This window comes from Onychomys torridus, chromosome 8, assembly GCF_903995425.1.
Source record: "Onychomys torridus chromosome 8, mOncTor1.1, whole genome shotgun sequence".
In the NCBI taxonomy this organism is placed as follows: Eukaryota; Metazoa; Chordata; class Mammalia; order Rodentia; family Cricetidae; genus Onychomys; species Onychomys torridus.
The window spans coordinates 4,478,923-4,622,352 of NC_050450.1; the positions used below are offsets into that span (position 1 = coordinate 4,478,923).

The 143,430-nt window shown below is 45.1% G+C and overlaps 4 protein-coding genes across 6 annotated transcripts in view; 3 read left to right on the top strand and 1 right to left on the bottom strand.

Moving 5' to 3' along the window:
- The first annotated feature begins 3,913 nt into the window (after window positions 1–3,913).
- On the top strand, window positions 3,914–4,343 carry LOC118590348 (DNA repair protein SWI5 homolog). Its single transcript, XM_036198281.1, is given in 2 exon segments — window positions 3,914–3,988; window positions 3,990–4,343. Coding segments are annotated over 2 exon segments (345 nt in total). The 3' UTR covers window positions 4,260–4,343.
- A 1,940-nt stretch (window positions 4,344–6,283) lies between these two features.
- Mapk1 (mitogen-activated protein kinase 1) lies at window positions 6,284–69,849 on the top strand. Of its 2 annotated transcripts, none has more exons than XM_036195668.1 (9): window positions 6,284–6,453; window positions 40,975–41,157; window positions 42,534–42,723; window positions 48,229–48,345; window positions 50,829–50,943; window positions 51,316–51,447; window positions 62,252–62,361; window positions 63,767–63,892; window positions 68,292–69,849. In XM_036195668.1, the coding sequence occupies exons 1-8, from the start codon at window positions 6,344–6,346 to the stop codon at window positions 63,881–63,883; spliced, it is 1,074 nt and encodes a 357-aa protein (XP_036051561.1). In that variant the 5' UTR covers window positions 6,284–6,343; the 3' UTR covers window positions 63,884–63,892; window positions 68,292–69,849. The 2 variants fall into 2 exon arrangements, with proteins under 2 accessions (XP_036051561.1, XP_036051562.1); XM_036195669.1 differs by having other exon boundaries at window positions 63,767–63,887.
- Window positions 69,850–92,352: 22,503 nt separating this feature from the next.
- Ypel1 (yippee like 1) lies at window positions 92,353–119,861 on the top strand. Of its 2 annotated transcripts, XM_036198100.1 has the most exons (6): window positions 92,508–92,570; window positions 110,363–110,560; window positions 112,115–112,397; window positions 114,906–114,949; window positions 115,358–115,466; window positions 117,563–119,861. In XM_036198100.1, the coding sequence occupies exons 2-6, from the start codon at window positions 110,535–110,537 to the stop codon at window positions 117,650–117,652; spliced, it is 552 nt and encodes a 183-aa protein (XP_036053993.1). In that variant the 5' UTR covers window positions 92,508–92,570; window positions 110,363–110,534; the 3' UTR covers window positions 117,653–119,861. The 2 variants fall into 2 exon arrangements, with proteins under 2 accessions (XP_036053994.1, XP_036053993.1); XM_036198101.1 differs by lacking the exon at window positions 110,363–110,560 and having other exon boundaries at window positions 92,353–92,570.
- Window positions 119,862–120,173: 312 nt separating this feature from the next.
- The window catches only part of Ppil2 (peptidylprolyl isomerase like 2), a 29,959-nt gene continuing 6,702 nt past the window's right edge, over window positions 120,174–143,430 (bottom strand). The window contains 18 exon segments of the mRNA XM_036196995.1: window positions 120,174–120,657; window positions 122,425–122,545; window positions 122,849–122,985; window positions 123,122–123,184; window positions 123,271–123,343; window positions 123,920–123,966; window positions 123,968–123,977; window positions 126,877–126,994; window positions 127,539–127,572; window positions 127,896–127,985; window positions 128,383–128,489; window positions 128,823–128,898; window positions 130,070–130,230; window positions 131,552–131,627; window positions 132,254–132,343; window positions 133,142–133,233; window positions 136,528–136,579; window positions 142,502–142,553. Of these exon segments, the coding sequence (XP_036052888.1) occupies window positions 122,449–122,545; window positions 122,849–122,985; window positions 123,122–123,184; window positions 123,271–123,343; window positions 123,920–123,966; window positions 123,968–123,977; window positions 126,877–126,994; window positions 127,539–127,572; window positions 127,896–127,985; window positions 128,383–128,489; window positions 128,823–128,898; window positions 130,070–130,230; window positions 131,552–131,627; window positions 132,254–132,343; window positions 133,142–133,233; window positions 136,528–136,579; window positions 142,502–142,553 (1,375 nt within the window). The 3' untranslated portion in view covers window positions 120,174–120,657; window positions 122,425–122,448.

Consider the following 143,430-nt stretch of genomic DNA (forward strand, 5'->3'; position numbering starts at 1 on the left):
GATAAACTGAAGCATTTAAAAGTCAAACAGAAACAATTTTATGTGGCCACCTCCCCAAGCCTCCATAGCCTGGTCAGCAGCAGAGGGAATGCAGGCTGCTGGAGGTGGAGGAGCTTGGCTCCGCATAGCTTGCCTCCAGCGATGATGGCAGGAGGAGGGAGAAGAGTAGGAGACAGGACAGACAGAGACCAAACAGTATGAGACAGCTTGAGAGCAAAAGCATGGGGGTGAAGGGACCAGGCAGCTGCAGGAAAATGGTGGTGCCAGGGTCCACGGATGGAACAGGTAGATGAGATACTGGCAACAGAGCTAATGAAGCAAGAGAGAGAAAAGAGGCTGGGGATGAAATTACAGAGGAGAGGGATGAGGGGCAGTTTTAAAGGTGCACATGCCATGGAAAGGGACCTGGCGACAAGTGATGATGTAACTGATGGAGAAGTATGAGGGAGCAGGAAATAAGAAGGAGCTGGGATAGGCAAGGGTAGGTACATTTTCCACAGTGAGGTACAAGGTCCAACAGACTGACCTCCGTGTCCCAGAGGGTCAGAGAGGACTAATGATGGCTCAAAATAGCCAGTGGACCATCATCCAAAGGCTATGGGCCGTGGAGTGAGTGGGTACAAGCTGTCATTGCATAGGAACAGGGGCCAGAGGGCTCAAAGCCTGAGATGCGTGGTGCCTGGTACCAGGTTTTGAACAGGGCCAAGAATTGAGATACCACGGTCAAGAAGACAATCTTCACTCGTGGAAAATGGCCAGAGGGGAGGGGGGAATCTTACTGATAGGGTGCAGAGTCCCAAAGGTCCTCCAGTTGGAAGTGGGAGAAGTGATGATGACAGTCCAGGGTCCCAGCACTTCTCAGACTGGGCATGTAGGAGAAAATGCCAGGGACCTGCCGAGTCACCCAGCACCGATGCAGTGATAGAGCAGGTGGAGGGCCTTTGGGCCAAGGTGCCCCATGGTGGGTGAGAGTCAGAGAGGAGGAGAGGCAAAGAATGGAAAAGAGAGAAGGGGGGAGGTGCACACCTTGTGAGAATGAGAGAGAGTGAGGAGGAGGAATTTTCTCTTAAAATAGGCTTTATATCAAGATGTGCAAGGCTGACCCAAGGGGCAGGCTAGAATGCCAACACATGGTACAAAAAAAAAAAAAAAAAAGAGGTAACTATTGAGTATCATGTTCAAAGCTACATACTAACCCATTTAATCCTCAAAAAATATCTATGAGTTTAAGATATGTTTCCACTTCTGCCATTCTGGAGCATAGAAAATTTGCTTAGTACTAGAACTCTGCTTTGGTTTGGTTTTTATAATTAATAATTTTATGTGTATGGGTGTTTTGTTCACACCCCATGTGTGTAGTGCCTACAGAGACTAGAAGAGGGTGACAGATCCCCTTGAACTGGAGTTATGACTGTGAGCTGTCAGGTAGATGCTGGGAATTGAACCTAAGTTCTCTGAAGAACAGCAAGTACTCTAACCACTGAGCCATCTCTCCAGCCCCTAAGTGAAGTGTTTATATGTCAGTGTTCACACTTCACTTTTACTGCCCCTCCAGAGCATTTAAATCATTTATGTGGTGTCATATCTTATTAATCTGTTTCACTGTCCTAGTTTTTGCGTTTTGCCTGGCTCCTCACAACCCTGATATGTGCTCTAAGGTCCAGCCAAACTCCTGATTATATGGCAAGTGTGGAAGGGTACTAAGACACAGGGTTCAATCCTCAGCAACAAAAAGAAAAAGGAAGTTGGGAGTCAGGGGGCGAATATGATTAAATTCGTTATAAAAAGACCCATCCCATAGAAGAAGAAACAACTGGAGACGGCACCACAGTCTCAGTAAGATGATACAACAGGCCTTAGCCAACAAGTGGTTTCACACAAGATTTGCTTCTCAAACTTTAGATGGAAACTAATAACCTGGGTTCTCGTTAAAATGCAGATCTGGATTCCGGAAGTTTGAGGTGGGGCCTGAGATGCTACAATTCTAACAAATTCTCAGAAAAGCTGATGCTTCCGTGTCTGGAGACGGTCATTTTGAGTAGCAAAAATTAGGATGCGGGAGAGGGCTTGGTAAGTAGGGTGCTTGCTACGGAAGCATGACAAACTGAGTTCAGATCCCAGCACCCCCACACAAGCCTGGCCCAGCAGTACGAGTTGAAAGGCTAGCCAGTCTAGCTGAAATGAGAACTCTAGTTTCAGTGAGCAATGCTGTCTCAAAAACTAAAGCGGACTCTTTTCTCAAGCTGCGAGTCCTTCCTCCCGTATGTTGCTTTTGTTGGAGACTTTAACACAGCAACAGAGTATGTAGTTCAGACAAGCTTGCTCCTGCTTACTAATTTTCTGGAACCTGGTGAACTCACTGAATTTTCCACTTTTATTTACTGAGGAAAGCTTTCCTCCATTTTAACTATTGCTTCTAATTGATTCCCTCAGTTTTATTCTTGGGATCTGTATAGTTTGAATTCCTATGATTATCTTTCCTCTCTCTCTCTCTCTCTCTCTCTCTCTCAAAGATAAGGTCTAACTACGTAACCCTGGGCAAATGCTGTAATTAAAAGCATGCAACACTGTCCTAGATCATTTTCTTTCTTAAGGAATTCTATGACTGTAAACTTTTCTCATGTCCACCTTTTATACTGCTGACTTGCTTTTCTGTGTCATCAGGACCGTTTTACTGTTTCAACTGCTACTTTTATGTTGGCTAAGTGGTTTTAATTTCATGATACTATCCATTTATCCTGATCTTTAAAAAAAAATACATCCTAATAGAACCATGTCTTCTATTGTCTTCTAAAGAGGATTCTGCTGAGAGGCTTAACACATTTTGAAGGACTAATTTTAACTTCTAGTGCCTTGTTTCTTTTTCTCCTGCAGATTTTGTTCCTTTAGTGTTGTGAAATGAATCTCAGACCTGTCATAGGCTAAGCATGCACTCTACCATTGAGGGACTCTCTTTATTTTTAAAGGTTTGCTTTTTTATCTTTGAGATTGCCTCGTGGATCTTTTATTGATTTCTAAAAGACCAGAGTTGATGTCTCTAAGTTAGATCCACTGTGCTTCCAAGTGAGATGACCAAGCACACACCGTAACAGGCTGTCAGTCTTCTCTCAGAAAATCAGGCCTCAATTTCAGTTTCCTGAGACTGAGCAAGCAGTTTCTGAGGAAGAGCCTGGAACAAAGGACAATTAGTCTCCAACACCCCCTACAGCAAGGACAAGAAGCCAGCTCATCCTAGGCCAGACAGTCTCCACAGTCAATAAACTCAAGGTAATAAACAAATAAAAGCTTGGAGCTTGTCCATGCCTGCCCCAAAATGGAAAAGCTATAGCCTTAACCTGTTCCTGTGTTGGTTTTTAAAAAGCAGCACTGGTTACCGTGTGAGAAAGGTCAGAGGCACAACAAAACCAGTATCAGAGCTTTATTAGGGAGAAGAGGGGACCGAAGAGAGTGTGGCCAGGCCTGTGGAAGGGACATGTGAGGAGGAGGGAAAGCAGAAAGAGAGGGGGAGGAGTCTGTGTCTGGCTTTTAAGGATTCTCCTTACACATGCGCAAATTGTGTGACCACACAGTGTGCATTTGCTCAATCACACAGTGCACTGACTACCATAAGACCTAAGACCCCTTGCTTAGCTACTAAACTGCCCTAGCCAATTAGAATGTACTAATTGTCGATGATCATGCACTCTATGAACATACATGTATAAGCCCATATGCACATGTGCAGGGGAATCCATAAGAAGCAAGACACAGGGTCAGTCGGTGGTCTCCATTCGCTGTTTTCTCATTACGTGAGGAGCCGAAGGCTGCTGTTTAACCCCAACCCTGGACTCTCCTACGCACCAGACGACCCCGCTCCGGGTGCCTCGGACCTCAGGGTTCAGGAGGACTGACTCAGGACTCTACCCAAGTTGCCATGGGCCCTTCACCGCATCAATCTCCCAAGCCTGAACAGACTGATGACAACAGCAGCGAGGAGTCTTTGAACTCTTGACATTCAGAAATTGAAGGAGAGGCTGGACATGCTGGACATGCTGGACAACGAGATTTCCCAGTTAGTAAAAGACTTACCTGATGGTAGCTCTCTGTTGCTCTTCCCCAGAGGCTACCGTGTGGGTGAACTGGAGAACCTTATCTCCCTCCTCCACGAATACAATGACATCAAGGACGTGGCACAGATGCTACTGGGAAAGCTGGCTCTGACCCGAGGTGTCACCACCAAGGAGTTATATCCAGATTTTGCTCTAGACCTGAGTGACTGAGCAGAGGCTTGCAGATTTTTATCTACAGCCCATGGGGACAGGTGGATGGGGACATGAAAAGCAAAGAGCCCAGACAGTACATTCATAGGGTTTCCAGACAAAAAGTGCTAGAAGCCCCAATTTCCTGAAGGTGCAAACTAAGTTTAGGGTGGGCCTAGAGAAGAGGGGTGGGGGGGGGATTGTCAGTGCTGAGGTTCCTAAAGGTACTTGTGAATGGAAAAAAAGAAGCAGCAGCAGCAGCAGGACACAGACCCCTCCCCCTCCTTTTCCTCTTCTCCCCTCCTCTCTGTGCACGTCTTTTCCAGGCCTGGTCATGCTCTCTTCTGTCCTCTCTTCTCTTAATAAAACTCTGATAGTGGGTTTTGTCATACCTCATGGCCTTTCTTGTATGGTAACTTAATAACATTTGCACCGCCACATTAAAACCAACACTAATATGATTGCTATTTGCTTAAGCCACTCATATCTGAGATGACCTAACTGCCCTAGGAACTCCCTTAGCTGTGCTAAAAAGGAGCCCACATATCACTCTTGGGGGTGTCCCATTTTGCCTTTATGTAGGATGGTTGACCCCAGCATGCTGGAAGCTATCTTGAGATAATAAACGCAGTTGCTGATTGCATATGTGGATGACTGTCTTTTGTGGGACTTCTCCAGTACCCTAACACCAGGGACAACAACAGGACAACAACCTGAGACACAAACTGTGTCACTCACTATCTTCCCATTGCTTGGCACCCACCTACTTTGAGATTCCAATTTTATTCTTCAATTTATTAGTGTTGTGACTGGTCTGACCCATGATATTTTTTTCTAAATCTTGTTCAGATGTTTCAGCAATTCTAACTGTGCTGTATTTCAGTATGCCCATCTGAGTTTCTGCTCATCTGTACCAAGCTGGTGTTATGTGATAAAACGCTTCCTGGGAAGACACAACACACACCTATTCACTAAAGATAGGGAGCTCAGGACCAAAGTATGAATACCACCAGATTTGAAGAGTGTCCTCCCAGCTGTTTTAAGTTGGTATAAACCTCTTCCAGGTGGGGAGCTGGTTTTTGCTTCTGCAGGCAGCTCCCTGAGTTCATCTGAGAGGGACTCAGATTTTTCTTACTCTGCAGAAGACTAGTCTGGTGAATCTGGTCAGTTTCAAGGACTTCCCAAAGTTCCCTTGAGTTGTCTGTTTACCTTCCTGTTTAAGGAGCTCCTCCACAGGATAGAATGTTTCAATCTCAGGAAACTGTTACACAACACCTGGTTCTCAGTCCCTGAATTCCAAAGTCTTTCTCCAGTGTCCCCACCACAACTCTCTAAACCTTCAATCCACTCTTTACTTCTTCACAACACTTAGAGTTAACTATCGTATTTTGTCTCTCTCTGGCTCCAACACTCGAAGTATTCAGCAAATCTTGAACAAACCTCTAATTAGGGGATTCAGTGCCTTGTGTTTTGATTTCCACTTATGTATCACATTTTTAGGTGTGAAAACATCTTTCTGGGTCTGGGTCATGCTTTTTGGTTTCTGTCTTAGTTTGGTAGTCTAAGATCATCAGAGAGTGGGCCACGGATTCCTAGAGGCCTATCTCAGGGGTCCAGTGGCTGGTATATGGTGAATCCTCCGGTCTCACGCCAAGTTCCTGGTCCTACACGAGTTCGTTCCGGACGCCTAGGTTTCAACCTGGCCTTCAAGAGCCACCTAGCGCCGGGTCCTCCAAACGCACCAGACGGCCCTCCCCCGCAGCCGCAGTGCTCCAGCCTGAGCTCGCTGCTTCCGCCGGCTCTCGAGACTCCGCCCCAGAGCCGCGAGGAGCCAATCATCGCGCACGCCCTTGACTCCGCCCCAGCGCCCCTCGACGCCAGCCCCTCCCCCCTCCCGCTCGCTGCCCGCCCGTCAGGCAAGAAGGCAGGCAGTGGTTCGACTGGCGGTCAGTTCTCTGCTCTGTGTTGTCCACATTCCTCGTCCCGGTCGCCGGCGGCGGCGGCTGCACGGGTAGCGGCGCGGTCCCTGCGGGAGGCGCTGCGCAAGCCGAGCGTCGGCCGCGAAGCGTCAAGCCCAACGCGGCGGCGGCAGCTAGGCAGCCAACATGGCGGCGGCGGCGGCGGGCCCGGAGATGGTCCGCGGGCAGGTGTTCGACGTGGGGCCGCGCTACACCAACCTCTCGTACATTGGAGAGGGCGCCTACGGCATGGTTTGGTGAGTGTCTGCGCTGGCTTGCAAGCCCGGCCTCACCCGGTCACCCCATGCCTCTGCCCGTGGCTGCTCTGGACGCACCCGCGGCCCTTCCCGCGCCTTGGCCTCGCGTTCTGTGGCGACCTGGACTCCTGACTTCTCTGGCCCACATTCACGGAGCCCGTCGAGGCTTAGGTGTTGCCGGGGTGCTTCCTGGGCTGACCCTCGTTTGCCGTTAGAAGGGCAGCGCACATTGAGACCAGGACTTGGTCTCAAGCTCGTACTTTTGAGTCTTCTCCCTCGGGACGGGAACGGAAGTGCACCGTGTCCCCTAATTTATAGCATTATAGCCGCCTTCTTTTGACATTAGATTGTAAAACCAGGAATTCCATCACATGCTTGTCCGTGGTGGTGGTGGTGGAGGCGGCCGTGGTTTTGCAAGCCAGAATCCTCAGCTTGTGTGCTGAACACCACAATATTTTTCTTCCCTTCCTTCTGTATACGTGAACAGTTTCACAAAATACCTTTAGTGGAGCTAATGATGCGTTTCTACTCAGCTTTCTAAAAAGCATTAATGACACCAGCGTTGGGTGTGCGGATATTTAAATCTTGAAGTTTCAAAATGGATTTAAATATCGTATCGGTTGCGTTTCAGGAAGGATAAGCCAGCATTACTTTTAGAGTTATTAAGCTGTATTTGGAATTGGGCCTAATTTGACTTTAAATTACTCCTTCGTTACCATCAAGAGCTCTTTCTTAACACCGTAAATGTATCCAGACGTTTTAGCCCAATTTACTGCGGCCATTTCCCCTTCACATTTTAGTGTTCAGTACATATACAGCCCTAATAGTTCTTGTATGGTCCCTTGCAGGATTTCTCACCTGATTGTGGAATGATAGGTGTATTGTTTTTATTAAAACAAGCTATTTGTGTTTTGTACGTTGAAACTTGGGGAAGTAAATTTTATCCCTAAATTTGTGTCTTTTGTGCCAAATAAAGTAAACAAATTTATTGAAGATCTCTGAGATAGACACTCTGCATAGTTTAATTTTACCAGGCTAGCCATCTTGAGGGAAAAAAGAGCCTCTTTCAGATAAGGTAATGAAAGGAAGTCCGTTCCTAAGGACGCAAAACTAGAATCAGGCTTTGATATAGACAGGTTCTGTTTCAAATGCTGCAGCTTTTCAGTCATTACACACGCCTTTCCTTGATGTTATTAATAATCTCAGGACTTAGGCATATTTTCCTGGTGAACAAGTCTGTTTCAGAAATGCTTTCAAATTCGAATGGTCATACTTTTATCAATGCCAGGAAAGTTGTATTTTTTACCAAGTGTCTTAACTAGATAGAATAATTAACGTTCTTCTTAAAAAGACTCATGAATAATTATATTTTCCTCATGAACAAAATATTTCATAGTGTACAGCTGTGAAGATAAAAGTGAACTGGTCTTGGGAGTCAAAAGAGAAATTAAATTAGGTCACAATTAAAGACCTTATAAAGGAATGGAGAACAAATACTTCCCACATCACATCTGTCTTGCACATATTACTGTTCTTGCACCTGCTGGTAAACATGCCAGTAACTCTTATTATAGATATTCGAACATTGCCTGTCATAGTCTCATTTACTTTAAAAATGAGCTTATTTTAAATAGGGACAGGAAATTTATGTCAGTTGGACTCCTCCCCTCACCCCTGTTTGATAAGATGGATTATTTAGATCCTGCTACTATTGCTACTGTGGAGTTACTTGGCCTTTGAAGTTTCCAGCTGCTGTGCAAAGTTCTCTTTAAAATTAAAATTTTAGGGGCTGGAGGGATGAATCAGCAGTTAAGAGCACTTGCTGCTCTGGGTTTGATTCCTAGCACTCACATGGCAGCTTACAACTCTCTGTTACTCCATTTTCAGAGGATCAGATCCCTTAAAAATAGATTTGAGCAAAACATCTATATGCATGAAATAAATTTAAAAATACAAATTTTAATTTTAAGAAAAATTCAGATGTAATTGGAATTTGAATCCTGGGTCTATCCTTTTCTCTTCAGTTGATAACATATCTTAGTATTTATAAAATATTATTTTTTAATATTTATTTATTTAATGTATATGAGTGCTCTGTAGACTTTATGACAGAAGAGGGCATCAGATCCCACTAGAGATGGTTGTGAGCCACCATGTGGTTGCTGGGAATTGAACTCAGGACCTCTGGAAGAGCCAGTGCTCTTAACCTCTGAGCCATCTCTCCAGCCCGAATATTCTTAATTATAGAGGGTGTCTTGGCTTAAATGTCTGCTTGAATAGTTATCTTCTTTAAAAAGCTGGAGAGATGGCTTAGTGGTTAAGAGAACCTTCAGATCCCAGCATCTGCACACATGTGCATAGAAAACTCAATGAGTGCCAGGCAGTGGTGGCGCATACCTTTAATCCCAGCACTTGGGAGGCAGAGCCAGGAGGATCTCTGTGAGTTTGAGGCCAGCCTGGTCTACAGAGCAAGAATCAGGACAGACACCAAAACTACACAGAGAAACCCTGTCTCAAAAAAAAAAGGAAACTCAGTGGGTAAACATACATACATACATAGTAAAAAAAAAAATATATATATATATTTTGAGCTGAGGATCAAACCCAGGGCCTTGCTCTTGCTAGGCAAGAGCTCTACCACTGAGCCAAATACCCAACCCAAAAATTAATTTTTAAAGTCACTAAAAATAAGGGATTTTTCAGCTATTCTTTAGCAGGATTTTCCCTAAAGCAGTTTGTTGGAAATTGTGACTATTTTGTTTAGGTTCCCTTTCCTAATTATCATGTAGAAGACAAAAAGATAAAGTGTGGTGGTGGGTGCTCAGCACTTGAGGGTTTCTCCTAGAATTCAGTTCCAACCGCCACAGCTCCAAATAATCCGGTGCCTCTGACCTCTTGTTGGGTACCTGTGTGCATGCACATATATGCATGCATATGAATACACATAATTAGAAATGTTTTTTTAAAAGAAAGTAAGACTGGATTTTGAGTTGGGCGTTTCAGAGTGGGTGTGATTTTGATTGTCAGATAATAGGAACAAGTAACAGCATGAGCTGTTGAATCTAATCTTAGAAAAGTACTCAGGTGAAAACTGCAGAGGACTCCATAATGGCAAAAGGAAGTGATTTTACTTGTTGAATGGGAAAGAAAGCACTGATGTCTTCGAGAATCAGTCATGATCAAATTTAAATTTTGGTGGTGATACAGAAATGAGGCCATTGTAGCCCTCTCAAGGTGCAGCAATTCGGTGTCAGTGGAGGTAAGGACTCTTAAGCAGACAGAATCAGTCAGAGGAGCTCTTGCGGCAGTGATAAAGAAAAAGGAAGAGCAGAAGCAAAGCAGTGTGATTGAAAGATAAGCATGGAAGAAAGATGGGCTTGGGTTTTGAAGATTGCTGAGCTAATGTGAGACATGGCTTAGTATTGGGGCCCTAATCCAAGAGGGGGTATGGTAGGCACGGTGGCTTTATCAGGGAGAAATGGTGGTTTCTGTGTCAGCTTATTGAGTTTGTAGACCACTAATGGCTATACAGAGAGCATCTTGAAGTTTGTAACAAGGGAGCAGGAACTAATGATGCAGATTTGTATACAGAGGCTGGAGAGATGGCTCAGCATTAAGAGCATTTGTTATTCTTACAGAGGGCTTGGGTTCAATTCCCAGAACCCACATGGTAGCTCACAACTGCCCTTAACTCCAGTTCTAAGGGATCTGACCTCCTCTTCTGGCTACACAGATACCACGCATGCACATGATGCACAAACATACAAGCAGACAAAACACACAGAAAACATAAATCTTAAGAGAGAGAGAGAGAGAGAACTTTGTGTACAGTGAGTGATAGTTAAAATCTTGAGTGGAAGAGCACAGATTACTATTTGAGGCATTGGTTTCTTAACATTGTCAGCATACATGTTCAACATCATTTTAGTATATTTGGTAGATTTTCAGAGGGGTTCATGGTCCCCAGTATGAGTAAGAACCACTGAGGTAGAGCAGGGGGAATAAAAGTGTCACTGCAAAGAAGAGAAACCTGAGAATTGGTGAACTTGTATAGAAGAATGGCAGAGACAAGAAGGAAGGAATGGAAGCCGTGTGCTTGCTTGTCTACCAAAATGACTAAGTTCAATTAAAAAAAAAAAGTATTTCAATTGTGTGTGTGTGTGTGTCTGTCTGTCCGTCCGTCCGTCCGTCCGTCCTTCCGTCCGTCCTTGGAGGCTGAAAGGAGTAAAGAGGCTCTGTGAGCCACTTGATGTGTGCTGTGGATATCACTCTGTATAAATAAAGTGCTGATTGGCTAGTAGCCAGGCAGGAAGGATAGGGTAGGCGGGACAAGGAAGAGGAGAAGCCTGGAAAACTCTAACTAGATGTGGGTACTGGAAACTGAACTGGGGTTCTTTGTAGGGAGCCAGCACCTCAAAGCCCTGAGATATCTCTCCAGCCCTGGGTAAGTTTTAATTTTGAAATATTGTTTCTGTATGTGACAAAGGGGTTGGGGGATTCTTAATTTAAGGTCAGGCTATTGGAAGTGATGAGAAAACACCTGAGAACTGAGACAGGGAGATATCTGCCTTGAGGTGTCAATCAAAGGCAAGCCACAGAGAGGACAGAAACTGGTGAAAGGGACCAGAAAACCAAAGACTGATGCTGTCACAGGAACCCAAGGACATGGTGGTCATTAAAGGGTCACTACAGGGAACAAAAGAATGCAGCTGAAGACAAGTTACCATATTTTCCACTCTAAAATAAAAAGGTGTGTTCCTTTTCCTGATAGTACAGTATTTTGTTTTAAGATTTGGTGATTAAAGTATTCACTTACAAGTCACTTACTATGCGCTTTGTTTTGGGGTGTGTGTGTTTTAAGAAGTATGTATCAAATCTAACCCTCAAGCAATTGTAAAAAAATTTTCTTTTGTTCTTTTCTGTGAGGTGATTTGGGAGTATTAGGTAATTCCTAGGACATAGCTAGGAGTATGACTCTGTGACTTGAGGGAGCCTGGGAGTATATCTCAGTGGTAAAAGGCTTGGGCCTGATATGTGGGACACAACCCATTCTGTCTCATTCAGAAGATTATAGAGTTAGGGGTAGGGCACTGGGAGTCAGTGGTGGCGCTTAGCATTCCCTGGGGTTCATCTCCAGTGTTGAAAACAAATAGGGAGGGAGGATGAAGTTGGGAAAATAAATGGCTTCAGTAACAAAAATATTACATACTTTTTCTTGCATCTCATTTTAGCCTTCTTGAAACTGTTCATATATATAAAATCATGTGCTCAGGAAGAGCTTATCAAACACAGGATTCGCTTGGTTCCTGCATGGTGGTAATTTTGTCTGAATAGGATATACTTGGGCAGTAACACTGACTGCCAGTGCTATACAGGAGGGATGCATGGAGTGCTGGGTAATGGAAGGCGTTTCAGATGTTGCACTTAGTGTTAATGTATGAGTAGTTTACCTTTAAAAATGCTTTCTAGGTAGAGAAATAATACATGGAAAGGCACAGCAGCATGAAAATAGCATATGTGGTCAGGCAAACCACAGAGTGCTACAGCTAAGAGTAAAGGACACCTCAGGGAGAAAGGTGTGGTTAATATGAAAGCTGCGAGTTTGAACTTGGTGTTGTAGATGACTAGGACTCATCAAAGGATGGCCTTTTCTGCCATTCCTCATAAAGTTTGTGTCTTCTGCCTGCTGTCTACTCTTGCTTTTATTTCTGGTTTGTGTGTGTTTTGAGAAAGGGTAACTGACTTACTCTGTGACTGAGGGGGCCTTGAACTCCTGGTCTCTGGCACAAGTGCTAGGATTATAGGGTGTGACACCACACCCAGCTTGGGATTCAGAGACTCAGATTTAGTTGCTAAACTAATAAGTCTTAGGTCATATTTAGAGCCTAGAAAACATCACACAAACATCAGAAATACAGTGTTTCTCAACAGTCCAGGTCATAAACTTTTTGATACAGTCCCTAAGGTACTCCTGGTAGTTGTTAACTGTTACATGAATTTACTTGGATTGTTTTCAGTTCTTAGGTATTCTGTAGGTTCTAATGAAAAGCATCCAAGTTTCCCCAGCAACTGTATGTACTTACTAATTTAAAAAAAAAAAAAAAAAAAGTTGAAGCTAGGCACAGTAGCCCACACCTTTAATCCAGCACTGGGAAGCAGAGGCAAGCAACTCTCTGTGAGTTCAAAGCCAACCTTGTCTATATAGTGAGACCTTGTCTCAATAAAAACAGTTGAGAGAAGAAAAGCGGGAAGGGGGGATGGGCCAGTTAAAGGGTAGGAAGAGGTCTTAGTGGCTAAAGTTTTTTGCAAGCCTGATGACCTGAATTTGGATCTTTGGAACCCATGTAAAAGACAAACATGGTGGCATATGTTTGTAATTAGAGCACTCCTGAACATGAGATGGGAGGTGAGACAAAAGATTACCTCAGAAGCTCATGGGCCAGCTAGCCTAGAGCATGCAGCACAGTGGCAAATAAAAGACCCTGCTTCAAAGACCCTTTGGGTCCGCTCACCTCCAGCTCACCTCCACATGTGTGTCCTCTCACACAAATAAGTCTTTGAAAACATTTTCTTGAATGTTTTTCCTGAATCCTCTTCTTTTACTCCTTTTTCATTTTGGGTTCCCACACTGAGAGATGCCTAAAAATATGTCCAGTAGCTTCATTGCTTCTGTTTGCACTAGTGAAGACTGACTGCCTGAGTTTTGAAATGGCCCACTCTGCCAGGAGAAAGATGCCAGGAGGATTGTGACTCCAGGCTTTATGAACTGTGAGCAGAACCACTAAAAGAGAAAGCTACAAACAGCAAAGTTGGGGCGGGGGAGGATGTGTTCTGTCTGTTTTCAAACTGCCGCCTTTCCCAGGGCCTTCGGAGCCTTACCTCATGGACAATCTCAGGTTCAGCATTTTCCTCCCTGTCGAGCAGCACCACTTTCCTTCTCCCTGTCCTTCTCCTCCCCCGCTTTTTTGTTTCCCTTTCATTCATCTGTTAGCTTCCACATGTGATTATTAGGACCAGCAGCATAAGGCAAGGCCTTGGCTACTTTAAAAGCATTAGAGCGTCCACAAGATGACCTGCATATGTGTTACAGTCATGCAACTTGGTCCTCTTACAGTGGGAACAGGGACCATCTCCAGCTCTTTTACAGGCCTTTGTGACCCTACTCCTCATACTGGGTCACCTTGCCCAGCCTTAATACATGGAGGTACTCAGTCTTACTGCAACTTGATATGCCATATTTTGTGGATACTCATGGGAGGCCTGCCCTTTCCTAACCAGAAATGGAGGAGGAGTGGATTGTGGGGTGGGAACAAAAGAAATGTGGAAGCGGGGACTAGGAAGAGAGGAGGGAGGGGAAACTGTGGCCAGGATGTAAAAGAAATAAATTTATTGGGGGTCAATGGAATAGATTATTCTCTAAGATCCCTGTGTTGGTTTGAATGAAAATGTTCTCCATAGGCTTGTGTATTTGAACACTTGGCTTCCAATTGGTGGCATTGTTTGGGAAGGTTTAGAAGGTGTGACCTTGTTGGGAGAAGTATGTCTCTGGAGGTGGGCTTTCCGGATCCAAGGTGCCCTCTCTGTTTCCTGCTTGTGGTCCAAGATGTGTACTCTTAGCTTGCTGTTACAGCCATCGTGCCTGCTGCCTGCAGCCGTGCTGTCTCTGCTGTTGAGGACTTTGACCCTTCCGAATCCATAAACTAAAGTGAACTCTTCCTTAAGCCGTCTTGGTCACAGTGTCTTATCACAGCAACAGAGAAGTCTCAGGGCAGGTCCTGAGTCAGGAACCTATAGTAGGAACTAAAAAGTGATGTGTCACAGAATCTGCCATAGCCATAGACTGTAGTTTAAACCTGTCTTAATTCGCCTAGTTTCACATTCATGCCCGTTCCTTTTTTAAATTTATAAATAATGAAACTGCCTTAGGTTAAGAACTCACTAGCCTTACTATATAGAGACCTGGTTAGCCTCAAAAGTGGAGTAATCCATGCCTCTGCCTACTGGATACTGACTGGGATTACAGGCGTGAACAACTACACCCAGCTCGAGAGACATTTCCTGGGTGTTTGTGTACATATGTGTGAAGGTCAGAAGTTGATGTCTGTTGTACTCACTTGTGAGGAGACAGTTTGATTTATTGAGCATACTGCAAGAGTCAGCAGGCTGAGTAGTCACTAGAGAGCTGCCTAGCTCTGCCTTACCTTTCTTTCTTCCTCCCCCCTTCCCTTTCTCTGTCTCTGTCTCTCTCTCTGAGTTCAGTCTCACTGAACTTGGAGATCATCCATTTGCCTAGATTAGCTGACCAGTAAGCTCTAGTAATTCCCTTGAATCTACCTCCTAAATGCTGGGGTTACAGGTATGCACAGTCACGCCTGGCTTCTTATATGGGCGAAAGGATTTGAATTCACATCCTCGTGTTTGTTCAGCTAGCACCCTGCTATATTAAGCCATATCCCCAGAGACATTCTTGACCATACTTTCTAAGGTTAGTGTCCTGATGCCTGGCTGTAGCACTTACTCCAGCATTTTAGCTTGTTTATGGTGTCTCTTCAGTGCAGTGAGGAATGGCATGGGTTTTGTCCACTTACATTCAGCTGTGGAAAATTATCCAGCACTTGTATGTTGTGAGGACTTGGTGAAGTGTTGAATGCCTGAATACCTGGTGCATTTGTCTCTTTTCTTGTTACTGATAAAATACCTAACAAGCAGTTTGGGTCTAAAAGGTAGCTCAGCAGGCATAATCCTGACTACTTGAATTAGATCCTCAGACCATGTGGGGAGAGAGCACCGCCACCTCCTGCAAATTGTCCTCTGAACTCCACATATACGCTGTGACATGCTCGTATCCACGCCCATTTAAAAAACAATTAATTCAGGGTTTTATTGTTTTGTTTTGTTTTAGAAAAAGCTGCAGAATAGTTTCATGCTGAATGAGTCTAGAGCCATGACGGTTATATGTAGTACTCTATTCTGAATTGGCAAGACTAGATTGGAATCTAAACATTAGGTTGCTGGTAATGTATCAAATGTTGATGAGTTTGGAGCTTGTGTTTTAATTATGTTGGTAAGAAATGCATACTAAAATAATAGGTCAGGTGACATCATTGGCAGACTTATTTTGAAGAATGGTATTTTGTTTCTCTTCAGTTAAAAGTTGTGAGTTACTCTGAGGAAGGTGTTTGTATAAATTATTTGCCAAAATTTGAGAGGAGCCTTGAAGACACTAGCTGGAGGAACTTTGGCCTGGAAACCAGCAGATCCAAATCCAGGTCCTGTGCTTCAACAAATACGAAAATATTTGCTTGCTTTTCAGTCTAGAAGTGTTAAAATCTATCTTAAAATTTATATATTTTTCCCATTAAATCATCTTTGTTTCTATTCCATTGTTTGAATCAGCTGATTTAAAACAAACACAAGTTTAGACCTTTCCTTCGGGGTCAAAATGTATGATGGTAGGCCATCATGGCACATGGCTACAGTCGCACTACCAGCTGTTGGGAAGTGGAGGAAAGAGACTAGCATGGGCTGCAGAGCAAGACCATATCTCAAAAAGGGGAAAAAAATTGATACTTACCGCGTCAGTGACAGAACAGCTAACTGCTATATTAAAACTGGTACAGCTGAGGATTTGGCTCAGTGGTAGGATGTTTTTGCCTAGTGTGTGTGAGGCCCCTGATTTGATGCCCAGTGGTTCTTGACCTTCCCGATCCTTTAATACAGCTACTCGTGTTGTGGTGACCCCAACCATAAAATTATTTTCATTGCTACCTCATTAACTGTAATTTTGCTATTGTTATGAATCATAATGTAAACATCTGTTGTCTAGTGGTCTTAGGCAGCCCCTCTGAAAGGGTCGTTTGACCACCAAGTTGAGAAACGCCTTTAAAAAAAAAGAGTCACCAAAATGTGACTGGACATTCTGCCTGTGATAACATTTTCCTAGTATTTTGGAGTTTTTGTTTTGTTTTATTATTTTTAATTGTTGTCTGAGCATGCAGATACCTGCAAAGGCCAGAGGTGTTAGATCCCCTGGAGCTGGAGTTAAAAAAAAAAAAAAAAAAAAAAAAAAAAAACAAGTTGTGAGCTGCCTGGTTTGGATGCTGGGAACCCAGAACCAGAGGTCCTCTGGAAAGCAGTGGGTGCTCTTAACTGCCAAGTTATCTTTTCAGTCCCTTTTTTGCTTGTTTGAGTCAGGGTCCCACTTTGTAGACTGGGTTAACCTCAAACTCAGACCCATTTGCCTCTCTGCCTCCTTCGTGCTGGATTAAAGGCATGCACCACCACCGCCGCCCAGCACATTTTTGAACTTTCAGAAAATTCTGAATGATGGCATTTCCACCTTTGCCTGTTTTTAATTGCAGCTATAAAAATGTACACTGCATTATTTTACAATGCTGGTTTAAGTTTGCTAGTAAATGATAGTGCATGTACATGTGTGTGTTAACATTACAACCAGGCCCTTGTACCTGTTAGGCAAGTTCTCTTCTGCTGAGCAGCATTGCCAACTAGTTTACTGGTTTTCTCATTTGTTTACAGAGAGCAGGAGACATGTTCCTTTTCTTATTCTCCTATTTTTGTAAAGTTAGAATGGATTGATTTCTTAAAAGCTTGATAGAATTTGCTTATAAAACAGGTTGGACTTGGGTGGTTTTTGTTTTTCCAGCTAGTTTGATTTTTGTATGAAACTACTTATATTCAAAATTATTTCTGAATGGTTATATGAATGTTTTCACTTTATTTCTTTTTTTAAGTTTTTTTAAAATTTATTTGTATGTGCATTGGTGTGAGGTTGTTGGACCCTTGAGTTACTGACAGTTGGGAGCTGCTATGTGGGTGCTGGGAATTAATTCCTGGGTGCTGTGTGTGTCCATTCATCCGTCCGTCCACGCATGCACATGCCTAGTAGTAAGTACCCTTTGAGGTCAGAAGGCACCAGGTTTCAAACTGGAGTTGATGGTTGTGAGGCACCATATGGGTGCTGGGAACCAAACCTGAGCCCTGTGAAAGCTTCAGGGGCTTTGACCACTGAACCTCTCTGTAGCCCCTTTCAGATTCTTTTCACTGTATTGTTTTCCAGAAATTCATTTATGCCTGTATTTATTGAAGTTATTTTAATTTGAGCTTTTACTCAAATGTATCCATTGTTTAAAGAATAAATTAAATACATGTATTATAAAATAGGTACTTTAGGGGTTGAAGAGATTGTTCAGCCTGAGACTATCTTCTGGCCTCTGTGTGCACAGACACACTTAACCAGTCCCCTTCTGGAGTTGGTTACAGTCTTGTCTCTTATTGGGGATTCTAGCTTGAGAGTCTTAGAAGCCTGATGACGACCTGCGTGTGATCTCTGAACCATGTAAAGGTGAAAAAGAGAACTGGTTGCCCAGAGTTCTCCTGTGACCTCCACATGTTTCATGGCACAGGTGCAGTGAGTGCAGAGGCCAGTAGAGCTCTGGTTAGAGGCAGTTGTGAGTCACCTGATGAGGGGTGCTGGGAACCAAATTTGTCCTCTGCCAGAGCAGTCAGTTATCTTAATCACTGTGTCATCTCTTCAACTCCTACAATACCTGCTGTTTTAAAGATTGCAGCTTGAGGGACTGGAGAGATGCTCAATGGTAAGAGAACTGCCTGCTCTTTAGAGGACTCAGTTCAATTCCTAGCACCCATGTGTGGTGGCATTTAACAGTCTGGAACTCTGGTCCCAAGGGATCTGCTGATACACCCTTTTTTGACCTCTGCAGGCACTCTGTACCACAGATGTGATGTATAGAAATACATCAGCAAACACTCACACACATAAAATAAAAATAAGTAAGATCTCAAAAAAAAAAAAAAAAATGATTGCAGTGTGGTATGTTTGAACATACCCATTATAACAACCTACTTCCAAATCAAGTTTGAACCCCAGCACCAAAGAAATCCTTCTTAATTTCCTTTCAGTCATTACTCTCTTAAGAGAACCTCTCTACTGGCATCTAACAGCAGACTTTTTGGTTTTGTACTTCATATAAATAGAATCAGGTAACATGTCCTCTTTTATGTTTTACGTCTTTTTCCCCCCTGAATTAACATTGTGCTCCTGTTTGAAGATTCATCTTCACCACAGTGTTAATAGTATTTGGCAAACTTACTTTTTCAATCTGAGAATAGGCCTTTGGTCTGTTGCCAGTTTTTAGCTCCATTTATTTTCTTATTACTGTATTGAGACAAGGTCTTATGTAACCCAGCTTGGTCTCAGACTCTCTGCATAGCCAAGAATGAGTTTGATCTTTGGATCATCCTGCCTCTACGTTCTAAATGTTGGGATAAAGACAGTTGTCATATCCAGTTTGTGCAGTGTTGAGGATTAATTTAGGGTTTTTTGAATGCTAGGCAAGTACCACACTAAGTTACATTCCCAATCCTTATTCTCTGTTTCATGTTTTTGTTTGTTTGTTTGGGTTTGACAGGGTCTCAACTATTTGCTCTGGCTGTCCTAGAATTCACTGTGTAGACCAGACTAGCCCCAAACTCAGAGGCCTGCCTGCCTCTGCTTTCCATGTGCTGAGATTAAAGGCGCGTGCCCCCACACCCTGCTTAGTCTCAGTTTGTAATTAACGGTGCTTCACTGGTCATTTAAATGTGTTTAGTGAATGTGTACACATTTCTTATATAGTTGTTGTGTGTGTGACCATAAGAACAGAACGCTTGTGTGACTAGCAATGCGTAAGTTTCAGAGGTTTCCAAAGTGGTTAGGTTTTATTAGACTCCCACTAGAAAGAAGTGCAGTTCTACTCAGCCACACTTGGTTTTGCCACTTCTTGCTGTGAAGTTGTTTGTTTGTTTGTGGGGTGTGTGTGTTGCACACATGTTGGTCCAGAGGTTGACCTTGGGTGAGATTCCTCAGGAGCTGCCCACCTTCATTTCTTTGAGGCAGGGTTATACTGGTCACTGATATCTGGGCCTCACTGATTGGCTAGGCTAGCTGGCCAGTAAGCACCACAGATGCTCCTGTTTCTGCCACCATGCCTTGCTTTTCCATGGCTTCTGTGGATCCAACTAAGGTCCTTCTGTTTGTGCAGCAGTCGCTTGACTGAGTTCCCACCCTCCACCACATCTTTTGCTTAAGAGGTATCATGCTTTAATTAAATAATGAATTTTCATATTTATAATTGTACCTTTGTTTAGAAAACTTTTTGTGTTAGGCCAGTAAGATACTCGGCAGTTAAGGCACTTGCCACCAAGCCTAATGGCCTGAGTTCAATCCCTCAGACCCACATAGTGGAAGGAAAGAACTTGTTCTTGTAAATTGACCCCTGACCTCCATGTGTGCTCCTCCCCAAATAAATAAAATGCTTTTCTGTTTTGAGGTTGTTTGGTTTTTTGTTTGTTTGTTTGTTTTTATGGACAATTCTTAACTGTGTAGTCCTGGCTGGCCTGAAACTCAGAGTGCTGAGATTAAAGGTGTGTGTCAACACGTCACCCAATAAATGTAACTTAAACAGTTGTACTATAATACAACACAGTTCTACATGCAGCCATAAAACACAAAATGACTTGTGATCCTGTGGTAGTATGAATGTAATTGGCCCCTATAATCTCATTATTAGAAGATGGAGCCTTGTTGGAGTGGGTGTGGTCTTGTTGGAGGAAGTGTGTCATCACTGTGGGGGTGGGCTTTGAGGTCTCTTTTGCTCCAGCTTTGCTCAGTGTCACACTTAAGTTGACTTCCTGTTGCTTGCAAGATGTAGGATTCTCAGCTACTTCAGCACCATGTCTACCTGCATGCAGTTGTGCTACCCACCATGATGATAATGGACTGAACTACCACCTCAGCTAAATGCTTTCCTTTATAAGAGTTGCTGTGGTCATGGTGTCTCTTCACCACAGTAGAAACCTTAACTAACACAGATCCTAACAGATATCTGAATGAAATACTTTCTAGAAGATTAAGCTGTATGTTTACAGTATTAAAACATCAGAACACTTCATTATTAAGAAATTTTTTTTTTAAATTTTCTGTTGTAGATAAAATTTTCAATCCTTCTATTAGAACCTAAATCTTCTGAACCCTGACTTCCAGTGTCATCCTGAACTTCAACTTCTGTTCCTGGATCTTAAGAAAATAAATCTGTGCACAAATGACTGTGCAATCACCCATTTTTACTTCAGACTTCTCTTTCTCAAAATTAAACCACACAGCACATTTCTCCAGTAATCTTCATCTGTGTTGCCATCTACATCTATGAAGTATTTCTCAGCTGAACTAGGTGACTCTTCCATAGCACCCAGAAGGGACAACTCTCTGAATGTATGTTTTCTCTGTGTAACCAGCAGACTGTACAGATTGTATCCTGCAGCCCGCAGCTCATAAGAACTCTTGAGTTTTAGTCTGTGTGGTGGTCCCATAGCCACAGAAAGTGGCTGACCTCCCTTGTGGACTGAGCCTGCTTGCTAGAAGAGACAGTGGTTGAGTTATTCCTGTGAGCAGAGCATGGCTAAGCAATAGGGAGGAGAGCAAATTAGATTGAGTTAACTTTTCCTTACTCTTAATAGAATCTTTTTTTGTTATAGTTACAGATTTCAGTTCTCAGGTGGAATTGATCATTTTGTCTATTAAGCATATCAGTCACAGCTATTTAAAAGTTTAACTGTAATGAATCCTCTGTAGATGTTTCTACTGTCCTTCTTGCCTTGTTTCTGTTTCTTTGTGTGATTGATAATTAGGTGAATGCTAGATAACTGGGTATGAAATTTATGGAGGCCCTGGATGGCATTCTCTTCCTCCAGAGGTGGATAGAGTGAGAAGAGATTGAACTGATTTAAAGCTTGGTTGCAGTTTTCCTACAGCTTTGTCTACTTTCAGTTTTTACCATTGCTCCTAGGGTACAGCCTTCTATACATCTGCAAGTAAGAGGTATTTATTAAGGTTCTTAGGCCCAGATGTACTTCGGTGACTGTTTCTGTCACCTTAGCATTAGGACAGAAGAAATAACCTCTTTTTTTAAAATGAGCTCTGTGTGTAGGGTCAGAGGGCGATCCTTGGGAGTGAACTCTTTCCATCAGAGTTGAGCAAGAGACCTCAGGGTGTCACCTTGTGCAGCAAGTATTTGCACCTGCTGAGTCCTCTCACCTGCCCACAAAAGAAAGTTCTTGATTGCATTGAGAAACACCTAGGAAATGAGTAAAACACACTTCAGGAGCTTTAGAAAAAAAGTCTGTGTCTGAGTGTTCCCCCTCTGCTCAAATAGATTTCTTGAAAACCCAAGTTTATCTGGCTTCTTTGATTGCTGTGGCCTTTACTTCTAGAGTGACCCCAAATGCCCCCGTTGCCCTGAAGAGTACCAGTTTTCCAGGTGAGCATTAAATAGGGAAAAGAGAAAGAGCCATTCTGTTCCATGGCGAGTGCCAAACTTGGTATTGCTTATGTGCACAAAACAAGATAATAAAAGATGTCATATGAAAGTATAGTGATATGAAATGTCTCTTGCATAAAACTATGTACTTTTATATCTTTTTCACTGCTCTTTCCTCAGCCCTCTTCAGGGGTAGGGAAGACGATTATCTCTGTTACACAGCTGTAGAAGATTAAATGGAAAGAGTGAATGTGCGTGCATTGCAGGCTTCACAGTCAGCATTTGTGATGATTACCTTCTTTGTTTTTGTTTGCTTGCTTTTTTGTAATGGTTAATCCTTATTGTCATCACCTTGATTGAATTGAGAAACACCTAGGAAATGAGTAAAACACACCCCTAGGTGTTTTTGTGAGGTTTTGAGTGCCTGCCATTTCAAAGAAAATTAGTGAAGAGGTGGATCCATACCTGCATGTGTACAGCACCATCCAGGGGTCTACAAGGGGCTGTGCCGCACCCCTACCCTACTGTCACAATCGCTTGTTTGCTCCCTCCCCCACCTGCTGATGAATGCTGTTCTACCTCCCCCAGTCACAGGGTCCTGGAGCAGAACTTCTGATCTGGACTAGAATTCAAACTGAGCTAATGTAAGTCTCTCCTTTGTGTTTCTCTTGGGTATTTGTCATAGTGATTAAAAAACTTAACAGCCTTTGAGCTATAATTAAGACTAAAGTGAAGGAACTTTCATTTGAGTAGTTCATCAGTGAGAGATAAAACATTTATAAGAGCTGTTTGTACCAAATGGAGAAATCTCTTAATTTTTTTTGTTGGCTACCTTGACAGTATTAGAGGAAGGGTAACTGTAACCAGGCCTCTGGCCTGTATTGAGCCTCCATGGTTTGATGGACATCTGTACACTACAAGATTACTGGTTGGAAAAACAGATGAGCTCTTTCTCCCTTAGGTACAGAAAAGAAAGTTCTGTGGGGGAAAGATACACTACTGCTGTGGACACAGAACACTCACCTCACAGGAAGTAACAGTTTATTCTTGGGTTAAATATGAATGTCCTTGGCCCAGGAACACAGATGCAGGTTACCCCAAGTACCATGTTCCAATGTGGAAACATTTCATGGTTTTTATAGTGACAGAACAAAAGGAAATTATAACTCAGTGCACTTTAAATTTTAGGTGTGTACATGTGGGTGCATGCATCCAATGATATGTGTCTAGAGGTCAGAAGACAGTTTGTGGGAGTTGGTTCTTTCCTTTTACGTCTGGGGCTCAAACCCAGGTCATTGGGTTAGGGAGCAAATACATTTACTAGCCCAGCCACCTCACTGGCCCAGATCAAGGTGCTTTCCAAATGTACGAGCGTTACCGCAGATTAGGGCTAGAAAAGAAAGCAGATCACTGGTGTGTAGTCCAGTGTTTATGAACATGGGTAACTTCATGAAGGCTTTTAAAAAACTGTTGTAAAAGACATTGAAAATTCACTAATTTGGCTGGGCAGTGGTAGCACATACCTTTAGTCCCAGCACTTGGGAGGCAGAGACGCAAATCTCTGAATTTGAAGCCAGCCTGAGTTCAGGAGAGCCATGGCTACACAGAGGTGCCCTGTCTTGGGAGTAGGTGGGAACCATCATCTTATTCCTACTCTTTTGAAATAAGGTCTGACTTTGTTGCCCAAGCTGACCTTGAACTCACATCTGGCAGGGCTGGAGTGATGGCTCAGTGGTTAAATAGCACTGATTGCTCTTCCAGAGGACCTGGGTTCAATTCCTAGCACCTACATGGTGGTTCACAACCATATAATTCCAATTTTAGGGGATCTGGTGCCCCCTTTTTGTAGTGGGTAGCTGTTCCAGCTTTGACCTGGAAGTACTACCCCCATTGAGGCTTTGGTAACTGTCATGCCTACAAGGCACGGCTGAGACAGGAGCCCTTAAGACCTGCGATCCAGATGTGCCAGTTCTCTTGGTTCCTGGATCCTGGAAGCTGGAAGTAGACCGAGCAGAGTTTTCCAGAGAACACCACTGGACTGCTGTACACCTTTCCCAGACCCTGTAACCTATCCCTTCACTTGTAAGTTGTCCCACAAAATAACTACGTGGAGTTACCTTAATACTACAGCCAATACCTTCTGGCATATGGTGATGCATGGATACACATAAAATAATAAATGTTTTTTAAAAAACTGATGTCTTGGCATCTTAACTATTAAGTATATTGTTCAGTAATTTGAGTGTGTTTATATAATCAATCTTCAGAATTATCTTTTGCAAAGCTGAAACCATGTACCCATTAAAACACTACTCTACATTCCTCCCTTTCTTTAGTCCCTGGCAATTATCATTCTGCTTTATATGAAGTTGTCTTTTTATGACTGACTGACTTCATTTTTCTTTGTCTTAATCTCCTCATTTTATTTATCCATGCTGTGTCAGAATTCCCTTTTAAATGCAACTGGAGATAATCATTAAGCAAATTAAGCCATTCTCAAATGAGGTGTTTTTTTAATCATTTGTGGTTCTTAATTTTCTGCAGGCCATCCAGTCATGCGTTGTGTAGTGACATGAAAGTAGGAGCAGAGCAGAACTGTCTGGAGAAGGGAACATGGCCGAGTGGGAAGGGTAGGGTGTGGGGCACAGGGTTTGCTTAACATCACATAACATACACTTGTATGAAAATGACCTTTGAGTACACATTACCTGTATAGTAAAATCATTTCCTAATTTTTTTCATTTGACTTTCATGTTTTTGGGTGTTTTACCTGCATATATGTCTGTGTACCATATATGTGCAGTACCCATGGAGGTGAGACAGTGTCAGATCCCCTGAGACTGGAGTTACAGATAGTTGTGAGGCACCATGTGAGTGCTGCGAGTCCAGCCTGGGTCCTCTGGAAGAACATTCAGTGCTCTTAAACACTGAACCATCCTTCCAGCCTGTTGATCTAGTCTTGAACTTTCCCAGAGCCTCTCTTAACTCTTTTTTCCTCTATCTAAGGCAAATACTCTTTTTTTTTTTTTCCTGGAGCATTTCATGATAAAAAGCTATTTCCTTTATAAAAAGTTGCCTCCACATCTTTCCATGAGATATTCCTGTTCTTTTCAAAGTCTGTGACCCTTTATGGATGGGTAGTTTTGGTTGTTTGGAAGGGTAGGTGAGGGTTGTGTTGAGACAGGGCATCATATATAGCTCAGGCTGGCTTAGGTTGCAGTACTCTTTGTAGCTGAGGATGACCTTGAATTACTTCTACTGCCAAGAGTGCTGGGATTATAGGAATGGGCCACATTGTATGACAAAACTTTCCTGAGGAGATGAAAGATACACATCTACTCACCTTAAAAGTCCAACTAGGTGAATAAATGAGTTCTGTTGGGGCTACTTACAGGAATATGGGTGAGGGGTTGCTTACAGGAGCAGAGATAACTCAAAGACAGCTGCATCACCAAAGTCCACTCCAATACAGGTTCACAAACCTAGGAACCTGGAGCATACTGTACAGCCTGCAGGCAGCTCAATCAGGTTGGAGACCAGATGCCTCAGCTGGTCTAAATGTCTTCCAGGTAGCTGGCAAGTTTCTGTGTCTTCCAGGCAGCTGATCTTGTCTCAGAGTTGTCTTTGCAGCTCTGTTCACTAGCCTCACAATAAGAATTGCTTATTATGGCGAGGACGGGCCTGGTGAATCTGGTCAGTTTCAGTGACTTCCTGAAGTTCTCTTGAGTTGTTTATCTTCTTGTTCAAGGAGCTTCCCTACAGGATGCAGTGTTACAATCTCAGGGAAACTGCTACACAATGGCCATCAACCTGGCTGGTTGTTGCGCTTTCTTTTTTTTTTTTTTGTTTTTTAAGGCATGGTCTCACTATTACAGCCTTGTCGGCCTTGCAGTTCACCATGTAGGCCAGGCTGGCCTTGAACTCAGTAGAGAACCACCTGTCTCTACCTCCTAGAGTATTGGGATTAAAGGCCTAGGCCACCATACCCAGCTTCATTCTTAGTCCCTGAGTGCAGCTGTGTTGCAGCGCTGTCCTGTTGCACATAGTGCTGATAGCTCTACAGTCTAAGGCAGTTGTTGCTTCAACTCATCTCTCCTTTAGGTTCCTATTTATTGTTTTCCCTTCTCAATTCAGGCTGAAGTAACTGATCTCAGTATGATTAGGCTGGTGTTGTTTCTTTGCTTATTGGTTTTTATTTTCTTTTACTTAGTCCATTTAGTTTTTACTTTATCTAATTGTTGGTGTGGGGTGGGAAGTGAATGTAGAACTTGGGATACTCTTCTTCTACTGTGTGGGTCCCTGGGATTGAACTCAGGTCTTCAGGTTTGGTTTGCCAGCGAGCACCTTTGTCCACTGAGCCATCTTAACTAGCCCCTTGGTTGGTTGGTTGGTTGGTTGGTACTTTATTTTTGTTGTTGTTTTTAACCCTGTGTACTGCTTACACTATATGATTGTGTGCTACTAACTTTCATATACCTATGAGTTACCTATGACATGTACCTGCAACCTAAAGTTAAATTTTATTTAAAATAAATGAACTGCCCCTTATTTGTTTGACTTTCTATTGCTCCACTATTTTTTGTTTTGGTTTTCTGAGACGAGGTTTCTCTGTGAATCCCTGGCTGTCCTAGAACTCACTCTGTAGACCAGACTGGCCTCCAGCTCAGATCCTCCTGCCTCTGCCTCCCAGTGCTAGGATTAAAGGCGTCCGATGTATCCCCGACTGCTTGGATACTTTTAAATGATGCCGTTATAAACGTTTCTTAGTACAACAGCTCTCCCTCGGTCTACTCCAAAGTGAAATGTCCAGGTCAAACAAAAAATAGTGTTTATAGTGTGTGATTAGATTGCCCTACGTAATTAGGCCATTTATCCATTAGCATTGGGTATTAATTTAGTTATTATGAGAAGATACAAAGTAAAAGCAAGCTTCATTAAGAACTATTATAGCTAGGTATGGTGGTACACACCTTTGATCCCAGCACTAGGGGCCTAACACTGCACAATGTCAGCTTTCCCCCTTGTTTGTAATCCTCTTACAGTGTGGCTCCTCACTATCTGTGTTTGGCTTGTCTGTCCTGTTTTAGTCTACAGACTGTGATCCAGTTCTGTCGCTTACTGTTCAGATTCTTTTCTGTTTTTTGTTTTTGAGACATGATATCACTATGTAGCCCAGACTGGCCTCAAACTGCTGAGTAATCAATCCTTTTGCCTCTGCCTCCCAACTGCTAGAATTAGAAACATGGACCCCACACTTGTCTTCCTCATTCATTTGCCAGCTGTGGGATACACCACATGTGAATTCACAGTAATGTATTCAGCTTCTGTCCAGTGCGTGGGCAGTTAGGTGTTCTCTAGAGAAAGGGAACTGATAGAATGGAAATCAATCTCTTGCTCTCTCGTGCTCTCTCTTGCTCTCACTCTCTCTCGAACACAGGATTTATTAGAATGGCTTACAGGTTGTGATCCGACTGTTCCAACAGTGGCTGGCTCCCAGTGGAAAGTCCAAGAATCCAGTAGGTATTCCCATCCTCCCGGGCTGGAGGCCCTAATGCAGTGAAGGGATGGACTGCCAGTGAAAAGGAGAACTAGCTGCCTTCCTCCATGTCCATATGTATGCTGCCAGCAGAAGGTGTGGCCCAGATCAAAGGTGGGAATTCATCCCTCCCAGGTTTGCCCAGCCACATGGGTGTTAGTTCCAGATGTGGTCAGGTTGATAAGAATAGCTGTCACAGATTGGGTTGTTTCCTGAACTTGTATGTCATCCTTGTGCAGGTACCATGCTGACGCTCCCTGTGTTGCTCCAGTTTTAGTATGTGGCAGGGTTTTCTTATTAGTAACTTAGCACTACCTAGTTCGGGATTAAAGCTCAGATCTCTTGAAAGGGATGCTGTGCTTTCTTCTGACAAATTAGTTCTTTTTAAAATTACGACATTGGAAAATGTAATAAATAGTAAGATTTTGGGGGGCTTGGTGTTAAGACCACTGGCTGTTCTTGAGGAGGGGACCCAGCATCAGTTCCTAATTTTGGTGACTCAAAATTGTCTATGATTCTTGTTCTAGGAAATCCAGTTTCTACTTCTGGCTTCTGTGAGTTCCTTCATGCTTGTTGTGCACATTAGCTCATGAAGATACACACTGCACATACAAGTAATAAGTAATTAAGTAAATCTTTCTGTTTGGTTTTTGGCAGGTGTGGGGGTGTTTTTGTTTGACACAGTTTTACTGTGTAGTCCTGGCTTTCTTGGAACTCACTATATAGACTGGGCTGACCTCAAACTCACAAGAGATGGACCTGCTTCTGTCTCCCAAATGTAGGGATTAAAGATATGCATCACCATGCCTGGTGCATACATCTTAAAAAAAAAAAAATAAATAAATAAGTAAAAGATTTTTAAAGCCAGAAGACCTTGAAAAATGCATCTGTAGTCATCAACATTTGTGTGTGTGCTCTGGGCTCTAGAGCACCTTTCTCTAGAGGCTACATATGGCATCAGATTTTACAGTACCTGTCAGGTATTGGAGCATACACACTAATTGTTTGAGTAGACCAAAGCACTTATTACTGTTGGTTGCAGAGCCAAAATGGCTTTAGGCTAGCCTTTATTCTTTCATTTCTTCATTTAATGGTTGGAGCTAGCTTTAAAAAGAAAAGTACAAAAACCCAGTTGCTGTGGCTTCGTGCACTATGAGAGAGCCATGTTAAAGTAAGGAATGCCTGTAAAGCAGTCATTATCATCTACCTGCCTATTTTGGGAACAATAATTTGGATCAGTCTAACTTGTTTAGCATCTGAAGACAAGTTAATTTTTATCTGTGAGATGAAGTACTGTAGTTTTGTGTTCAGATAATTAAAGTTCACCAAAATGGGAGGCTTAGAGAACAGCTTAATGGCTTCCTCTAAAAATAATCCATTCACATTTGATAGGTAGCATTTTGGTTGCTTAACGTTGTGTACAGTATGTGGTACTTTTACATAACCACTTTATTTAGACAAATTTAGTCTTTGCCATGAGATATGATTGCATGACAGATAGCTAGAGAGGATAGAGGAAAAAAAGCTAAACATAATCAGAAATTCTATACCAAAACACAGGGAGATTGTGGAAGGCTGGGCATTTGTTCTAAAGATAATGTCATTAATCGAAACCTGTTTGGAATATTTCCCTTGAGTTGCCTTCATTATCAGCCACAAACTCTGAAGGAAACCAGCCCCTTAATTTTATATCACAGCTCAGTGTGTGTAGGGGTGCATGTTCTTGTTGGTTGGTTTTTTGGGTTTTTGGGGGGGGGTTGGGGGTTTTTTTTTGGTTTTGTTTTTTTGTTTATTTGTTTGTAATCCTCTCAAGTGCTGGTGTTACAGGTGTGTGCCTTTGCACCACTAGTGATTGTTTTAGATTTTTTTAAATAATTTTTCATACAATATTCTGATCGTGGTTTCCCTTCCCTCATCTCTTCCCAGATCTTCCCCATCTCTATCCATCCAACTCTATGAGTTCTTTGTCTTTAAAAAACAAACAGGCTGTATGTATGTAGTTTTGTTTTGTTTGTAATGGGTGCCATGGCTATTTGGAGGCTAGAGGTGTCACATCACCTGGAGGTAGAGTCACAACCCAAAGTAGGTGCTGGGATCTGAACTGAACTCAGATCTTCTGCAAGAGCAGTGATGCTCTTAACCATGTCTCCAGCTCCCACATCCTTTACTTTTGATGGGTATTTGAGTTGTTCCCAGTTTGGGGCATTTACACATAAAGCTCCTATAAACATTTTTACACACATCTCTGTGGAAATAGATTAATTTCAACTTACTGAAGTTACTAGTTTGGTTTGTTAAGTGCATTTTGGTTTTTCAGAAACTGCCAGCTATTTTCCATAATGGTTACACCATTTGTAACCTCCCTTGTAGTGTGTAAGAAGGCCGCCACTGTGTGTGTCCTTGTCACCACTTCCTGCAAGCAGTCTTATTTTTACCGTTCTAGAGAATGTGTGGTTTTAATGCATGTTTGCCTTTTCAGTCTTCATTATATTTTCCTGTTTGTTACAAAATATTCTATTGCCTACTTTAATAATTAGGTTATTGTCTTACTTTGAAATTATAATGGGGGCGGTGCCTATGGAAGGCAGAAAAGGGTATCGATCCCCTGGAGCTGGAGTTACATACCAGTGGTTGTGAAGCAACTCAACTTGGGTGCTGGGAACAATATGTGCTTTTAGCTTGCAAGCCATCTCTCCAGCCCCAATTCTTTATTCTATTTGTTCTTACTTTTTAGAACAGGGTCTCTGTGTAGCTCTGGCTGTCATGGAACTCACTATGTTGACCAGGCTGGCTAGCCTCTGCACAGTGATTAAGAGCACTTGTTCTTGCAGAGAACCTGGGTTTGATTCCTAGCACCTATTTGGTGGTCCACAACTGTCAGCTTCAATCCAGGGAATCCAACACCTTCCAACCTTTACAGGCACCAGGCACAAATGTGGTGGATGCACATATTGTATATAAGCAAAACACTCATTCACATAAAATAATATATAAATCTAATTTTTAAATACATAAATATGACTTATTCTCCACTTAAAATGGAAGCATGTTTAACATAAATATTTAATTCTTAACATAATTGCCAGGTTTCTTTAGCATCGCTATGAGCCGTGCTCTGTACTTAGTGTACTGTTGGTCTGTTTTTGGGATTGTGTTTTAAATGCAACATTTCTACCTTTTCCTTCAAACCCTCTGATGTATCTGTCAACTTTGTTCTTTGAATTCTTTGCCTCTTTTTCAATTGTTACTGCATGCATATATTTATATATACATGCATATACCTGAAGACAACCTGTTGAGCCCTTACATTGTTACTTGTATGTATGTTTTCAGGGCTATTTGCCACTAGACAAGCAATTAATAGGTGTGCTCTTCTCTGAGGAAGACCACCTCTCCCACACTCAGCTTTATGCAGTTTCCTATAGTGCTTTGTATAGGGTCAGTGCACTCTTAATGATGGCTTTACAGGTACATACATTCTACTAAACCTACTAGTAGAATATTCTCCTACTTTGCCATCCTCCAACTCTTGCTAGTCATTCAGGTCTCTGTTTAAAGGCCTCGCTCACTTTGCCAAGAAGACAGAACCTTCTGTGAATTCCCAATTTAAACCAAGTTCTCTAGTCATTTTATTTTATTTTTTTAAAGATTTATTTATTTATTATGTATACAGCATGTATGACTGCAGTCCAGAAGAAGGCATCAGACCTCATTCAGTTGTGAGCCACCATATGGTTGCTGGGAATTGAACTCAGGACCTCTGGAAGAGCAATCAGTGCTCTTATCCTCTGAGCCATCTCTCCAGCCCTCTCTAGTCATTTTAATAGCACTAATTATTTATATTTTTCTCCATATTTATGGTAGTTTGTTCATAATATCATATATTAATATCTATGTCTTCATTTCTCCCCTGTGTAGTTATGAGGTCATAAAGGTGTGTTTTCACCACTCTACCCATAGTGCTTAACACAATTGGAGATGGTTAATAAGAATTTCAGGGCAGGCAAGGTTTTTCTTTCTACCATTATTCAGGAAGCTGCTGCAGGAAGATTATCACAGGTTCAAGTCCAACCTGAGTATGGACTGAGTGAAGTTTTGAGGAAGTTCTGCTGTGTAATTTCTTCAAAACTGATATTTCTGTCTCTACCATTTCCACTGAGCTTGTAAATTGCCCTTGTAACAAGAGTTCTTAGTCTTTTTGTTGTTGTTGTTCCATGGGTCCTTTAGGCCAGGGGTTCTCAACCTTCCTAATGTTGTGACCCTTTAGTACAGTTCATGTTGTGCTGACCCCCAACCATAAAATTATTTTCGTTGCTACCTTGTAACTGTAATTTTGCTACTGTTATAATAATGTAAATATTTTTGGAGGTAGAAGTTTGCCAAAGAGGTCACAGCCCAAAGGTTGAGAACCATTGCATTAGGTATTAGTAAAACTTGTGAGCCCTCAAATCAATACTTTTGAATGAATATAAAATTACAAAGGAAATTGGAGACATTGAAATATTATTTTTGTGATGTTAGGATTAAACAATACCATTTTACTATTAAGAAAAATTAATTTTAACTGGACATTATGGTGCACATTGTACTTGGAAGGTGGAAGCAGGAGCTGCAAGTTTGAGGCCAACCTGGGCTACACAATGAGTTTTACACAAGCCTGAACTGTGCAGAGATCCTGGCTCAAAGGAAGAAAAGATCCCTTCAACATATGTATATCTTTATTAGTCCTTAATCGTAAAGAGCAAGTGTCAAGTCTTAGCAGCTGCTCTAACTTTGGAGTGGGGATGGATGGCGGTACTTTGAGAACTGTAGCGGCGTCTTGTTGGCCTGCCTAGTTCTGCTTCAACCTCCTGTCGTCGTCATTGTCGTCGTCGGTTGGCATGGTGCCTGTGTTTCTGACTGAGCTACCTACCTACCCCTCTCTGTACGTCATTCAAGTGTCACCCTTTGCTCTACCCCAGGACATGGGAACTCAAGCCACATTGTCCTGTGCAGCCCTTGGACTCAGCCCTCTGAGTACCCATGGCTCCTTCTAAAATACCTTTCTTTTTGGCTACCTGTTAAAACCTTAATCCGTCATTGAAATACCACCTTCTACACATAGCATAGCATTTAAGAAGCACTTGGCAAATTGTAGCTGTTACTAAGTAAGAATTGTTCATAAAAGTTACTTTCAGGCCAGGCGGTGGTGGAGCACGCCTTTAATCCCAGCACCTGGAGGCAGAGGCAGGTGGATCTCTGAGTTTAAGGCCAGCCTAGTCTACATTGTGAGTTCCAAGACAGCTGGGCTACATAGAGAAACCCTGTCTCTAAAAACAAAACAAAAAATTTTAGTTAATTTTCTATTTGTTTAGCTTTTTTGAGGAGACATCTGTTCACCCCAGATAGGTCATTAAACCAAAGAAACAATCCTACCCAACTTTAGCTTAATGAATCAGTGAGTTTAGGGGGTTACTTTCAAGAGTGTATGACTCAAAAATAGCTACATCATTGAAAAACCCTCCTCAGTATGAATGGCCATGTAGGAAAGCTGTATCCCTGGAGTTGTCTGCACAACTATATGGAAAGTCTCTTTCAGCAATTGTTTACTATTTTCGTAACGTTTGGAGAGGGGCTGTTTTCCTTTCCCTCCACCAGAGAGTTAGGGGCCCAGCCTGCCCCAAGACAGTGAATTTTGGAAGACATCGTACACACATTTACTTCTAATAATCTTAAACTAGCACCACACATTTAGCAATATAATGTACATTACAAAAAGGAACACCATACAGATCTCCACTGGCTCTTGTACGTTTCTAATACTCCTCTCTCTGCCCAACAGTTCTGACTGATTGGCCTCTACAAACCACCAATTCTGTTTTCAGCTCAGGGGAACTTCCAAGATCCATTTAGATTTTTTTTTTTCTTTCCTTGCAGCTTCAAAATTGTACAGGCAGCAAAGTAGATCAGTCATGGGTTTCAGACGTCTTACTGACACATATGTGCAGCCCGTTCAGTGTTAGAAAACTTGTTAGACCAGTGGGTAAAGCAGAAAGGTGGAGGAGAGCACTACTTCAGAGGTTGTCCTCTAGCCTCCACACGGGCCTAGTGTCTGTTTAGTGTTTTGATCCTCATTTTCAACTACCAAACTTCAGGTTAGTTTATTTTACTAGTTATTTATTTGGGGGACAGGTCTCTACATAGTCATGGCTGTCCTGGAACTAGCTCTGTTGAACTCAGAGAGATCTGTCTGCCTCTGCCTCTGCCTCTGCCTCTGCCTCTGCCTCTGCCTCTGCCTCTGCCTCTGCCTCTGCCTCTGCCTCGAGTGCCGGGATTAAGGGTGTGCTCCACCACCACTTGGCAAGAGTTTGCATTTTATCCAAAAGTTCGAGGCAGAGAGATTAGCCTTGCATTGGCTTTTGAAACATCAAAGCCCACCTTCCAGTGGCACACCTTCTGATCCTTCCTAAATAGTTCCAGCTGGGAACCAAGCATTCAAATGTATGAGCCCAGGGGGCCATTCTCATTCAAAGCGCTGCATTCCACTCCCTGGCCCCCAGAGGCTCATGGCCATATCATAATGTTAAATGTGTTCAGTCCAGCTTCAAAAGTCCCCATAGTCTTCCACAGTCTCAACACTGTTTGAAAATCCAAAGTCTTTTCTGAGTCTCAAGACACTCTTAACTATAATCCCCTGTCAAAGCAAAAGGCAAATTGAATACTTCCAACACAGTGGCATAGAATTGCCTTTTCAAAGGGATGAAAGAGAGATTATTGAGGAAATACTGGACCAAAGCAAGACCTGAAACCCAGCAAGTCAAACTCCAAATACTGTATCTCTATGTCTGATGTCAAAAAAAGCTTAAATGGCTCTCTAGCTTTGTAAACTGCAACATACTTCTCTTTGGGACTGGTTCCATTCTCTGTCAGCAGCTTTTCTCAGCTAACTTTCCATGGCACTGTCACCTCCAACATCTTGTGGCCTCCAACAAAATTCAGCTTAACTTTCACAGCTTCATGCAGTGGCTGATCCAGGCCTCCATGCAGGGACACCCCTGGCTTTAGTGACATTCCTCAATAGCTGTGGAAGATTCTGTCCTTGACTCTAAATGTAGAACCACTGCCTTCTGCTTGTAAGAGATGGAACTGGCCCTCTCCTTTAATTAAATCTGCATAAACTTTGCTTTATAGTTGCTCTTTAGGCTGAGGAAGTATGTCAGGTCCCACCCTGAGAGTCCCACACTCTTTGTTCCATTTTTAGTTTTTGTTTGTTTGTTTTTGTTTGTGATTGTAGACTCAAGGGGGAAAAAGTCTTACACAAGAATATAGAGATGGAGCCTGTATTCCGTCATTGGAAGATACGTATTTCCTTGTGACCACTTAGTAGAGGCTAGTATCTGCTCAGTTTCTCCCATATAAAGTAACTTTATTCATTTTGTCCTCAAGCTTTGGGACAGTTCCAAAACTACATCTGAAATAACCTTGGGCCATCTGGGTGCTAGTGGCATACCCCTTTAATCTCAGCACTCAGGCAGCAAAGGCTGGTGGATCTCTAAATTAAAGGTCAGTCTGGTCTACAAAGCAAGTTCTAGGACAGCCAAGATTCCACAAAGAAACCTTGTCTCAAATAACTTGAAAAAGAGCTGGGCTGTGCTAGCGCACGCCTTTACTCCCAGCACTCGGGAGGCAGAGCCAGGTAGATCTCTTGAGTTTGAGGCTAGCCTGGTCTGCAGAACGAAATCCAGGACAGGCACCAAAACTACATGGAGAAACCCAGTGGTGGGGCGGGGGACCACTTGAAAAAAGAAATAACCCTGGGCCTTGGAAAGGGCTTGACCTGGTCTTGTTATTTTGGGCGTCTTGGATGGGTGGGTGGTGACATAAGCCAAATTGTGAAGATGTGTCCAAGTACTAGTGCCTTTGTGTCTTTGCATGTGTTTCTCCTCCTCTGACATTGATTCTACCCCCCACCCCTACTCCCCACCCCACCCCCCACCCCCGTCCCCGTTTTGCCTTGGGGCACTTTCTCTTCCACCCTACTAGTCTCTAACCTTAATTTGCCTACTTTCTTCATAATACCTTTCCAGTTGTCTACCTGCATTTTCTAGTATTTCTTCCCTTGCCCTGTTACCATTTTTTAAAAGATCCCTGGTTTTGTTTTGTTTTGGTTTGTTTTGTTTTGTTTTGTTTTGTTTTGTTTTTTGCACTTACATCTGCCTTCCTTCATTTTCTTACAGGACCAAGGGCACCTCACTTCATCTCATTGTAGACTGAGTTAACTGTTCTCCAGTTCTGTAGCCTTCTCCACCTCAGTTTGAAGTTCCTTCTCTGACTTCTGAAATACCAGTCTTCCCCCCTCGTCTGTCTGTTTGAGTAAACACATTGACTTTCAAGTTGGACAGGAGGTTCTTAGTCTGTTATTGTTTATTTGTTTCTTACTGCCCTTAACTGGTTTATCATCTTTACTGACAGTGATACCTGCTGCAGGTTCTATTGTTCTTCCTTACACTGCTGAGAACCATGGTCTCCATCCAACACCCCCCTCCCACACACGGGCATCTTTAGATCTCTAAGTCAAGTAGGCCAGGGAATACTTGCCTACAGTACCCAGTGTTCCATCCCCATCATCTCATTCATTCATACATACATGCATATATATACACATATATTGTACATACATAAATCATTCTTGGCTCCTATCCTAAAGGGATATACCTTCTGATATTTGCAAGGTCTAGAGTGTGACTATACTGTCCCGCATGCTATAAAAATCAAGTGAAGAAATATTAAATGGAATATATATTCTTTCTTCCTACTATGATGAGTACTATATCTTCTTAATGACCTTGAAGGCCAGACTCAACTAGAAAATTCTTAGGCTTTTTAGAGTTCTGTGCCAGCAGTTTCAGGAGGGTACACCCTACAATAGCCCTCTTCTTTCCTCAACCACAGTGTTCCCCTCACTTTGAGCTTCAGAACAGAGTGATCTGCTAGGCATGGGTTTGCATAGTTTCTGAGACAGAAATTGAGAGCTGTTGGTGAGCATGGTTCTTTCTGGGAAGGGACAGTGCTGGATGAAGTCAGTGGTCCTATACTGGTAATTCTCCCTTTCCATATGTTACATTTCTACTTGCTTTTAACCCTGCTTTTTTTTGTAAAAAGTCTACTCCTGTAGGATATGGTTTCTATAGGGCCCGCTTGCCTGCCTGCCTAACTTCTCTTAGACAGGGTTGAATTATGGCTGGCCTTGCACTGTTTGTGTAGACCCATTTGGCCTCTGACAGAGATCTGCCTGTTACTGCCTCTTCCTCCTGGATGCTGGGGATTGAAGATGTGCACCACCATACCTGGAGCTTAGACCCAATTTTTCATCCTTTCTCTGATATCCTTATTTGGAATTAATCTACCTGGATTCTCTTTTCATTTAGGAAGCAAATTTCTGTGAGGGTATGTTGTGTTTTGCTGTCTCCATTCCTCACTAAATTCAGAGCGTTTTTCACCACACTTATCATAAAGTCTCTCAAATGGGAAGTACATTTCAAGTAGTTTGAGTTCTCCAGAAGCTGTGACCAACACTCTCTTGTTGCTGTGGTAACCCTATCAAAACAGGAAATGAAATTGGTTTGCCATGACTATTCATAATTGACACATGTTGATTCCCTTTTCTTCTCTAAGTGTTCACAAAGCATCTGTTAAATAATATCCAGGATTTTATGGCTTTGAGTTCATATTTGCAGATCAGTGTCTTCTGGAGTTTATTCCAACTCATCTCAGCCCTGGAATAAACCAGACATCCAAAGTCCTGCACCCCTCATTTAAATTCTTTGATTTATTCTTGATAATTTGTGCATCTGTGCAGTGTATCTGGGTGCTGTCTAGCCCATAATCTCCCCTCCCACTTCCCCCAGAAGCCTCCAACATTTCTCCCTCCCTCATTCCTATCTTATTTTTTTATAACCTTTGGGTCCAGTTAGTGTGCCTAATGGACATGGGGCCATCTACCAGAAGATGGGCAACCCATCATTCAGCAGCTGTATCCCCAAAGAAAAATTACTTCTCCCCCAGCAGCCATCATTTGCCAGTTACTCCTCTGCTATTATTGGATGTCATGAAGGCTTCTCTCATTCATACTGATGTCCTGATTGGCTTGATCATATGCAGCATTTCACAACATTCCTCCTCATCCTCCATCTCTTACATTCTTTTCTCCATCTTCCATGAAATTTCCTGAACCTCAGGAGGGGGTGGGGCATGATACAGATGTCCAGTTTAGGGCTGAGCATTCAACAGTCACTTGTTCCCAGCACTTTGCATTAGCTGCTGCCCACTGCAGAAAGAAGTTTCTTTGACCAAGCTTGAGAAAGCTTTGGAACTTATGGGTATACATATATTTAGAAGGCAATTTGACAGCATATCCAATTAGCAAAACAGCATTAGTAGATTCATCTCTAGAACCCATGGCTTCCCTGGCCATGGACTTTTGACTAGATTTATAGTACCAGACACAGCTCTCCTGTAGAGCAGGCCTCAAATCCAATCCAGAAGTTGTGCTATGATCTGAACTTGGGCCTTCTGGAAGAACAGAATAAACTTTTAGCCACTGACCCATGCCTCTTATCCCCCCCAACCAGACAGGGTCTTTCACTATGTAACCCAGGTTGTCCTGGAACTTACTATATAGACCAGGTTGGCCTTGAACTCATAGATCTACTTCCTTCTGCCTCCTTAGTGCTAGGATTATAGATGTGTGCCATCAGGATAGATACCCTAGCTCCTCTTTCCATTTAAAATTTTATTTGTATGCATATGCGTATTCTGCCCTTACATATATATCTGACAGGAGCAAGCCACACTATATGAGCAGGATCATGGCTTCTTTTCAGGTGGAGGTGGAAGAGAATGGTACACACCTTCAAAAAAGAAGTCATCTTGGTTATGTCACCACCAAGTCAGGTGATATGGTAGAAGGCTACACTGCTTGACTCCTAACAGCCCCATTAGATAAACCCATTGTGATTGCCACACCTTTAATCCCAGCGGGAGGCAGAGGAGGCGGTTCTCTGAGTTTGAGGCCAGCCTAGTCTACAGAGTAAGTTCCAGTACACAGAGAAATGCTGCCTCAAAAAAACTAAGTAAATAAATTGCCCTGCCTTATAAATAAACAAGTGAGCAAACAAAATAAAGGCCAGTCCTGGTAGATTATAATTCTGTAATGCAAGCCAGGTTTGACTACTATGTTCAATGAAAACTTAAGAATTTCTAATGTCGAGTTTCTGACCAGGATTTTTACTTAATTTTTGCAATGTTTTACAATGCTGAAAGATCAAATTTTGAGGCTTTAAGATGCTACCAGGCACTGAGCTGACAATCTGAAACCCCAAACCTTTGTAACTGTTTTAAATATGTTTTTTTTTTTCAGTTATGATTACCAAACAGAGGTTTCTTTCTTTTTTTTTGTTTATTTTCGAGACAGGGTTTCTCTGTGTAGCCCTGGCTGTCCTGGAACTCTATAGACCAGGCTGGCCTTGAACTCACAGAGATCCACCTAAAGGTGTGTACCACCACTGACTGCCTAAGAGTGTTTGTTTCTATAGTAGATCCCAGTATAGATACACTTGCCTAAATTGTACATCCTTTGCCTGTCTCCCTGAAAACCACTGCTTTGGGCCCTAATGTACAAACCAAGGAAAGTAACATTTAAATAGTCATTCTGTTTAAGAATTGTATTTCATTTCACAGTATTTGGGGATGTAGCTAGAGTTGTCCTGCCTGGCCCATGGTCAGGACAGATCTCTCTCTCGCCAGTCTCACAGACACTCAGACCCAACCAAGTGAACACACAGAGACTTACAATATTACTTAGAAACTGTGTGGCCGTGGCAGGCTTCTTGCTAACTGTTCTTCTATCTTAAGTTAACTCATTTCTATTAATCTATAAGTTGCCATGTGGCTCACCAGTACCTTATATCTCGCTTGTCATGGTGTCGGCTGGCGGTGTCTCTCTGACTCAGCCTTCCACTTCCCAGAATTCTCCTCTCTCTTGTCCCGTCTATACTTCCTGCCTGGCTACTGGCCAATCATGTTTTATTTATTAACCAATCAGAGCAACACATTTAACATACAGAACATCCCACAGCAGGGGACAGTGCAGCATGTTGATGGCATTGTGAGATGGTTGCAACCATCACCAAGGTTGCTTACTCCTAAAGCATTGTCTTTGGATAGATGCAGTCAAGGGTATCAGTAAAAGTAGATAAATACCATTTTAGAAGTGTGAACTTTCAAATAATAGAATTTTACTGTGTCACATTTCTAGCACTTAATGAGGAAACAATAAAATATTTTACTGCCTACCAAAATTTTCATTGCTTTAGTCAGTGGTCAGATGTTATTTATTAATATAAAATGCCTTTGTAGAAAATATTTAGTTAAATCGCTGCCCCCCCCAAAAAGATAAAAAAAAAATTTTTACCCAGGGGGTGGTGGCTTATGCCTTTAATCCCAGCACTCGGGGGGCAGAGCCAGGCGGATCTCTGTGAGTTTGAGGCCAGCCTAGTCTACAGAGCGAGATCTAGGACAGCCACCAAAGCTACACAGAGAAACCTTGTCTCAAACCCCCCACCCCAAATTTAAACCATCCTGAAATTGAAAGTAAAATATGTATTGCTTCTGTTCAGAATTAGTAGTTGGGTCTTAAGGATAGCTTGGGAAGAATTGAAGTACTATCATGCTGTGAAAGTATTTTTTAGAAGATTATTTTGTAGGTTTTGTTATAGAATTACTCCAATATCATGGTTCAGTTTCTTGAAAACAATAACAAAAAATAGTCCTATTTTTTGCGTGTGAGAAGGTTGATAACTGGGCTGGAGAGATCGCTTGGTGGTTCAGAGTACTTGGTGACTTTGCAGAGAGCACCCAGGCTCCATTCCCAGTACTCAACGTGCAGCTCACAGCTGTCCATGTAACTCCAGTTCCAGAAGATCCGATGCCCTCTTCTAGCCTCCAAGGGCACCGTACACACGTGCACAGTCATACAGGGAGACAAGCATCCATACACAGAAAATAAAAATAAAAAAAAACAAATCTTTTTTCAAGGAGGTTGAGATTGATAAAGGAGATAAGCATCCATATGCACAAAATAAAAATAAGCAAGTCTTTAAAAAAAAAAAAAAAAAGGCAAGAGGTTGAGGTTAATAAAGACAATTAAGCTTTCCAAATCTGGTTTTTAGTGATAAAGCTGTTGGTTGGTTGTACTTGATGTTTGTGCTGCGTCACGGAACTCAATACAACTAACTATCAGTAGTTGTTGTGGAGGCAGAAATGATATTCTCACCAAAATGTATCTGCTGTTATTTAAGACCATGGGAAAATGTTGTGGTGATTGTTGTTGTTGTTGTTGTTGTTGATTTTTAGTGTGGGTTTGGTTTTGTTTCCTGTAAACCTATCTTAGGTTTATGAAAATGAGCATTCATCTTGTGAGCAGGGCCCTGCAGCTCTTAAGTGTCAAGTCAGCATCTGCTGCCTGCTTTACCTTCCTTAAGTATCAGTACAGATGTTAAAACTAATACTTTATTTACAAGTTTGTATTTTCTGCCAAAAATTTCTGTGAGCTGTTTTTAATACTATCTTTTCTCACGTAGCACACCTTTGGTTTTTTAATTTTATTTTTAGCTCTGCTTATGATAATCTCAACAAAGTTCGAGTTGCTATCAAGAAAATCAGTCCTTTTGAGCACCAGACCTACTGCCAGAGAACCCTAAGAGAAATAAAAATCTTACTGCGCTTCAGACATGAGAATATCATCGGCATCAATGACATCATCCGGGCACCAACCATTGAGCAGATGAAAGATGTGTATCCTTTTCTACGTTAGCGGTTGCCTCGTCCTCCATAGTCACTTTGTGGAGTAAATAACTGGAAATTAATGAAGTGTGCACAAAGTGTTTTCTAATCATTCCTCCCATACACGTAAAGCATGCTAAAAGGGGAGATTGTAATTTGCACTTAACTTTAATGTTTAAAGCATTTTATTTTTTCTCCATGTTATTAGTTTTTGGTAACTAATTCTAATATGTTTTTTATGAAGTTCAGTGTTTCCTCTGTCTCTATAACAGTTTTCTTCTAGTTTTGCAAAGTCTTGGTTGTTGTCATTTCCAGCCCCGTTATGGTAGTGAGAGGGAAACAAGCATTCATTCACATGGGGAAGTGGGTACACCTGGCTGATCAGTGCCTTCCAGACAGCCCTAGTGTGTGCCTCTTTCAGCCTCAGCTTCCTGTCTTTAAAATGGATAAACTGGGCCTGATCATATTTTAAGGCTAGGCTGGTCTAGAAGACCCCCTTGTAGTCTGCACCCCTCGGGAGTGACCGGCTCCATGTCTCCAGGCAGACCTACATTTAAACAGCTCTGTTAGGAGGTGGTGTGGTATCTTACGTGAATGCCTCCTGCTGCCACCACCTGTTGGTCTTGTTTTACCTTTTGTCATAAAGCCTCTTGTAGATGACAAGTTTTATTTTGATTGGGATTTTTGGTGTTTCTGTGTAGCCCTATTCTGTCCTGGGACTTACTCTGTAGAACAAGGTGGCCTGGAACTCAGAAATTCACCTGCCTCTGCCTCCCAAGTATTGGGCGGCACCACTGCCCATCACAATATAATTTTCATAAGAAATAATGTGGTTCAGTTGAAGTTTTAGGTGCTTAAATAGTAGCTATGCGGGGAAAAAAAGAAGAGCAAAACCCAGCGTCAGCCCCTTCTTCACACTGCTTCCCTTGGTCTTACCCATATAAACAGTAGTCAGGAACAGGGAAGAATGGCGGAAAGTGGACTCAGTCTGAAGAGCTTGGTGGCAGGAAGCAAAGGGAACAGTGTGTCATTGCACGTTGCTTCTGGGCAGAAAGACGAGTGCTGGTGTTGGCCATCGTGTCCTTTAAGCTTCGGAGGCAGTGGCTGGTGGTGGGCAATTTTGGAGAACAAGTTAGTTGAGACTTCAAGATTGGCAAACATTCTGTTTTAAGTCTCAGTCTAGACCCACAAGAAGCCACATAAGGCAGAGATGATGTATATTCTCTTTCGTGAGAGTATACCCATGTTTTCTTCGGTTTCTCCTCTCTATTGATGACCTTGCTGTATCAGAAGCTGCATGGGAAAAGGATTAAGAAAAGTTGAGTTTGTTTGATGCTTTGCTAAGTGTGGCCAACTTTGTTGGATGTTTACCTTAACCTGTCAAACAGATATATAGTACAGGACCTCATGGAGACAGATCTGTACAAGCTCTTGAAGACACAACACCTCAGCAATGACCATATCTGCTATTTTCTATATCAGATCCTGAGAGGATTAAAATATATACATTCAGCTAACGTTCTGCATCGTGACCTCAAGCCTTCCAACCTCCTGCTGAACACCACTTGCGATCTCAAGGTCAGCTAAGTCACTTATATTTTATAGCAAAAATACAAGTACACAATATGAGTCTTGTTCCTTCTTTAACCCACTCTTCCTTTCCAGAGATAGTAGCCACTGTAGCAAGTTAGTAGCTCTTTTTTGGGGGGGAGAGGGATGTTTTGAGACAGGGTTTCTCTGTGTAGTTTTGGTGTCTACCCTGGATCTCACTCTGTAGACCAGGCTGGCCTCGAACTCACAGAGATCTACCTGGCTCTGCCTCCCAAGTGCTGGGATTAAAGGCGTGTGCCACCACTGCCCAGCTAAGTCAGTAGCTCTTATGTGCATGTGTGTATGTTTTATGTACATGCTTACATATTTTATGTATATAATGTCATGTGCGTTGTTTCTAATCCTTTGTATCAAGAAAAGCAAAACAAGGCTCTTCTCAAGGGGATAGACATGATCTAAATGTTCAGTAATGTTAGGTATGGTGGCACATGCCTCAGATCCCAGCACTGGGAGCAGAGGCAAGCAGATCTTTGGGAGTTAAGGCCAACCTGAAGTATGTAGTATGTATGTGTGTACACACACACACACACACACACACACACACACAAACACACATTGACAGAGGTTTTTTTTTCCAACTATGTACCTTAGTAAAATGAAAATACATGTCCACACAAAAACTTGTACATAGGTAGTCGTGGTAGTATAATTCATTGTCACTAAAAAATGTAAACAATCAAAATGTTCAGCTAATTGTGGATAAAATGTGATAGAGCTATACAGTGAGTTTATAGTTGAAAGCATTAGGGGGAGACAGTTCTAATTTGTTAGGTTTTTTTCTGTTGTTAATTATTTTAAGGTTGCATAACCCTGTGTCTATAATATTAAAAACTATAGCATTGTAAACTTTATGTGAATTATATCCCAGTAAAGAAACTTTAAAAGTATGTGTAGATGTGTAGGAATAATAATTTCTTGAATTTTCAGTTAAATGAACATTCCTGTGTGAAGCTTTGTATGTATGTGTGCCCCTGAAAGTGGAAAACTGAGAGAGAGAGACCCAGCAGACAATGTATCACTGATAGCATATGCTGTATATGGCTACAGAAAATAGTATTCCCATGCAAAAGAGGAAAATAATGTCCATGTCAGCCCTCGAAGGACGAAGAGACTTTCTTAAGTGAGGGGCTCTGTTGGACACAGGGGAAGGAAGGTCAGAAGCAAAGGAGGAGTTAAGAAGAGAACTAAATACTTTTCTGTTTGGGGGCAGCACTGGGTATTGGGCAGTTGCTAATAAGCAAGAGAGATTGGCTGAAAATGAAATATGGACAACCTTTATCTAAAGTTTGCTTTCTGTTGTTATTTTGAGACATGGTCTGACTATATAGCTCAGGCTTAGGTTTGTACCACCACACCCAGCAAGGAATAGCTGGGGCTTATCCCAAACTCCATTTTCCTGCTTCACTCTTCAGCTTTTTATTATTGGCATATTCCACCGTATCTGGCTTCACTCGCATTTTTAAGGTATGTATCTGGAGTATGTCATTCATATGGAGAACATTTCATTCCAAAGATGAGTGTGGTTTTTCATTGAGAGTCTTACTTGCCACAGCACACATATGCATGCAGAATAGGTTATGGTGGCAGGTAGTATATTTATATGACACATGAGCTAACACTAGTGGGGAGGAGAGTCACCTACTCAAGCTCTACAGTACATCAAGAAATACCACCACATTGTGGAACTTCATGATGACTCTATTTCCCAGGTCCACAGACACACATATGGGGTTTAGACCCTATTTACAGCTTCTGTTGGCTTATTTTCAGTGGAGCAGAAAATGGGAGGTGTAGTCAGTACTAGTGTGTGTGCTCATAGTTTGCCAAACAGAACTCACAGTTATCAGTAAGCATTACCACAGCCTGTTTGATTGCATTTATACCTGGAAAGAAGGATACAAAATGAAACATGTTTTTAAGAACATTTGCATTTACATAGTCCAAGAGCTGGTCAGATGGGAATGCTGAAGTTTAACGGGGCTCTTTAAGCTTGGGCTGCACTAGTTGTCTGGCTTCTTTTTTTTGTTTGGTTTGGTTTTGGTTTTGGTTTTGGTTTGGTTTGTTTGTTTATATATATACATACACACACACATACATATTTATTAACTTTTTTTTCATTTTACATACCAACTCCAGTTCCCCCTCCCTCCCTTTCTCCTGCCTCCTCACCTCCCTCCCACTCTACCCCCATCCACTCCTCAGAGTGGGTAAGGCCTCCCATGGTCGTCAACAAAGTCAACCAAGTTGAAGGAGAGCCTAGCCCTCCCCATTGTATAAAGGCTGAGCAAGGTATCCCATGTCTGGCTTTGTTTATGTGGAGTTATTGTGAGTATTACTAGGGCTTTATCTGTAGCTGTGATAGATTTGTTTGGGTAGTGTTCTTGTTGTTTTATTGGCTTTGTTAATTTGGTTAGCCTTCAGCAGTATGATATTAAGGAAATTTTGTGGCTAGGCATGGTATCGCACACTTTTAATCCCAGCACTAAGAGACAGGCAGGCAGCTCTCTGAGTTTGAGGCTACACAGAGAAACCCTGTCTCAAGAGAAAGGCGGGGAGAGGAGAGAAGTTTTCTGGCTGCACTGAGTTGTGTGCTTTGCTTGAAGGTGATTATAAGACGAAGAGTAAGCCTACAAAAGAAATACTGTGAGTCACGTGTTGAAAAGTTCAAGTCGCTCAGAAATGGAGTGGTCGTAGTTTACCATAGGAAGTGCTGACTAAGAGTACTTCACTCCTTACTGCATATGGGAAGTGTCCAACCTGTCAGAGGGTTCTTGGGGGAAGGAGTGAGGAATGAGGACGTATTAGATAAAAATGTAGACCTAAAAAAAACAACAAAAAATATAGTCCTAGACAAAGAGAAAGACAAAGATACAGGATGGGGGGGGGGGGCTGGATCAATACCCAGCCGCCCAGACTTTATTCATGATGGGCCTTTTAAACATCAGCAAGAGGAAGGACAAAAGCCGTCCCTTATCCAAGGTCAAGGTATAAAGTACCAACAAGTGTAGACCCTTCAAAACACCTGGTACCCACACCTTTGGCCAAATATCCCATTATGCAGCCCTGCTGGGCTAAGCAAGCCCAGACTTTCTGACCTTGAGTAAGGCCTTACTAGGAAGTACTCCCTCTGTGGGCTCCCACAGGGGAAGTATCCTGCAGGAGAGTTAGGAAAGAAGAGGATGGATGCCCTATTTGTTTTGATAACACGGTGACATCCTGTGAAATGCATGTGCAGCTTCTTGGATGCTGTACTGAAGCAAACAAGAGGCTCATTGAGAACAGAGGCTGCTGCCTCTGCTGCCAGCTAATAGTGAGCCAGAGGAAGGTGCTTGTGCATTGGGAACGGTCTTTGCCTGTCTTCCTCAGTTACTGAGATACTAGAGAGTGAGGTCCAAATAACTACGACCTATATCTTTTAGACTTGTTCTTCCTTTGTTGTCCTACTTTTACTGCCAAAGTTCAAGTCCTTGGGGTGTGTGTGTGTGTGTGTCTTTTTTCTCTCTCTCATTAAACTTGTTTTATTGGGTCTCAAAATTCAGTCACAGAATTTTGGTCAAGTTGTTTCCATTAAAAAGTACCGATTTTGGCTGGGCGATGGTGGCCCACACCTTTAATCCCAGCACTCAGGAGGCAGAGGTAGGCGGATCTTTGTGAGTTCGAGGCTAGCCTGGGCTACCAAGTGAGTTCCAGGAAAGACGCAAAGCTACACAGAGAAACCCTATCTTGGGGGGGGGGGGGGGAGTACCAATTTTGGCTTTTGGGATTAAAGGCGGTGGTGGCGCACACCTTTAATCCCAGCTCTCAGGAAACAGAGCCACCCGGATCTCTGGTCTACAGAGTGAGATCCAGGACAGGCACCAAAGCTACACAGAGAAACCCTGTCTCAAAAAAGAAAAAAAAAACCAGAAAGAAAAAGGAAAAAAAAGCACCGATTTTGAAAACTGTTAACTTAAAAATGCCACACACGGGGGCTGGAGAGATGGCTCAGAGGTTAAGAGCACCTACTGTTCTTCCAGAGGCCCTGAGTTCAATTCCCAGCACCCACATGGTGGCTCACAACCATCTGTAATGAGATGTGACACCTTCTTCTGTGTACATAATAGATAAATAAATAAATAAATCTTTTTTTTTTTTTAAACGCCACACACAAAAAATGGTCCACAAAACATTCACCTTTTCTTCTGGGGTTTTACAGTGCATTATCATTAACCAGTCTTTTACTGTTGAACTTAAGTGCCAGCCCTTGTTTTTTAGCTGACTTAATACAGTGAAGCCTCCATATTGATCTGTCTTCCAGATGGCCTTCTACTGTACTGTGTCCCATCTGTTAACCTGTCCCTTTCTTGCATTGGTTTCCTGGGGACCAGAGAATTAAAATACTTTTATGTATATTGACTTAAGTAGAGTATGCCTACATTTCATTTGTGCTTGAGTTGGTAAGGCAGCTGACTCAAGTAGCATCACAGTGTTAAAACAGCTAGATCGATGAGAGTCTTGGGAGGTGCTCCTAGTCAGAATGTGAGAAACTGGGTGCTGTACAGAGCAGTGGTGGATGACAGGATGGCTCAGTGATAAAGCCAGATGACCTGAGTTTCATACCTAGGAACCACACAATAGTAGAGAATCAACTTCCTCTGAAAGCCATCCTCTGACCCTCACCACCACCACCACCACCACCACCACACACACACACACACACACACACACACACACAGAGAGAGAGAGAGAGAGAGAACATAAATGAACATCAGAACCAATGGTCTATCTTAAGTACGTGAGAGTTTTTAAACTATCAGGATTGGCTGTGTGAAAAGTAGGGAAGTGAGAAGAATTTTTAAAAATAAACCAAAAAAAAAAATATTTTTAGACTAAATGGAAAATCTGGCCAGAAATAGGGGTTTGAGAAATAGAACAAGGCAGCCAGCTTAAGGAGCTACAATGGCATGGAGAAGAAAAGGGCTCTGGATGGGTTTGGTGATTTTTTTTTTTTTTTTAACCCCTAACACTTTTGTATTTAAGGTTTAATTTTATTTCTGTGTTTGTGTTTATATGTCTGTCCATCATAGTATGTGAGTGCTCAAGGAGGCCAGAGTCTCACATCCCTTGGAATATATAGGCAATTGTGAGTCACTCAGTGTGAATGCTGGTGACCACTCAGGTCCTCTGTGACAGCAGTCTGTGCTTTGAAAAGCACACCTCTCCACCACCACCACCCCATGATGGTTTTTCTGTGCACTCACAATAGCTGGTGGTGATGAAACCCAAACATGATTGTCAGATTGTGCCTGTTTCCTCCTCTCCAGCAGGTGGTCTGTCATCACCTTAAAATAATGAGTTTGTAGTGTCCAGAAAGATGTCTCACATAGTATTGGTAGCATACTTTTGTTACTGCTATGGCCTTTTTTATTTTCATCGTGTTTTGATATTAGCTCCTTAGTATCTCTAAAAAGGTATCCCATTTTTTCCCCTTAGATCTGTGACTTTGGCCTTGCCCGTGTTGCAGATCCGGATCATGATCACACAGGGTTCTTGACAGAGTACGTAGCCACACGTTGGTACAGAGCTCCAGAAATTATGTTGAATTCCAAGGTAAGAAAAAGAAACAATAGCTATAAACCTTGGTCTCCATCCTTCAGTCTGGTGTATCTGGCCAGAGCCAGAGTGCTGCTTAATTCTTCTCAGAATTGAACTTTTGGGCCTTAGGGTTTACTGTTTTCAGTCATGGTGACCGTAAATGTCTGTGTCCTCCCTTGTCTGTAGTACTAAGGCACTGCCTATGGCAGCTTCCACACCTGCTTTTATGTTGTTAACAGTTTCTAGTGATTCACGTTTCTGTGAATATATTCCAGAGCTGTTCTACAAACTTTAAATTACCTAATACTGAAGAATTTCTCTTCAGCAAAATTACTGGATATGGAAAGAATAGGAACCACTTGAAAATAGGGGTAGATACGTTTCAGAATGAAATCCATCCTCCTCTTCACTGATTTGCTGTGAAGAGTAGTAGATCCAGGTCATCCAAACTCTGCTAACAAGATCTGGGTCTTGGGAGCCAGGCAGTGGTGGTACATACGTTTAATCCCAACACTCAGGGGGCAGAGGCAAGTGGGTATCTTTGAGTTCAAGGTCAGTCTGGTCTCCAAAGCAAGTTGCAGAACAGCCAGGGCCATGCAGAGAAACCCTGTCTCAAAAAATAAAACAAAACAAAAAACCAACAATCTGGACTATGATAATATGTGGTGGTGCATACCTTTGATCTTGGCATTCAGGAGTCAGGGGCAGGCAGATTCTCTGTGATTATGCATAGCAAATTATAGGACAACACAGACTACAAGAGAAACCTTCTCTCAAAAGAACAGGAAAGGAGGGAGGAATGGGGGTAGGGGGGACAGGCAGTCAGGCATAATCCCAGCACTCAGGAGCAAAGGTATGAGAATTGCCACAAATTTAGGCCAACCTGGTCTATTAAGACCTTGTCACGGGCGGGTGGTGGTGGCTCACACCTTTAATCCCAGCCCTCAGGAGGCAGAGCCAGGCGGATCTCTGTGAGTTTGAGGCTAGCCTGAGCTACCAAGTGAGTTCCAGGAAAGGTGCAAAGCTACACAGAGAAACCCTGTCTCAAAAAAAAAAAAAAAAAAAAAAAAAGTTTGGGCTAGAGAGATGGCTCAGAGGTTAAGAACACTGGCTGTTCTTCCAGAGGTCATGAGTTCAATTCCCAGCAACTCTGGCTCCTTCTTCTGGCCTGTGGGGATACATGCAAACTGAACACTGTATACATAATAAATAAATAAATAAATCTTTAAAAAAAAAAAAAAGATACACATTGACTGGAAAAAATGAAGTATGTATACATTCTTTGTTAGAATCATAAGCCAGCAGGCAAAAGTGAGGGCTGTTCAGGACATTGAACTTCTGTTTGGGTTTCTTTTTTTCTGGTTGGCTTTTTGGTTTTGTTGTTGTGTGTCTGTATGGGTTTGTGCACATGTGTGGTGCCAAAAGATGCCAGAAGAAGGCATTGGCTCCTCAGGAGATGAAATTATAGGCAGTGGTATAAGCTGCCCAATGTGGCTATGAACCACAGTCACAGAATCTTAGCACAGCATATGACCCACTCTGATCCTTGCTATTTGTGAGGAGTGTGGCGCTAAGGACTTCTGTGTCATGCATTTAATGTGGATGCACAGAAACAATGCTAACTTCAGCATATCAGAAGGCAAAGCTATTTGGGCTGATGACGGATGATGTTCATGTGCGGTTTCTGGGTCACTTCTAGAACACTGAAGTTAATAGTTTGACTATGAAATTTCCTTTTCATCAATCTCTCAAATGTTTCTCTTACTCTACATAACTGTCTTTCTTTTGATGCTTTAGTGCTCTATTATTTATCCCCAAGTCAACTCTTCAGTTTTAGTGATTGACTCCTTTTTTTCCTCTTGTTATATTTTTCCTTCCATTTATTACTATATCTAACATTTTCCTTGTAATTCAGCTTTTTTTTCTTATATAGAAGTATCCTGCACTATTGTTGCAATGAAATAAAATAATTACAGAACTTTTAACAAACTTCTTTAAAAAAATTTTATACCCAAGTAATAGAGAAGATTAGAGGTGGAGGTTTTTCAGTGTCCATATAAGTTTATTTGCAAGTTCATAAAAAACAGGTTAAATACCGTAAACGAGTGTTACTACTCCCTCCCCACTCTGATTTCTTTGGGGAGGGGCTGAGGGGGCTTTTGTTTGTTTGTTTGTTTTTGCTTTTAGAAACAAGGTTTCTCTGTGTAGCCCTGGCTGTCCTGGAACTCACTTTGTAGACTGGGCTGGCCTAGAACTCAGAGATCTGCCTGCCTCTGCCTCATTAGTGCTGGGACTAAAGATGTGCACCACCACCCTCCAGCAGCATCTCTTAAGAAAGCCTAATTACTGTCTTTCATTCTGTGTCCATGTGTTTCAAAATGGGAGTCTCAAAGGAGATGCTCAGACTTTCATCTACCACATGGCTGTCATATAAGATCTCATTGTGTTGTTGTGGACACCACATTCTAGTTCTCTGTCTTTCTCCCTTCCTATTGCAGGGTTATACCAAGTCCATTGATATTTGGTCTGTGGGCTGCATCCTGGCAGAGATGCTCTCCAACAGGCCTATCTTTCCAGGGAAGCATTACCTTGACCAGCTGAATCACATCCTGGGTAAGTTCTTGAGCATGGTTATATCAGACTTACTATAAACGTGGGGTTTTTTGTTTTGTTGTTTTCTTTTTTGGTTTTCTGAGACAAGGTTTCTCTGTGTAGTTTTGGTGCCTGGTCCTGGCTCTCACTCTGTAGACCAGGCTGGCCTAAAACTCATAGATAGCCACCTGGCTCTGCCTCCTGAGTGCTGGGATTAAAGGTGTGTGTCACCACTGCCTGGCTAAATACCTTTTTCTAAAAACTTATAGTGCAAGGTGATTACCGGGCAGTGGTAAGAAACCATTAAGTGCAGAGTCCCTTCTGTGTTGTAGCTGATGTATGTAGTAATTTGTTCATATCCTGACCATTAACAGCTAATATTCTGTCTAATAGGTATTCTTGGATCTCCATCACAGGAAGATCTGAATTGTATAATAAATTTAAAAGCTAGAAACTACTTGCTTTCTCTTCCACACAAAAATAAGGTGCCATGGAACAGGCTGTTTCCAAATGCTGACTCCAAAGGTAAACCTTACTTTATTGATAATTTTTTCCTTAAGCTTAGCTTTAGGTTGCTGTTATATTGGCTCAATTATTAGGTTCCAGCCTGAAAACTCAGCAAATTGTAACTATTGGGTAATTCTTTATTTATAATGTGCTAGGCTGGAAAGATGATTCATAGAGTAAGTGTTAGTTATTTAATTGGTGCTAGGAACATGTCCCGAACACGACAAGACCACAGAAGAGTTTTATTAAAGAGGATAGAGGTGACAGGCCTGTGTGAAACACACGTGGGTGAGGAGATAAGGGGGGGGGGGAGACTAAGAGAGAAAAAAGACTCATGCAAGATGGCACCGGCTTTTTAAAGGTTGGGCCGCGCATGCGTACAGGGACTCCTGTGGGTACTCCACGAATGCTCTAGATTACATGGCTGCGCGCGCGCTTTACACAACCACGTAAGGCCACAGAGTCCCGGTCCTGCAAGATGTCTGACCCGGAGACAGCTATTCTGAACCGGAAATAGTTAGGCGGTCCGTGTGAACATGTAATTATCTATCAGTAAGATCATGGACTGCTCTTATAAAGAACCTGATAAATAGTTTTTTATGTCAGTCTCTTCAAGTGGTGTTGACATTGTTAGGACTAACTACTGAAGTGTGTGCTGGTTCTCTCTCTCTCTCTCTCTCTCTCTCTCTCTCTCTCACACACACACACACACACACACACACACACACACACACACACACACACAATCAATTGGTATAACTGAGCAGTGTAGAAAAGAGGATCTGAACAGGCCAAGGAGCAGCTCACCACAACACTGCTCGTCTTTGTATCTTTATAGCTAAAAATGTACGTACACATTTTACCTTAAATTTATACTTTCAAAGAGTAAACCCTTATAAATTCTTGTAATAGTTTTTAAATTGCAGGAGTATTTTTAAAAGATGAAATTTGCTTCCTAACATTGTTTTCTTTCTTTTTTTTTTTTTCCGAGACAGGGTTTCTCTGTAACTTTGGAGCCTGTCCTGGACTAGCTCTGTAGACCAGGCTGGCCTCAAACTCACAGAGATCCACCTGCCTCTGCCTCCCGAGTGCTGGGATTACAGGCGTGCACCACCACCGCCCGGCCTAACATTGTTTTCTTAAATGTCATTGTAGCAGGAATCTTAACAGGTCTTATTAATAAAATCAAACTCCAGGCCAGTTATTGGAGTGAATGCTGGAAGATCAGAGAAGCAGAACAAGCCACCTTGCCAGTTCCTCAGCTGATCCTGTTTACTCAGATCCTGTTTCCTCATCCAAATGGGTCTCAGCTGAACTGCTCTGCTCAAAGCCTAAAAGCTTAACCAGCCAAATGTCTCTACTTTCTGGTCTTTAAGCCTATATATATCTTTCTGTTTCTGCCATCACTCCCTGGGATTAAAGGCGTGTGTCACCATTCCTGGCTGTTTCCAATGTGGCCTTGAACTCATAGAGATCCAGACGGATTTCTGTCTCTGGAATGCTAGGATTAAAGGCGTGTGCTACCACTGCCTATCCTCTATGTTTAATATTGTGGCTGTTCTGTCCCTGACCCCAGATAAGTTTATCTTATTATTTTGCACAATATTTTGGGGATCACAATACCACGACACATCATTGTTAATAGAATTGTGTCTGATAGACTTATAAGACAAGAGAACAACATCAGATGTCATTTCTCAGGCACCATCCACCTTTTTTGACAGTGTCTTTAGCTGGCCAGCAAGTCCCAGAATCTGCTTGTCCCTCCCAGCCTTTAGTGCATTGGGGGGGTGGGGGTGGAAATCAGGTCCTCGAATTGGGGATTTAGCTCAGTGGTAGAGCGCTTGCCTAGCAAGCACAAGGCCCTGGGTTCGATCCTCAGCTAAAAAAAAAAAAAAGCAGGTCCTCATGATGTCCAGGCAAACACTCTACCAACTGTGCTGTCTCCTCAGCCCAGTATCATGTATGGCCCAACTTAAGGTTCAAAAATATTTGTTTATAATTTACTTTGGTTATAGGAGAAACTCTTTTCATCTCTGATACAGTGCAGTAGGTTATCATAGATAATGAATAATGAGAATTTCAAAATAACTTTGGGGGGCATGTTTATAATAGGGTCTTTCTGTATAGCCCAGTAATCCTCTTCCCTCAACTCTCTGTTTCTGGGGTCACATTAATAGGCCTTCCAGCCTAGTTCTAAAATAGCTTGCTAAACCTTCTTGCTAGACTCAACACATTACATTTAGATTTCCTTGTATATTTCCACACTGATCTCAGGCAAGCTTTATTTGTTAGGACACAAACAAAATAACACCACATTAACTCAATAGAAAAAGGAACTATTGAATATGAGGAAAAGTACTCATCTTTACAATATGTGAACACTGAACAGTCAGTAATTACTCTCCTTTCCCTACCCTTTAAAAAAAAAAAAAAAAAAAAGCTTATCAAAATAGCAGGCATCAAGAGTTTAACTTGTTTGGTCAAGGCTGTGGGACGTAGAGCAAAACATACATGGGTTGAGTTTCTGTGGAAGGAAGTTGGGCAGTTTTGTCTTGGATCTTGTGTTCTAACAATTCTAGGTACTCACCTTTTGGGTCTGTCAACATTGAGGCTGGATGTAGTATTTAATTCATTTAACTTTAAGAATTAAATTGAATGTTGGGGTGGGGGCACTCCTTTAATCCTAGCACTCAGGATGCAGAGGCAGGCAGATCACTCACCAGCCAGGGCTACACAGAGAACCCTGGGTGGGGTGAGGGTGGGTAAATTGAGCATTTTTAACATGGTTGTTGAAAGTTTTAATGCTGAATCTTTTGAGCCAGTAATGCTGCGGGTTTCTTCTTCAAAGGAGTGTTAGTTTAGAATCCTCTCCAAGATGACTTCAATGAGGGGGAGGAAATGAGTATTACAGCAGATGATACTAGGGAGTTGAATCTTCACTTGGAATAAATTGGTTTAAATTATTGCTCATACATGATAACGAATTCCTAAAGAATCTGTGATGCAGTTGTAAACAGTGCTGTGAAGCTAGAGAGGCGGCTCAGCAGTTAGAGCACTAGCTGCTCTTGCAGAGTGTCCAGGTTCAGTTCCCAGCATCCACATTGCAGCTCACAGCCATCCACAGCTCCAGTGCCAGGGTATCCAATGCCTCTTCTGACCTCTGAGTATACCAATCACACATGTGGTGCATATATATGCATACAGGCAAAATATTCATACACATAAAATAACAAATCTTAAAAGAATTTTTTTAATCATACTGTTGAGAACAATATTAGGATATTCCTGTTTTTTTTAATTCTATATTTACTCTCTTCCTAAGTTTTAAACACAAACCCAAGAAGGACTGGTTGTAGATGACTCAGTGGTTAAGAACACTGGTCACTCTTCCATAGGACCCAGGTTTGATTCCCAGCACCCACATAGAATTGTTATTCCATTTCAGGGGATCTAACACCTTCTGGCTTCCATGGGCACCAAGCATACACTTGGTACTCAGATACACTTGCAGGTAAAACATCCATACACATAAATGGGTCAATATTTTAAAAAAAAAATAAATAAAGCAAATATGAAAAAAGTAAATTTGGTCACATAAAGTTTAAAACAATTTAAAGCCAGCAATATGGCTTTTCTGTCAAGCCTGACAACCTGAGTTTGATCCCCTGAACCTACCTAGTAGAAGGAAAGAAAGAACTCATTGTCCTCTTGACCTCCACGTATACCTTGGCATTCTTGCATATGAGCTTGTACACACACTCAGACAAAAATTTTAGGTAATGTTTAAGGTTTAAAACATAACATTAAACTCATCAGATGTAGAGAATATGTCTAAACTGAATAGCATTTAAAGCATTCCAATATTAACTGTTATATGGAAGGGAACACACCATAATGGTTACTTTTAGAAAGAACCCTGTCTTACAGACAATAAACAAAAATCCAGTGTAGTTCACATCCAGTATTTGGGAGTCTTTTGGACTCTGATATTGCATATGTGAGTCATAATTAGAATCCTAAACTAACGTAGTGTTAGTGCTACAGAGTTGTATTTATTCTGGAATTTGATCACGTCAGTCTAAAGACTGCTTTGAATGTTGCTTAACCCATGGGCTTTGAAAAACACTTTAAAAAATAGAGAATGGTCCATATGTGCAACAAATAAGTGCCTAGCGATATATAGACTGAAAAATCTGGGTTGGTTTTCCAGTTAGGGGAGTATTGATGACTATATAAGGGTAATTGAAGGGTTGGAGAGATGGCTCAGCCGGTTAGAGCACTTAGTGCTCCCGCAGAGAACCTGGGTTCAGTTCCCAGCATCCTCATGGTGGCTCACAACCACCTGTTACTCCAGTTCCACAGAATCTCACACTCCCCTCTGACCTCAGCAGGTACTTAGCCCACTCTTGGTACACAAACATCTATGCAAGCAAACACACACATAATAAAATTAATATTTTTTTTTTCCTTTAAAAAATAAGCTGGATGGGTTGGGGATTTCGCTCAGTGGTAGAGTGCTTGCCTTGCAAGGGCAAGGCCCTGGGTTGTACAGAGCGAGATCCAGGACAGGCTCCAAAGCTACACAGAGAAACCCTGTCTTGAAAAATTAAAAATATATATTATTATTATTATTATTAAGGTCTGGTGAGATCTCTCACTAAAGTACTTGATTAAAGTAAAGGAACTTAGTTCAGATTCCTATAGCCATGTAAAACCAGGCACAGTAGCCCAGGAAAACTGTAATCTCCACTTTTCTGGGATGAAATTTGGAGATAACAGGAGAATCTCCAGAAACTGGTTGGTCAATTAACCTGGTGCATACAGAGGAAGGGGAAAGCCGACACCCAAGGTTGTATGCCTGTGGGACATTCCCTCCAGATGTGTGTACTTGCACTCGCACCAAGACAGGGAGGGGCATGATTGACACAGAAAGTGGGAGTGAGAAGTTTGAAATGGAAAGTGGAGGCAGAAATGACTGGACCTCTGGAGGGCATGACTTGTGATACAAGCTCAGTGGGCAAAGTTGACTGAGTAGGGAGAAGTTCAGGGCTATCACTTCTGGGAACAATTAGCAGGAAGGGGTATTTACAGATTAATCTACAAGATGAGTAGGCTTTTAAACGAGGACGCTGTGGTTTGATGAGGTAGAACATCCGAATTTTTGTGCTATAGCTAGCTATTCCGAATAGTGTGTTCATTAGACCCCGTTAGAACTACAGTCATATACTATTACAGTATTATTGCAGAATCCTTTGCATCACCATATACTTCCATGGTACTGAGGCACTGATAACTATGACTATCATCACCAAGATGGCAGACTATGTGGCACTAATGCCATCCCTGGACTCCTCTATTACCATAACTTCACACTAAAAATGTTGTTAGGTGCAAGGAAGGATACCTTTGACAAAATAGCAAAAGTTCTCATTAAATCCTAAACTCAGTACAAGCTTTGTGCTATTCTGTGTGACAAAATAAGATATCTACTTAAAGCATTTCTGCTACATTTGGGATGCATCAGCTCTCTTGAAGAAGAGTACTCATGTACATACTGGAGCTGTGAGCTGAATCAGCTGCTTTTAAAAGTAGATCCAAGATCACAATGGGAAAATGCAGAGATGACCAGCCAAACTAGTGGAACCACATGAACTGTGGGCCAATAACTAAGGAGCTTCCATGGTACTAGACTGGGACCTCTAGATAGGCGAGACAGTTGTTTAGCTTGAACTGTTTAGAGGGCCCCCAGGCAATGGGATCAGGACCTGTCCCTGGTGCATGAGCTGGCTTTTTGGAGCCTAGTGCCTATTAGGGGATGCTTTGCATAGCCTTGGTGCAGGGAGGATGGTCCTGGACCTGTGTCAACTGAATGTACCAGGCTCTGCTGACCTCCCATGTGAGACCTTGCCTTGGAGGAGGTGGGGTTGCGGTGGGGAATGCTGGGCAGTGGGAGGAGGGAGGAGAGGGGGAATCTGGTTGGTATGTAAAATAAATAGAAAATCTCTTAATAATAAAGGGTGGGGGATAGATCCGTCGTGGTGGTTTTGAGACACTGTTGCTGTCTTTGAACTTGATTCTTATGCATCAGCTCTCAAAGTAGCATATCTTCAGTAAGTTGTAATGGTTATTAAAGGGGTTCTAAGGTCAGAAGGTATGAAGAACACTGTTACTGTGTGGCAGTTTTTAGAATTAGATTGTTTTCTCTGGCCCTGTTCAGAAACTCAAGTTGAAGTTTCAGTATTGATCCAAGATGAGGATTTAACTAAATGGCTAAGATAGACCTGGAGAGCTAGTTTGCCTTCCCAGGATGTGGCTAAGACAAGGATAGGAAAGGCAAAAGAATGGTAATCAGCTGGCAATGTATGTATAACCTTTTAAAGTACTAGAAAATGTGGAATTGTGAGAAGGTATTGGTGATTCTAGTCAGATATGATCTCAGCTTCCAAGGGGCATCCAGTCTTTGGTGGGAAATAAACTGTGGAAGAAAGCAGACACACGGGAGCGATTCCACTATCTGAGTAGTGACCACGGGTCTCTGAGGTGGGGAGAGGAGCTTTCTGCGTATGGCATCTGCACTTCCAGCCCCTTCCCACTGCTCTCTTTCTGTCCTTTGATAGCTATGAATAATGCAGAAATCATGCTTATGGTAAAGGGGTCTGAGATTTAGTTTTGTTTTTGTTTTTTTGTTTGTTTTTAAGATTTATTTATTATGTATACAGTGCATGTATGTCTGCAGGCCAGAAGAGGGCGCCAGATCTCGTACAGATGGTTTTGAGCCACCATGTGGGTGCTGGGAATTGAACTCAGGACCTCTAGAGGAACAGCCAGTGCTCTTAACCTCTGAGCCATCTCTCCAGCCCAGTTATTTTTAAAATAGGGAAGGTATCATCTTTTGAAAACTTCACTTGGTGGTTTAAGGACCTAGACTTTACCTGGAAGAAACTAATGGATGTGTCTTAGAAATGCTTTAGCTACAAATTATCTGTTTGCCTTAAAGACCTTCCTTTCAGAAAGCCAACAAGTTTGAACTGACTGGAAGTATCCCACAGGCTTACAAATAATACTGTTAGAATTTGGGTGTAATCTCTCAGACTTTCTAGACCATCAGTATCTTGTCTAAAGCACACTACCTAGTCGTGGAAGAGGTTTTGGCTTTGCTCTGTTGGTTCTTTTTTTTTTTTTTTTTTTTTTTTTTTTTTTTTTTTTTTTGGAGAAAGTTTGTGTATCTAGCCCAGACCCGATTTTAAACTCACAGTCCAGTCCTCCTTCCTGCCTTAGCCTCCTAAAGTCTGAGTTTGTAGGCAAGTGCTATCACATCCAACCAAATTACTTTCAGTTGCTTCAAGGAAAACCTTAGGAAAGAATTGTGGGGCTCTTAGAAGAGCAGGAAGTAAGGTGGGGCTTACCCCATACAGACAACAGGGATCAACACATTTCTCACACATCTTGAGGACACTTGGGGGTGCCTGAGTTTCTGACCATGCATGTTGTTGGGGGGGGGGGGGGGGGGGCACCTGCACGTGCCAGTTTGCAGACGAGTGAGGGTAGTGTTACTACCTATAAGTAACTGAGAAATCACTTGAACAATAGAGGCTTTAGCTGGGCAGTGGTGGCGCCTGTCTTCAATCCCAGCACTTGGGAGGCAGAGACAGGTGAATCTCTGTGAGTTTGAGGCCAGCCTGGTCTACAGAGTGAGTTCCAGGAAAGGTGCAAAACTACACAGAGAAACCCTGTCTCAAAAAAAAAAAAAAAAAACTTCTCTGTGACCATGGAGGCCCTTTTTATGTTGACAGACAAAATGATCATTTAAAACATGATTTTCTCAGTCATGATTGTTAGGTCCTCATGTCCCCCTTCTCTTCCTTCCCAAGCCACTTTCCCTTTCACACACAGTCCTGCGTACACCATATTCATGGACTATGTTGGTAATTGCAAGCTTCCTTCTTCCATGTCCTTCATATAGGCTGCAACCAGAAGGTGTGGCCAGAATAAAGGTGGATCTTCTCACCCCAAAAGATTTAAGAAAAATCCCTTCACAGGTGTGCCCAGCCTCTTGGGTATTAGTTCAGATATAATCAAGTTGATGACCAAGAACAGCCATCACACTGAAGTACCCAAAACTGGAGAGAGAAATAAGCATAACCAAGAAGTGCAGGAAGAAAATAAATACACCTATTTGGTATACAAAGTAAGATTGAGAATACCAACAGCAACAAAGTGGTGACACTTAGCACCTCTTCAAATCTTTAGATTCCTGTGTGGTGTTTTGGAGAAACTGTGTAGGCCAAGAAAGTAGAAAGGGACCTGGGGGATGAGGTAATACGCAGTACATTTAGGCAGAACACCCACATACATAAAGTAGAAAGGTATGAATGGAGAAAGAAAAATAACAGGTGGTGGACAGTTAAGTGAGAAGGCTATATGAAAAAAATTTTGTTTCATATGTATTATTTACATTTCTGTTGGCTATGATAAAACACCACGATGAAGGCAACTTACAGAAGAAAGGTTTATTTGAGTGATGGTTCCAGAGAGATAAGGCTCCATTGTAGCAGTAGGCACTACCTCGGGAACAGGAAGCTGAGGGCTCATATCTCAAACTGCAAGCAGCAAACAGAGTGAACATGAAATCGAGTCTTTAAACTCTCAAAAGACTGTTTCCAGTGACATAGTTCCTCCAGCAAGGCCACACACACACACACACCCGTCTCCAACAATGTCACTAAGGATCGAGTATTCAAATGCCAGAGCCTACGAAAGGCACCAACAACTTCATTCCCAGTGGTCCTAAGTTGGAGGCTCCTTCCCCAAGGCCAGCTTTTATAGCACAAGGTGTTAGGCTTCCAGGAGAGAAAAGGTACTACTGATGGTCTTACCCAGCTGTGAATTACAAAAACAGCTTGCTGTCCAAGTTAAATCCATTGGTGTGTAGTGGCGGTCTTGGGGGGAAAGAGGTTACCACCAGCTATCTGGTTAGATTTAAGACTTCATCAACAGAAAGGAACTAGTGCCTGGCGTACTGTAAATCTAGCCAAGAATCAGTGGCTAGAGAGGTCACAGATCCTAGATGAGAACTAAATTGGTAGAGTATCTAACTGCCTTCTACATACTTAGTCCTTGTGCTCTTAGATTAGTCCAGCCCAAACCTTCATCTAGGAAACTTGGCAGTGTCTGGGAGTTAGCACCAAGAACTACAGTCAGAGTGCAGAGATGAGTGACTGTAGAATGCTCGTCCCTAAGTGGCACATCCCCAAAGCTCAGGAAAAGTCATGAAAGATAAGGGGGACTGAAAGATAAGCCAGACATCAGCAAGATGTGCTGCAGAACAGTGTCTTTGGGACATGACTCTGAGCTGTGGTTTCTACTTTTTTTTCTTAAAGGAAAACATTTCATTGGGGTTGGCTTACAGTTCAGAGGTTTACTCAATTGTCATCATGGTGGCAGGCAAGCAGACACAGTGCTGGAGAAGTGGCTGAGAGTTCTACATCCACATCTGCATGCAGCAGGAAGAAAAAGACACTGAGTGTGGCTTGAGTACTTTGGTTTCTACTTTTAAAACCTGTTTCTTGGCCAATCTAGTCAGTATTCCAGAGTGGATAGTTCAGGGCTCTCAAGGCCATTAGTTGAAAAGCTACATTGTAGGCAGTTGACAGCTGCCAAGGGTGTGTCCCACACTCACATGCATGTCAGAAACACTGGATTCAGTAGGCTTTTTATAGAGGAGAAAAAGACATGTTGTGGAGACTGACCAATAGATTGATCAAAATAAATGTTTTTGAGGGAAAAAATGACTTTGGAGTGAATCTAAGAGAAACACTTTGTTCTAAGCCTCCCGTGTGTGTGTGTGTGTGTGTGTGTGTGTGTGTGTGTGTGTGTGTGTGTGTGTGTGTGCGCGCTTGTGTGCTTGTGCGCACACACACATGTACACATGCACACATGCACACATGCACACATTTTTGTGTGCATGTGTGCAGAGGTTGGCATCAGTTGTCTGTAGTTGCTTTCTGCCTTATTTGGGTCTATGGTATAGTGTATGAATGTCTGTGCAGACGGCTGTGTGGGTGCCTTTTCTTATTTATATGCTTGTGGAAGCCGGAGGTCTTTGTTGCATCTTTCTGAATCGCTTTTCACTTCTCTAGACCTGTAGCTCACCAATTCAGCTAGAATGACTGACCAGCAAGCATCTGGGATCTTTTTAACTCCTCCTTGCACTAGTAATCCCACTGTTGAGCCTAGCTTTTTCATGTGGATGCTGGAGATCCAAACCCATGTTCTGTGGTTATAGAGCAAGTACTTTACTGAGCCATATCCCCAGCTCTATACTTTCAATACCTACACAGCTGAGTAATATAGGAAATGTCAAAGTTTAGTAAGCCATCCTGATTTTGAACCCTAGTCTTCACTTTTCTCCTTTAGCTATCCATTCTTCTTTTCTGAGCATTGGCATCTGAGATTGCCATGTGGTCAGCACTTATGTTCACATGATTGCAAGAGATTTACAGGAAGGCTGAAGAGATGCCTAAGTAGTTAAGAACATCAGCTGCTCTTCCTAGAGGACCCAGGTTCAACTTCCTGTATCCACATGGCAGCTCACAACCACCTGTAACTCCAGTCCCAGGGGGATCCAACTTCCTCTTCTGACCTCTGTGTACGTGGCACTCACATGGTGTACAGCATGCATGTAAAATACTCACACATAACAGTTTTTAAAGAGAGATTTTAACAGTGATGCCCACTTAAGAGTCAGCTCAGTAGAAGATGGAAAACATTTGCTAATGAGTCCTGCTCCTCACCACTGCAAAATCCTTTCTCTTTGTAGCTCTGGACTTACTGGATAAAATGTTGACATTTAACCCTCACAAGAGGATTGAAGTTGAACAGGCTCTGGCCCACCCATACCTGGAGCAGTATTATGACCCAAGTGATGAGGTAAGAGCCTGTGCTCCTGGCTGCTGCATCAAAGATGTTCAGTAGTTAGCAAAAGCTCTCACCATGCCCTTGTCAAGATTTTCCTGAGGACATAGTGGCATACCCACCTCCTCTCCTTGAGAATGAGCACTGTCAACCACAGCAGGTAGAGCAGTACATGTACAAAGAAGGACAACTCCACCACTGATGAGCTGGAAGGAGGGGGTGGGACCAAGGCTAATGTTACTTTTCTATTGCTGTGAGAGAACACCATGACCGGGCTGGAGAGGTGGCTCAGAGGTTAAGAGCACTGACTGCTCTTCCAGAGGTCCTGAGTTCAATCCCAGTGCCCACATGGTGGCTCACATCCTTCTGTAATGAGATCTGGTACCCTCTTCTGTGTACATAATAAATAATGACCAAGGCAGCTTATAAACGAAAGTGTTTAATTTGGGGCTTATAGTTCCAGAGGTTTAGAGTCTGTGACCATCATGGCAGCAGGCAGACATGACACTGGATCAGTAGGTGAGAGCTTACATCTTGAGACATAACCACAAAGCAGAGGGAGGCACCTCAAAATGGTGTAAGTCTTCTAAAACCTCAAAGCCCTTTCCTATGACACACCTCCTTCAACAAGGCCACACCTCCTAGGGACCAAGTATTCAAACATGAACCTATCCTACCAGAGCTAGAAATTAGAATGGCCCATGGCAGAAAGAGATAGATGAACTACGTACTGGTTCTGAGGGGTGAGGATGAAGAAATAGGCAACATTATGTTGGGAAATCAGTGGCTCACACTGTGACCTCATGACTTAACGAATGTGCTATTCCCTGGAGGCAGGACAAAGCGCTTGAGGTAAGAGTTGATGAATCCAGAGGTCGATGTGATAGCTCCTGAGAGCAGGCCCAGTGCCTTGCTTCTCTGGATCCTCTTGCAGGCTCCATTTTAAGCTTTATTCCCTCAAGGATAACAAAAGAAGATGCAAAGTGAATTAAAATTTTAGTTTTCTCTACTTGGGGACTATGTGCATAGAAAATGAAGCCTGTTCATAAAGTAGGAAGAAGCAAGTAGTGTTCAAATTAAGATGAAAAAAATATATATATACCTAAAAGCTGATAAAATGAAAGAATGTGGAAATCAAGATGTCTTAGGGTTTTATTGCTATGAAGAAACACCATGACCACAACTCTTATAAAGGAAAACATTTAATTGGAGTGGCTTAGCATCTCAGAGGTTTAGTCCATTATCTTCATGTTGGGACATGGCATACAGACATGGTGCTAGAGAAGGAGATGAGAGTTCTACATCTTCGTCAGCAAGGAGTGGACTATGTCCCGCACTTGAGCATCTGAGTCACGTTGTAAATCAGTAAATCACTGCCTTGGCTGTGACAGTTGGTGACTAACTCTGTTTTGTTTTCAAGCCCATTGCTGAAGCACCATTCAAGTTTGACATGGAATTGGATGACTTACCTAAGGAGAAGCTCAAAGAACTCATTTTTGAAGAGACTGCTAGATTCCAGCCAGGATACAGATCTTAAATTGGTCAGGTATCTAGAACTTTAACTATACAGTTAATCCCCGAGCAAGGGAGAGATGGTACAAGTTAAAAACATCTTTAGGAGGAAAAAGGAATTCAGTGTCCCCCTTTGATTGATAGAGCTTTTGTTCTGATTGCTTCATAGTGTGAAAGGAAACTTATTTTTCACAGATTATGAGGACATGAAATAAAGTGGCAGCTCTTAGACACTGACAATGATGTGTATTGTGGGGGTGGGGGGTATATGTGAGAAAATAATATTGTGGGAAAGAACAGTTTTGAGACATTTACTCCCAAAAACCTTATTTTACTTTATATGGCATTTTAAATGTTCAGAAATTCTATTGTGTAACTTTTGTGGCCTTGGGACTGTGTGGTTGGTTGGTTGGTTGATTGGTTGGTTGTGGTGTTAGGGATTGAATCCAAGGCCTCATGCATGCTAAGCAAGTGCTATACCACTGAGCTACACTCCTAAGACTTGAGAAGAGGAAAGTAATGGGAGAGGGAAGGGGGATAAGAAGATAATGGGTGAATATGCTCAAAATACATTATACATGTATGAAAATGTCAGTGAAACCCATTATTATGTATAATTAATATATACTAATAAAAACATTTAAAAAATAAAGATTTGAAAAGATAGAATTTTATTCACTAAACACTATAACTGAAACACAGATAGAGAAGCCATTCAGGACAAACCCTGATAGGGGTTTTACACCTAGAAATTAAGTAAGCCAGGAAGACAGTGAGTGTGTGAAGGGAGGATCGTGGAGACTGTACAGAAGACAGCCAGGAAAGAAAGGAGAGAAAAGGAGTTCAAGACAGCCCCAAAAGGAAATGGATTTCATGGTGTGGCTTCATATTTTGAAGTATTTCTTTGGGGGCTGGGGTGGTGGTGCAGGACATAGTAATGTTGTGCTGACAAGGAAGCACAGGTGCTGGGTCCCACTGCATTCACCAAGACAGAGCTTCTTGTCAAGCAGTGTGTTGTGGTCAGGGTAGCAGGAGGTCTCCAGCAGTCCCTCCAAGACAGTCCACTCTTTTGTACTCTTCCATAATCCTTTACATTAGAACTAGATTTGTGAAAGTTTACTTAATCTTCAAGATCATGTTCCTCCAGCCCACTCCATCACACCACCATCACAGTACCAGCTTTTATAGGGATTACATGTCCCTCCTTCTGTACTCCAGGGGATGGACGGGACTTGGCAGCTCTGTTCATCTTGCAGTTCTTGTCCTTTCTGTGCCAACTGATGTTGTGCAGGTTCTTGGCACATCAGCACCTGACCCTCTTGAATAAAGCCCAGCCACAGATGTGAAGTAATCCAGTGTTAGAGTTCTCCATGTCTCTCCCCTGATGAGACAGATCCAAAAGAAATGGTCCAAGTGCTTGTGCTAGAGAATCTCCTGATGGACCTGGTCCACACATGGAGTATGGGCAAGAGAAGCTGAGAAAGGCCTTCTCAAGAAGGCAAAGTCTAGACTGACCCCTCAGAAGAATTTATATGTGCCTCAGCTGAGCTTCATGAACTTAGGTACAAGAACTTAGAGGAGAATATAGTAAAAGAAGAGAAAAGAGAATTTGTGTTAGAATATAAATAAACAATGAGGGTAAAGCATTCTTGGGCTAAGTGGTTGCTAGGGAAAAGATTTTTACAGAAGCAGCATGGAAGAGGCTGGCGATAGCCTTTGGCAAGCAGTCATGCCCGTGGACACTGCACACAAACAGCCAAGATGGTACTAAGGTGGTGTTGATAGGAAGCTAATAACATTATTACAGCAGTTTAGTGCTAGAGACCCACAGTTATTTCATATATGCTTAAAGCTTGGCAGTTTTCCAGTGCTCTTTTAATGACAATTTTCAGCTATTCTGAAGAATTTAAAAAAAAAAAAAATTGAAGTAGTTACCCATATCCCACCCCCAGATGCCATTAACATTTGACTGCACTCACTTTCTCCTTCTACCAATCCACCTCTTGCCCGTCTACCTACTAACACATCTCACTTATTTCATGCTTTCAAGAAATTGCCATCTAGACTAACTTTAAAAATAAGAAGCTGGAGGAACTGCTCAACAGTTAAGGGCACTGGCTACTCCTCAGAGGACCTAGGTTTCATTCCCAGCACCCACATGGTGGTCACAACCACCTGTAATTCCAGTTCTGGGGTTTCCCCTCCCTCTTCCAGGGTTCATGGGCACTGCACACACATACAAAACACCCATACACATAAAATAAACAATCACTTTTTAAATAAAGTGAAAAGGAATCCAGAAGGCAGCACTGAAGTGTCTGCTGACTGACAGGTCCTCTCAGGTTCATTTTGCATGTGGTCATACTCCTCAGTCTTTAGATCTGAGAACTTGTTATTCCTGAGCTCAACCTGTGGAGCTCAGACAAACTCCAAGCTGAGGATAGGGAGTGCTAAGAGATCCAGGGACATTAGAGGGAAGTCACACCCTCAAAAAACACCTGCTACCTGGGGCTAGCTTTCAGGTGTCCTGAAAGGTCAGGGTGTTTGATTGCATTTTGCTTATGGACATTTCCAATGATGATCTAAAGGGATGTGGTCAGGACCTCATCTTCATCCAGACCCATCTCCTGAGCCCCTCCTGTGAATGTAGAAGTAGGCCTTTCTTCCTCATCTGCCTGTTAATGGGTTTCCTCAGGCAGATGGATTACTAAGAGCATTAGCTTCAGCTCCCTTTGGTTTCCTGGAAGATAGAAATATTTTAGGGCCTCATTAACCTGTCAGCCTATGACCTTGTACTAGTTGGCTTATGGCACTTATCCTTTCCACCCTGACATTTTTGGTGGGGGACAGAGTTTCTGTGTAGTTCTGGCTATCGTGGAAGTCACTCTGTAGACCAGGCTGGCATCAAACTCAGGTCTACCTGCCCCAGCCTCTCCACCCTGACTCTTGAGTGGCAGGTGAAAGCCATATCCCTGAAGGTGCTTTGTGGCCTATTGAGCAACACCACTCGATCTTTGTGCTGGCAGCATATTAAATTAGTAAAGTTTCCAAAGTTTCCTAACATTAGAAGCATACTTGATCACTCTATCAACCCAACTAGACTTCCTTATCAGAGCCAGACATACCACAAGATTTGAGTGGCAGGCAGTGATTCTGCTTTTCAGAGACAGTACAAAGTGAATGAGCACTGAAGAGGTGGGCCTGTTCTGTGCAGTGAGTGCTGTGTGGCAGCCTGAGAGTGTTCCATGTGTGCTCCCAGTAGTATGAACTCCAATAAGCCCTCCAGGGACTCCTAACACTCAGGGCTTTGGTGGCTCAGACTTGCTGGGCTGCATTCTGGTGAGAGTAGATTTGGTTTAGAGTGCAGTCTCTCCAAGGAAAATCATACCTCAGAAGAGCAAAAAGAGGTGTGACTTGTGTCCTGTAGTGACACTGCAGGCGGCCAGCCATATGCAGGCGGCCGGAGGGAGGGGAGGGGGTAGGTGTTTCGCTGAACGCAGACAGATGGAGTCTGACCAGCAAGCCCCTTGACCTGGGTGGTTCATTTCACCATCCAGCACTGGGAACCAGTGACAGCTTCTTACCTTTCAGAATCCCAATCTACTGCCCTCACATCAGGGCTTAGTTTGTTCTCATGAAGAGGAAACTTGGACATTAACAACACATTCCCATTGCCAGTGCAGGTGACTGTCCTGCCTGGTCATCCTAAGATAGGAAGGTATTTTCAGTAGAGGTGCAATATTTTGAAAAGACCCTTTAAACTCTAGTTTTGGCTTTTGGAATGGTGGGTACTACATTATTAATGAAGGGTATTTGGACAAGCCAATAAGGCTGTGAATATCAGTAAATGTGGACATGTGTCTTCCCTTAGTCACTAGATGTCTTAGGGTTTCTATTGCTGTGAAGAGACACCATGATTGACAACTCTTATAAAAGAAAACATTTAATTGGGGCTGCCTTACAGTTCAGAGGTTTAGTTCATTATCAGCATGGTGGGAGGCATGGTGGTGTGCAGGCAGACATGGTGCCGGAGATGGAGCTGAGAGTGCTACATCCAGATTGGCAGGCAGCAGAAGAGAGAGTGAACCACTGGCTTGAGCTTCAGAAACCTCAAAGCCCACCCTCAGTCACACACTTCCTCACACAAGGCCACACCTAATAATGCCACTTTGATATGGAGGGGCATCTTCATTCAAACCATCACACAGTACCAACTCGACTCTTAAAGATTGTCTGGGAAGATGGTTGTGAGATGAGGGCAGAGCTCCAGCCTTAAGGACCCACATGTTACACATGTCATGTATGTGTGAGAGTACAGTGACCTTTTTACAGTTCTTTATTCCCATTACGCTTTAATCCGCCATTTCGTGCTGTTGCTGCCTTTATTGTGACATGGCTCAATCCTTACTCCCGAGTTTGTCTTTTTTTTACAGGACAAGGGCTCAGAGGACTGGACGTGCTCAGATGTCGGTGTTCCTCCCAGTTCTTGACCCCTGGTCCTGTCTCCAGCCCGTCTCAGCTTACCCACTCTGACCCTTTGAGCCGCTCCGAGGGGCACTTTCTGGTAGTAGTGGCTTTTGTACTTTGACAGAATCCCTTCATGCAGAGATGTCTCCTGGCACCAGTGCCCTGCGGCAGTGTGTACCTTCAATGCACACTGCGTACTGTTGCTTAGTCACTAACCACTTTCTGGTTTGAAAGATGCAGTGGTTCCTCCCTCTCCTGAATCCTTTCTACGTGTCATCCTGCTGAACCATGCAGCCTCACCAGAGCAAGAGTCTTTCCAAACTGGCTCCAGTGGCTGGCATCTCGCTTTATAGTAAGGAATGCTATTACGTAAGGCACTTTAAGTCAGTGACAGCTCAAAATTTGCACTTCTTCTGTTGACTTGTAATAGTCCACCCAGAGCAGGAGCTTGTGGACATCCCTGGGTGGTGTTGCAGGATGCAGGGCAGGTGCTTTGTCATGGGATTCCTTTGGGGGCATTTTTCTATGTATCATGTTAGTCCCGTAGTTAAGGTATGTGCTATTTGCCCAGCTTCTAAAAAATTTGATCATTATTCTAGAAAGGAAGCATTGGACCAGCAATGTTATTTTGCAGGTTTCCTATAGTTACTTCTATTGTAATGGAGGTGTAGCACTTGCCAAAATGTTACATGCTGTCCTTAGCCAGAGATTTAAAGTAACAGCTGTGCTTGTCATTTGCTGCAAGATGTACAAGCACTAAGCTGTAGAAGTTTCTGGTGAAGTAGAGAGCAAGCTGACCTAGATGTTCAGGGTGGAGCTCCATATATGCTTTGAGCTGTCTCACACAGAAAGCTGTATTTGTAACCACATTCACTGCCTTGGGATTTAGCTAAGAGGAACACTGCGTCTTTAAATAAGAAAGTGTACAGTTCTTCTCCTACAGCATGTCAGCATCTCAAGCTCGCTTTTCAGCGGTATGACTTGTAATAAAGCCTTCATGAGCTCTCATCATGAAGCTCTGTTCTGTTGCCAAGTATTGAGGTGTTTCTGGTACTGCTGAGTTAATGTCATAAAAGGCTAGCAGTAACCGTGTTCAAGCTCTCTCCTATTTCCTGATCTCTATATTTTGTTCCTGCACTGTGTGCTGTGGAGTTGATGGTGTTATCCCAGTGCAGTGCCTCCTGAACCCCTCACTGCTCTCTGATGAGAAGTTTGCCTTGCTCAATACTGTGCCCTTGCATGACTGTTAAGGCTTTCTGTGCAGAGATCACTGTCCAAGTTTCACATCCTTTGATTGAGAAAAACCTCTTGTGACTTCTGAGTTGTATTCCACAAAGAGACTGCTACCCAGAAGATAATTTAGAAAAGATAATTTAGTGTTAGCTTTTCATTTCTCAGCTGTCTTTTTTCCCCCTTGTTTTTGACAGCAATGGAGAATGGGTTCTATAAAGACTGCCTGCTAGTGTGAACAGCAATGCACTTGTAACTCATGGAAATAAATGTACATCTTTATCTTTACACCAATGGTACGATTCAGTGTTGATTTCCTCTGGATCGATGTGTCTTAGTGGACAGTGAATTTACAATCTGTGCTTCAGACAAAAATGTTGAGGGGCCTCACTCCACTCCTTCCCACCCTGCACTGCCCCACACACCTGTTTACATAAGACGGCTCAGAAAGGTCCTTTTCAGTCAGGCATGATGGCACACACCTTGAATCCCAGCACTCAGAAGGCAGAGGTTCTCTGAATTGGAGGCCAGCCTGGTTTATATAGTGAGGTTCAGGACAGCTGCGAGTATATATGCCCTGCCTCAAAAACCAAAAGAGAGAAAGAAGGGTCCTCCCTTTGCCCCTCTGAACAAGCAGATGATTCTGACATAGTCCACACACACCAGGTTGAAACCTCTAGTTCCCTCTGAAAAGGGCCTTCCTGCCTGTGTATCCTAGAGCTGTGGGGAGGGTGTTCAGCACCCCATGGTATCTGCTACTAGGTTCACAGTGACACCTCACCTGGCTAAAGGACGTCTGACTCATCCTCAGAAACCAGATCTTGAGTCTTACCCTAAGTACCTGCTTTTCACGTCCACACTTGAGGCCCGCCCAGCATGACCGGTGGAGAATACACTCTTACTGATACACTCGTAATAAGTTTTCTTTTTTGCTTTTTTTTTCCCCTAAGTATTAACAAATTTTCCTACTTGTTTCTTCTTTATATTTCTAAGGGAGGTATTCCTATTATATCATGAGATTCATTTGCAATCTTCTAAATAAGGAAACCATAGCCTCATCTTGTAGGGGACTGAGCTCTCTGAGCTCCCCCTTCCCAGTACTGTGAGTTGAGATTGGTGTGAAACCACTTAGTACATCCTATGATCACTGTACCACAACTAGTGCAGCTTTCATTATGTGCACGGCAAATGACCCACCAGAGAGTCACATGCCAGTGTAACTATGACAGCTGCCAGCTGTCATGTATGGTCACACTCATTACTTCAGTTCTTCTCACAGATACACTGGTGACATTGAGCACCTTCATTATGTATATACACAGATAAGCTGTCAGGTGGTGTTTTCTTCCATGTCATAAAATATGAGCAGAACACAGGTGAGAAAATTCTGCTCCTTTTAGTCAGTGTGAAGAAGACACCTGCCCAACAGTCCAAGAGAGATGAGTGAGAATTCTGCCCAGTAAAGAAAGTGTGTGGTGCGTGTGCTCCCTCACCTCTGAGCAGGGCAGTGCACTGGGGTGGAGGTGACCATTAGCTTTGAGAAGCTGTGCACTAACAGCAGCTATCTCTGAGGAGTCACAAAGGTCAGCCACCCACACTGCATGCCGCGGTCAGTGTTCAGACCACTTAGGATAACACTTAACATTAATATTAATAGTTACATTTGAATTTTTGGTGACTCATGTAGTATGGTGACAGTATGTTAATGCACACATTCATATATGCATATGCTTTGGGTCCTTCATAATTCTTTTATATTTGTAAATCAGTCTTGGAGTAATCCCAAGTTTAAGGGAAATATTTTTGTAAATGTAGTGGTTTTGAAAATCTGAGCAATTCTTTTGCTTACACATTTTTAAAGCATTTGAGCTTTAAAATTGTTGTGCTAGTATTTGAAATATGTTGCCCTAAACCCAGATAAGAAACATGGAAGAGTGAAGTAAATGATGTGACTTCTCATACTGGGTCCAACTTGACATGGTAGTCAGCAGCAGAGGGTCCAGTCTCTAGGGTTGTCCCCTTCGTGCCGTTTCCCCCTGCAGAACACTCCAGAAAGCTTTGACATTGCTCTGTACCTGCTTTGTACTGTTGGTACCTTTTTGGTATTGTATCCCAAAGTGCATAGATTATTTAGGATAATGGCAAGTTTAAAAAGTATTTGAAGGAAGATTTTTTTAAGAATCTAAATGTTTTTTCACCTTATTGTTAAACTTGAACATTTATCTGTGGTTTGTGTGATTTGGTTAATGTGTACAAAAATTGTAAGAGAAGTTTATATTTCATCTTAATTCTTTTGTTGTTGTAACCGTGCTTTTTAAGAAAGATTATTTGAATGTTTATGGCACCTGACTTGTAAAAAGAATTACAAAAAAAAAAAAAAAAAAAAAAAATTCCTTAGAATCATCACTTGTGTCACTGTGTTACCAGGTAACTGCCGTCCAGCACAGTGTAGTGTTCTATATAGTGTGCCTACTGACTTTGACTGCTGGTAGCTGTTAGTAGTAAGGTCACAAATTGATGCTCTGGGTGACTGGGGATATTCTCTTCAGACTTTGGTTATGGGGAAGAAGAAGACCTCTCTCCATCCTTCCCTATTCCCTGGCCTTTAGTGGCCCCAATACAGGCTGACGTCAGATGTAGTCTCTTTTTCACACCAGGAATCCATGACTGTTAACAACTCTTGAGCATTTGTTTCTCAGTATTGGAGCAGTACAGTGGCTTACTTACAAGGTAGAGATAATGGGCAAATGTTTTGTTTGTCTGTTTTATGCAGGGGTGGCTTTAAGTCACTATAAAGCCAAGTTGACCACCTTCCCCTCTGTTCTTAGCTGCAGCTGGCTCTTCCCATGCTTAGTCTCTACAGGAGACTGTCCGCTGTGAAAGGGAATCAGTATCATGTACCATGTGTGAGGAAGGTATAAAAAAGTAATTATCACCGTTCCACACAGCAAGTACTGAATGAATATCAAGTCTTCCTAAATGTTTTTTATGATATTTCATGTTGTTGCAAGGTGTCAGTAAATCCCTGCTTACTAAAGACCCTGCTTCTGTCCATCTGAGAGGAAAACGTGCTCAGGAAATGGAGTTGGTGTCCCCTGAACTGAATGGTTCAGATGGGTGTCTGAACCACTCGGCATCTCACATTCAGCTCTGCGCCAGGAGAAAGCAATGGAAATGACTGTCTTCCTTGTTCAGTGCTGAAGCCTGGTGGTTATAATTGTCCTACTTTCCCATCCCTTAACAGCAGTGAGAACTAAGTGTCCCTGGCCTGGGGGTGAGGGTCACAGCAGGTGGAGGCAGGTGTAGAAGTCCTCCTCGGTCCAGTATTGAGGTGAGTAGGACGGGGCCTGGGGGTGTTGCAGGAGCAGTGGTATGATGGGTTTTCTGGAGGGCAGGCTTCTGTGATCTCTGAGTCTTTACAAGGAAAGAGAAGGCAGTCCGGGTGAAACAAGGGCATAAAGTAGATGGCAGCATCTTTGATTCTGCCGTTGAGAATGGCCAAAGACTCGAAATAATTCTTCAGGTGTGGAGGAGGAAACAGCAGGCTCATGCCTCATAATACAACTTTTCCTGGTGAAGTAAAGATTGCTGCTAAAGGTGAGGAAGACTCTCTGTGAAAAGTTGGAATTAAAGGACCGTCCTCTAGGGAACATTATCCTCCAACCTTCATCGACATTCACTGGGTTGGACACAGCAAAGTGCCAAGAGGACAGAGTGGAGCGGTGACTGAGAACACCAGCCAGGGGGCCAGGGGCAAAGGGCTGTGGTGCAGGTGACATGCAGTGTGGACACTCATACCGAGAGGATGTGGTAGGAGGGAGGAGGCAGATTCCCCTTGTGTCTGGAGCCTTTAAATACAGAGTATCTGCACAGGAGAGCAGAAACGTCGGTAGAGCTGTTTGAAGAGTCTGGGGCCCATTGCTTTGGGTGTGCTTCCCTTACAGATAGTGACTGTCACATAGCTGGAGGGGAGGAAAGAGACTGTCCATTGCAGCAAATCATTTCAGTACTCTGGAGGTGGAGCCTGGCCTTTAAAGAGGGTGTTCCAGGCCAGCTGAAACTAGGGAGACCTTGGCTTTTTTTTTTTTTTTTTTTTTTTTTTTTTGCTTTTTGGTTTTTCGAGACAGGGTTTCTCTGTGTAGCTTTGCACCTTTCCTGGAACTCACTTTGGAGACCAGGCTGGCCTGAACTCACATCGATCCACCTGGCTCTGCCTCCCAAGTGCTGGGATTAAAGGCGTGCGCCACCATCAGCCGGCAAGACTTTGTCTTTAAAAAAAAAAAAAAATACAAAACAAAACAAAAAAACCAATAACTGAAACTTACCTGTGTGTCATTCCCCTGATTTACTAATTTCAAATGAATCCAGCGAACACTGAATGCTGCTGTGGACCTGCAGAGCCAGCAGCCGGCTGCCTCAAGAGCCATCGGTATCTTCAGGGAATCTCTAGAGCTGCATGTCTCTGCAGAGAAGGAGAGAACATTCGACTGTATAAAATGCAAAACCTGTCTGACTCCAAAAAGGGGGGAAAAAAAAAAAAAACTTGTCTGTGGTAGATTTGGGAGTATTCCTCTGTGGAAATTCATGAAGTATACACTTGAAAGTGAAGATTGTGACAAGGATGTGAAAAGTGGTCACTCTTACAACAGCTTTCTTGCATTGTAAGAACATTGGTGCTCTTCACTGCCTTCCTTGTGGTCGTGGGAATCCCCATAGAACTGTGGGCACATAAGAAATGGGGGCGGGGGTCCAGAGAAATTCCTTTGTTTCAGTCTTTCCCTTCATTCTCAGTTTCCTGATTTCCTCTTCACGAAGTTGAGAGTTTGAGAGGATGGAGAGGACTGACTTTGGGTTTTGGTGTTTACAGTGCTAGAGGTGAAGTCCAGACCCTGCTTCATGAGCAGCAGTGGGCACTCTATCACTGAGCACGCAGCCAGCCTAAGGGGTGTTCTTACCATCCACACACAAGCCTAGAAATGTTCTCCTCAGCTGCTGGGTCTTGTGACATACCCACGGTTTGGAACTGTAGCCTGGGAGTGCTTGTTCAGCCAAGGACAGGAAGGGTGCCCAGGGTTTGGGCTTAGTGATTTACCGAGGACAAAGACTTGGGAAAGACCGGCATGGGCTGCATAGCAAGACCATTGTCTGTAAATAGGAAGTAAGCTGTTGCCTGGCGATGGTGGCATACAAGTTTAATCCCAGTACTTAGGAAGCAGAGGCAGGTGGATCTCTGAGTTCAAGGTCAGCCTGGTCTATAGAGCAAGTTCTAGGGCAGCCAGGGCTACACAGAAATCCTGTCTCAAAAAACTTAGAATAAGTTAGTAACCCAGGTGGTTAAGCCTAGATGGATAAGTGTTGGGAGTGGAAGCTGCCTCCTGGAGCCAGGGGATTGTCTGTATAATATCTATATAATAAGAAACCTAGTAATGAAAGCTAAGCATGTAAAGAAGCAAGAAGTGGAAAACCCACTGTGGATAAGTGGAAGCCCTACCAGGGTTCCCAGGCTGCCGATGTAGTTTAGTGGTATATCACTTGCCCACAAGGCCCAGTACTCCAAAATATTCCAGTTTTATAAATTACTTATAAATTGGCTATCTGTTGTACATGTAGAGGCCACAGTACTAATTTCTCGAGTTTTGGGTTCCTTTCTCACCAATTCCCCTTCCTGAGATGGAATCTGGAAAGGTTTACCTCCATCCTTAACTGTCTATCTCCCACTCCTTAAAGTAATTTTTACAGATGAAGAAACCATGGAAACAGTGAAGCCACAGGCAGCTGGCAGCAGAGGCCCATGAACTGGAACAGCTATGGAGAAGGCCCATACAAAATGATAAACCTCAAAACAAGATTATTTCATAACTGGATTGTACGGTTCCCAAGCATCAACTTGGTAGATACCAATGCTAAAAGTCTAGAGCCTGTTTGGTTGAGTTCATCTTCCTAGGTTAGAGGAATGAGAAGACCAGACCACTGCATGGAGGAGCCGTACGCACAGGCCACTTGCATTCACACAAACACATGGAGTAATGCTTTTTTTAACTTTTTAAGTCCCTACATGTCAGCAGCTTCCTCCTCAGAACTAATTCAATTGTGAAGGAAATGCAGTACCAACACATTGAAGGTAGAAGGCCATGCTGTTAGTGGTGGCACTATCCCACCTCAAGGAAAGGGTAAAGGAGTTACTATGGGGTAAGAGGTTTGCACTGGAAAACAGGCTGGGGCGGACTGGGCCCACCTGTCAGAGTGAATTCCCTTGGCAGGTAGCTGTTTGCTGCAACCATGACTAAGTGAACCACACAAAGAGCATTTTAATTTTTTTTTTTTGTTTTTGAAAAGCAGGCGATGTCATAAAAAGAAACAGCATGCTTCTGCCCTGCCCCCTTTGTGTGTCCTGGTCAGCACTGGGGTTTGCAGACAGTAAGCCATAAGCCGGTGCACAAGCTGTAGTTCTGCCCAGACAGGAACTTGGACAACAGGGCTTGGAGCAGCCAGAGCTTGACTCTGGAAGCCATGTAGAACTGGCACAGGCACCCTTTCCAGAGGCCACTTGGGGATGCATGACTGTTGATGTTTCACTTGGGAGTGGGCTGTGGTCATAGGATAATGTCCACTAGAGATCAGAAAGCAGGTGTCTCAGAAGAAAACAGCCAGGCACACATCTAGGCTACTGGTTGTTGGCATGCCTTAGTTACTCCCCCTGGAACTTATAGACCTGGCCCTACAGAGTGATTGAGTAGCTTTAAACAAGTCAGTCTCAACCTGGAATTGCTCTGTCTCACCATGCCTACCTACCCCCAAAGACCTGCTAACATACCCTCTTCCCCTCCTGTATCCTGCTTCTTTGAGTTTCCTTTTCCCTTGGTTGTCTAGGTCACATCAGGTCTCTGGTCCTTGGTGTCAGGAGTGAGCACCAGCCTACCCAGGACATCCCCAGCTCCATCCCACCTTCAGCAGCAACCACATATCAAGAACCAAGTCATGCCCTAAGAAGTCTCTGAGGTCACCTGAGCCCACCCGCCACAGGGCTGAGCTGGACCCTTTGCCGGTCCCAATGGTGAATTCTTACCAGGTCTGACTTAAGCACCGAACTATACAGCTCCGAAAGGCAGGACCAAAAGGCAGGTCTTCTCCCAGAATGGAGATTGAACTCCCCAACCTGCACCCAGGGAGCTCTGCTTCTGGGATAGTCTAATCATGATTGCTCCACAGTCTCCAGTACACCAGTAACTTACCTGGTACACGAGGGAATTTGTATGAGGCAGCATCCCAACAGATGTCTGAGGTTTGTATTTGCTCAGCATATGCTCTACCACCAAGCTACAACCCCAGCCCAGCCAAAAGGCTTATTGCTTTGTATGACCCTGGCAACAAGAAAAGGGGAATTATTAAACCTAGAAAGAAATTTAAGCCGTGCGGTGGTGGTGCACGCCTTTAATCCCAGCACTTGGGAGTCAGACTAGCCTGGTCTCCAAAGTAAGTTCCAGGAAAGGCGCAAAGCTACACAGAGAAACCCTGTCTCAAAATAAATAAATAAATAAATGAGTGAGTGAATGAATGAAAAAGAAATTTAAGGACACATTCAAGAGCAAGGAGGCTGAGGTGGGAGGAACACGGGTTCTAGGCCAGCCTGGACTATATGGTAAGACCATCTCAAAATTTCCATTTCACCGCCTCCTTTCCATTGATAGAGTGTGTTTACATAGACCGTGGGTCAAGCGTGGTGGTTCAAGTGTGTAGTCCCAGCACTCAAAGCAAGGCATGGGGATCACAAGCTCCAGCCTGAGCTGCCCACAGAGAACCTGTCTAGAAAGGAGTAAGGAGGCTCAGCATTGCTGTACACGCCTTTCATCTCCGCGTGCCAGGAGAGCGAGGTAGATCTCTGTGAGTTCCAGGACAGCCAGGGCTACACAGGGAGATCTGCCAGTGGGTAAAGACTTGCCACCAGGTAATAACCAGAGTGAATTCAATCCCTGGAATCCACATGGTGGAAGGAGAGAACCAACTACAGGTTGTCTGTCCTCTGACCTCCACTTGTGTCCTTCCACCATGGACTCTGAGGAGGAAACTCAGGTCATCAAGTTTGCATGGCAAGCAAGCACTTTTAACCACTGAACCATCTTGCTGGCCTGGTTTTCCTGTTTGGTTTGGTTTGTTTGTTTTGTTTGCTTTTGTTTTTTGTTGTTTTCTGATTTCACACAAGCTACCACAGACAACAGTGCAAAGAGCCGATGCAAGCTGGAGACGGCATAAGAAGAATCAAAAATGCAAACACCTGCCTTATTTCCAGCTTAACAGCCCAAGAACAGCATTGTGTGCTTACGTGAGCAAAGCCTGCCCTCGCATGACACCTCTCACGATTAGGGAGGTAATGACTGAGAGGATCTTTGTACATAATTCTGTTTTGTTGGTGGTTCTGCTTTTAGCAAATGGGGATGGTAAAAACCAAGTATTGTAAAGTAATATGTGCCTTGGCACTGTTGATAGTACTAGAAATAAATGTAGTGCATCTGGCCGGCCAGCATACTTGGGCCCAATGAGAAGTGAGTTTCACTGGTTCCACCACTAGATATTCCTTGACAGTAATGAAAGAGAAGATGGCAGTATGTATAAAGATGTTGATACTAGGACTGGAGAGATGGCTCAGAGGTTGAGAACACTGGCTCTTCTTCCAGAGGTCCTGAGTTCAATTCCCAGCAACCACATGGTGGCTCACAACCATCTGTAATGAGATCTGGCGCCCTCTTCTGGCCTGCGAGGATACATGAAAACAGAACATTGTATACATAATAAATATATCTTAAAAAAAAAAAAAAAAAAGATGTTGATACTAGCTAGCGTTTCAGCGTGGCAAAAGAAGGTATGTCAGTTTCAGTCAGGCTGGCAGCCTCAGCAAGTCAGTCAACAATGTGGCAGTTGGTGAGATCCTTATTTTTAGCATAGTATTTCAAGTAGCAAGAGACAGCACAGGCACATACTGCTTTGTCTGTCTTGGGGGGGGGCGGGCTAGTATTTAGGTTTTTGAGACAAGGTTTGTCTGCGTATATTCCCGACTGTCCTGGAACTCTGTAGACCAGGCTGGCATCAAATTCACAGAGATCCTCCTGCCTTTGCCTCCTGGATGCTGGGACTAAAGGACACCACCACCTGCCTCCTTTCCTCTTTATAAAGCCCATCATGGGCTGGATTGATGGCTCAGAGGTTATGCATACTGTCTGGTCTTCCAGAGGTCCTGAGTTCAATCCCCAGCAACCACATGGTGGCTCACAACCATCTGTAATGGGATCTGGTGCCCTCTTCTGGCATGCAGGGATATGTGCAGGCAGAATACTGTATACTTAATAAATAAATAAAATCTTTAAAAAAAAGAAAAGAAAAAAGAGACCCTGTCTCAAAAAAAAAAAAAAAAAAAAAAAAGTCATCAGATACTGTCCTTTTACCGGGCGGTGATGGCACACGCCTGTAATCCCAGCACTCGGGAGGCAGAGGCAGATGGATCTCTGTGAGTTCGAGGCCAGCCTGGTCTACAGAGCTAGTCCAGGACAGGCTCCAAAAACTACAGAGAAACCCTGTCTCGAAAAACCAAAAAAATTAAATTAAATTAAATAAATAAATAAATCCCATCACCCCAGCTCCCCTCTGTTGGCTTTGTCTAATCCTAATCACCTTCCAGCAGCCCAGCCCCACCTAAATATTGGACTACTCTCCTAATGCCTCACAATGTGAATTGAGCCTCAGCATGTAAAGTTAGGGAAGGTCATGTAGACCATCTCCAAACCAGAGCAAGTGTTAGCAGCTGTGTCTTGCTGTCTACTCCAAAACCACATTGTCTGTTCTCTCATCCCACCTACCAGGAAATTACCACAAAAATGTGGTGTGTGCATGTCACAATGCCCGCTGCCTTCCTTGGGTTCAGGTACCAAAAACAGTTCTAAAAGCCTGACAAATATTGGGCCCACAGACCAGCACCAGCATCCTCACCACGCTGGATCACCAATGCAGGCTGTGAGAGGATAGGTGTTGTTTGGTGGGAATAGAGTTTCAGTCTTGAAGGATAGAAACTATTTTTAACTGAGCTGCTAACAGCTCAGCAGTAGCACATTTCCCTAGCAGGTACTTTCCCAGCACTGAGAAGGAAGGAAAGTTTTTGGAGAGGTGTGTACATAATATACTCAACCCTCCTCTGCACTTAGAAATGGGGCATTGCAACCTGGGCTACATAACAAGACCCTGTCTCTAAAACAACAGATGTTTGTGGTAGAGCTGACGATGAAGCTCAGTAGGCAAAATGTTACATCGAATATTCATTGAAGCCCTGGGTTCAGTCCCCAGCCAAGAATAAACCAAACATGGTGTCATACATCTCTAAGCTCAGGAGGTGGAGACAGGAGGATCGAAGTTCAAGGTCATCCTTGACATACCACATTTAAGGGATAGATGAGAAAAAAAAGTTAAAATATTCTTTGTACACCAGGCAGTGGTGTTGCACGCCTTTAATCCCAGCACTCAGGAGGCAGAGGCAGGTGGATCTTTGTGAGTTTGAGGCCAGCCTGGGCTACAGAGTGAGTTCCAGGAAAGGCACAAAGCTACACAGAGAAACCCTGTCTCGAAAAACCTATATATATATATATATATATTTTACATTTTGATTGCCTATTTTTGTATAGTTTTTTTTGTCTGCGTGTGTGTCTGTGTACTTCATGTATGCAATGTCCACTGAGGCCAAATGGTTTCCCCTGGGACTGGAGTTACAAAATGGTTGAGAGCTGCCATGTGGGTGCTGGGATTCAAACCCCTCCTCCAGAACAGCCATTGCTCGCTCTTATCTGCTCATCATCCCTGCAGCACTCTCCCACACCATGCATATTACAGTTATGTTAGGCTCCTCACTTAGCATGTAGAGTCTATGTTTTTAACAAGATCATCTGGAGATTGAAGTGAGAAGTCCTGTATGTTGGCTGAATAACCACTCTAAAGACATTCCCGTTGGTTAACTTCCTAATTAAAATGCAGAGTTTATTTTCTCCCTCACAGTGGGAGGCAGGTCCTTAGCTTCGTGCACTCCTTCATTTGCAGGAAAAATGGGGAAATCAAGTGGCAGCTGGCAGCTCCAAGGACAGCCCAGTGCCATGGCAACTGCTTCCATCAATAGCTTACTTCCATCTCTGCTCTTAGATTTTCCTCTTCTTGGTCCTAAAGCTGGAAATGTTTTAATTTGGAAGGAATGTAACATAATGTTGGTTGCTATGTCAGTGACATCTGCACACTTTCTTAATGGGCTTGAAAGGTCATACAGAAAACTATTAGAGAGTCAGCTAAGTTTAGAAATGAGGGAGCTCTGAAGAGCTTTCATCCCTGCTCCTCATGTGGTTGAGGAGCCCACTGGCACCCAGTGATCCCTTCAGTCTTCATGGAAGTTACAGCTGTGTGGACTGCTTCTTCCTGGCTGATTCAAGGGTATGGAGCAGAACTGTGGGGTAGAAGCCGGCAGACCCTTGGGGGATTGCTTTAGCTCTGTCTCTTTCCCAAGAGCCGCTAGGGCTGCCATAGTAAGAATTGCCAGTACTGGGAGTCGGTGTAAAGATCAAGGTGTTGCTGGGGTTGGCTTCCTCTCTTTAGCCTGTCCATGCCTGGTTTGGGCCTGTGGCTTCACATCTGGGAGGTGTCTGACCAGATTATCTTAGTCCCTAAGAGGCTTTAGAAGTAGATGGTTCTGTACATCAGAACCCTTCAGAACAGAGACTAATGTGATAGATAATGTCCTGGAAACTCACCAACAGAAGAGTGGCTGATGGCAGGATTCTCTTCCTACCCAATCTCCCAAGGCCCTCGTACCCAAGGGTCACTTTGGCTGAGGAGTACCCAGTCTAACTGGAAGTGAGCTGGGTGGAATGGGCTGGTCTTGGGTATGTTCTGAGCTCAGAAGCAAGACCTCCTGTCAGACTGGAGATAGGGTACTGAAGAACTTAAGGATGACCCCATGATTTGTGCCTTGAAAGGATTTAGATAGCCATAAGCAGTAGAGCTCTGGAGTGGAAGGTCAGAAGTGGAGTGTTGGAGGCAGGGGAGATGGCTCATGGTAAAGGCTGTCAAGACTAATGAGCTGAGTTTAATCATGGGGATGCACATGGTAGAAGAAGAGAACCCACTCCCTGGAGTTGTCATCTGACCCCACCCCAACCTAATAAATAAATATAATGGAAAAGAAAAAAAAAAGCCAAGCAGTGCTGGTACACGCCTGTAATCCCAGCACTCGGGAGGCAGAGGCAGGCGGATCTCTGTGAGTTCGACGCCAGCCTGATCTACAGAGCTAGTCCAGGACAGGCTCCAAAGCTACAGAGAAACCCTGTCTCCAAAAACAAAAACAAAAACAAAAATCTTAGGCCCACCCTAATGACTTCATTGTAACCTAATTACCTTTGGGTTACCTCAAGACAGGGTTTCTCTGTGTAACCCTGGCTGTTGTAGAACTCCCTCTGTAGACCAGACTCAAACTCACAGAGATCACTCTCGAGTGCTGGGATTAAAGGTGTGTGCCACCACCCCAGGCTCCTAATTACCTGTTTTTAAGTTTCAGCAAATTGAGCACAGTTAGTTCATGGCTGTGACCTCAGTTATTTGGGAGGCTGAGACAGGAAGATTGTAAGTTTGAAGCGGGCCTGAACTGCATAGCAAGACCTGATCTTAAGAGGGAAAAAAGCCGGGGGTGGGGGTAGGGGGGGGGGGAGTGGCGCACACCTTTAATCCTAGCACTTGGGAGGCAGAAGCAGGCGGATCTCTGAGTTCGAGACCAGCCTGGGCTACAAAGTAAGTTCCAGGAAAGGCACAAAGCTACACAGAGAAACTCTGTCTCAAAAAAAAAAAAATCTTATTACCCAGGCAATGGTGGTGCACCTCTTTAATCCCAGCACTCGGGAGGCAGAGGCAAGCAGATCGCTGTGAGTTCGAGGCCAGCCTGGGCTACAGAGTGAGTACCAGGACACCCAGGGCTACACAGAGAAAGAGTTAGCCAGTTAGGAGCCCTGGCTGCTCTTGCAGAAGACTGGGGTTCAATTCCTGGCACTCACATGGTGGCTCACAGATGTCTATAACTCCAGTTCTAGGAATCTGAGACCCTGCTCTGGCCTCTGCGGGTACCAGACACACATGAGATACACGCGCGGGTACCAGACACACATGAGATACACAGACGAGCAGGCAGGCAGAAACACGGTGTATATAAAAATTTGAAAACTGCAGTCACACTTCGGTTCAGTCCACGACAGCTTCCAGCCTGGGTCCTCTGTGTCTGAAGGCCCAGCTCGAGCACAGCTGTCAGCCCTTCTTAGGAGTGGAAAGTAAAGAGAACTGTGTGCACACATGCATGAATGTATGTGATGACCAGAGATCATCTGCTGCCCTCCTCAGTCACTAGCCACTGTATGTTCCCTCCTTTATTACTGTTTGAGAATTTCATACATGAATATAATGTGTTTGACAAAGTCTGCCCCCCATTCCCTCCCCTACAACTAATTCCTCTTTCGTTCCCACTTTCCCTTCCCATTTTCATGTGTACTATTTTTTAATCCCAGAGTCCACTTAGTGCTATCTCTGTTAAGAAGGGTCTCTGTAACCCTGATTGTCCTACAGCTTGGTATATAGACCAGGCTGGCTTCAGAATCACCAAGAGCTCCCTGCCTCTGCCCTCCGAGTGATGGGATTAAAAGCATGCACCACCACATCCAGTAAGTGCCATCTCTTAAGTGCATATTTCCATAGGTTCTCACCCTGTGGGTCATGACCCCTTTGGGGATCACATGGTCCTTTCACAGGGTCACCTAACACCATCTGAAAACACAGATGTTTACATTATGATTCATAACAGTAGCAAAGTTAGAGTTACAAAGTAGCAATAAAGGTAATTTTATGGCTGGGGGTCACAAAGAGTCACAGCATTAGGAAGGCTGAGAACCACATTGGCTTAGGCCATTATGTTGTACATCCCTGAAAAAAACTGACTCAGGGACCACCTCTTCCCCTGTGAGTTCCTCTGTGCAGCTTGCCCTGTTGTGTTGCGAAATGCTTCTGTAGTTGTCTACAGCCTCTCTCTCAACCTCATTCCTCCCTCCTGTGATGGTCCTGAGCCTTGGGAAGAGGATGTGTGATATAGTGTCCTGTTAGAACTGAGAACTCCAGTCTCTTACTCTCTGCACCTTGACCATGTTTGAGACTTGGTGTTCCTCTACTGCAGAAAGAACCTATGGGATGCAGGCTGAGAGATGCACTGAGCTACAGGCATAAGGATAAATCAGTACCTCTGACCCCTCGCCACAGGTTCTAGTTATGGTGCCAGGTAAGTTTGCATCTCTTGGAGCAGTTCTTAAATGCAATCAGAAGTAGTTGGTTCCTCCTACTCATACACTATTACAGCAGTGAGCATATCTCAACCAATCCAGTTGGTAAAGCTTGTGGAGTTCACAGTTGGTTAAGATTGGTCTTTATGCCAGGCGTGGTAGCACACAACTTTAATCCCAGCATCGGGAGACAGAGGCAGGAGGATCTCTGAGTTCAAGGCAGTCTGGGCTACAAAGTTGGAGGAGGACATTTACTTCACCCTTTATTTCTGCAGTGTGCACAGCACCTCCCAGCACTGTATGAGCCAGCCAGGTGGGATGAGTCAAGTTCCAGAGGATAACCAATAGCCATGGCAATAGCTTGTATTGTTGGCAGCTCACTCACCCCTGGCATTACTTTTTGCTTGATGGCCTGTTTCTAGGAGGACATTGTCCCCACACTTTGAGGTAGCTCCATTTGAACTTTATATGTGTGTATATGTGTGTATTAAGGAAACTTCTATGACAGTAGGTTTCCACATGCCTTTTTTTTTTTTTTTTTTTTTTTTTTTTGGTTTTTTGAGACAGGGTTTCTCTGTAGCTTTGGAGCCTGTCCTGGATCTCACTCGATAGCCCAGGCTGGCCTCGAATTTACAGAGATCCACCTGCCTCTGCCTCCCGAGTGCTGGGATTACAGGCGTGCACCACCACCGCCCGGCTTCCACATGCCTTTTTTAAAGGTCTTTAGTGTTAGTTATCCCTCCCACCTATCAGTCTCCCACTAAATCTGGACTGCACTGATTATGGCAGACTGACTGGCCACCTGGCCACAAGCCCCAGGTATCCTTCTGTCGGTCGGCCTGTCTGTCTGTCTGTCTGTCTCTCTCACCTACACACACACACACACACACACACCACTGGGATTGTAGGTATGTCACACTGCACACAGCTTTTACATGGATATTGGGGATTCAACTCAAGTCCACATGCTTATGTAACCAGTACTTTACCAACTGAGCTGTCTCTGAAGCCCCAGCCCCCCCCCCCCCCCCCGTGTGTGTGTGTGTGTGTGTGTGTGTGTGTGTGTGTGTGTGTGTGTGCTTGTGTGCGCATGGGCCTGGAGGCCAGAAAATGTCAGGTGTCTCCTTCATCACTCTCTGCCATTCTTTTTCTTGAGGCAGGGTCTCTCTGGTTAGCCCCTGAGAGCCTTCCGTCTTAGCATGGGATTGCAAGCGCTCACCACCATGCCAGGCACTAGGCATCCAAATTCAGGCCCTTCGTGTCTGTGCAGCAAGCTCGTCACCCACAGAACCATCTCCTTAGCTGCTGCCGCTGGTGTGATTTTTGTGGTGCTGGAATTGAACTCAGAGCTGTGCACAAGCTCAGCAAGTGCTCTACCACTGGCAGTGCTCCCACTTAATGCTGACATTTTCCAGGAAGCCCTGCTCTGGGCTCTTTGAGAGGAAACATCTGGAGGACTAACAATCCTGAGCATTGACTCTGACTGGCATCTTGGGTTTTAACTGTGTCCTCAAACACCCTGCAGCACACCTCATTAGCATTGAGCAATAGCCAGGAACAAACCAAGTCCCTGCCATCCCAGGAAAGGGTAAAGGAATGGGGAGACTCTGGGTGAAGAAAGGGGAGAGAGTAGGTTTTTAGATGCTTTAGAACCGGCATTGTAGCAATTTTAAGTTATTACTTAATAGTGTTAGGTACACCCTTGTACAGCCAGTCAACTTGTGTACTCACCCAAACAGTACTGCAGATACTAAGTGTATGGGTAATGTGGGTCGTGCTTAAGAACATTCAGGCCAATGAAGTGTTCAAAAGAAATACACATTACTAATTATTTGGAATACCAAATCAAAGCCACAGTGAGGTATTCCCACACCCCCATTAGAGTGCCAATTATCAACTGAATGGGAATTCCTGGAAATAACGGTATGTGCAAAAGCTGTTGAACCATTAGAACCTCAGTGGTGTGGAGAGGTCCAGAGCCTATTTACAATTCATCTCCAAATAGCCAACCTTTGGAATGACAAAACCCTACTTTCCACCAATCAAAGGGCTATCAGATGACATCTGGGGCTGAGAGCAGAGATCTCCCTGCTTGGCCACTTTTCAAAGGGCTTTGATTTATGACTCTGTCTTGTTACATAGCTTGTGAAGCTACTTCCAGGTGGGAACATGCTGTTTGGGGTAATCTGAACCTGTTCCCTGGTCATAGCTGGCTCCAGAAAAATTCCTTCTCCCTTTGAGATCAGATCTGTGGTTTTGCACCCACAAACAAAACAACAAAGTGAGGTAGGGACTGGGGTGCAGTTCAGCTCGTTGAATGCTTACCCAGCGTGCATGAAACCCTGAGTTCAGTCCTCATCATGACTTAAGTGACATGTGGTGACACATGCCTGTAATCCTAGCCCTTGATAGGTTCAGGCAAGAAGATCAGAATAGCAAGGTCATCTCCAGATGTGGAGTAAGTTGAAGATAAGCCCAGGATCTATGAGACCCACTTTCAAAAAAACTGTCATCAAGGACGGAGAAACTGGAACCCTTGTTTACTGCTGATGAGAATATAAAATGGTGCAGCCACTTTAGAATGAATGGTCAGTTTCATTAAGGATATAGCTCAAAGAATTAAAAAAGCAAGGTCTCTATTCATCAGGGTTCTCTAGAGAAGAACTGATAGATGAATATATGGGTGTGTGGGTGGGTGTGTCACACACACACACACACACACACACACACACACACACACACACACATACACACGGGGTTTACTAGAATGGCTTACAGGCTGTGGTCCAGCTAGTCCAACAATGGCTTTTTACAAATGGAAAGTCTCAAATATGATCACCACTGATGTTCTCTTAATTGATGTTACTGATGTTACATAACATGATAAAGAAATCAAGGAAAGAAGCCACAAGTATCTATACAAACACATACTTAACAAAATATGACAGAAATACTCATGTAAGTTGTAATTTCTCTCTGCAAATGGTCACGTGGCCTTAGCTGGTATTTCTAACTACCTTCCTCCACTATCCATTCTGCATTTCCTCATCCTCAGCAGGTCTTGACTTTTCCTGGAGGAAACCATCCTTCATTCCTGAAGGGTCTGTGCCCTTTGTCATCCTTCCTGGATCAGGCTGTTGTAGTTTCCTATTGACTTTAATCACAGGGCATGGTAGCACCAAGAGACCCTAAAGGATCTCCTACACTGCAGACATAATCTGTCCTCCTCCATTGGGAGAAGCAATCCAATTTCCCCTTGGTAACCTGGATCAGTCACCCCTCTTACTTAATATTGGTGTGTCTTTCTTAGCCTGTTGGCTTAAGGGCATCAGAAGCCCACAGTGGCCAGGGGAAATCAGCTTCCAGTCCAATGGAATGTTTGCTGTGTCTCCTGACAGGAGAGCTTCTCCATCTAGAACTAAAACTTGTAGGCCAGCAGAACTTAAGGTTGCAGGAACAGGAAGCGAATATGTTCCTAGTGGGTCACTAAGGGTGATAGTGAGTGGAACCATTTCCTCTTCCACCCCTTGAAGATTCCTGGACCTGTGGATCTTGGCTGTGGGAGAAACTGTACCATATATTGGACATTGATGCAAACAAAGCTGTGCCGAATAGTTTTATGTCAACTTGACACAAGCTAAAGTTATCTGAGAGAAGGGAGCCACAAGAAAATACTCCATAAGGTGCAGCTGTAACCTAACTTTCTTAATTAGTGATTGAAGGAGGAGGGCCTGGCCCATTGTGGGTGGTGCCATCCCTGGTGGTCCTGGATTCTATAAGAAAGCAGGCTGAGCAAGCCCTGAGGAGTAAGCCAGGAAGCAGCACCCCTCCATGGCCTCTGCATCAGCTCCTGCCTCCAGTTCCTGCCCTGTGTGAGTTTTGGTCCTGTCTTCCTTTGATGATGAATGGTGATGTGAAAGTGTATAAGCCAAATAAACTCTTTCCTCACTGTATCTGTAAGTTTCTCCCACTACACATGCTGTGTCTTCAAAAGGCTATTCCATCCTGCTGTCAGACCAGCTGCTTCAGGATGGTGGAGGACATGGTAAGACCAGTGGGTTCTGTGATCGTGGGCCACTGTTGCCCTTCTCTGGCTGTGAAGTGAGTTCCTTTGTCAGAATCAATATTGTGTGCAATACCATGGTGGTGGATAAGTCTATGGATGGTGGTTTGGGCAAGACAAATCCATAACCAGAATAATTATTTGTTCAGTAAGGACAAAGTGTTGTCCTTTCCATAGAGGAAGTGGCCAGTGCAGTCAACCTGCCACTAGGTCACTGACTGCTCACCCCAAGGAATGGTGCCACATATGGGACTCAGTGTTAGTCTCTGCTGTTGGCAGATATGGCACTCAATAGGAGCTGTAGCCAGGTCAGCCTTGCTGAGTGGAAGTCCATGTTGTTGAGCCCATGTATAACCCCATCTCTGCCACCATGGCCACTTTGTTCATAGATCCATTGGTCAGTGACAGGGTTGGCTGGGGAAAAGACTGACTGTCCACTGAACAGGTCTTCCTATCTACTTGATTACTGAACTCCTCCTCAGCTGAAGTCACCTTTTGGTGAGCATCTACATGGGACACAGTATCTTCACATCTTCATTTGGAGAGATCTATCCACATACTTCTTCCTCAGATGTCTTTCTCACCAATTTTCTAATCATGCTCTTTCCAAGTCCCTGACCATCCAGCCAATCCATTGGCTACAGCCATGAATCAGTGAACAACCACACACCTGGCCATTTCTCCTTCCAAATAAAATATATGTCATGTGTACTGCCCACTGTGAAGATTTCTCTTTGTCAGTGTCTTTCAGGGTTGTCCCAGAAAGAGGTTGTAATGATGCAGCTGTCCACTTCTGGGTGGTGCCTGATTAGAAGATTATTGGACCACAGGCCTGGATACCAGGTGTTTGGAAGGGTCTACACTTGGCTGCATCTAGCAAGGGAGAGGTCTTTTGCTCCTGTCCTTGGCATTATTATAAATGAATAAAGTTCTGGGCCAGTGGATAAGGATCCTGGCCCTCCCGAGGCTATCCTGTGTTTCTGTCTTTCCCTCTCCCCTCTACACTTCTATCTAAATTTCTTATCCCTCACTCCTCAAGAGTACCCAGGTAAAGGTGGGGGCTGGTCCCCCACACCTGCACAGCCTGCAGAACCATTAGTAAACCAGGCCCTAGTCTTCTCTTCCTCAGTCAACAGATCACAGGGCACACCCCATGAGGCTACAGGTGCATGCTTGGCAGCAGATGACATTATAATGGGACTAGAAACAAGAGGCATTTGGCAACTTCTTCATGTGGCTTACTTGTGCCTTCAGGACCTGCTCAGGCCGGATCTTGTATATACCACTTGTACTTGATAATAGATTGCTGCTGTGCATAGCCTTCTTTACAGCTTCTGTTGAGTAGTACACCATGTGCCACCACTGCCCCACTCACAGAAATTCTTGAAGTATCAAATGATACATTCTTATCAGTGTGGATTCTAGCTGCTTAAAATTTTTAGATTTGTGTGTTTGTCCTAGAGTGCTTCTAGAGGCCAGGAGCTAAAAAGGGCAAGTGGGCTTGGGAAAGGCCTTAAAGAAGGGAGGGTAGTAGCACTGTGTGATGTGAATGGGTGTGGGGAGGGAGGGGCTGGGGAAAGGTTAACCAATGTTAATATGAAAACGCCCATATGTAAACCTACTATTTTGTAAGCTAATTTAAAAACAGTTTTTTAAAAAGTTTAAACAGAGCTGGGCAGTGGTGGCGCATGTCTTTAATCTCAGCACTTGGGAGGCAGAGCCAGACGGATTTCTGTGAGTTTGAGGCCAGCCTGGTCTACAGAGCGAGATCCACAACAGGCACCAAAAACTACATAGAGAAACCCTGTCTCAGAAAAAAAAGGTTGAACAAAGGCATCCTTCATGGATGGTCCAAAGCCAATTCTAGAGCCAGTCATAGTGATACAGGCTTGGTAAAACCTTTGATCCCAGCCCTCAGGAGGTAGAGGCAAGCAGATCTCTGAGTTTGAGACCAGCCTGGTCTACAAAGTGAGTTCCAGGACAGTCAGGGCTACACAGTGAATCCCTGTCTCGAAAACAAAACAAAAACCAACCAATAAACAAAAACACCCATTCTAAGGAGGCCATCAGCCCTGGGGGAAGCCTGCTGCCCTGCTGAATGGACATGCAGTCAAACGTACCTTCTATATGTTCATGTTCATACCATGAGTAGATCAGTGTGGCTCTCAGCCTTGGACAGAAAAGCTTCTGTTTACAGTGGCCAATGGTTAACAGTCATAACTGGTTAATATGTTGAAATGAGACTGTTGAATGCTCAGCCCTAGACAGGACATCTGTATCAGCACTTTTAAGGCTCTGGAACACAGTAAAGACAAGGCAAAAAGAATGTAACAGCTGCAGGATGGGAAGGAGTCTGTGAAACAGTTTTCTGAACATGATATGTTGCTGTACTCAGGAACTCATAGCACAAGATGGAACCCAACCATATTCTATCCCGGGGTTGGGGGAGGGATTTATGACCCCACCCTCCCTGAGGATCTACTGATAGTTACTAGTTGGCTGGGGATATCAAATCTTTTTCTGTTTTAAAAGATTTATTGTATATTTTTAAATTTATGTGTCATTTCTGCATGTATGCACTGTGTGTTTTTATGTGCACGTGTGTGTAGATGACCACAGAGTCCAGAAGAATGTATTAGATCTAGAACTGAGTTGTGATGTGTGTGCTTGGAAATGAACTCGGGGAAATGAACATGGAGGGCTCTCAACCCCATGGTCATTGCTCTAGCCTTTTTAAATTGTTTTGTTTTCCCCTACGGGCACAGAGTCTCACTATGTAGCCCTGGCTGGAACTCAAAGAGAATCACAGAGATCTCCTGTCTCTGCTAGGATTGAAGGCACGCCCCACCATGTCTGACAAGTCTTTAGTGCTGTAGCCTCTGTTGTAAGTTTCCCTTGTTCCAGCAAATAACTACTCCCATGCTCGTGCAAGCGTCTGTTAAACACAACAGGGCCCTGTCTGTCTCTGTCTCTCTCACATTCACACACACACACACTCACACACACACACTATGAAAATAAAAAGGTTTCCAGGAACCCTGTTGAGTGGTTCAAAACCACCTGTAATTCCAGCTCCTGAAGATTTGATGCCCTCTTCTGGCCTCCACAGGCATGCACATATGTAGGATACATTAATACATATGCATACATGTAAATAAAAATAAATTTAAGAAATTAGAAGATTAAATCCTTTAAAAAAATAAAAGAGCCACATGGGGCAGTGGTGACACATGCCTTAATCCCAGCACTCAGGAGACAGAGGCAGGTGGATTTCTGTGAGTTCGAGGCCAGCCTCATCTACAGAGCAAGTTCTGGGACAGGCACCAAAACTATACAGAGAAACCCTGTCTCAAAGAAGAGGGAGGGAGGGAGGGAGGGAGGGAGGGAGGGAGGGAGGGAGGGAGGGAGGGAAGAAGGAAGGAAGGAAGGAAGGAAGGAAGGAAGGAAGGAAGGAAGGAAGGAAAAGAAAAGACAGAAAATTAAAAGGGCCAGCCAGATGGTTCAGTGGATAAAGGCACTTACTGTCAAGCCTGAGTTCAAACTCCAGGACCCACATGGTAGGAGAGAAGCAGAGCTGTGCTCCACAGCATGCGGAATGTGCACAAGTGCACACTTATGCACACAATATTAAGTTTTAAAAGTAAAATTCAAGATCATCTTTAGGCTGCATAGTTGAGGCCAGCTTGAATTGCAGCTTGAATATCTTAAAAACCCAAAACCATGAGATTCTATCTTCTAGCTAGGAAGAATATAGACGAGAGAGTAATCAATATAGACTTGAAGAATATAGACTTGAGAGAGTCGCTAAGTAAATGGCAGCTCATGGGTAACTGGCAATAAAAGCCACAATCTAGGGTTGGGGATTTAGCTCAGTGGTGGAGTGCTTGCCTAGCAAGCGCAAGGCCCTGGGTTCGATCCTCAGCTCAAAAATCTAATCAATTAGGGGGCATTCTCAATCCTAACCAAGAAGAAAAAAAATAAATAACAGGTGTATGGAAGAGGCGCAAATATGGACATGGAAAGTGAATGTAGGCTGCCTGTGTTGTAGGCAGGAATTCTGATCTGGAGGTTCCACAGTTCAGGTCCACGAGATAAGGAGGCTCTCATGTGGCCACTCGGAGAGTTGAGAAGGGTGAGCGAAGAAGCTTGCACTCACTCCCTGGGACTCAGCTGCAGAGGTCCTCGTGCGTGCAGCCTGCCGAGCAAACCCGTAGCCTCCCCGGGACCTGGACCTCCGGACCCGCCTCGCCAGGCCCCGCCCCTGGAAACCGCGGCGACCTCAGCCGAGCAGGCCGCTCGAGCCGAGTCCCCGGGGCGCGGCGAAACGCGCGTGGGCGCCTGGGGCAGGGCGAGGGGCGGGGACACGGAGGGCGGGGCGCGGGCACCGATTGGCCAGCGCGGCGTTCCGTGGCCGTTTATGGCGGCTGGGCCGGGCCACCGCTCCAAAACAAAGGGCAGGCGGCCCGCGGGGCGGCGGCGGGAGGATGTCTCGCGCCGGGCCAGGGCGCCAACGGCCAGACCGCGTCCCGGGCCACACCGGGACCGCCTGAAAGCCGAGCCCGCGCCGACCGAGCCTGGGCCGGATGGGCGCTGCGGACCGGGCCGCGGACCGCCGAGCGGCCGTGAGTACGGGCGGGCCCCAGGCGGGTGCTCTGCGGCGACTTGAGGATCGGCGGCTCCGGGAGGGCGGGCAAGCACCTGTTGGGCGCCGGCCGGCGGGGCGGGAGCGCGGAGGACGAGTTGACTTTGTTCTGTCTTTCCAGCATGTTGGTGTTTAGTTCATTACGTTTTGGAAGACAACACAAAACCTCAATGTTTTGATTTTTTACCACCCTCCCCTTTCTCCCTATTGTTTTCTCCCTACCTTAAAAAAACGGGAAAGGAAATGAATACAGAAGATACTTCCAATAAAGGAATGTTAAATAAAGGGTGGCATTTTCAAGTTGCCTGTACAATAACTAAAAGGAATTGTCCTCATTGTTTACCACTTGTGGCTCTAGGCTTTATGAATGCAAATTGCCAACAGTAGCAACTAAAGATATCCTCTCCTCAATACCTGCATAAATGCTCATCTTTGAGGTCCAAATCATGTGCCAAGCTCCAGGATGGAAAGCTGGCAGAATTCTGTTTTTGATAAATAGACAGTAAGAATACCGTTTTCCATCCCAAAGCTCTTTCTGATTCAGTTGCCCTCTTGTGAGTATCCAAAATGTATTTATCTTAATCTGATGTGTCTTGGCCAAGAATTGTACACACCTGCTCTGCTAAAGTATTCAGGTCCTAAGGCCAGGCTTACCTCTTCTAAGGAACCTTTCCAGGACCTTCTGAGCAACCCACCCTCACCCATCACCTCTGCCATCTTCTAGTAGATGTGTTAACAAATGGTTGCTGAGTACCAGCCTCCTTCTCACCAGGAGCTGCTCTCCTGTGACCACAAGCTGGTCCTGTGGGTGTGTGGGTGCATGTGCATAGTGGGATATAAATAAATACAGACACATATATAAATTTATGAATGTTTAGCCTGTATGTGTGTGTGTTCACCTTGTGTGTACCTGGTGCCTACACAGGCCAGAAGAGGATTTCAGATGCCCTAGAGCTGAAGTTACAGATGGTTGTGAGCCACTGTGGATGCTGGAAATCCTACCAGGGTGGTCCACAAGAGCAACAAGTGCTCTAAAATACCGAGCCATCTCTCCAGCCATTGTTTATGGATTCTTAAAAGACAGGGGTGGCATGTTTGAAGATTGCTGCTACCAGGATCTCTAGGCCTTTGTGTTCCTGGCCAGTGCCCTATGTGGTTACCATGTTCTCTTAGGGATTAGAGCAAATTCCTGCCTTACTACAGACATGTGTAGTTCAAAGGGCTGGCCCAGATGAAACACACACACACACACACACACACACACACACACACACACACACACAAAACTAAACCAGTTAGTGACCAATCTGAATAACAGTCTATGTCTTCTTGGTTCAGGGCCTCATGCATTCTAGGCAGGTGCTCTTTATCACTCTACCCACAGCTCCAATTTTGTAAATAAACTTATTTTAGAATACTTTTAGAATTACATAAATGTCACAGAAGAGCTCTGGGTGTGGCTCAGTGGTAGAACATGTGCTGAGCATGTGTGAGGCCCTCAGTTTCATCCCTGCTAAACACACAAAAGTTTCCAGCTGTCAGGCGGTGGTGGCACATGCCTATAATCCCAGCTCTAAGGAGGCAGAGGCAGGTGGATCTCTGTGAGTTCAAGGCCAGCCTGGTCTACAAAGTGAGTTCCAGGATAGCCAGGGCTATATAGAGAAACCCTGTCTCCAAAACAAAGCAAAAAAAAGTTCCTGGCTCAGCTCTGGCAGTCCAACCAAACCCAAACCCAGTTCACCTCCATCACTGTGGCACATTTGGTCAAATAACTGAGAAGGGTCTGTTCTTTAAATCCCAGGTTATCTTTGCATCTAAAGAGCCAACACTGGTAAAAGTGGGTCAGCGTCAGTGTTGTCCTGACATCTGTCTTTAAGCACCCATGCCAAGAGGCACCTATCGGTAGCCTGCAGGGCTGATAAATGCACTGGAAATTTAAAATATAAAGGAGCAGCTTGTTTGCAGTATACAAAACACAGTCTTTCTAGGCAAGTGGGATGGGATTTAGCAAGGGACTTAGGTACAGGTGAGAGAAAATCCTGAGTGGGTGGAAAGCTAAAGATTCTGGGGCAGGCAGTGTGAGAGAATCAGATATAAGATCAATTTTGTCCCCAGGAGATAACCTGTTCTTAGTCAATGCCTGTCCTGCACACCATCATCAGGCATACGTGGAGTGGAAAATCCTTGAATATTTGATTTTGTTATATATAGCATGTAAGTAAATAAAGTTGTTTAGCCAAGCCAGGCATAGTGGCACACGCTTTCCATCCCAGCACTCAGGAGGTGGAGGCAGGGATCTCTGTGAGTTCTAGGCCAGCCTGATCTACTTAAGTGAGTGCCTGGCCAAATAAGGCTACATAGCAAGACTCTGTCTTTAAAAATCAAAACAAAAACTAGTTTAGCTAGGCATGATAGCAGGAGGATGAGGAATTCAAGGTCATCCTTGGCTACATACAGAGTTTTAGGCCAACCTGAGCTGCATGAAACACTGTCTAAACACAACAAAACAAAGGCTGGCGAAATGGCTCAGTGGTTAGGAGTGCATACTGCTCTTCCCAAGGACCCGAGTTTGATTCCCAGCACCCACATGAGGCAGCTCACAACCAACTGTAACTCCAGCTCCAGGGGGTCTGACACCCCTGACTTGCACGTGTGCACACATGCACATACACACACACAAAATTAAAAGGAAAAGTGTAAATTCCCAGCTGTGTTTCCTCTCTAGCTGTCTTCACAGCCATCATGCTATTCAGGGAAACCAGGCAGCTCTCTGCTGGCTTGTCTCTCAGGCCAGAACTGTGCAGAGCTTTGCTATTGGCAGCAGGAGGCAGAAATGATGTGCTGTGACATCTTAGAGAAGCTGGTTGCACACACATCATCAGTAGTCATTGGTGTGCTTAGGCAGAAGAAGGTGGACCGAGGGAAGAGATATCTAGAACATTGGTGTGGGGGGAGTAAGAGGTGGCAATCCACAGCAGGCACAGGGCATTTTGTTGAGGCTGCTGTCCAGGCTCCTGTGCCTGAAGTATGGGAGAAAGCTTCTCATCCCATGATTCAAGTGGGGGAACAAAGGATATGAGGAAAGAAGTAGGGACCACCAGAGGCCAGCAACAGTGACACTGACTATTTCCAGATCTTTCTAAGCCTGTGAATGTAGGTACTGTTGCATCTGAATAGTCCATTTGTATGCTTAGCATCAAAATATACAGGTGCAGGGCCAGCAAGATGACTTAGCAGCAAAGACATCTGCTGTCAACCCTGACAACCTGAGTTTGGTCCCTGAGACCCACACAGTGGATGGAGAACCACCTCAGAGTTGTCCTCTGACCACACCTGTGGTACACACACACAAAGCTACAAGAAAATCAGGCCTTTCCTCCCTGCAGCCTCAAGCCCCATCCTGGCAGTGTCTCAGACATGAGGGCATTTGCAGACTCTCAAACTTGAGGTGTTTTCTAATTTTTTGTTATTACAAGGGAATAACTGCCTTTATCCAATTGCTTTGCAAATGTAAACTCCTTTGATGGTCCATTCCAGTGCAGGAACATACACCCAGGAATGTTGTAGATGAAACTTCTCCCCCCATTGCCCGCCATCCCCCGGGGCCACACTAAGCTAGCCGTGCTAGCTTCAAATTCCTGGGCTCAGTTGGTCCTTCCTGCCTCAGTCTTCCAAGCAGCAAATGAAGTTACAGAATGGCCCAAGCTCACACACTTGTTAGTGGCAGCATTCGAGCCTGTTAAAGCGCTGCTGCGGTGAAGGCTGTGTGCAGTTAAAGGTGTGGGGCAGGTGGTGGTGCACACCGTCACTCCTAGCCTTTGGAAGGTGGAGGCAGGTGGAGCCAATTAAGTTGACACACAGACACCATGTCAGGAATGGCTGCTGTCAGGCCGTGGCTGGTCCAAGATTAGAGCCACTGGGATGACCTGAAGTTGTGTGAGGCAGCTGCCCCTGAAGGGGTAAAAGACAACCCAGTGAGCAGACAGAGGCCAGGAGGAGCTGCTCTGGGGACTAAGACACATGGGCAGACTGTTAGATCGTGATTGGTGGAAGTGGTGTGGAAATAAAGATGGACATCTGCAGAAGCAGAACTGTTCCTTTAACTAGAACAACTGAAGGGCTACCGTCTCACTGTAGAAGTGGAGACTGCGCACATGTGGTGTGGGAGCCTTGGGGTTTTACAGGTCCATCTGAGGTCAGTCCCCTGCAGTCTGGAAGTGGTAGACACCAGTGGGTTTGGTGTGTGTGTGGGGGGGGGTCTCCTAACCAGAAGCATCCACAGGTGTCATCAGTCAAGGCTGCTTCCCTGTGGAAGACTCAGTTCACTTGAGCTTGTGGGTCATTAAGCTTTCCACAACCGCTTCAGGTAAAGACACCTTCAGGTCAGGGCTACATGGTGAAGGCTTCTGCCATAGTCTGTTTTCTGTTGCTGTGATAAACACAGTGACCAAAAGCAACTTGGGACAGAGAGGATGTATTTCATCTTACACTTAGGTAATACTCCATCATTGAGGGAAGTTGAGGCAGGAACTATTGGTGAATGCTGCTTACCAGCTTTCTCACTCCCTAGCTAGCTTTATTTATTTCTGTTTTATGTGTGTGGGTGTTTTGCCTGCATATTTGTCTATGCACCTATGTGTAGGTTCTGTGGAGGCCAGAAGAGGGTGTCAGATTGCCTGGAACTGAAGTTACAGACAGTTGTGAGCTGCCATGAGACCAGGTCCTCTGCAAGAGCAGCGGTGATCTTAACTACTGAGGCACCTCTCCAGGTCTCAACTATCCCTCCTATACAGCCCAGACCTACCTGCCCACAGTGGGCTGGACCCTCACACTTCAATCATCAGTCAAGACAATCTCTCACAGACATGGCCATAGGCCTGTCTGATCTGGGCAACAATTCAGTTGCAGATCCCAGATGTCCTAATTGAATCAAGTTAACAATAAGAACTAACCATAAGCCAGGCGGTGGTGGCGCACACCTTTAATCCCAGCACTCGGGAGGCAGAGCCAGGCGGATCTTTGTGAGTTCGAGGCCAGCCTGGGCTACAGAGTGAGTTCCAGGAAAGGCACAAAGCTACACAGAGAAACCCTGTCTCAAAAAAAAAAAAAAAAAAAAAAAAAGAACTAACCATAAGTCTCCAGATAAGGCGAAAGTGAAGTGTGGACTGGGGAACAGCAGAGCTCTTGCTGAGGTTAGAGAGCTTCAGCGTGCTCATGACTGCCTGTGGGGCCATGTGCACAGCACTCACTAGACCCAAGTTCCTCCCTTCTCAGGGTGCTAGTGTGATTCAGCCGCTCAAGAATTTGCAGCCTCTTGTGAGTGCGGGTTGGGGATTTAGCTCAGTGGTAGAGTGCTTGCTTAGCCAAGCGCAAGGCCCTGGGTTCGATCCTCAGTTTAAAAAAAAAGGGGGGGGAGGATAAAGTTGTGAGTGCCTGCTTGTTTGCTTGGAAAATATTTTTTAAACTTTTTATTTATATGTGTGTATACCTGTCTTTATGAACACTATTTATGTGCAGTGCCCACAGACACCAGAAAAGGGCATCAGATGCCCTGGAACTGGAGTTACAGGCAGTTATGAGCTGCCTGATGTGGATACTGGAAACTGAACCCAGGTCCTCTGCAGGAGCAGCAAATGTTCTTAATCACTACCATCTCTGCAGCCCTCTACTTGAAGTGTTTGATTCATAGCATGGACCCAAACTAAACAGTAAGCTAAGGACACCTTGAATCTATATAGGTGAGACTACTTCCTGGACTCTGCAGAGGCTGACTCAAGCATGACTCTGGTGAAAGCCCTGGCTTGTGCATTGATATTTTGGAGGACTGTGGTCCTCAACCTGGGGAAGTAGGAGTCAAGGAGAGAGGGGTCCATGCTATGCCCAGTCACCACCAACCCTGCAGAAGCTGAGTTTTCCTCAGTGAATCTCACAGGCCCCCTCGTCTGTCTGTCAGTGTGTATGTGCACATGAGTGCAGGAGCCCACAGAAGCTGGAGCCTAAGTTCCCTTGCAGCTGGAGATAAAGGTGGTTGTGAGCCTCCACACGCAGATGCTGGGAATTGAACCCAGGTCCTCTGAAAAAGTAGTACACACTCTTTAGCTGCTGCCCCATCTCTCCAGCCCTGCCATCTTTTATTACCTGTATTATACTTGAAGTTTTCTCCAGTCTTGCCCAGACCCATGGACCCCACAGGTGCTTATAAAATAATCACTCAGAAGCTTATATTAATTGTCACTGCATGGCCATGTCTCAAGCCTTTTGCTAGCTAGCTCTTATATCTTAAATTAGCCCACAACTATTAATCTGTATATCGCCACATGTTCTGTGGCTTTACCTGTGTCCATTACATGTTGCTCCTTTGTTGTTGCTTGTTTGTGTCTCCTGACTCAGCTCTTCCACTTTCCAGAATTCTCCTTGTCTGTTTATCCCGCCTATACTTCTGCCTGGCTACTGGCCAATCAGCTTTTTATTTATCAACCAATCCCAGCAACACATTCACAGCATAAAGAACATCCCACAGCACAGTATAGTGTGTCTTCTTAAATAACTTTCAGTTTTAATTTTCTCCGTTAAACACACAATACAGATGTACTGTTAGCAAAAAACTGTAACACAAACATTGGCATCCTCACCCAGGCTCTGGCCTTAGTGTCTCAGCTCTTCTTTGTCCTTGTTGGACGTATGTCTCTTGTGAACAGTGTCTGTGGATTTTGTTTTCTGATATAATCTGAACCTTTAGTGCACTTAGGATTAATGTAAACATTGAATAATTTTGTTTTAAATCTTCCTTTGTGATCTCTATTCCTTTTTTTGTTTGTTTGTTTCTTTTCTCCTTTGAGTGCTTTTAAACAGACAATATTTTATCATTCCTCTGTCTCTCTTAGTGGATTCTTATAGAAGTTTCCTCAGCTACCATCAGAGTTACCCTTACTTCCTCAAATTCAAAACCTGGTTTATATAATGCCATTTTGACTACTACTGGGCCTCATGTATGGTGACTCCCTGAAGACTAGTATGCACAGGACATCTAGTAATGTTTGCACAACAATGGAATTCTCCTCCAACCTCACATTCCTCAGAAAATACATCTGTAACTAAACAATACTGTCTTTGTGGGAAAACTCAAGGACTTTGGGCGTTTTCACTTCAGTTTGACTTATTGCTGTCATGTTGCAGCTGGATCTTTTTAGGATTCTACGAATTCTGACTATCCACATAAGCCATTTTCTTTTCTACTTGTGTGAAGTTTCAACTGTATGTAGAGTTGCTTTCCTTTAGTAATATTTTAATATGATGAAACCTTTAAATTGTGTGACTGTATCACTTTGCCAATTCTTTTGTTTTTGTTAGAGGCTAGTAAGGAGGACAGAGTTTTGCTGGGTAGCCCAGGCTGGCCCAGAACTCAGAATCCTCCTGCTTCAGCCCTTGAAATGCTGGAACTAGAGTTGTGAGCCTATACCTGATTCTCTATAAAAGTGAGTTGGTTCTGTTCTGGGTGATGCTGGTGTTTGAACCCCTCTGAACCCAAGCTCTGAGGGACTACTGTATAGAAAGCTCAAAATAACAGCTGATGTAAAAACCTTTGTTATCGCTGCTGTTGTTTTGTTTTTTGTGGTTTGTTTTTTGTTTTTTGGGTTTTTGTTTTTGAGACAGGGATTCTCTGTGTTGCCCTGGATGGCCTGGAACTCATTCTGTAGACCAGGCTAGCCTTGAACTCAAAGATCTGCCTGCGCCTGCCTCTGCTTCATGAGCACTGGGATTAAAGGTGTGCGTCACCCGCGCCCAGCTGTCTCCAAAGTCTTATTGACACCTTGAGTTCTTGTCTGGGTTTCACTGTTTAGTGTGTAAACAGTTCTGATCATCAGTTAATCCTGCCGCCCCCCATTTCTAGGCACGTTTATGGCCTTTTTCTGCTTCCTTTGGTGTTCTTCAGTTTTCTTGGTCTACATCTAGCCATGATTTTATTTTTGTTTTTCCTGCTTGGTATTTTGTCCAGACACTTCTTAAGTCTAGTGTCTCGTCAATTCTGGAAACTCCTTCATCATTAATGTCTCTGACTCATCTTCCGTTTGGATTCTCTCTTCCTCTCTCCCTTCATCTTAGTCCTGTTAATCCCCTTGTATTAATGGTGTTTATTTATTGTTCCATTTATATTAATTTCTAAATCTGCAAGGTCATTCTCCCTTACTTGTCAATCATGTGTCTCTGTCAACGGGCAGGAAGTCCTTATCCATGGAGTCTCTGCTTGTCTCCACCTGGCCATGGCTTTGCTTTCCTGAGAGCCTTGGGAGACTAGACAGGGTGTTCTACCACACTGAGCCATACACCAGCACACCTGGTTATCTTGGGTGTTTTGTTTGTTTGTTTGTTTGTTTTTACTGTACTCTTTTCTAATTTTTAAGATTACATTTTTTATTTGGTTGCTGGGGAATTGGGGTGTGCCACAGTGCACAAGTAGAGGTCAGAGGCTGCTTTCAAGAATTGGTTCCCTCCCACCACCATAAGGATCCTAGTGACCCATCTCAGGTCACCATGCCTGGTGGCAAATACCTTTTCCCACTGAGCCGTCTGGAAAAATTGTTATATTGTTCTTCCTGTGAGGATTTTTCATGACTGAAATACATATACTTTCTCCAAACTAGATACATGCTTTCACCTGCCTCTACCAGATGCCTTGGGGCCTTGTTGTAGCACAAAAAAAAAAAAAAAAAAATCTATTGGGAGACTGGTGGAATTGGGGGCTGTGAATGGACAAGAGGGCTGTGCTGTGATTCCTGCCTCTGTGGTGAGGACACCTGCAGTCAGCCTTCAGCTTTGCAAAGAGACTCCCGTGGTGCTAGGTGCTGCGAAATGCTTTCAGGGCAAGAACAACTACCATCCTCAGGCAAGACTTCTGGGCTCAGCTGTGCACAATGGTATCTAGTCATTTATCTTTGTTTTAGCATCACATTGTTGCTTTAAGGAAATGGCCCAAGTTGGATGTAGTGGTACACCAGAAATCCCAGATACTTGCATGGCTGAGACAAGAGAACAGACAGACAGTGTGCTGAAAGCCAACTTGAACTAAACAGAAAGACCATTGTCTCTTATTTAAAAAAAAAAAAAAAAAAAAAAAAAAAAAAAAAAAGCCAGGTGGTGGCCTTTAATCCCAGCACTCAGGAGGCAGAGCCAGGTGAATCTCTGAGTTCGAGCCCAGCCTGGTCTATAGAGCGAGATCCAGGACAGGCACCAAAACTGCAAAGAGAAACCCTGTCTCGAAGAAGTAAAAAAAAAAAAAAACAAAAAAACCTAGAGAGATGGTTCAGCCATTAAAGGCTAAACTCAACAACCCTCCCCCCCACACACACACACAAAAACCAACTATTTTATTTGGTTAGCATTTTTAATACTTCTCCAAGAGAGGAGGGTTGGCCCAAATGTGACAGGTCATAGTTTGAGGTTTCTTTTTTTTGTTTTTTTTTCCAGACAGGGTTTTTCTGTGTAGTCCTGGCTAATCTGGAACTCACTCTGTAGCCCAGGCAGGCCTCAGAACTCACAGAGCTCTGCCTGCCTCTGCCTCCCCAGCGCGTGCACCACTATACCTGGCTTTATACTCATTGTTTTGAAACAGAGTGTCACTGAACCATACCATCAGGGCTGGGCTTGTACACAGGTGCTAGGGCTCGGAACTCAAGTCCTCATGCTTCAGAGTAAAGGGCAAAGGCACTTCACTGACTGAGCTACCTCCCTAACAGTGTGTTGACAGATTTGGTTTTTAGTCTAGCTAGATTTTTCTTTTGGAGAACTTGAAACTCATTACTGAATGTACACACATATACATATAGGTTTATATCACACACACACACACACACACACACACACACACACACACATGCTCATTTATCTGCTATGTAAGTAGATTTTCTGGAGTTCACAGCTTGTATGCATGGATGAGATGCAGTCTTCAGCATTATACTGAGCAAATGTACCTGACAGAAATAGGAGACCATGAGAGGATCTGCTCAGACCTCCAGCTACTCCAGAACCACTGGGTTTAATTTTAAAGCAACAGTCACATTTGGATCTAAATGTTGGATTTGCATCTAAAAGTCCCCCCCAGGTTCACCTCATCACCTGCTGACAGTGCTCTTTGGAAGGTTGTGGGGTCTGCCTCGAGGAAGTGAGTGGCTAGGGTAGGCCTTTGAAGGTGATGTCCTCTTCTCGGTTTTTTTGGCTTGCTCTCTCTGCTTCCTGGCCCACAGACTCAGAGACAGAAGTTGCTCTTCCATCATGCCCTCCCTGTCACAGAGAACTGAAATCCCTCAGAAACTGTGAGTTGAGTCGAAGTACTTCCTTTAAGTTGTTCTTCTACGGTAACACAGTAGCAACTCGTACAGTTGTCCATAGTTACAAGCTGTGGTCTTTGCTCTGGCTAACCAGGCAGGGCAAACCACAATTTGTCCCCAAGCATCTCTCTGCCAGGAGGCAATGCACTGTCCCTCTTCCAATTGTTTGTAGTCTGCTTCAGATCCCACAGTATGTCATGGACCAGGTACATGGGCAAAGCATCAGCAACTGTAGCACAGTCCTAATTGTCTTAATAAAACCCAAAGCCAGGTATCAGGGTAAATGTTGAAAGATCACAAAAGACAAAGGAACAAGCCACAGCCACCTCTCACCTCATCAACTCCTCAGCCAAAAGCTGAGCTCCTGTCTCCTCCCGCCTTCTATTCCTCTCTCTGCCCAGCCCTGTCACTTCCTGTCTCAACCTCCCTAGTGCTGGGATTAAAGGTCTGTGCCACCACTGCCTGGCCTCCATGCCTAACTAGTGGCTGGCTCTGCCCTCTGATCTTCAGGCGAGCTTTATTTGTTTGAGCACGAACACAATATCTCCACAAACAACTAACAGAAGAAGGTGGAAGAAGACATCAATGGCCTCAAGGCCAAGTTGAGGAAAATGAAGACATGGGGTAAGAATAACTGGCAACCAAAGACCACCGAGGACAGCGACGTTTCCTGTGAACCCAGCCACATCCCACCTCCACCATCTCCAGGCTCTCAAGTCATTGAGGAAGATACAGTCACAAGCTGCAGTGGGCACCCAGTGCTCCATGCACATGCCACCAGCCTGTGAGTCTCTGAGGGACCCATGCAGGCTGCCAGGTTGTCCAGCTGCCCAGTACGTTATAAAAACTTACTTGTAGAAATACAACTGCAATGGAAATGAATAACACATCATGAAAGGGAAGACTTGGAAAGCAGAAGAGGACCTGTATCTTACATAGAGAATCTCCTGTGTGAGTGGCCAGCAGGAAGCAAATGGAAACCCCAGTCACATATTGTCTTATACCTGCCACATAGGAAGATACTCAGAATGTTGCCATATCAGCAGACAGGATGAGGAGTATCAGGAGCTGGCCTGCTGTTAGGCGACACACTGTTGTGTATCAAAGACAAGCAGCCTGAGGGCTGCTGCACACCCACAAGCTATCATGAGCACTCAAACACAGTCACCCAAAGAAACACAACAGCCACGTTGTCATGGCACTGTATCCAGAGCACAACTTGGAGGACACAGTGGTTACTTGGGGCCATACACAGGACATAGCTGCAATGACAGATAAATACCAAGACTAGGAAGTGACTAGATAGGGGCTGTGGAAGGGCATTGAATAGGCCTGGGAGGGATGGCAGCCCGGGAGAACTAGATGTCCTTCTGCCCCCAAGACCCACTGCATCTGTCTGCTTAAATGATTAACTCTTGCGGTCCTGGATGCTGGAAACAAAGGTGAAGGCATCTGCAGGGTTGGTTTCTGCTGAGGCCTGGCATGAGCTCCCACACCTGTCTCCCCTGTGGCTTCGATTGCCTCCCAGTGTGTTCACATGTTTAGATGGACGTCTGCTGTTAGGCCCATCCTAGTAACTTCATTTTAGCTTTGTACTCACTGAGCCATCTTGAGAGTTCCTTTCCCGCTTTTTAAAGACCCATTTGGAAGCTGGGCATAGTTAGTGCACGCCTGAAATCCCAGCTGATACTCGGGACCAAGGCAAAAGGTTTGAGGCCAATGTGAGCTATGTTGAAAAGTTAAAAAAAAAAAAAAAAAAAAAAAAAACAGGGAGTGAAAGGTCTTGGATGTGGGTTCAAGGGGACACAGTGAAGAGCATTAGCTGGATTGTTGGAAGTAAGGAGTTTACTAGAAAGGTCATTAATGCTGTAGGTAGAAAACAGAATGGCCAAGGGCAGACAGCATGGGGGACGAGGGCTGTGAGAAAGAATCAGGCCCATGTGGCAGAAGTAGGTCTCTTCTTGGAGCTCTCTGAAGATGGAACCTGCAGCCAGGTGATCTGAGTCCAGACACGGCACAAGGAAGGATGGGGAGCTGCATGCATGGCTGCATGGGTGGCTGCCAGTGCCTGTGATGTAAATTCACTGTCTCTAAGTCTGCTGACTAAGATTTAGTGGGTGAGTGGTGCCTGTTGGTGTTTGTGAGGAGGGCTGTAGGTGTTGTGGCTGCATCCTCACCTTACACTCCTGAACATGCAGGGCATGTAACACGCTGTAATCCCAACACCAGAGACAGATTGACTGACAGATCCCTGTAGCTTGCTAACCATACAGCTTAGTCTGACTGGCAAGCTCCAGGCCATTGAGGGACCCTATTTCTTTCTTTCTTTCTTTTTTTTCTTTATTACGTGTTTTAAATCTCATACATCAGCCATGGGCTCCCCTGTCCTCCTCCCTCCCGCCCACACCCCGGGGGATCCATTCAAATCTGGTGGATTCAGTACAGGCAGGTCCTGTCACCTCCCTCCAGACTGAGCAAAGTGTCCCTGTGTAAGCCCAAGGTTCCAAACAGCCTGCTCATGCACCAAGGACATCCTGGTCCCACAGACTGGGTGCCTCCCAAACAGATCAAGCCATTCAATGATCTCACTCATCCAGCTGGGGGCTCCACCGCCTTTGGTTCATAATTCATGTGCTTCCATTCATTTGGCTACTTGTCCCTGTGCTTTTTGCAATCTTGGATTCAACAACTCACGCTCTTGCAGACCCTCCTCTTTCTCGACAGTTGGACACCTGGAGCTCCACCTGGGGCCTGGCCAAGGATCTCTGCATCAACTTCCATCAGTTATTGGATGAGAGTTCCAAGATGACTGTTAGGATGCTTGGCCATCTGATCACCAGACTAGGTCAGATCAGGCTTTTTCTCGACCATTGCCAGCAGACTACAAAGGATGTATCATTGTGGATTTCTGGGGACCTCTCGAGCACTCTGCCTATTCCTGTTCTCATGTGGTCTTCATTTATCATGGTCTGTTATTCCTCATTCTCCCTTTCTGTTCTTGATCCAGCTGAGATCTCCTGCTCCCTTAAGCTTTCTTTCCCTCCAGCCTTGCCCTTCATTACTCCCACTGCCGTCCAGGTTGTTCATGTAGATCTCATCCATTTCTCTGTCATTGGGTGATCCTTGGGTCTTTCCTAGGGTCCCGTTTTCTAGGTAGCCTCCCTAGAGTTGTGTAGCAGTCTAGTCATCTTTGTTTTACATCTAGTATCCTCCTATGAGTGAGTACATACCGTGTTTGTCCTTCTGAGTCTGGGTTACCTCACTCAGGATGATTTTTTCTAGATCCATCCATTTGCCTGCAAACCTCATGATGTCATTGTTTTTCTCTGCTGAGTAGTACTCCATTGTGTATATGTACCATATTTTCTTTATCCATTCTTCAGTTGAAGGGCATCTAGGTTGTTTCCAGGTTCTGGCTATTACAAACAAAGCTGATAGGAACATAGCTGAGCAAATGCCCTTGTATTATGATTGAGCATTCCTTGGGTATATGCCCAAGAGTGCTACAGCTGGGTCTTGGGGGAGATGGATTCCCAATTTTCTAAGGAAGCGCCATATTGATTTCCAAAGTGGCTGTACAAGCTTGCATTCCCACCAGCAGTGGAGGAGAGTTCCCCTTGCTCCACATCCTCTCCAGCATAAGCTGTCTTCTGTGTTTTTGATCTTAGCCATTCTGACAGGTGTTAAGGTGGTATCTCAGAGTCGTTTTGATTTGCATTTCCCGGATAATTAGGGATGTTGAGCAATTCCTTAAATGTCTTTCAGCCATTTGAGCTTCCTCTGTGGAGAATTCTCTGTTTAGTTCTATAGCCCATTTCTTAATTGGACTGTTGGGCATTTTGATGTCTAATTTCTTGAGTTCTTTATATATTCTGGATATCAGCCCTCTGTCAGATGTGGGGTTGGTGAAGACCTTTTCCCATTCTGTAGGTTGTCGCTTTGTCTTGTTGACCATGTCCTTTGCTCTACAAAAGCTTCTCAGTTTCAACAGGTCCCATTGATTGATTGTTTCTCTCAGTGTCTGTGCTACTGGTGTTATATTTAGAAAGTGATCTCCAGTGCCAATGCATTCAAGAGTACTTCCTACTTTCTCTACTATCAGGTTCAGAGTAGCTGGATTTATGTTGAGGTCTTTGATCCATTGGATTTAAGTTTTGTGCATGGTGACAGATATGGATCTATTTGCAGCCTTCTACACATTGACATCCAGTTATGCCAGCACCATTTGTTGAAGATGCTTTCTTTTATCTTTGTACATTTTTGGCTTCTTTGTCAAAAATTATATGTTCATAGGTATGCGGGTTAATGTCAGGGTCTTCAATTTGACTCCATTGGGAGGGACCCTATTTCAAATAAGGAGGGCAGTTGAAAGCTCTTGCTGTGCAAGTCTGCAGATCTGAGTCTCTTGTGATATATCATGTACCCAAATAAACTTGTCTGGGGATTGGAGGACACAGCCAGCCACTAGATTAGACATAGAGGCCAGACAGTGGTGGCACACAACCTTAATCCTATCACTCGGGAGGCTCTGGATCTCTATGAGTTCAAGACCACACTGGAAATAGAGCCAGGCATGTTGGCACACACCTAGTATTAATCCTAATACTAAGAAGCACACACGCCTTTAATCCCAGGAAGTGACATGACTGGGAGGAGAAAGGTATATAAGGTGTGAGGAAACAGGAACTAAAGAAGTTCAGTTGAGACCCTTTTGGGTGAGGGCTCAGGATTTCAGTGAGAGGATTCATCGAGTTGATGAGGTAATAGGTGGTGGCTGCGGCTTACTCTGCTTCTCTGATCTTTCAGCTTTTACCCCAGTATCTGGCTCTGGGTTTTTATTATAAGACCATCTTAAGATTGAAACAACATCTGGCACCCAACAGTGAACCAATCTCAGTATTACATTATACGGTTACAGAGAAACAGCCAAAGGCTTTCAGTCAACCTTAATCTGTCCAGTAACCTTACAGGAACTACTAAATGCTCAAGGCTGTGTACAAGCTGACTGGACTCTAGTGCAAATGTTAGATTTGAGGAGATTCAAAGAAGCTATAGTGTCATATATGGTATACATTCCCCATTTGTGAAGCAAATGTTAAACTCGTGGTCAACATAATAGAATTATCCCTCAATACTGGAAAGATTTGGTTACAGCTGTTCTAGAAGCTGGTCCACAGTTACAGTGGAGGACTTGGTGGAAAGATGAGGCTAAGACCATTGAACAACAAAGTAAGGCTAGAGGCATTGAAATATCCCAAGATCAAATTCTTTTTTTTTTTTTTTTTTTTTTTTCTTCTCTGGAGCTGAGGACTGAACCTAGGGCCTTGAGATTGCTAGGCAAGCGCTCTACCACTGAGCTAAATCCCCAACCCCAAAAGATCAAATTCTTGGAGAAGGCAATTATGCTAATGTAGAAAGGTAATCTCTTTTGATGACCACACCCTGGCTTAATGCCGAATGGCAGCTCTGAATGCTTGGGACAGATCTGAAGAAGCAGGAAAGAAAATTGAGTGATTTACTAAAGTTATGCAGGGCCCAAAAGAAACCTTCATGGATTTCTTTAAAAGGCTGTCTTCAGCAGTAAATAGTAATGATACCAAATTCAGAAGCTAGACAGATAATAATAGAATCTCTGGCTTTTTGAAAATGCTAATGCACAATGCAAAAGGATAATTAGGCCATTAAAAGTAAGATCAGCACCCTTTGGAGGAATGGGTTGAGATACGATAAATACTGAATCTCATGACTGTGATGATGCTTGAAGAGGAGAGTTGATTTTCTGAAGTTTGAAGAAAAACAGTAATGTCAAGTATTTCGATTGTGGTAAACAGTGTCACCAAAAAAGGAATTGTAAACAGGGTGTTCCTAGAAACATTTTTCAAGGAACAATGGCAACATAATGCCCCTCCCTTCTGGATTATGCAGAAGGTGTGGTAAAGACAAACATTAGACTAACAAATGCAGATCAACAAAGGACAGACAAGGTAATCCTTTGCCTTTGCCATTGGGAAACTCTGAGGGGCCTCATACAAGCCCCCATGACAAATTCCATTCAGTCCTTTCCTGCCATCATGGAAGAAACCCCTTCCCAGAGCAATTAAAGAACCCAATGCCTATTGTAAAAAACCATACTGCTCTGGAGTTTTTTATTATAAAATCATTTAAGAGTCAAACAGCAGTCTCTGAGACTACAGAAAGCTAGACATATCACACACTGTTGAACTGCGGCACTGATGTGGTGAGATGCTGTGGGCGTATCAGCTCATGTAGAATATGCAGAGTGGCAGAAGAAGAGACCCCATATGAACACAATGGAAAGAGAGAACCAGCTCCTAGATGTTGTCCTCTGACATCGTCGTGTATGTCATGATCTATGCATGCCTATACTCATACACATATAACACACATACAACAATACTGAAATAAAAATGGGAGGAGTGTACCTAGGCTGGATTCCTAACACCAATATTGGCAGCTCACAGCCATCTGTGACTTCATTCCAAAGGACCCAACACCCTCTTCTGGGAGCCATGGGCACTGCCTGTACATAGTGCACAAACATGCAAAAACAGTCGGGTGACTCCTGAAGAACGACACCCAAGGTTGACCTCTGTGTTCCACATATACACACCCATACACACAAGTGCACATGCACACACACACACCAAAAAATACAGACGGCGGGGGAGGGGGGTACCGGCCAGCTCAGTGGAGCTCACTGGCCTAGCATGTGTGTACAAGGCCCCAACTCCCATCCCTAGTGCCATGGAGAAGCAAGACAACAGGGGACTAGTGTGAGGGAGTTATTTTTGTAAAGGATTAGTTGATGTCAGGGCTGTCACCGCGACTGTTGCATTGCTGTGGTGTGACAGTTTGGGATCTGGGATGTGGCTGTCACTCATGAGCCTTGTTGGCTGATGCTTCATGAGTCCCAGAATCAATGTCTTTGATCAATGTGGTTTTTCTCCATTTTCTTAATTATTCACGTGTAAAATAAGCCTCTCGTGTCTGCTGGGCACCTGCTAGTTACTATCAAAATGGGTAAGTTCATGAAACCCAGGAAAGGCGCTGGTCCTGGATGGAAGCTACTTGGGACACAAAGTCATTATAATAAATAAAGGACAATGATGGCACCTCAGACCACTCCCATAGCAAGGTCTGGTGGCTATCTCTCAAGTGACAGATTGAGGGAGAGAGGGCACAAGGCCACGTTTGAGGAGCAATACAAATCAGTCAAGAATAGATGGTTCTGGAATCTTCAATTTTAGGTCTATTTTTGTTTCTATCAAAAAAGTCAAAGATGAGAGAAAAAGTAGCTCGCTCAGCACTTGTGACTAAATATGGAATGAATGACTGGACTAGATACGGAGAATGGCTGGGTCTGCTCTAGGCTCCTGTGCTGTATGCGTCCAGGGATGACTTGGTTTCTCCACTTTCTTCTCAACAGACTGGGACCTTAGTTACTCCCGGCCCACTGCCGAGTCTGCCAGCACTGCAGGAGGCGTGAACTGATGATAACTTTTATTTGTTCTAAACAATGACCTGTGAACATAACAGATCATCAGGAACATCAAACCCATGGGCTTGTCAGTCACACCAAATGGAACCCACTTGTGACCATGAAGAAGGAGCCCTGGAGACAGAGGTGTGGCAGGCACACTGACTCCTTTGGTCACTTGGCATACATCTCAAGGACCTCCAGCTCTCACCTCTGGTGACTGGCACAGCCTGTAACCCAGACCTGCCTGTGATAGCCTCGTACCTAGACAGATCTACACTCACAGTTATAAGGTTGATCTGGTCCCTAGAGACTTTTTCTTTCTTTGTTTGCTTTTTGAGACAGTGTCTCACTAAGCAGCCTTGGCTGGCCTGGATCTCGATCTGTAGCCCAGGCTGGCCTCAAACTTGGAGATCCGCCTGCCTCTGCCTCCCAAGTGCTGGGACTACAGGTTTGTACCACCATACCGGGCCAGACCTTTCTTTCTGCCTATGAGTTCTCTGCCTCTGAATTGTGTAATTCAGTCCTTCTGAGCCAATCTGAAACCTGTACATTTACAAAGATTTAAACTATTATGGAATATTAGCGAATAGGACCACAGACCAGGGAAGATGGCTCCGGGCAAAGTGCAAGCATGAGGGCACACACAAGGTCGGAGTATGGAGGCGCTAGGGATGGATGGACTATGAAAGGCTTGTTGCACAAACATGAGACCTGAGTTCAGACCCCTAGAGCTCAAGTAAAGAGCTGCATATGGCAGCAGATGCCTGTCCTGGAGAAGCAGAGAGAGGATCCCCAGGGCGGCCGGGCCAGCCAAACCCAAATCCCCAAGGTGGGTGGGAAATGAAAGCACCTGCCACACAGTCGAGACAACCTGAGTTGTGGAAGGAGAGATCTGACCTCGGTACATACATGCACGCACTTACACACACACACACACACACACACACACACACAAATAGTGATAGTTTTTTTCAAATGATATGGAGAATGGTTGAGAACGACATCAAATGTTGATCTTCAGCACATGTGCCTACATACACAAACATATGCACATGCATACACCACACATACACCAAGTTTGTAATAAAAAAAACCTTTAATTGGCAATGACCATACTATCAAGTAAAATCAGATTACTTGGCATGTTGCAGCCAACAACCCAGCTTGTGCAAAAGTACAAACATGCTTGCCTTTGTTTCTGACATAGTGTGCTTACAACATTAGATGTACATGTAAAGACTTGGCTCTCACCAGGCGGTGGTAGCGCACGCCTTTAGTCCCAGCACTCGTGAGGCAGAGGCAGGTGGATCTCTGTGAGTTGAGGCTAGCCTGAGCTACAGAGTGAGTTCCAGGACAGGCTTCAAAGCTACACAGAGAAACCCTGCCTTGAAAAACAAAACAAAACAAAAAAGTCTTTGCTCTCAGATGAGACAGGCAGGAGGAAGAGCAGCCTGGGCTACAGCGTGAGACCCTGCCTGAGGACAACAATCCTGGGCAGAGGCTACAGCTCAGCAGCCAGCCTGTGCTCTCCCAGCACAGGCCCTAACCCTGACCCCAGCACTACAAAATAGGGTGGAAAGAAAGGGGCGGAGCCTTCGCTTTGGGCCTGCTCCCTGTTCAAATCATCTGAGCCCTATCACACCTCCTCACGTGTCTGCTGCTGTTATACAAACCAGAACCTGTCTGATTTGTTTGCAGGTCACACTGTTTTTCTCTTGCCCCAGTGTGTGGACACTACCACACACCCTCCAGACCAGCGACGGCTCTTGCGTGTATTTTCCAGTGTTTCTTCTGTCAGAGAGTCCGACAGAGCCATAGTTCCTCCAGTGCTGGCCCGGAGCTGAGGGACGAGCGCCCAGCAGACATGGTGAAAATGACCAAGTCCAAGACGTTCCAAGCTTACCTGCCACACTGCCACAGAACATACAGCTGCATCCACTGCAGAGCCCATCTGGCCAACCATGATGAGCTCATCTCCAAGGCAAGTGATCTGGATTTGAAACTGATGAGACAAGACTTGCGCACGCCTTTAATCCTAGCACTGGGGAGGCAGAGGCAAGAGGATCTCTGTGAGTTCGAGGCCAGCCTGGTCTACAGAGCGAGATCCAGGACAAGCTCCAAAGCTACAGAGAAACCCTGTGTCAAAAAAACCAAAAAAAGAAAAAAAGAAAAAAAAAAAGAAAGAAATAATAGTCTCACTACACAGTCCAGACTGGCCTCGAAATCGGAATCCACCTGCCTGTGTCCCAAGTGCTGGAACTAAAGGTGTGGGCCAGCACAGCTTGTCCTTCTACGCTCATGTTTCCTGTCACGTCAGATGACCTGTGAGACAGGGTAACTGTGTCTCCTGAGGCATCTCGGTGCAGCCCTGTGGAGAAGCCGTGGAAGGCTTGCAGCATCTGCAGCAAGAAAGGCTGGGAGGCTGAGGGGTGTGTAAACAGCTGGAGATGAGTGTGAGTGAACTGAAAAGTGAACATCGGATAATATTCTTAGTCCCAGAAAACCACTTCAGAGGATACACCTTTTAAGCCTGAAATCTGTATTTTATTTATTATTTATTTCTGGGTTTTTTTGTTTTGTTTTTCTCTCTGTAGTCCTGGCTGTCCTGGAACTCACTGTCAACCAGGCTGGCCTCAAACTCAGATCCACCTGCTGCTCTCCCAAGTGGGATTAAAGACATTCACCAGTGACTCTGCCTGGCTGAAATCTGTATTTTCAAATCAAAACATATCTGGGTGGTCTGGGACATAGCACAGTGGCAGAGTGCTTGTGTGGTGCCCAGCATCATGAGCCACCTGATGCTTTGAACTTGGAGGCTCTCAGATCCAGGCCCAGGGGTCCTCTGTCTTCTTCTCCCCAGCACTGAGATTACAGAAGCATGCAGCCATTTTTGGGGGATGGGAGAGTCAAAACAGGGTTTCTTTGTGTAGCTCTGGCTGTCCTACAACTAGCTCTGAGTGCTGGGATTAAAGTTATGCACCACCCCTGCCAGGCTTAACTGCTGAACCATATCTCCAGCCCCATGATTGGCTTTTATTTATTTATTTATTTATTTATTTATTTATTTATTTTTTGGTTTTTTTGAGACAGGGTCCCTCAGTGTAGCTTTGGAGCCTGTCCTGGAACTCACTCTGTAGACCAGGCTAACCTCAAACTCACAGAGATCCTCCTGCCTCTGCCTCCCAAGTGCTGGGATTAAAGGCGTGCGCCACCACCGCCACCGCCGCCGCCGCCGCCGCCGCCACCCAGCTTCCATGCTTGGCTTTTGACATCTTTCAAGATTTAAATATGTGTCTGTGTGGGAATATTGTGCACCTGGGTGTAGGTGTCCTCAGAGGTCAGAGGTGTTGGATCCCCTGGAGCTAGAGTTGCAGGGTTGTGAGCAGCCCAAAGTGGGTGCTGGAAACCCACCTCAGGTCCCCTGGAAGAGCAGTATGTGCTCTTAACTGCTGAGTCATCCCTGAAGTCCTCCCCTAATGGAGGTGGACTTCACTATACCATGGCTTAGCCTCCCAAATAGCTGAACTACAGGCACAGGCCACCACACCAGGCACAGGATGTGACTTTGTTTTTCAGATTTTCTGAGACAGGGTCTAGCCCTGTAGCCCTGACTGGCTTGGAACTCACAATGTGGCCCCGGTTGGCCTTAAACCTATGGTGGACGTCCTGCCTCTGCTCCCCAGGGCTGGAATTACAAACAGGCATGCTCAGCTCAGGCTATGACTTTGTTTGTTTGTTTAATGTCACTGAAAAAGTACAGAAACTTCCCCTCATCTCCTAATACCTAAAGAGTGAGGCACCAGAACTACTTTAGGAGAGGTAACGGGGGCCAGAGAGATGGCTCAGCATTAATGACGTGCTTACTACTCTGCAGAGGGCCTGAACTGGGTTCTCAGCACCAACATGGTACCTCACAACTTCTTTCAACTTCAGATCAAGGGGATCAGATACCCTCCTCTGACTTCCAAGGGCTCATTCATGCACATGGTTGCACATCCTTACACTCAGATACACAGACACACAAAGAAGTGAGAAAAGAGCATGTTTATCTGTGGGACCTGCCCTGGATCCCCTGAGTGCAGTCCCAGAAACCTGCAGAGCCTGATATTTAAAGTCCATTAGCTGTAACTTTCTCTTTTAACTGTTAGCCAGGCCAATCTTAAGACCCAAGTTAAAGCATTCCTCCCAAGTCCCTCTAACTGGGGCTGCAGGTAGTCCCAGCATCCAGCTGTGGTGTGCAGTGAATATAGTGCAGACAGATGCAGGAAGATGCTCTGGCCTCTTGGTGAAGTCTAGAGCAGATCCATCATTTGAAACTGGGAAGCAGTGTCTGCCTTGTGCTTTTATACCTGTCCCAGCAGATGCACAGCCCACAAGGCTTCAGGAATTGCATCTGTGGGGGTGTCTGCACCTGCTTCTCCAACAGCCCAGAAAGCAGAGTCCCAGTGTCTTGCCTGAGTCCCTGCTAACACCTTCTTTTTCTTTGCAGTCCTTTCAGGGGAGTCAGGGACGAGCCTACCTCTTCAACTCTGTGTGAGTACATGTTGTCACTAGTGTCTGACTCTGTTCCTGCTTAGTTGTTAAGAGCTGGAGTGTGTAACTGAACTGCACCAGTCAGGGCCTTGACCAGCTGGGGAGACTTTAGCCTCCTGCATCTGTGTTTGGGAAAGCACAGTTGTTGTGTCTGAGTTTAGCCTCTAAGCCTGACCTTTGGGATTCCCTTGGTGGGCTGGCTGTGGCTCAGTAGTAGAGGGCTTGCACAGCATGTATGAGGCCCTAGGTTTGATCCTGAACACCATAAAGAAAAAAATAATAATTCCCTCTTGTTAAATTGGGAGTAGGAGAGTTGAAACACCTGTGGTGGTGCACTTAGTGGTGTGGGGGAGGGGAAAGGGGCCTGGGCAAGGGGACCTCCAGCACAGTCACCCTGTGTCTTGACAGGGTGAATGTGGGTTGCGGCCCCGCTGAGGAGAGAGTCCTTCTAACTGGGCTGCATGCAGTGGCTGACATCTACTGTGAGAACTGCAAGACTACGCTCGGGTGGAAATATGTAAGTAACTGGGCCTGGAGAGCGCTGGCAGTGCACAAAGCCTTCTATCTCCAGAACTTCATCAACTGGTCATGGAGCCATGGCTCAGTGGGTAGAAGTGCCTGCCACCACGCCTGACAGATAGCCTGGGTCTGACCCCTGGATCCACATGATGGGAAGAGAGAACCAGCTCGTCACACACACACACACACACACACACACACACACACACACACACGATGGGAAGAGAGAACCAGCTCGTGACACACACACACACACACACACACACACACACACACACACACACACACATACCCCAGAAAACGGGCAGCGGGCTCTCAGGAAGTGGAGGCACAGGGATCAGTTCCTGGATACAAGATCCTGTCTCAAAACAAAGAGTGCAAGTTCCCAGTGGTTCCTGGGAGCACACCATATGCCATGGCAGTCCCCAGGTTCTCCTCCCAAGACCCTGCTTTCTCAGGCCTGGAGTGGGGGTTGCCACCTGCCTGTCTCCAGCTTCTGTGCCTCCCAGGCTCTGTGACTTGGGCAGCTCCCACATCTGACCTGCTCTTACATGGGATTTAGTCCTCATGCTTGTGTGGAAAGCATTTATCCACTGAACCATATTCCCAGCCCTTGTGCCTTTTTTGTTTCGTTTTGTTTTCTGAGACAGGGTTTCCCTGTGTAGTTTTGGTGCCTGTCCTGGAGCTCACTGTAGCCCAGGCTGGCTTCAAACTCAAGAGATCTGCCTAGCTCTGCCTCCTTAGTGCTGGGATTAAAGGTGTGCACCACCACCTCCTCCAGTCCTTGTGCCTTCTTTTGACTTCTGGATTCCCATAGGTCATGGTGGTCTACTCTTTCCTTGAATTCCTGAGTCTTCCAAACTCCTCATGAACTGGAAGGAACCAGACACAATCCCACAAAGCATTAGGCTCTGGGAGGCCTCTCACCAGGTTGGCCTGTGTCTCCAAGTCCCTCTTTTGTCCCCCCTTGTAGTGAACATGCTGGCCACATTGTTGCACCTGCTGGGACTCATCCCAGACATGTCTCTAGCACTTCAGCAAGCCACATGCTGGAAGATGCTAAGGGAGCACTCATGGCCAGACTCCTGTGCCGGCCTGCTCTTGGCCTCGGAAGATGATTCAGTCAGAAAGCGCTTGCTCTACAAGGACGATTCAGATCACTGTCACACTTGTAAAAAAAAAGTGGGCAGCAAATGTCCATAAACCCTGTGGTGAGGAGACACACAGGTTGCTGGCCAGCCAGCCTAGCTGAATTAGTGAGCCCCAGGTTCAATAAAAGGTCTTATCTCAAAAAACTAAAGCAAAGAGAGGACTGGAGACACAGGACTCCGCCGCTAAGAACACTAGCTGCTCTTCCAGAGAACCCAGGTTCAATTCCCAGCACCCACATGGGGCAGACAGCTCACAAAGTTCCCGAGGGATCCAGCGCCCTCTTCTGGCCTCCACAGGAACTGCATGTGCACAATGCAAAGGAGACATCCAGGGATAACCCATACATATAAAAATAAAATCAGTCAGTCAGATCAAATACAGAGCTAGCAGGATGGTTCAGCAGGTGCATACACTTGCTGCACAGCCCTGATGGCCTGAGTTCATCCACAGAACCCATGCTGAAAGGAGCGGACTACAAACTGCTGCTCTCTGAGCACACACACGCTATGGTACCGGTCTGCCCGATCCATAATAAGAATTAATAAAAATTAAAAGTGGAGGGCAGTAAAGCATGTTAACCTCTGGCTTACACGCACAACCCAGCCTCACCTGTGCGCAACTGACTGTTCCCAGGACTCTCCTTCACGCCTCCTGAAATACTCGCATACAATCCATGCCTAGTGAACAGTTTGTGGTGCTGAGATGGAGCCCAGAACCACAGGCATACCAAACAGCACACACTGAGCTATGTCCCAGCCCCAGAAACAGATCTGAGTATGATGAGCCATTCAAGATCACCCTGTATTGACCCATGGATCCTTCTGGGCCTGGGTCAGTGCTCAGAGAACATCTGAGTAGAGGTAATGCTACAAACTCCACTGTTTACCAAGAGGAGAATAGACAGAGCAGGTCCTGACACCTCCTCTCTGCTTTCCCCTTAAGGAGCACGCCTTTGAGAGCAGTCAGAAATACAAAGAAGGAAAATTCATTCTTGAACTTGCCCACATGGTCAAAGACAATGGCTGGGAGTGAAGTGAAAAGCCTCCACCCCTGTCTGAACCCTATTTGATGAGAGCTGAGTGTGATGAAGACCTGCCTTCCGGGACAGTACTGCCTGAACTTTGACCTCACAGGCCCAGGCTGGCCCAGTTCAACACTTGAAGGCCTCTCTCTAGGCTGTTCTCTTGGGTAAGGTGCCCCAAATGAGCCCCCTTCGTGGACACTTGTTTCTGGAAGTTTGCATTCTTTTCCTAACTTCTTACATTCTAGAGAAAGAATTAACCAACGGATGTCTCAGCTGCCTAGTTAATAACTGCACGCCTTCCACATAGTCCGCTGTGTTTTCTCCAAACCCGAGTCTCAAAAAGCCCAGAAGCAGGGTCTCTTTTACAAGCAAGGCATAGTGACCACTTAAGAATCTTCTAGAAGTAGTCAAAACATTTATATGCAAGGCATATGGCTTCAAAAACTGAAACCAGCCACTGCTAACATCTTAGCTAAGGAAGAAAGCATCCATGTGCTTCATTTATGCTCATAGCTACATCCCGTTTCTTTATGTAGAAAGCAAGTGACTAATGGCTAAGCAGTCTGTCCCCAGGCCTACAGAAGTCTGCCACTAAGGTGGTTCCCTCAGTGCGGCAGCAGCACAGCAGCTCTCTGTGGGGCTGGTCCCTGTCAGAGAGCAGCAGGCTGGGTCACTTTATACCCTGGATGTACTTGAAATACAGTTAGTTATGCATACAGAGACCAGAGCCAGCATGGGAAACTTCAGAACCTGAGATTCCCCATGCTAAAGGAAGAGTTCTCCTAGTGCGGGACTGCCTTTCCTGCCTGGGACGGATCACCTTATGACCTGACAGGGCCACCCCCCATCTGCATCTCACAACCCATAGTCCTCCAAGCTTCTACAAGAGGTGGTCAGTTAGCAGAGGATGGAGGTCAGAACCATTCCCGGATAAGTTTTGTGTTTGAACTTTTTGTACTGAACACAAGCAGAAGAGCAGGAAGAAGGACAACCAAGCGCCCATGAGCTGGGAAGGCAGCATGCCAGAAAAGCACTCAGCCCTAGCTGCTGCCCGGAGTGTACTTAGTTCAAGAGCACCTTCTAGTCCTCTGGGCTCCCAGCCCCAAACTTTCTAATCCCAGCTCCTCTGGCCAGCACAGGCACTTCATTGGGCTGCTCCAGCTCCCTGCTCACTCTAAAGCCTACATTTTGGTGTCAACTTTTTGCCCAAGATTGGAAGCCTAGTAATACAAGAAATGCCTGGGCGATGGCAGACATGTTTTCACAGTCTGTGTCCCTCTATGTCTGGTCCTGGTCAAAGCTGCTTTCTCCCTGACTATGTCCTGGTTCTCTCCAGACTGAGGCTGACCCAAAGCAAGGTTACTTCACCCAGTAAGGTAACTGCTGAAATCCAGCACAGGGAGCTAGTCCATGTGTGAAATCTAGCATGGCCCAGACTCCATCCTGGTCCAGAATGAACACAAATCAGCAGTCAGCTCAAAGTGGGCAGGTGCCCTGGCTAGTTCTCAGTACTCTTCCAAGTGGGAACTCAGTAGCTGAGGCCTGGAAACCAGATGTCACCCTTGCTTCAACTGAAGAACCTAGAATTCTGACCAACCAGTTTTTGTACATACGAAAACTATATTTACAGCCTTTTATGTTGAGGGCAAGCTTTCTGCCCTCTACTTGAGCACTTTGTATTGTCTTCTGTGATAGCATTGACTGGGAATTTTTGCTAGTACTCTTTATGACTTATTTTGTACTAGGGGGTGGTTAATGGATACCAACAAAACTTTTATGGAGTGTCTTGGATTTTGTGTTGGCCTACTGTGGAATATAAATTTTTAAATCAAAAGAACTGACCATGAGCTAGCTTCAGGGGAAGTGGTGCAAGACCACACCCAGATGTGCTGGTAAACTCCTACACTGTCCCAGATGTGCTGGTAAACTCCTACACTGTCCCAGATGTGCTGGTAAACTCCTACACCGTCCCAGATGTGCTGGTAAACTCCTACACCGTCCCAGATGTGCTGGTAAACTCCTACACCGTCCCAGATGTGCTGGTAAACTCCTACACCGTCCCAGATGTGCTGGTAAACTATACACCATCCCAGATGTGCTGGTAAACTCCTACACCGTCCCACCTCGGTACATCTCGAAACAGTGTGACTACTCTAGAAATGTGCTCTTAGAAGAGTGGCAGTGACACAGGTCATAAACGCCACTTTGCTTTGGAAATGTGATTTACTGTGTTGCTGTCTTGTTAGCACATACATAGTATTTTTATACCCTAATGCTGCTGCTGCTTTTTTTTTCCTTTCCTTTTTTTGGGGGGGAGGGGGGGTTCGAGACAGGGTTTCTCTGTGTAGCTTTGCACCCTTCCTAGAACTCAATTTGGAGACCAGGCTGGCCTCGAACTCACAGAGATCCGCCTGGCTCTGCCTCCCAAGTGCTGGGATTAAAGGCGTGCGCTATCACCACCACCCGGCATGCTGCTTACTCTTTATGGCATCTGCCAGGTATTTGAAAAGATCAGAAATGAGATTTTTTTTCTTTAAAAAAATCCTTTATTTCCTGATGACCTCATCAGGCAGTTTTCAAAATCCAAGTGTCATTACTGTCTAAAAAAACTACACAACCCATGGAAATGCAAGCCCTAGTGGGCTGTATCCTCTCTCCGAGTGGAAGAGGAGACAGCTGCCCCCTTGGACCAAGTGTAGACTGCTGGGTGAGGCCGACTGGACAGATGGGTGACCTGGAAGCACCCCGGAGTTCACCATGAGCAGCAGCAGGACCACCAAGCTCAGGCAGAGCACTCTCAGCTTCCCTTGGTGGCATGTCTGTGAGAGGGACAGAACAAAGCTGCTGTTGTCACAGCTGTCCAGAGCGCTTGCCCTCTGGCAGGGATGAGCAGTCTCCTGCAGCAGCCATGGGAGCAGAGGGCCTGCCAGGGTTTCAGAGCCCTGAGGACCTGGCTTCTGGGAGCTGAGGATTCTCTGACACCACCACCTTGTAGGGAGCTGTCAAATGTGGCCTGAGAAAAGTATAAGAATACAGTTAGGCACTGCTCTGTCTGTTCAGAAGAGCCCTTGACTCTGCAGCTCTGGGTGGTTCTGCCTCTTTTTTTGAGACAAGGTCTCACCATCTACCTCTCTTTTGTTTTTGGGGACAGGATCTTGTATGTGGCCTTGACTGGCCTGGAATGTACAATGATCCTCCTTCCTCTACTTCCTGAGACTAAAACTACAGGTGTGTCACTCTGTCTGCCCCCACTCCTCGTGACCTGTCATAATTGTGAGATACCAGCTTGCCGATAGCAGAGGAGACAACAAGGTCCTGAAGAGGTAGAGGAAGGCAGAGTGGATGGACAACATGGAGTGCAGGCATGGACTGACACCCACAGGCAGGTGGCTTAGTGGGCTGGAGAAGTGTAGCTGGCCTGTGAGCAAGGGACAGACCTCGTTCTTGCCTCAAGAACAGCCAGTGATGAGCAGCAGTCATACCCTGAGATCAGGCAGCAGCAGCTAGAAGGAAGGGGGTGAGGAGGAAGCCAGGGCAGTGAGGCAGGACAGGCTCTGTCCATCTCCCAGAAACACACAAAGCTTGGGCTGAGGTTCTAACATCACAGGAAAAGCAGCACCTGAACCAAGAGCTGTAGAGATTGTGTGGATACAAGGTTTGGGGCAAGGTAAGAGGAAACCAAGTCTGACTGGTGACCCAAGGACAAGAGAGCCCTAAACAGGCTGACATCAAGTGATTAGTGCCAGAGAACACAGTGACATGACACTGTCCAGAGGGGACAATCTGCCCACACTTGTGTAGAGGCAGCTGGGGAAAGCAGGAAGCCAGCACAGGTCAAGATGGCAGGCAGAGCAACGAGGAGCAGATGGTATGAGCTGTCTGGGCACACAGGAGCCAATGGCAGGATCCTTTTCAGGATACAGAGACAATGGTCCTGGGATCAAGAGGGGTTGGTAAGCCAGGCCTGGTACACGCCTTTAATCTTAGCACTTGGGGAGGTAGAGGGGTGGATCTCTGAGTTCAAGGCCAGCTTGATCTTACATAGAGTGTTTTAGGAAAGCCAAAGGTACATAGATAGACCCTGTTTCAAAAACACAAAACAAGGAGTTGGTGACTGTCAGGAGGAGTCAGCAGGGAGGTCACCTCTTCACAGGGACCTCACGCTGTTATCACAGCACAAGCTACTGATCATGCTCACCAAGGTATGGCTGATGGAGAAAGCAACTGAGTAGACAGGACAATGAGCATGCCTGTCCCAAGCAAGTCAGGGCATGTGTCTGTGGAAGTTGTGTCAACAGAAGGAAGCCCATAAGATCTCATCAAATAGCTTGGAGTACAAGCTCCACCTCAGGATCCAAACAGGGTCTGAGAACCAATCTCAATCTCCATTATCTAAATTTCTTTTGAGACAGTCTCCCAATATAGCTCAGGTTAGCCCTGAACACTCAACCCTCCTGCCTTGGTATTCTGAGTGCTGGGATTATAGTGGCCCCTTGAGAACCTGCATTTTTAGAAGAATATTTCGGTGCTGGCACTAGCCAGGGGACTGTGCTGAGTGAGCACATAGCCAACCTGAGGCAGAGATGGGTCAGGTGGGGGTAAAGGCCACAGCCTTCCTCACTAACCCAAGACAGGTACCAGATAAGGGATGGGGAAGCCAGGGGTCCCAGGGGCCAAAACTGGACCCAGCCATAGGCAAGAGGTTTATTGGCTCTCAGCCTAAACTGACAAGGGCAGACAGCTCAGAGACAGACCCTGAGGCCCACAACCCTGCACCTACCAGGATCCATGAAGCCAGCTGCTGCTACCAGGAGCTGAAGTCCCCAAAACCCCGGCCGGGCTTCTTCTTGGCCATGGGGACAGCTGTGCTGGTTGACGGGTCTTCCTCTGGTGCTCGTTTCCTGAGACAAAGAAAACCACTTCAGTTGCCACAAAAGAGCCAGGTACGCAGACTCAGGAGAGTCCTCTGAGGAAGCTCCATTCAAGACAGCTTTCTGGAACTTTAGAAGCACTCTCTCTATATACAAAGTGCTGTTCCCACAGTCCCAGCCATTAAAGCATCTGGCCTGCACAGGGCCTTGTCTAGACCTCTTAGCTGTAGTGTCTGGTCTGTGGAGTTCTTGCCATCACCTGGTCACCCCCTAGAAGCATGATAAAGAGAGGTCCCAGCTTCCAGAGAGATGCCACTCATCAAGCACACTCACGTGGCTGCTGGGTTGATGTACTTGCCAACCCCCTGGCGGTATGTCTGGGGGCCCTGGTTTCCAGGCTGGGGCTGGCTCATCTTGACCTTGGCCTCTGGATCTACTTGCTGCTGTGTCTTCTTCCGCTCCTGAGCAATCTGGGGGTAACACAACTGTCTGATCCAGAGCCCCAGAGTGGGGTCTTCTCAATCCCAGCTAGGAGGGAGGCCAGGGCTGATCCAGAGCCCCATGGTATGCCCAACCAACAACAGGACTTGCCAGCACCTTCCTCACCTGAGCATCAGCCTCCTCATAGGGGTCCACAAACACTGTGGTTGTGCATATGCATACTTCCTCCTGGTGGCAGAGAGGCTCTGTGAGTAGGAGCAGACCCCCCAGCCAGCACCCAGTAGGCAGGGTCCTCCATCTCCCTAGGTCCATACCTTAGGACGGTCAGTTTTGGGGTCACTCTCCACATTCTCCATAGCTGTCAGCGTGTCAAAACCCCCAACAACCCTGTAGCAGGAGGACAGAGGGGGTCTTCGTGTACTCTGAGCAGAGTACCCTCAAGGCAGAATCAAGACATGCCAAGAGGAGGCCTGGCAGTGGAGGGCCTCAGAGAGGCCAGACCAGTCACCAGGCAGAGAAGGGTACAGCAAACCACACTCAGCCAGGGTTGCTGAGTCAAGTCCTTGTTTCCCTCAGTTTGCTAAGGCATGGTCTATATAACACCCAGGCTGGCCTCGAACTCACAAGTAACTGAGGCCAGCCAGGAACTAGTAATCCTTTGTACCTAGCTTTTTCCCCTATAACTCTATAATTGAATCATCAGCACAGACTGTGTGCCCTCTGTGGGAAAGTCTGCTGACCCTCAGACTCGGGGCTGAGGAGAAAGGGGAAGGTGCCCTGACTGAGGAGGCAGAGCTGCCCCGGTCTGTCTTGTCTCCTTGGCTCCAGAGGCCTGGAGAGCCAAACTTCCCCCACAGAACACCCAGAGTCCTCAGCGGGGACAGTGTGGGGTAATACCCAGGCCTAGGAAAAGGCAGTGAGGACCCACGATGTACTGCAACCATGCACAGCGTCTGCTCGTACCGGCCGAAGATGGTGTGCTTCTTATCCAGGTAAGCGCAGGAGCGGAAACGTGATGAAGCTGGGGAAAGCACATGGTGATCAGGGAAGCAGCCAGCTGGCCCACCCAGCATGCTCTAGTTCTAGTAATGAATGCTCCTCTGGAGAAGTCACCTTCCCTTTCCCAGGTAAATCCAGACCTCTGGAGAGAGCCCAGAGCTTGGCCGCCAAAATCCCCTGAGAGCCAAGCAAGAGTCTGGAGGCTCGAGCTATCTGATAGATAGCTAGCTATCAGACTATCTGCAGAAGGCAGAGCCCTGCCAGCCCTGGACTAGAGACTGTAAACAGTGACAGCAGCACACTGGAAGACATGAGACAGCATGAGGAAAGCACTGTAAGGTGTGGGGCTCACAGCTGCAGCCCGAGCACTGAGCCTGAGCCTCGCTCTAGATAAATACAATGGGAAGAAGTACAAAGTATACAGGATGGGTTGCAGTGCAGGAGGGATGAGGTCACAAAGTGGGGGGTGGACTCGGTCCTACTGTGACAACAGGACACACAGACCCCTTAGTGAGCCATAGAGGATTGTATCTGCAAGCTGCAATAAACACTTATCACCCAGTGAGCAGGGGCACTCCCAAGGCCACCAGGCAAGTCTTGGAGACGTCAAGCCCACACCTATGCAGTCTCAGCCTTCTCACTGGTGGAGGGACTCATTTGGCTATGCTGTGGTACCAAGGATGACTGAACTGCTCCTGCTGCCTCCGCCTCATAGGTGTGTGCCACCACACCTAGCTGTCATGAATTTCTAACATAATAAAGGGAGCTAGAAAAAGATTGGAAAAAACCTGAAGAAGAGGGAAGTGAAAAACAGCAAAACGGAAAACAAAAATGCAACAGAAATATTTGTTGTTGTTGTTGTTGTTGTTGTTGTTTTAAAGTTTCTGAGAAGACTGTAAGGAAATGCTGGCCAAAATAAAGCCCTGGAAAGAGGGCCCAGCAAACATAAGTAGTCAGGATACAAGTTTGGCTGACACAATGTAAAATTATTTTCTGTGCACAACTCTCATATCCACACCCAACAGCAACAAGTCAGCCATATGACCAAGAGAATAGCCATGTGATCAGTGAGACAGACATTAAAAACTAGACTTCCGGCACCTATCCTAAGATCCAAGCCCAGTGACAATGTTAGCAGACTACACAACCCCATTTCATCTGGAGAGCGGCAGGACCTCCAACAACCCACAGTGACAGTGATGTGGCTGATGACTTGGAAAGATGTCTCTTTCTCTGATAAGCTCAAATATCTACAAAGAAACTCCTATAAACTATGTGAGGAGCTGGAGAGATGGCTCAGCAGTTAAAAGCACTGACTGCTCTTCCAGAGGACCCAGGTTCAACTCCCAGCACCCACATGGCAGCTCACAACTGTAACTCAAGATCCAACACCCTGGTACAGACATACATGCAGGCAAGACACCAATGCACATTAAAAAAAAAAAAAGATGATTTGATTGTAGCTGTGTGATGGCCCACACCTGTTCCAGAGGAAGAGTTCCAGTACAATCAACCAGGGCTACATAGTGAAATTTTGTATCAATGTAAGTTGGCAGTGGTGGTGCATGTCTTTAATCCCAGCACTCAGGAGACAGAGGCAGGCCTGATCTGGTCTACAGAGTGAGTTACAGGACAGCTAGGGCTACACAGAGAAACCCTGTCTTGAAAAAACAAAACAAAACCCCACAAATAACAAAATTCCTTAGGATAAGCTTTGTTCAGGAAGACAGAAGAACCACATACAGAAAATGATGAAACTCAGCTGACAAGCAGGCTCAGCCTGGAGACACCTGCTGTGTAACCCTGGCAACCTGGATGCGACCAGGTGGAGCTCACATCAAGGTGGAAGGACAGTACTGACCCCACAGAGTTGTCCTCTGACCTCCACGTGCAGAATGTGGCACGAACACCCTCACATAAAATCAGCTGTAGCCAATTGTGATGGTGCATGTTTGAACCCAGTGAGTTCAAAGCCGGTCTGGTCTACATAGTGAGTTCCACAAGAGTAAGGACTACGTAATGAGACCCTGTCTCCCAGGTCTTTGCTCACAGACCCAAGCACTGCTTCCTGGTGCCATTGCACCCGAGTACCACTATCGTGTGTGTGTGTCCCTTATTTTCTTAGGTTTAAAGAAGAGCAATTTTCTGTTTATGAAGCAGTATAAATTAGATGCATTTTCCAAACAGGGTCCCTAAGACAATTGTTTGGATCATTTTTAAGGTGACTAAGGAATTTTAATATGTCAACCAAGATGAAAGTTATACTGTACCCTATATTTTGCCCATAGTGACATTTTGTAAAGTCACCTTTAACTTCACAAAAAAAAATAAAAATAAATAATGAGACCCTGTCTCAAAATAAGTTTTTTTAGAAAGAAAATAACAAAACCATACTCAAAGATAAAAGATGTATCCAGGCTGGAGACAGTTCTCAATGGTATAGCATGTATGTGTTTAGCATGCACAAAGCCTTAGGTTCATACCGCAGCACAAAAAAGAAGAAAAGGAAAGACACATTCTTAGATGAAGAATAGAGTACAATACACACCTATTCCAAAACACAAGACCAGACAGCCAGGAGCCTTCCCACCTACCACCACACACTGCCTCAGACATCTGCACCTCTCCTGACCACTTGTCCCAAAGCACGGACCTTGCATGGCACCTGGCACCCACACACTCCTGCTTCTGCCTGGTGCATCCCAAGAGGCCTTTGGGGACATATTCATGCCCACTCCCTGGAGCTCAAAATGTTATTCTACCAGCTGATTTGGGCCCCTTTCCTGGAGGGCCCGTGTCGATCTGGCTGTGCACTACCATATTTGGATTTGTCTTGGGCCCAACACAACTTTTAGGGAGAACTCCAGGAGCTTTGAAAACCACCCCAGCAGCTGAGCAAGAACAGCGGGACCTGGACTCACAACTGAGACTTGTTGGTGTTGGGCCCCGAGTTGGCCATGCTGAGCACCCCACGGCCTGTGTGTGAAAGGTTGGGGCGGAACTCATCTTTGAAAGGTTTGCCCCAGTAGGACTCTCCACCTGGAATAGAAGAGCACAGTCAGTGGTCAGCCACAGAGCCTAGTCGAGGAGCATCAGAGAGCGCCCTGTCCCTGAGGCACCCTTCTTAATAACCCTAGATCCTAGTGCCTTCATCAAGCTGAAACTACTCACTCCCCTTTGTGGGCCAGGAACAGGGCCAAAGCTACAAGGAATCATTCAAACACATGGGTGAAAGTCATAGTTGGCCCACGGAGCTGAAAGCCTGGGGAAAAGGTTATCATGCCCTGTAGGAGCCATGGGGCCACCTTATTATATGACAGGAGGGCATGGGTAACCCTCTGTCAACAAGCAGATGGGTTCTGAGGACCTCATAGTTTCCTGTCTTGTTATGGATGGTAGGACCCTCACTGTGGGAAAACTGAGGGGCATGCCCAAGGTGGCCCAGAAGGCCAGACACTGAGTTGCAAGCCACCCGCACCCCAAAGTCTGAGATTCCACATCCACAGCTCTTCAGAGCCAGCTTCCACTAGGCCCCATAGTACAGCTACAGGCATTACTCCAATGGAACAGGCCTGGTACCTACCTGTGCCTGTACCTGTGGGGTCACCGCCCTGGATCTGCAAAAACAAAACCCAGTGAGGTCACTGTCTCTGATGCTGCCCATCACCCACTGCTCACCCTGCCTACTAACGAGACAGGTTTCCCAATGGCATGTGCTACAGTGAGGACAGGGACCTCCTTTCTGACCCCAGGTCTTTCTGTGTGAGCACTCCAGAGCCAGCTACAGGATCCCTGGTACAAGATACACCTGAAGACCCTACCCTGGTCACACATAGCCTAAACCAGGTGTCTGGGACAGGGCAGGTACAAGCCCCTTTGGTTCATGGGTGCTGCCCATGTTATCAAGCATCTACAGCCACCACTAACATGTACCACTTACCACAAAGTTCCTGATGGACCTGTGAAAGATGGTACCGTCATAATACTGTTTCTTGCAGAGCTTGATGAAGTTTTCACAGGTTTTTGGTGTCTGCAAAATATCCCAATATTCTATGAGGCACAGTGGTCAATAGCAGAGTCACAAAAGACATGTAGGCCTAATTTAGTCACAACAGGGAGCTATCTGTCTGCAGACCTTGGTTCAACCTGACCCCAAAGCCAAGTAAGCAACAGAGTCCTGCAGCCATGGCACATGGCAGAAGCTAGGGGAGCTAGGGCCTGTTCCTAGGACTCGCACACACACCTAGTGAGGGGAGCCAAAGAGGCAGGCTATGTTGCTAGAACTCCAGGGAAGGAAGCCAAGGAAGCTAGGGCACTTTGGTTCTCAGCTGCAATCAAGCAGGATTTCTTAGAAGTAAACTACAGCCCCATTTTTAAGACATGGCTACTCAAATCCCCAGAAACCATCGGGACAGCCGCACACTCACCAGATCGCAGTGCAGCTCTAGGTTAAGGTCACCTTTGTTGGTGTGCAGCCTCACATAACCCTTCTTCTTCACAAGCTGGTAGCGCAGCACATCTTCATCAAGGACAGCTGTAAACAAGTCCCGAGCTCTGCGCCTGCCCTGTACCTGAAGAGCTCTTCCGTTCAGGCCCACCCCAGCTCAGAGTACAGGAGCCAGAGGCTAAGGGAGGTCATCAAGGACAAGGATGCCAGAGGCTCTCAGGGCCTGAGAGCAGGGCACGCCAAGACCATACAGTGAGAATGCCTCCTGACTCAGCATAGCCCACTTTCCAAGAAGCACCCCCTCAACCACCAGCCACCAGAGACTCAAGTAAAGGCACAGTGGGGATGCTGAAGCAGGATGCCCCACTCGCTCCCAATGTGAATTCTGTCCCAGTGAACAGGGGACATAGAGACAGCTACCTGCTTCATGCGTGGTCTCAGGCGCCATGGCAGTGGAGGTGAAGGACGCACTGACCTTTCCTGTGGAATAGTGGGCCTACAAGAAAACCCTGTGCTCAGACTGCATCACCTCTCCTCAAAGCCAACCTCTGACCACCACCCACAGGCACTGGGAGAGAGCCCAGATGGAGAGCCGGCAAAGACCAGAGTATAAGATTACTGGTACCAAGAGGAACAATTGAAGGCCTACTTGAGGAAATCAGAGCCCAAAGCCTCAAACAGGTTGAAACTAACAATAGTCAGTCAAGACTAACAATACTGAGTCATGACTCTATACAAGTGCTCTGCCTGCTGCATGTGTATCTGTGCCTCCCTCCGCTCCCCCCACTCCCCATCCCACCCCACCCCACCCATGGTGCATGCCTGGTGCCCTCAGTGGTCAGAAGAGGGAGTCGGAGCCCTTGGATGATTGTGAGCTGCCATGTAGGTGCTGGGAACCAAACCTGGTTCTCAACAAGGACAAGTGTTCTTAACCACTGATCCACCTCTCTAACCCAGTTATATATTTTTCCAGGAAACACATGACCTCTTTAAATGTGTTTTTTGTCATTTAGAGGAGGGGATGAGGCCTGCTCAGCATGGCTGCAGTGCCTGTGTTCAAGTAGGAATTATAAACAATGAACTCTATCTAATTTTCCAAATTTCCCTGGATAACTCCCTACATGGGAGACCCAGCCTTTTCCATGGCTGAAGCTTTCTAGGAAAGAAAGACAGCACCTACCAGCTAAGTGTGCTGGAGAAATTCCAGCGCCATAACTACAGATAGGACCTTGGGCAGACGAGCACCCACGCCCCAAGTAAGGCTTAGGCAAGGTCTAAGACCTCAGTAGCCCTGGCAGCCCCAGCCCCCGCTGCCATCACAGATCTGCAAGCCCTTCCATCTCTGTCCTGAAATGTAGAAGCTGCCTCTGGAACGCCAGAGACAGCAGGGGGCTTGGCACTGAAGCCTGGGTCAGGGCCCACAGCACTAGGCAGCCCTACTTCTGCTGACCCATTGCTGCCATGGGACCCCAGCTTGTCAACCATTCTTCCACCCCCAAGAGTGTTACTCCCTTTGGATTTGTTTGGAGCCCAGTCACCTCAACAGCCCTGGAGGGCCCCACAGTACTAGGAGGGTCCCAGCCACCACACCTCCAGGTGTATTCCTGTCTGCACTTTGCCCAGGATCTTCCCATTGGTCAGAGGCAAAGCCAGAGCAACCCACTCACAGCATTCAGTTGGTCCACCTTCCTCTTCTCAGGAGCCTTCATGGTGGCTGCTAAAATCTCATCTCCTTTGAACTCTTTGTAGAGCTCCTGTAGCGTCTCTCGGGTCTCAGCATTTGTGTTTTTCAGATAGTAAGATGGGTCCTGTTTGGCCTTTTCCTCATCTACAAAACAGGGTACAGGCACTGAGCAGCCAGAGTCTCAACACGAGCATAACAGGAATTGAGATGGAGCTGGCCATGTGAGCAGAGGCCACAGGTGGGCTGATGAAGACAGGCTTCTCTGGATAGCACAGCCAGAGCCCACTGCCTAGGTCATCTCACAGCAGCACTCGTGGGTGCAGTGAGGTTAAGGGATTCACGTAACACAACATTGTGGGGCCAGGCCTAGAGGGTCTCCCTTATCCGATCAATGGGAGTCTCAGGATGGTTCGCACTTAAGTGTCACTGTCCTCTATATTAACCTGTTCACAATGTTTTCCTTTCGTGATTTTAAAAGTGCTGCTTTTTTTTTTCTTCTTGGTTTCTCGAGACAGGGTTTCTCTGTATAGCCCTGGCTGTCCTGGAATTCACTTCTATAGACCAGGCTGGCCTTGAACTCAGAGATTTACCTGCCCCTGCCTCCTGAGTGCTGGGATTAAAGGCGTGTGCTACCACTGCCCAGCTATAAGTGCTTATTTCATGAGAAGGAAGAGTCTGGGGTATTTCATATATGGAATGCCCCATCTATGCCATATGTTGCCTGCTAGGCCAAAGGCTGTAAACTTCCTGGGCAGTGAGCACCCCTAGGCCTGGCATCTGGGTCTCCTGAGCTCAGTTATTCCTGAGTTCTACTTCCCTAAATTCTGACTGGTCCACAGTGTTCATTATGAGTGTCAGTCAGAATACACTTCCTGCTGAGGTGGGCCAACTGAGCTCTGGGCATGAGTCTAGCTGGTTCCTTGGTATGGAACAAGTGAGCTCAGAGACTTCAGCCACTCCACAGTATGCTATCGCATGCTCAACGGCATGGGCCAAACACAGGAAGCAAGAGGACCAAGGGCCCAGTCTAACTATGCCCTAGAAAGGTCTGATGTCACCCAGAGTCTCACTGGCAGCCCCTTTCTCATTGTGCCCTGAGAAGAGCAGCAGCCAAAGGAATCCAAAAACCACAGGGCCACCAGAGCTGAGGAAGGGAACGTGCAGTGTCCCGGTATGTCCGGGACTCCAGTCAGCTGCTTCTCTGACCACCTGGAGCCTGACAGACATGACGGTGCATGCCTGTAACCCCAGCACCGAGAAGGCAGAAGCAGGAGATGCTGCCAATTTGAGGCCAACCTCATCTATTAAGCAAATTTCAGGACAGCCAGGGCTTCCCAAAATAAAGAAATCTGAAGCCTAGATAATCAAAAGTCACTCTGAAGCCAGTGTCTGAGCCACTCGGCAGGAAGGGCTCACGTGAGAAGCACACTTATACTCTATCTAGGCAGCCTTTAGTTGTCCATACCTGGATCTCTGACTTTCATGTTATTCTTCACATGGAAGAAGTTGGAAACGTTGAATTTGTCCAGATTGGTGGGGTCCTGTGACAGGAAGAGAACACTCAGGAGGAGCCCCAGGACTATGACCAGCACCTGCTGCTGCTAGGTTGTGTGAGGACAAGGAAGTGAAGCGGGGAGGAGGCTGCGCCCTGCCAGGGCGGCGGCACAGGCTGCCTAGCAGCTCATCAAGCTGTGCTCCCTGCCTCTAGAACACAAAAACAAGCAGCAAGAGTTGCTGCTGGGTAGTGCAAGATGCAGACTGGGCTGCCACAGGCCAAGGTTCAATCAGGAACAAGCCACACAGTAGTCCTTTAAGCCTATGCTCCAGCCAGGAACCCCACTTTCTGTCAGTTTTCACCATTCCCCCACCACCAAAGGGACGCCTGTGCCTGACGCTACTCCTGGAGAAGTGGGGTAGAATCTGCAGAGCAGCCCGAGTCCTGGTGCCTATGATGCTTGTGGGGCAGATGGAGTCCCCGTGTCACAGAGCCATGAGAGCCAGAAGGCAGTCAAGGCCCACGGTGGCTGTCGGGGAAAGGTGTGGCACTCACGGGGGAACAGTGGCCAGGGATGCTATGGTACAGAAGACCACCAAGACTGGTGAGGAGAGCTGGAAGATAGAGAGCAGAGCTGAGGTCAAGGTGAAGCTCTCCCCATGAGCTACTTACCTGCAGGGTGATGATGTCTTGCCTGGAAAAGGGCTCATCAGTCAATAGGTCCCTCAAGTTCTTGGCCTTGATGTTTAGCTGCTCCACTGCCTATAGCAGGACAGAGGTGTCACAATAGGCAGGACAGAGGTGTCACAATCCCTTTAGGCCTGGGCACAGAGGTAAGAGGTGAACCAGCACACAGAGCCACCCTGGGGTGCAGAGTCTCAGATGCTCTTACCTTCCTGGCAGAGACTAGCTAAACCAACCTGGCTGCTTCAGGCAAGAAGTCTAACATGGCTCTCGCATGCCATAGATTGCTCCTTGTCCTAGTCTGAGCAGGAAGAGCTCACCCCCCCTCCCCCAACATGGCAACTCCTCCTTCCTAAGAGCCTGGCCTCCCCTTTTCTCCCAGGTTCCTCCCAGAGTCTGGTCTGTGCTGGACATGGGAAGACTCCCTGAGACACAAGGAACGCTTGCTTGGGCAGCTCAAACTGCCTGCCTGGGTTTCAGGGTCCAAAGGCCACCAGAGTCACCTGTTTTTATTTTTGTTTTTTTGAGACAGGGTTTCTCTGTGCAGTTCTGGCTGTCCTGGAACTCACTTTGTAGACCAGGCTGGCCTCGAACTCACAGAGATCCACCTGCCTCTGCCTCCCAAATGCTGGGATTAAAGGCGTGCACCACCACCACCCAGCTAAAGTCACCAGATCTTTATTTTAAACCCTCATAAAGCAGGGTGGCTACCTAACCAGACATGATGCCTTATGCTAGAGGCTATAAAGCCCATGAAGATAGGCATGCTCACTGTTCCTGGTTTACCTCCAGCACTCAGCCAGGCTTTTGGACTATCCCCAAAGCACATGTGAGGGCCCCACATTGAACAGCCCCACTCACTACAATGGGGCCTACCTCATAGGTATAGACATTGCCAGTTGTCCTGATGGCCACAATGTGGGTGTTGTCAGTGAACACGGAGAACAGCACTGGACAGTGGTACTGCCCTAGAAAGAAAGCACACACAGGGCTAGTGGCCCTCAAGAGCTCTGATCAAGCAATCGTGATACTATATATTTACAGCCCCAGCTACTCAGAAGGCTGAGGCAGAAGAATAGAGTATAAGGCCAGCTGGACAATTGAACAAGTCTCAGGATCTCGGCTGGAAAGAGAGATGGTTCTGTGGTTAAGAGCACTGACTGCTCTTCCAGAAGACCCGGGTTCAATTCCCAGCACCACATGTCAGCATACAACTGTCTGTAACTCTAAGACCTGACACCCTCACACAGACACACATGCAGGCAAAACACCAATGCACACAAAAATACGTAAGTTATTTAAAAAACACTTTTGTCTCAAAGTAAAATTTTAAAAAGGAGGCTCAGTGGCAGTGTATTTGCCTAGCATGTGCTAACTTCTGCATTCAACCCCAGTACCACAAGAAAGAGAAAGGAGGGGAGGGAGGAGGAAAGGGAGAGAAGTGAGAGGGAAGGACGGGTGGTGGTGGCGCACGCCTTTAATCCCAGCACTTGGGAGGCAGAGGCAGGCGGATCTCTGAGTTCAAGGCCGGCCTGGTCTACAGAGCAAGTTCCAGGACAGCCAGGGCTACACAGAGAAGCCCTGGAGCGGAGGACACCAGTAGGGGTCAGAGAAGGGAAGGAGACAGAACCTTAAGACCAGCTACTAAGACCTGGGAACCAAAGCGATGACAGCCATTCAAGCTCCATTCCCACAGTTAACAATTCCTACTCATTTCACAGGAACCAACCCTTGTTCTCCCTCCAGACTGGCTCAGCTGACCCACCTTCTCTTACAGCCATACCACACAGGATATGGCTTACTTTCTAGAGACCCTGTTACCACTGCTTTCTAGCTCAGACCCACAGTACCCACCATTCCCTTCCCTTTATCTCCTGGCCTTCCTCCCTAGCTCTCTGTAACACATGCCAGCTAGCCTAGCCAGCCTGCCCATCTTCCTGCCCTAAGAGATGATCTCACATCCAGCAGGGCTTGTCTAGTGAGTCCCAGCAGAAATATGGGGGTGGAGGAGAGGACAAATAGACATGTCCCCCACATGCATCTGGATAGACTGACTTCTAAAAAGAAATCACACACACACGCACACACACACACACACACACACACACACACACACACACTATGGAAATTTAACCACCGTGTATATATTTGATGACCAGGCAATTCCTGTTCATTTTTAAGCATCATTAATACCACCATGAAGATGCAAGTCATTATCTTTTAATTAGTGTACTACATTTTTGGAGTTTGTTTGATTTGATTTTTCTAGACAGGCTTTCTCTGTGTCGCCCTGGCTTCTCTGGAACTCACTCTGCACACCAGGCTGGCCTTGAACTCAAGAGATCCACCTGCCTCTGCCTTCTGAGGGCTGAGACCATATAACCACCACCTAGCTCTGTATTATATTTGTATTCATTAACTTTGTGTGCTCGGGGAGGGACAGGGTGTGCATAGGTCACACTGCAGTGTGGCAGTCAAAGACTGACTTCGACAAGTCCGTTTTCTTCTTCCATCACAAACTCTGTAGATGGAACTCAGGTTGTCAGGCTTGGTGGCAAGTGCCTTTACCCTCTGAGCCACCTCACCGAGCCCTAAGTCTTTCTTTTTTAGAGCTACAAGCAAAATGATGAAGTGGGAAATGATACATGTCTGGGATCTGCCTCAAGCACCACCCTGAGACTGCCAAGTGAAAGCCCAGATAAACCCAGGAGGCTGTAAGGAACCAGGGCTGCTGAGTGGCAGGGGCGGAAATGTCTCACTAATGATCTCGATTTTCATGGGTCTGAAATTTCAAATCAAACCAAAGTAGACTTGGTCAAGGTAGTATGTGCCTAAAATCCCATCACTTGGGAGTCTGAGGAAAAGGATCAGGAATTCAAGGCCAGCCTCAGCTACAAAGTGAGTTTGCTCCAATCTGGACTTTACCTAAAAAAAAAAAAAAGGAGGGGGGGTGGGGAGGGAGGCCCCCAAAGACGATGACAACGCCAAGGCTAGCTCATTAGTAGAGGACTTGCATAGCATGCAAAGCCCTACCTCCCAGCACTGCCAAAAACTATGAGGCCCAATCTTGCAGCTCTATTCAATGTTTCTCCGACGGTCTCCCTAGTTCAGCAGGACTGACCTGCCTCCTATTCCCAGCCCTCACATCATAAGCCATCTGCCCTTGCTCACATGGTTTCAACATCCTGCCATGGATGGACACCCTCGAGCACATGTCTGCCTTTGATGTGCCTGACCCCTCTGCCTATAATGTTCTTCCCATATCTTCATACAGCTTCCTCTCAGACCCTGTCTGCTGTCCTCAGTGGGTATCCTGCTGGCCCACTTCCTTCCTCTACTTCTGTCTAAAACAGGACATCTGATGCCCTACTCATCTCCTGCCTAGATTCCAACAAAAGCTCTTCTCATTCAAGGATGGACACACACACACACACACACACACACACACACACACACACACACACCCCACCTGCTTGTTCTCTGCACATTTCCAGACAGATAATCCAGGAAGATCTGCTCTGTAACAGACACATATGACCTATGAACCCAGGGCTGCTGTAGGTCAGACAATGAAGAAAGATAGCCCATTTTCTCTATGCTTGCAACATTCCCCTGGAAAACACACCCCAGTGAGCACGGACAGCAACCACAGCTGTGGTACTTATATCAGAGTGAAAGGAGACCCCTTACAAAACCACAAAGAACCTGCAACGAGATCAGACCCCAGGGCAGGGCAGGGCAGCTGGAACGGTAGCTATATTATCTGCAGAGGCAACAACAGACCACAAAAGGACTCAGAGCAGAAGACCCCAATGGGGCAGAGGTCTGAAGGAGCATTGAATATTGACAGTCTACTCAAAAGCAGACTAGAAATGCCTCCCGAACACCGACAACCAGTTGGGCTGACCACCCTGGGCCTTAGTCTGAGGAACTTGCACCTAGAGCCAAGAACAGGCCCATGCACGAGGCCCAACTATGGCACCAGCAGCTCACAACAGCCTAACAGCCTTTGTGGGAGCCACATATCCCTACTTAAACTACCTAAACCTTTGAGAAGTCATGTGACACTTGGGAAATCAAAAGCAGGTGTTAGAAGGAATGAAGCTGGGGATGTGACTCAGGCAAATCCCTGGTTTAGCATGTGTGAAGGCCCTGGTTCAGCCTCCAACCACAAGAGAAAGGAGTGCCTGGTTGTAGACAAGGAGCTGGTGAGAGCAGGGGCTGGGGGGTCTACGGACCAGTCCTGCAACAGGGATTCTCACCTTGACTGTTCTTTGCAAAGTTCAGCTTGATCAGGGACTTCCCATCAAGTTTCTGGAAGACAGACAATTAACAAGAATGAACAGGGGAAATGACATGAAGGCTGCGAATCAGGAGCAACAGGGACAGACAGAGAGATCTGCCCAAATGACTCTGCAGCTCACACCAGGGGCCTCTCAGGGAAGTCTCCAAGGCTCCTGAAGTCTGTAGAATGGCAAGCCCACATACTTGCACTGATATAATCTGTAAACCCAGGCTGTAAGCAGATCCCAGATTTGTAAACCACTAAATCCAACAAATGCAAGAGGTAGCCACAAATGATGAGGGTGTGGAATAAAGACTGTGTGTTTTTCCACAATGTCTGAACTTTTCTTTTTGGTGCCAGGTACCACCAAACTCAGGACCTCATATATGCTAAGTGTGTGCTCTACCACTGAGCTCCATATCCAGGCCTTGTCTGAACATCTTTTTATTTTTATTTTTGTAAGATTTATTTATTTATTATGTATACAGAAGAGGGCACCAGATCTCATTACAGATGGTTGTGAGCCACCATGTGGTTGCTGGGAATTGAACTCAGAACCTCTGGAAGAGCAGCCAGTGCTCTTAACCCCTGAGCTAGCTCTCTAGCGCACCTTGTCTGAATGTCTTTTTTTTTTTTTCCCAAGACAGGGTTTCTCTGAGTAGCTCTGGAGCCTGTCCTGGAACTCACTATGAAAACCAGGCTGGCCTCTGCCTTCTAAGCACTGGAATTAAATAAAGGCTGGGATTAAAGGCATGTGGGACCACCACTTGGCCATTGTCTGAACATCTTTATGGTAAGCACACCATTTAATGTGTGAGTGCAGGGCTATTGAGATGGCTTACCACCACAGAGGGAAGAACGGACTCCTGAAAATTGTCCTCTGACCACACGTGCAGCACAGCAACACTCACATCATATTCTCTCTCTCTAATAATAATGGTAATAAATGAAATAAAAACAAGCCGGGTGGTGGTGGCACACGCCTTTAATCCCAGCACTCGGGAGGCAGAGCCAGGCAGATCTCTGTGAGTTCGAGGCCAGCCTGGGCTACCAAGTGAGTTCCAGGAAAGGCACAAAGCTACACAGAGAAACCCTATCTCGAAAAACAAAAAAAATAAAAAAATAAAAACAAAAACAAAATGAATATTCCTAAAACTAGTAGAGAAGCCAGAGAAATGCCTCAGCAGGTCCAGGTGCTTGCCACTGAGCCCAGCAGGACCTACACCGAGGAAGGAGAGAAATAAGTCCAAGAATTGTCCCCTGACCTTTACACACACTGTAGGCCCACATGCACATATGCACACACATACACAAAATAAATGTAACAAAGCCAGTGAGAGTACCCAGGCATTCTGCTTACACTGTGGTACAAATTTTGTTTTTGTTTTTGTTTTTCGAGACAGGGTTTCTCTGTGTAAGCTTTGCGCCTTTCCTGGAACTCACTTGGTAGCCCAGGCTGGCCTCGAACTCACAGAGATCTGCCTGCCTCTGCCTCCCGAGTGCTGGGATTAAATGTGTGCGCCACCACCGCCCGGCTTCAAATATTTTTAAAAAGGAAACAAAACACTAAAAGTGGAAAAACTGGTGATGTAGCTTGGTGGTAGAGTGTGTGTTCAGCATGGTTGAAGACCTAGGTACAGCAGGAAAGGAATGAACATGCCCACAGACTAGGAGTGCTACAACAGAACACCCCCTCTAGGATTCCAAGAACAAAGGAAATGGCCCAGCTTCTAATCACGTCCAAAGTACCTGCTCTATGGAGTTTGGCAGCTGCAGAGCACAAAGCAACTAACAAGATTTGATACCCCAAAGAGCATCTGTAACACAAAATGCAAAAATAACAAAAAGCACCAAGTGTAACTGAGTAACAATGTCCACCAGAAAAGAGGCTGAAGTCATGAGGACAACTGTAGACAAGATACCAGAGGTGGCAGCTTGGAAGCATAGGGCAGGGAACACTAACAAAGGGCAGGGCTGCAGCAGGAGAGCCCAGTTTGACACCTGTAGGTAGTCACAGCCTCAGGAAGGCAGAGACCAACCAACCATAAGCACTGTCAGGCAGCAGGGATCTCATAATAAGGACACCAGAAAAGGATATCCTCCCAGCATGGGGCCTGGGGAAAAGGCCCTGCAGCTTCCTGGTGACAGCAGAAAAAGCTGGTCACATTTCCAAGTGAGAAACAAGGAAGGAAAGCAGATGACTTTGGGAGGTAAGACCACGCTCCTACTCCAAGGAGCCCAAGAGAAAGCACACAGGCTCTGGAAGCAGTCTAAGACACCTGTGTATACACAGCCCCCTTTCCTCAACAACAGGGAAAGTGGGCTGGCAGCACACCATCTACACTGGTAAGAATCCCTGGGCCCACACCAATCCCAGACTGTCACTGGGGCCAGAAACACTACAGCCAGCTTCCTGCCACCCAGTAGATTAGAGTCTTAAAGACTTTTACTTTGTTTTGCTTGATTTTGTATATGTGAATTTTTGGGGGGGAAGGGGGATGTTAGAAAACGGACACCAAGGCCTTCCGTAAACTAGCTAAGTGCTCTATTACTGAGCTGCACCCCAACCCAAAGGGTCTCCTGTCCCAGGCAGAGAAGTGGAGAAGCAGCACCATCTGCTCTAATAGGAAAGGCAGAGTCACCAGTCTAAATACATTGACAGTTCCCTAGATCTGGTTGAAAATGTTCCCCCACACTCCTCCACTGCTGGTGGGAATGCAAACTTGTACAACCACTGTGGAAGTCAGTATGGCGGTTTCTCAGAAAATCGATCTACCTCAACACCAGCCACACCACTCTTGGGCATATACCCAAGGAATGCTCAATCACACCACAAAGACACATGCTCAACTATGTTCATAGCAGTAATATAGCCAGAACCTGGAAACAACAGATGCCTGTCAACTAAAGAATGGATTAAGAAAATGTAGTACAAGCTGGGCAGTGGTGTCACACACCTTTAATCCCAGCACTTGGGAGGCAGAGGCAGAGGCAGGCGGATCTCTGTATCTCTGTGAGTTCAAGGCCAGCCTGGTCTACAGAGCGAGATCCAGGAAAGATGCAAAACTACACCCTGTCTCGAAGAAAAAAAAAAAAAAGAAAGAAAGAAAGAAAGAAAGAAAGAAAGAAAGAAAGAAAGAAAGAAAGAAAAATGTGGTACATATACACAATGGAGTACTATTCAGCAGAGAAAAACAATGACAGCATTAAATTTGCAGGCAAATGGATGGAACTAGAACATATCATCCTGAGTGAGGTAACCCAACCCAGAAGGACAAACATGGTATGTACTCACTCATAAGTGGATACTAGATGTAAAGCAAAGAACAATCAGACTGCAACCCACGGAACCAGGGAGGCTATATAGCAGGGGGACCCTAGGATGACTATGGCTTATAGTAAGTTTTGGTTTTACTCAATTACTGGGCAAGCCTCAGTGAAACATTTCACTATTAGCATAAAAATTTGTACTGTATCAAGCTGGTAATAGAAAAAAAAATGTCCCCCCAAAGTTTACAAGCCCCAGAAAACTTACTTCAAACATGGCTTTCAAGGAGGTAACCAAGTTAGGATAGGGTCACACTGACAACACCAGGTTCCCATGGGCCTTTACTGCTGATCAGGACAGTGACAACTCAGGATGCTCAGAACTGGACCAGTCCCCAAGGTGTCACAGTACTAGGTGATTGCTGAGACCCCTACTGCCCTAAGGACAGGACTCAGACTCAACACCTTAGCCATCCCACTGGTCCAGTCTCTAAGGTCTCTCCTTTCCTCTGCCTTCAGCCTGGTCCAAGTGCACATAGCACCTCTCTCTCACCCAGACAAATGTATGATCCCCAGTTCATCTCCCCAGGGCCACTAAGGCTCCTAAGAGTACCTTCCTGACAAAACCAGAGCTTTCCTCAATCAGGTCAGGTCATGACCCTGCCTGGGCTTCCAACCCACCAGATTAAGTCCAATGCCGTCAAGGTTCCCCAGTATGGCATCTAATGCTATCATGTTTCCTCAGGAGTGAGCATAACAGCAGCTCCTAAGAGCCTTCCTCAGCCACCTAGACTCCCTCTTTCCTCATCACCCTCCCTGGGTCATTTCAGGGACACACAGCTGATCTGTCTGCCCTATCCCCATGTTGGGTGATATGAATACAACTTTATTTGTTTGTTTTTGTTTTTAAGACAGAGTTTCTCTGTGTAGCCCTGGCTGTCCTGGAACTCACTCTGTAGACCAGGTTAGCCTTGAACTCACAGAGATCTGCCTGCCTCTGCCTAACAAGTGTTAGGATTAAAGGTAAGAATGATTTTCATTTTGCCCATTAAAAAAAAAAAAAAAAAAAGACAAAAAACTGCCAGGTGGTGATGCATGCCTTTAATCCCAGCACTCAGGAGGCAGAGGCAAGCAAATCTCTGAGTTGGAGGCCAGCCTGATCTACAGAGTAACTTCCAGGACAGTCAGGGCTACACAGAGAAACCCTATCTCAAAAAACAAAAAACAAGGCCAGGCGGTGCATATGCCTTTAATCCCAGCACTCGGGAGGCAGAGGCAGGCAGATATCTGTGAGTTCAAGGCCATCCTGGTCTACAGAGCGAAATCCAGGGAAAGGCACAAAGCTACACAGAGAAACCCTGTCTTGAAAAACAAAAACAAAAACAAAAAGAACCCGGATGATACCCAGAATTGTGAAGAAGCATTTTCTTCTGCACAGTGTGGCTAGAAGTTTAAAATGTATAACAGTTTTGAAGGGCAGTTAGTTGGCCAGAAGCTATGAAAATTGATAATGCACCTTCTTCTGACCCACAGTCCTAGAATACTCAAGAAAATGTGCAGGGGGCTATTTCTGCACTTCTGCGGCAAATGGCAAATGACAGAGGAATCAGTATGGCTCAGCCACAAAGATAGACTCAAGAACAATGGTGGCTCAGTGGGTAAAGTCACTTGCCACTAACCCCAGCACCCTGAGTTGGATCTCTAGAACCTGCATGGTGGGAACTGACTCCCACAAGCTGTGCTCTGACCCTGTGCCCGAGCATGTGCACTCACACAGATATATCTACATACTTGCACATATACTAACAAGTAAAAACCATCCTTTCTAAAAGACAGACAGTCTCGGGGCTGGAGAGATGGCACAATGGTTAAGAGCACTGGCTGCTCTTCCAGAGGACCTGGGTTCAATTCCCAGCAACCACATGGTGGCTCACAACCATCTGTAATGAGATCTGGTGCCCTCTTCTGGCCTGCAGGGACACATGCAGACAGAATACTGTATACATAATAAATAAATAAATCTTAAATCTCACAGAAAAGGCTGTGCCTTCTGTACTGATATCCTGGAGACTCGCCAGCACCTTGCAAAGCACACAAAGCAAGCTACAGATGAATCACCCACTCTGATCAAACTCAAAAGAAAGCATAGACACCCAGGCATGGAGGCTAATACAGTACTCCTATGAGTGAGAATACTGCCTGAGCTACAAAACAAGACCCTGTCTTGAGCAAACAAAGATGTACAATGGTGTACATTCACAGGAGACTAGTACCAAGACTCCATAAATACTCCAATCTCAAATGATGTAGCATGTGAATGAACCTATTTGAACCCTCTCACCAACTTTAAACCATTTCTAGACTGTTTGCTACCTATTATAATATAAATGCTATACAAGTAATTATTATCTGATACTGTTTAGGAAACAGTGACAAGAAAATTTGTATAGATATTCAATACAGATAAAATTTTTCCACAGATACTTCTTTTTGAGCATGGTTCACTGAATGCAAGAACACAGAATCTGCAAATACAGAGGGCCAACTGTCCATGTGTACACAGAGAGCAAGGACTGTCATCCCAGGCCCCGTGAACAGTTCCCCTCTGAGGACACAAAAACTGCAAAGACAAAGCCAAGGCAGGGGACAGTTCCATGGCAACAAGTACCTGCATGGCCACCTACCTCTCCATTGCTGGGATTGGTCCCATACTTCTTAATCCATGGAACAATGTTCCTGATGGGAGAGAACAGAAAGGGTCACCAGGGACTAGAGAGATGGCTCAGCAGTTAAGGGCACGTGGTGCTCTTGCAGTGGACCCAAGCTCCCAGCACCCACACGACACAGCAATAACAACTATCTGTAACTCCAGATCCAGAGAATGCAATGTGCTCTCCCAGCTCCTACAAGTACTACACAAATGTGGTGCACAGACAGAAATGCAGGCAAAACATCTACTCACATAAAATAAAAATAAATCTTAAAAAAAAAATGTCACCAGTAGGTGCTGCCAGTGACAGCACCCGAGCCTCAGGGCTGCTCCTGGTGAGTGTAAGGCAGGCTGTACATGTGGATACATGTGTTTCCATATACATTCAGTGACTGGGGATTTTCTGGTGCTGGAGTCTGAACACATGCCTGTGCGCATGGACTGTGCTTTTCCACTGAGCTCCACTTAGCGTTTGCATGAGTTTGACTGCAGTTGCATATAAAAAAGAACTTTAACTAGGCAAAGGGACAAACAAATGTTAGCATGTCTATACAGCAAAATACTAGGTCAGCATCAAAAATTATACTTGCAGCCACGCATGATGGTGAGCTACCCACTATGTAAGCCTAGCTACTTATAAGAGGAAGGCAGGAAATCACTTGAGCCCAGGAATTCAACACCAGCCAGGGCAACACAGTGAGAACCCTGCCCCCCAAAAAATCTGTGTGCAGGGCCCAGAAGGCATAAACATTCATAGTAATGATCCTGAACAGTGAGCTCTTTTTATGGTAAAATGTTCTATTCAAGTATTTTACATTTCTTCTAAATTTTAGAAAGTATTTTAGAATCTAAAAACAAGCTTGAAATATAAAACAAAGATAACATATGTTGGAACATAAAATA

Bases quoted from the DNA above. Each gene is read 5' to 3' on its own strand.
- Mapk1 (XM_036195668.1), top strand. From the start codon at position 6,344: ATGGCGGCGGCGGCGGCGGGCCCGGAGATGGTCCGCGGGCAGGTGTTC. The intron at 50,944-51,315 runs GTAAGTTCTTGA...TCTGTCTAATAG, and splicing joins CCAGCTGAATCACATCCTGG to GTATTCTTGGATCTCCATCA. The intron at 62,362-63,766 runs GTAAGAGCCTGT...TTTGTTTTCAAG, and splicing joins ATTATGACCCAAGTGATGAG to CCCATTGCTGAAGCACCATT.
- Ypel1 (XM_036198100.1), top strand. From the start codon at position 110,535: ATGAAGAAGGAGCCCTGGAGACAGAG. The intron at 110,561-112,114 runs GTGTGGCAGGCA...ATTTGTTTGCAG, and splicing joins AAGGAGCCCTGGAGACAGAG to GTCACACTGTTTTTCTCTTG. The intron at 112,398-114,905 runs GCAAGTGATCTG...TTTTCTTTGCAG, and splicing joins ATGATGAGCTCATCTCCAAG to TCCTTTCAGGGGAGTCAGGG.